The sequence below is a fragment of the Lathamus discolor genome, chromosome Z (genome assembly GCF_037157495.1).
Source record: "Lathamus discolor isolate bLatDis1 chromosome Z, bLatDis1.hap1, whole genome shotgun sequence".
NCBI lineage: Eukaryota > Metazoa > Chordata > Aves > Psittaciformes > Psittacidae > Lathamus > Lathamus discolor.
Genome location: NC_088909.1, coordinates 29,596,490 through 29,740,668, shown reverse-complemented (window position 1 = coordinate 29,740,668; position 144,179 = coordinate 29,596,490). Strand labels below are relative to the sequence as shown.

General features: G+C 37.3%; 2 long non-coding RNA genes across 5 annotated transcripts; both read left to right on the top strand.

Moving 5' to 3' along the window:
• Positions 1-51,142: 51,142 nt before the first annotated feature.
• On the top strand, positions 51,143-119,638 carry LOC136005689 (uncharacterized). The gene is made up of 4 exons (XR_010608838.1): positions 51,143-51,496; positions 63,903-64,047; positions 109,737-109,800; positions 119,525-119,638. It is a non-coding gene; the product is annotated as an uncharacterized LOC136005689 (long non-coding RNA).
• A 1,311-nt stretch (positions 119,639-120,949) lies between these two features.
• On the top strand, positions 120,950-139,018 carry LOC136005688 (uncharacterized). 4 transcript variants are annotated; one of them, XR_010608837.1, is made up of 5 exons: positions 120,950-121,104; positions 127,482-127,729; positions 132,221-132,302; positions 136,429-136,589; positions 138,816-139,018. It is a non-coding gene; the product is annotated as an uncharacterized LOC136005688 (long non-coding RNA). The 4 variants fall into 4 exon arrangements; XR_010608835.1 differs by lacking the exons at positions 120,950-121,104; positions 127,482-127,729 and adding exons at positions 127,738-128,518; positions 129,726-129,807; XR_010608836.1 differs by lacking the exon at positions 120,950-121,104 and having other exon boundaries at positions 125,062-127,729.
• The last annotated feature ends 5,161 nt before the right edge of the window (positions 139,019-144,179 follow it).

Here is a 144,179-nt window from a genome sequence, read left to right as displayed (position 1 = left end):
CCATAGGAAGATACTGCATGGGAGAACAGACGTAGTCACCTGGAAAAGAAAAAAGTAAGATGTTTAAGTGTGTGTCCTGTGCTTTTATGGGATACTAAAGCATCTGTCCTATGTTTTTGTCATGCATATCTATATAATGATTTTAATCCTGATAGATTGAAAATGGTTTTGAATATACTATGCCACAGCTGTAAAGTTGTTGGTGTTTCCCTTACAAAGGTAAGTCCTCATATAACCATACCTGATGCCAGAGAATTAAAGACATGCACTGTCATTCCATGGACAAGCTTTTCGATTTAAAATCAAACAAAAAGTCAACAAGGCTTTGCTGTCATATAAAACCTAGACAAGGTCAAGTTTTCAGGATTGCTTCAGGAATGTGTGTAGATGTCACTGTTAAAAGAAAAACATTTGCTATTTCAAACCATGCTGCTTCTCAGTCAGGCCCAGTGAAGAGCAGGTACTCTATCTTTTGGTCCTGTGTTCTGCCTATGTTAGTGTGGTCCAAAGAGATGCTCTCAAATGTTTGGATTTCATTTGCTGTGTGCTTACAATTCAATTTGCTGGATATAAACAGGTTTTATGGTAGTGATATGCATATAAAACCAGGTTCGATACATCTTTGTTTGATGTGTTATCCTAGCTGGATTTCTTTTCAGGCATGTTGAGGCTAGGGATGGTACTGATAGTACTTTATTACCTTTCAATAGTTGTGGCTGCTACAACACTTGCTGGTTTCTGTTCTTTCTTTTTCCTCTTGTGCTCCTGAAGGCAAACCCAGGTCATCTTGCAAACAGCAGAAAAATTCTGACTAATTGATATAAAATGCATTATATTGATGAGTGATACTAATATGTGTCCTTTCACAAATGAAATCTGGTAAAAAATAAGGGGTATGTTCATCTCTCAGAGTTTGTTTATTTCTATATCTGTGTTGTGGTTTAAACAAAGTCAGCCATAAATCATACAGTTGCTCTCTCACTCCCCCCCTTCTTGCCCTTCCCCTACTTCCGGAGGGACGGAGAGGAGAATCGAAAAGCATGCAACTCCCACGGGTTGGGATAAGAACAATTTAGTAACTAAGGTATAACGCAAATCACTACTGCTACCACCAATAATAATAATGATAAGGGAAATAACAAGGGAAGAAAATACAGCACCTCACCACCCGCTGACCGATAACTTGCCCCCCCCACCTCCACCCTACCAAGCACCAACCGATACCTACTCCAACCCTGCAGTTCCCTAGCCCTTCCAGGTAACTCTCTGTTACATCCTGGGCATGACGTGCTGTGGTATGGAATACGTCTTTGGCTAGTGTCGTGGTTTAAACCAATCCACACAGCTTGTTCACTCACTCCCCCCCATTTTCTACCTCTTTCTTTCCTCCCCCCTCTCACCCCACCACCCCCCCCACCCTGCTCCCAGAGGGATGGGGAGGAGAATCGAGAGAATGTTAACTCCCACGGATTGAGATAAGAACAGCCCAGTAACTAGGTATAACACAAACCACTACTGCTACCACCAATAATAATAATGATAAGAGAAAATAACAAGAGAAGAGAATACAATACCACCACCAAACGAGTTCGACCCCTCCCCGAAGAGAGCCCGTGCCCTTCTGAGTAACTCCCAGTTATCTCCCTGGGCATGACGTACTGTGGTATGGAATACCTCTTTGGCTAGCTTGGGTCAGGTGTCCTGTCTCTGCTTCCTCCCGGCCTCCCCTTGTCCCTGGCAGAACATGAGACTCACAAAGTCCTTAGCCAGAAAAAACACTACTTAGCAACAATTAAAAACAATCGGTGTTATCAGCTCTGTTCCCAGGCTGGAAGTCAAAACACAGCGCTGCACCAGCTACTAAGAAGGAGAAAAACGGCTACTGGTGAACCCAGGACAGCTAGTTTGGGTCAGGTGTCCTGTCTCTGCTTCCTCCTGGCTTCTCCTTCTCCCTGGCAGTGCATGAAGCTCAGAAAGTCCTTGGTCAGACTAAAACATTGGTGTTATCAGCTCTGTTCCCAGGCTGAAAGTCAAAACACAGTGCTGCACCGGCTACTAAGACAGAATAAAATGACTGCTACTGCTGAACCCAGGACAAACTGTTTGTTGATCTGTGGATATTTCTATTACCATACTTTTATTGTCTCCCATTTTAGGACTGCAGAGTGACTCTGAGTAATTTTCCTGTTTATTCTATGCAATCTGTCTTTATTTTTAATTGTATTGTTGATGCATCCTTTTCTACAAAGACTTTCAAAATGAGGTAAAGAGCTGAGTTCTATTCTGACCTAGTTCTGGTGATTTGTCTTTGTTTATTTTTGTGTTTTCCTCTTCATTCCCACTTGACTGCACTGAGTTGCCATTAACTTTCCATTCTAAGTGCAAGTGCTGATAAGATTGAGTAAGATTGAGCTACCAATCCAATGATGTGGAAAGCTGAGTTAGATCTTCAGTAACACCCTCAAACATGCACATATGTATGCAGTGAGACACATTTTACTTTGGCTGTAGGCACAAAGCAAGCAAAGCCACAGAGAACTACAATTCTAGCTTTTTCTTTTTTTTTTTTTTCTTTCTTTTTTCTTTCTCTTTTGTTTTATATTTGGGGGGATTTTTCGAGAAAGTCAGGCTTTTACCAGTTTGTGATTACCTACACTGTCCTGCTGAGAATTCATTTCAGTAGAAACAGGCTTTATTTGCATTCATATTGTGTATATAAATATCATTGTATAATTATGATTCCAGGACTTGCAAGTGACACTTGAGACAGGGCAGACACTGCGGGAATATAAGCTGGTCAGAACCTGTCAAAGTATTGCAATCATAGATTCATAGAATCATAGAATAGAATCATCGAATAGTTAGGGTTGGAAAGGACCTCAAGATCATCTATTTCCAGCCCCCCTGCCATGGGCAGGGCCACCTCACACTAAACCATGCTAACCAAAGCCCTGTCCAACCTGGTCTTGAAAACCACCAGGGATGGAGCATTCACAACCTCCCTGGGCAACCTATTGCAGTGCCTCACCACCCTAACAGGAAAGAACTTCTTCCTTATATCCAATCTAAACTTCCCCTCTTTAAGTTTTAACCTGTTACCCTTTGTCCTATCACTACAGTCCCTGATGAAGAGTCCCTCCCCAGCATCCCTATAGCCTCCCTTCAGATACTGGAAGGCTGCTATGAGGTCTCCATGCAGCCTTCTCTTCTCCAGGCTGAACAGCCCCAACTTTCTCAGCCTGTCTTCATACAGGAGGTGCTCCAGTCCCCTGATCATCCTCGTGGCCCTCCTGGGGACTTGTTCCAGCAGTTCCATGTCCTTTTTATGTTGAGGACACCAGAACTGCACACAATACTTCAGGTGAGGTCTCACCAGGGCAGAGTAGAGGGGCAGGATCTCCTCCTTCAACCTGCTGGTCATGCTCATTTTGATGCAGCCCAGGATATGGTTGGCTTTCTGGGCTGCAAGCACACACTGCCAGCTCATGTTCATTTTCTCACTGACCAGCACCCCCAAGTCCTTCTCCTTGGGCTGCTCTGAATCTCTTCTCTGCCCAACCTGTAGCTGTGCCTGGGATTGCTCCAACCCAGGTGTAGGGCCTTGCACTTGGCATGGTTGAACTTCATAAGGCTGGCGTCAGCCCACCACACAAGCATGTCGAGGTCCCTCTGGATGGCATCCCTTCCCTCCAGCATATCAACCAAACCACACAGCTCAGTGTCATCGGCAAACTTGCTGAGGGCACACTCAATCCCACTGTCCATGTCAGTGACAAAGATGTTAAACAAGACCAGTCCCAACACCGATCCCTGAGGGAGACTGCATGTTACTGGTCTTCAGCCGGATATTGAGCCATTGATCACAACTCTTTGTGTGCGGCCATCCAGCCAGTTCTTTATCCACCTAGTGGTGACCTATCAAATTGATGTATCTCCAATATAAAGACAAGGATGTCATGTGGGACAGCATCGAACGCTTTGCACAAGTCCAGGCAGATGACATCAACTGTTCTACCCTTGTCTATCAGTTCTGTAGCCCCATCATAGAAGGCCACCAAATTTGTCAGGCAGGATTTCCCCTTAAAATGGGAATTAACAACTAAGTACTCTTGGTTTTCAAGATGTTAGTTGATGTACTGCACTTCAAAAATGTGTATAACTATAAAAATGCACACTTTCAAAAGAAACAGCAGTTAAAACCCCACGATTTTTAAATGCTTTCCAGTATTTCTAGTATTCACTAAAACAATTTTTTTTCTTTCTTATCAGCCACATTTGAGCTTTTATTTTAATCGAACCTTCCAGCTTTTAGTTCTAGAGTCACAAGAACATGCTGCAATTTTAAACATAAATAAAATCCACAGCACAATGGCTATGAATGTCTTCAGTTTGGTGGAATTTCCTAAATACTCTATAAAGGACTTCTGATATGAAACTGCTATTTCATGTGAATCCACATTCAGACATACAGTGGAATATCGCTCAAACACTGTACGTCATTTTTAATCAGCTTAGACCTTCCTCACAACCCTTATATAATGAAATTGAACATGCATGGAAGGCACCTTGCTTTTCCCTACAGGAACCATAGTTACTGGTCTGCTTCTTGCCGTTTGTTCCCCATTTAACCAGATTACCACATCATTGATGAACATGTACATAAACATACTGTTAATATAACCCTGGAAAAAGTAGCTGGTTCAATATAAAACATTTGTCACAACAGCCCAGATGAGAAGGTCTTCATTAGCCCCATCACATCATAAGAGTTTATGGCTGAAGTTCAGGTCATGATCAGGATTTGAAGTTGGCCAGGTGAGAACCAGTCAAAATAAATTTGGAGAAAATAGCCAGGAAAAATATTTTTTTTTTTTTTATTTATGATGTACAGTGCTTTTGGAGTCTTAATTTCTTTTCTCCTTTGTGTGAAACTTTGTTGTCCATATAACTTAACAAACTGGATCCCAAAGTCAAAACAGCCTATATAAACCCAAAGTCACATTATTTGCTTCAGTAAAGTTATCCCAGATGTAAACCCATGTTGACGAGATCAGAGGTTGGCCAATTAAGCTTAAGCTAGTTCATAAAAATAACTTCCTTCAGTTTTTTACTGATTGACTGAGTGGTTAGTACATTTTTATTGTGTTGGTACCACCTAGTTCCACTTTGCAATGCATTTCTATTCAGAGTGGAAACGGTTAAATAAGAAGAAGCCAGGTTATTACACATTTCAATTCCAGAGTCAAATATAAAAATTTCTATTATAGGGACAATTAATTACGTCTCAAAATGGCAAATGTGCATCCTTGTCAGGTAGAGTGTACTCTGATGGCCTTTCCTCAAACACTGAATGTGGAGATTTGATCTCTTCTAATGGTGCTGAGAAAAGGGTAATTACGCTATGGTCAAAGCTAATTTGCTTTCTGCCAGATGAACTGTTGTATTTTATTGTATGCTGACATTTTAAAGTAATTACGGCACTGTTGACCTTAGACAATTCCAGTTGTATCGCTGTCTACAGCTGCAGTGTTCTACCTTTGGCTGGCAGACAGCGGCTGTAACGAGGTAATGACACGGACAAAGAGCACCATATGGGGCTCCTTTGAGATACACAAAGCCCAGTGAAAGGAAACAAGAAAATTTTAACATCATCATTACAGTCACACATTTTTACAGCCATAAAAGCTCTCCTCCTCCCTTAAGCAAAAATGTCCTAAATAGTTTATTTGCTTATATACTGTATATCCGCATGTTTTCCTTCTGTAAATGGCAATGTGCATTAAGAAGAAAGAGGTCAGGTAGAACTGAATGTGATGGACTGGTCTTCCTCTGACATGAGTTCAAAGGCTAAAGACTATTGATTGAGATAAAAGCCTAGGTTCTTATCTAATGTTAAAGACACTCCTTGTTGTCTGAAAGCTGTGCACATAATTAGGCTGAAAGAAGAGCTCTTCATCCAGAAAATCACTGTAAACTGAGCTTCATTAAACATAGATATTAGTTAATTTAAAGGAAGATGTTATTTTTCATTGATATATTTTGATGGTGTATGTCTGGTTGTCTTTTCTATGTTAAGAAATATAAACATGTGCAGAGTGTTTTCTGGTTAATGTATCCCTGCTAGCACGGAAAAATAGATTACTATTGCTCACAGAGAGTAATGCCTTATTTTCTCAGAAAAAAAAAAAAAAACAAACCAACAAACAGGATATCAAACACGAAATTTTATGGTAGTGAAGAGGTAGAAAACAGAACTTTACTGTTACATTAAACATTTTGCTTTTGTTTTGTAATATGGACAATAGAAATGTTCACTTGTTCAAGGATTTTACCTGTGTCAGGCTCTACAACTTACATGATAAATGTAAAGAGATAGTGGAAAAGATCCTATGATTGTAAATGAGTTAATCTCCATTGGAGTTAGTTTTCCTCAGTGAGGCCTTGTTAGAAACAGTAAAGAAAGGGAGATTACAGTTGGCATGTGTCAGAAAAATTACATCTGAAGAAATGTTAGGCCCAGCATTCAGTGTTGCTCTTGGCTCTGAGCTGATAATATCATTTCTTAGAAATCTTGTTTTCAATTTTGCAGAGCTCATCTGGCTGTGGCTGAATATTAGATAGAGAAAAAAAACATGCACCCTAAAAGCCTGCGTTTTTGAGAATGCCATCTCTTTAAGAGAGGTTCTGAAATTGCAGTGGTGTTTTAAAAGTTAAATTGTTATCCAATATAGAATGCGATATTCTGAGGATCTGGCTACTTGCTGGAAAGTTAGCTTTTTGGCCCAGCATTTAGACGCAAGACCAGTAATGTTTCTAATGATAGCCCAGACTTATGTTTCAGTTCTGGACTCTGGTTATATTTGGGCAGAGGTAGGATGATATTACTCTGAAAGCTATCTGATGATATTACCCTGTTTTCCTCCTTTAATAGAAGACACTATGGTGAATAAAAGAGGGGCCATCACTCTGCGTGTAAAGACCTGCATTATCAACTACCGAGAAAAACTCCATCTCTATGTCTGAAAGACAAAGTGACAGAGGGCATAAACCTTGCCAGCTGCTTTATGGCAATGCTTCCTACAGTGATATTTCGCAAAAGGGCATGAAGGGAAAGCAAAAAAGTTAAATAGCGAATATAACCTGAAATAAAGAAAAAAAAAAAGTCTATCAGTTGCATTGTAGCATAATACCATAAAGTTCTAAGAATGAGATAGAGAGGGGCAATATATTTTAATAGAAGACAAACACTTGTACTCACACATTGCCCAGGTGATGCGAAGAGAAATAAGTCATGTTCTAACTATTCATATTCACACAGCTGGCCTGGAACTAGAGATTCAAGGGTGTGCAATGGCAGTCAGAATACAGAGCAAAAGCAAAGCATGTGGCAGGTCTTCTTCTATATAATCTTGGAGTAAAGTGCTTATTCTTAGGCACCTACACATTAAGACCAGTGACAAACACTACCTTTAAAAAAAAAAAAAAAAAAGACAAAAAACAATGCATAAGTATAAACTTACAGATATTTTCCCAAGGAATGAAGTTAGATAGCATCAGGGGAAGTGTGTTGCCTATATGCTCTTTTCAAATCTGTCTGTAATCTGCCCTGTGGCTGTTACAAAACTGACGGAATTTGAAGCTAAAACTTCTCTGTTTTAAGCTGAGGTTAGATGCTGCAACTGGTTTTTTATCCCAAATTGTGTGCTTGCGCTACATCCTGTACTTGTGTTTGCTCTGTATGCTGCAACAACTAAAGCTCAAATTGGGACCCATTTGAGCTACATGCACAGGTAGCAGCTTTAGTAGGTTGAGCCAGAACAGGTTTATCTTCCTAGACAAGCTAAGCTTGTCTCAGCTGGAAATTGTTCTTTACATGTTTGATAGTTTATCTGTAAAGAATTACAAATTGCACCCTGTTATTTTATGCAGATTCCATATGTGACATGAATGGATTTATATTTATGCAGCTTTATCGGAAAATGGCTTGGAATAGGATATGAGTCCTTTGTTATCTTTTAAATTAAAGATAGGAATACATTTTTCTGAATTATTGGCCCAGTTTTATTTTGTAGGTTAACAGTTGTTGATGCCACCTAAATTCGCTCATGTCTTGACTCAGGACAAGATCTCCTATTGGTCTTTGTGGAGCCACAGTTTTACCCTCCAAATTGGCTTCTATTTGATATGAATTCTTATAAAAGCTAATAGAGAAGAGTGTTACATTTCCCAGTGGAAAATTAGATTTACTGAATAGGTAACCTACAACAAGAGAGAAAATTTAAAAAGCATAATTGAAAGATAGTGACAAATACCTTAGAAAAGAAAACAAGATCTTGAAATGGGAAACTGACAACTGGTGCGAAATCAAGACGAGAGAAAAGTGAATTCTGAGAAATTCATAGACCAGGGGCATTGTACATGAAAAAGTACTCATTAAAAATATTAGAGAAGATAAGGCAGTAAAAAGGAAAAAAAAAACTCAAAAGGAAAGAAGAAAGCGGGTAATATGGAGATTTCAGGCTAAAATAGAGTAGATCTGTTACTATAATATGGGCACACATTGTTTCATTGAGAATTTCACATTTGGAGATATTGTTTGTCTCCAAATCCCAGAAAAAAAGAACCTCCCTGAGCTGTTTGCATAGGAAATTACTGGAATCAATTCATAAGACATTTAGAACTTTTTCTGTAAATTCCTAGAGGTTATATTCTTTTAGAACCTGGTTTGAAATGAGCTAGTTTTCTGTGAAAAGCTATTCAGTGCTATAAAAGACAGTAACTCTAATCAAGTATATAGATTCATTAACGGCCATACTAGATCTATGTCAAACATGTGACCCTCCAATCTGTGTGCAGTTAGCTGAGGCAGTACTATCTCCTTATTACTATCTTGAATTTATTGTCCATGAAATAGGCTGTTGCCTGCTTTTCTATCAAAACAAATATGAAGACTAATCTGGCACATAAAAATGTAAGTTAGAATATTGATTTCTACTAGGTGATCGACTTATCAGAGATACAGTAGTCTTTAGAAACTGTAGACTTTTTCCATAAAATAATAACACATTTTTATGAATTTGCTACTTAGGGTGAGTTTTCATTAATTTTATGCAAAAAAAAAAAAAAAAAAATCATCTTATGGCTCCCTTATGTAAAACATAATTTGTGTTTAGAAGTTTTAAAATGAGTCAAACTATTGGTGATATGAATTGTGCACAACTGATGAAAGGCACGAAATGTATGTTCATGAATTATTATTAATAAAGAACATTTCTAGGAAACTTAGTATCCCAAATTGAGAATTTTCAAGTGGAGACTTTCTGAGATATAATGAAAAAAAATAACTATTGACTGAAAAACACAGTTTCTTTCATTCTGATTTAAACATTCCTTTGCAATATCAACATTGTATCCCTAATTTAATTTATTTGACTTTGAAGTTTCTCTGACTACCTTTTAGTAAGTAGAGTGGTTCTTAACATTCTCTCAAAAGTAATAAAATTTAAACTGCAGTTAGCAGCAATAACACATCCAAAGTGTTTTAAAAAGCGAAGCTTTAATTCATTTCCTAGATTAAAAGTTATTGTAGACTACATGATTATATGAGTCATACCTGCATTTTCTGTTTTGAATCGAACACTGATTCTCCAGAGATGTTAAAATTTCATTGAAGTTGGAAATCAATAATGAGGAAATGACATCTTCACTGGAGAGATAGTTTTCTGAGTTTTTGTGTTCTCTTTAAACTCAATGGTGTTCATATTACTTGTGTAAGTTGGGTTTTGGTGCTTTTGGGTTTTTTTGTTAAGTTGCTACACTTTTCAATAATACAGTTGTATCTTTCTTCTTCCCAGAGTCTGAGCTTCAAAAGGCATTTTTTTCTTCCTGAAATGTAATAGAAACTTGGGTCTACATAGACAAACCTTTAACCTCATTTCTGAATGTTTAAAAAAAAAATAATAAAGTATTTCTTTCTAAAGGCTTGACGTTGATAGCTAAATATTCATTTACTAAGGAGATGTTGGGTTTTAGACTCTTTGGGACAAGTCCCATCTTGTTTCTTCTATGTCAATAGTAAAATAATCTTTAGCAGGTCTGGATCAGTCCTTGGCCTGTGACTGTTCAGGCTCGAGGTGACCAGCATATCCCTTCCTCACCTTTGAAGGATACCAAAGGTTTTCAAGAAGTGGTACTTCTTTCATACTCATTTGTTGCAAAACCTTGTTTATTGGAGGCCATTATGACCCTGTTGTTCTCTGCAGTGACCACAAAGTCAGAGAGGTAGAAACTTATTCCACTTTCACAGTTCTGCTGCAGTGTAAAAAAATTTCTCTTAAATGCACAATTTCACTAGTAATGAAAAAGCCTGGAACTATCAATAACTGCTTACTTATAATGTTAGAAAATATTCTGCTCCACAGGCTTCACTACATCCTAATTTGGAATTTATGGAGTATTTCTGTAGAGCCCCAGCTCATCTATAATTTCCATTCATTTTGATTGACCTAATTAATGAATTGTTGTCTATCCATAATTCGAAATAGCCAAGCTTGAGCTGCAAAGTTCAAATGGTATCTGCATTTAGCAGTTTCATAGGTGTTCATGGACTTTCTGTGACCTATAACCCCATTTGGCACAAGTTGTTCTATTTATTTTAGTATAAGCTTATTACATTTATCTCATCAAAGCAAAGCACAAGATCACTTCAGAGTCACTTATAACTGAGTTCACAGCAGTTCGGGAGCCCAGGGGCATGCGTCTTTAGATGTTAAGGCAGACAAAAGATATGGTTTTTTTTCATCTTTATTCTGTTACTGTGTTAAATACAGTTCTTCTGTTTTAGTCTGTTAAAATAAAACTTTCTTTTAGGCTATGGCCAGGAAAGTTTGCTAGTCTGTCTTTTAGAGACTCTACTGCAAGGTACTGGACCCATTTATCATGAAAATAGGGCATTAAAGGCACTGTGCTTTTAAAAGATGTTCTCCAGAGGTGCGTTAATCCATGGCTGAACTAGTCATACACTGTTTCCGAGTGAGATCATTCACTTAGCACTGTGCTACCTTCCCAGGTCCATACATGAGTGCAAACTGATGACAGTGCATCCATAATCTCTTCCTACAAATCCCTCAGATTTTTTTACATAGGAAAAATTATGAATCATGAGTATGTTTAGAAAACTGTGTATTTTGTGTGTGTTCTAAAGGTTTAGTATTTCTGGACTAGCTGTAGAGGAGTCAGCAGTGTTAGGAACTGGTATTTCATTTTGCTATCTCTGAGCATGGTAGAGTTGTTCTTCAGAATGATGTAACACTTTTACAAAGGGTATCACGCCTGCTGTGAGAAACTGAGGTCTATTTTTGTTTGGAAAGGGAAAAGAGAGAGGTCAATAACAGAGGAGGATGAAACCTCAGGCAAATGGCAAGTGTTAATGTTTTGCAGAGAAGGGTGGGAAGTGAACAAACATTGCCTATGTAGAACAGCAATTCTGGGTGATTAGTTTACAGGAAAAATTAAATGAGTCAAACTTAAGCCTGTGTACACCTGAACTATTTTTTTTACAAGTTCTGTAGTTTTCCCGTTAATGTTTATAATTTTTATCTTATGTGTTTTCACAGTACATGATAAATTTTGAATGGCATTGGAGCATTGATGAAAGTGATCAGTAAGGTTTTCTGCCCTTTGTTGTATTTTGGGAGAGTGACATTTTGTTTCCTGTAATACAGGATGAAAACTGAGACTAAGTATTCCAGTTCTGCTGCCTAACACTTTCAGGTGGAAGACAGGAATTCTAATCTGATAACAGTGTGCATCTCAGCCTGGTACAAAAGTCTGTTTATGCAGGTTACGAATGGTTTAAGAAACCTCTGAACTGTTAGGTACCATCTGAATTAATGAGGCCATACAGGTCTAAGGTCCCTAAAAAGACCCATCTAGATCAGAATCTATTAATCCTGCAGTGGGCTGCATGTTGCTGTAAGACTGACAACATATGTAAGATCTGCCTAAGCATAATTTCATAAAGACCATTATCTATGGTCCTGGGTTCAGCAGTAGCAGTCATTTTTTCTCCATCTTAGTAGCTGGTGCAATGCTGTTTTTTTGACTTTCTGCCTGGGAACAGCGCTGCTAACACTGATGTTTTTAGTTACTGGTCAAATGTTTAGTCTGATCAAGGACTTTCTGAGTCCCATGCTCTGCCAGGGAGGAGGGGAAGCCGGGAGGAAGCAGAGACAGGACACCTGACCCAAACTAGCCAAAGAGGTGTTCCGTACCACAGTACGTCATGCCCAGGATGTAAACTAGGAGTTACCCAGAAGGGCTAGTTCACTGCTCAGTTGGGCTGGGTATCGACGGGTGGTATTGTATTCTCTTCCCTTGTTATTTCTCTTATCATTATTATTATTGGTGGTAGCAGTAGTGGTTTTGTGTTATACCTTAGTTACTGGACTGTTCTTATCTCAACCCATGGGAGTTACACTCTTTTGATTCTCCTCCACATCCCTTCGGGAGCAGGGTGGGAGGAAGGGGGGGAGTCAGCAAGCGGGCTGCGTGGGTCTGAGTTACTCACTGCACTTAAACCATGACATCTATATACTTTAATTAGTGATAATCACCCATAACTTGATTGTAGTGAAAATTTCTCTGAAACCATTAACCCACATTTGCTGAGAAGTAACTTTGTAGAGAAAAAAATGTCAATGATATGATTTATCATGAGAAATGTGTTCAAAAGAATTCAACACACTATGTAGAGTCAAGTGAAATAGAGATCCCATCAAATATTTCGATTACTGACAAAATTTATATTTCTATATTCAGTAAGTATTTCCAGCATCCGATGAAGTCATTATTTTTTCACTTTTGTGAATAAAATTACCTGTAAAAATCAAATAGTGACTGAAAGACATTGTAATTGTCATATAGATATGCCTCAAACCAGAGCTGCAGTTTTGAGCCTTGTTTAGCATGAAAGAACTCAGAAATAATCTGGTCCAAGTTTTATAGTTGTTGTCTCTCTAATCAGCTAATATAAAACCTGTGATCCAACTACTAATAAAGATTTATTTATTTTTCTTTAATATAAACATTGAATGCTAAGCCCAGCGGAGCACTGAAGGCAAAGGAGTTTGTAAGATATTCATGTAGAAAAGATTAAAAACAAGCGTAAGGAATCATTTTGGCTTGTTAAATATCTCATGTCTTATAACTCTACAGAAATAATTCCATAGAAGAAATTGATCACTTGGTAAATGCCATCTGAATGGCTTGTCACCTGTTTAGATAGTGTTATTGGTATGTAAAAAAACTATGTTCCACATGAACAAGGGACATTAATATATGAACAGACCTTTTTGAGTTTCATTTTGTGCTTTCAAATCCCAATGAACAATCAGCTGAACATCAGAAAACCTGCTAGGTATCTAGCCTTTTATTTCCTACCCTTCAATATTAAGTGGTCAAAATAGGAGGTTATTTTAGAGCGATTATGGTGACCATAATGAGGCCTGACACTTGTGACACTTCAGCTGTGCAACCACCAGCAGCTCCATCCCAACAAAGGAGCTTCAAGCACCACACATTGTAGTGGAAGGGAGAGTTGTGAGTTTGCAGCTTTGCACAGCAGGTATGGCAGCACATTTTTGCACCCCTAAATACACATGCTCATCCACTCTGACAGGTTAGACAATGGCACAAAAACCCATCGCCGGTGCTAAAACAAAGACTTCATCTCAGAGAGACAAAGCTACATGCTGAATGTGCTGTTGATAGTAAATTTTCCAAATGTAATAAAATGTATATTTTATTAATGAAAAACATATTGAGGCAGGGATGACAAATGTGTCTGCCTTTTTTTTTTTTACATGTTATTAATATGTATTCTCTTTCTTTTTAATATTTACCTTCATATCATCTTACAAATGATTGTGTTAATTGGTTGTATGTTGTGTATGCTTCACACAACAAATGCAAGGAAGCTCGGGGACCACACTTAGAGAGATTAAAAATCCATCAAGAGTGAAATATGATTTTACAGTCTCTAGCATATAAATACCTTTTTTTTTTTCTTTAACACTTATCTAGACAGAAACATAAGTGTATGGACTAGAGTCTTTAAAGTCATCGCTGCCTTGGTATTTGGAAAATTTATTTTTAAAGGAGGAAAAAATAGAAAACCTAATTTTCTATTCAACTTAACAGCAACAGAGCATTAAAAAGTGAAGCTTGAGATGTGCATATTTACCATGAGGGAATGAACTGGGCATTAATGGGCTCTGGAGGCTTATTTGAAGACAGCTGCACTTACCATGAATCAGGAAAGGGAAATAGCAGCTCTGGTGCGCTGTAGGTCAGTCACAAATGTCAACTTCAGAGAGTTATAAATCTCCAGCAGTACTTCAGCAGCCGACTCTCACAGCACCCACCCTTCTAGCATTTTCCTATAATTTAAAGATTATGTAAGGTGTATAGTGAGAATGTTTGATGAAAATATTAATTTAGAGATAAATCCTGTAAACGCTCTAAAGCAGCAGCTTCTGCTGAGCAGGATCATCTTCTGGTACACTTCAAATAGGAATTGCTGCTTGTTTTGTCAACAGTAGGAGGTCATGGATGACTGCCAAGTAAAACAAGGCCTTTTTCAATAAAATGGTTTCAGTTCTAAGTAGTCACAGAATATCTTCCTATACCATTTTATTACTGATATTTAAAGTTTGATATATTGTTTTATACTGACAATTCCTTGAGACAGAAATCTTAATTATGACATGAGCTGGAGCAAAAAGCAGTTAATCACAGTTAACTCCTTCTGGCATGTTCAAAAACGTATTTTGTTGCAGAATGTTCTGAATGTTTTAAAGGCATTATCCAGGCTCACAGATTTCATACCCCACTGTGAGGCTGCTGGATTTCAAAATCCAATATTTATATGTTGAAACTTAAAGCTTTTAAGAAAAATGGCAAAACTTCTTAGCAAATTAACATTTTAATTACTGTGAAAGAGAAAGCGGGTTGTATTGTTTTAACTTCATCAGTATGAGCTATTGGAACAGCTTTAGCTTTTGATAATACAACCTTGTGGATATGTATGCAGATTATTTGGTTTTTGCTCTCTTTATAGGAAGACTTCTTGTAAAATATCAGGACAGTGAAGAAAGATGAAGGTGGAAGTTCCAGTTTTTTTGCAAGATAAAGTGGAATCAAGGATAAGTGACGTTTGCCTGTGATAACATGAGTTCAGCTCATAGAACTTCTAGTTCTGTGTTCTAGGTTAAATGGCAATGTAAGGATAGTTCCCTTTCCCTCCTGGAATCAGTACTAACTTACTGCATTTTTCATTAATTTCAGAAAGAATGTTACTGCAATAAGAGCCAATGTACGTGACATACATATGAACTTATGTGCATTTCCTTAACCTGCAGGATGACTACTGGGTTCCTTCTTATAAGCCATGTTTGATATATGCTTTTTCTCTAAGTCCATACATAATACGAAGAGACCATTGTACTTCAAAATCATACCTTCTGCTGAAATACTGGTCCAAAACTGAGCTATTGTGAGTTATCACATGGCTCACTAGAAATCTCAGATGGCCTAGTAGACTGACTAGAAACCTCATAGGCCTAGTATGTCCTTTTGACTTCCAGAGGATGTGAATTATGCCATAGCATCTTTGCAATTACTGCACTTTCCCCATAAGCAATTTTTAATGTGTTAGTTATCATCCCACAAACCCTTGTCAGGGGCTTCTTTTTTCTACCCAGTTATCCTTCCTCTCTCTCTTCGCCATGCTAGAAATTGCTCAGGTGTCATAAGCACGTTCAGTTTTGCTGTCTCAAAGATGAAGAAAAAATATCTTTTCTGTGTGCTTGAGGTGGCAAGGAATTTTCAATGATACTGCCAAACAAATTCATGCAGGGCACCTGTTTAAAGTAACATACAAAAATCAGACCTTCTTAGAAATATGCAGTTTTGCAATTGCTTGAAACACTCCAACTATAATTCTTTTTATATGCATGAGTAATATAATTGATAGTGTCCTCTACCTTATTCATGCAAGCCTTCACACTTTTACAACAGGATAAATGAGGACTAGTTAGTGATGGGAGCTTCTGTCAACACAGCACCTTGATTCATACTGAGGGAATATTCCTTCATCTAATAAAAGAACAAAACTGTAGTCATTTGGAAGAAAACAAACAAAGAAACAAACAAACAAAGGATATGTAATTTTATAAGTTAAAATTTCACCATAAGTTTGCTGGGCAGGTGAATTACAGTTGCATAAACCACCTTAGTTTTGATATTTCCTAACTTCTCCATGCATGACTTTGCAATCAGAGTATTTTAGATGGGTCTTCCTTTATTAATTTCTTTGAGCTTTTAAAAAAGGAAACTGAAACCCTAGAAATTCTGTCTATGCTTGTTTTTTTCACGTCTTTATATTTCAGCAATGGGAAAAGAAGTTTTAAAACTCAGAGGCCCATACCTTTTGCTGACAGAATAATAGATGGCAACAGTACATGATTACTAATATGATTACATAAACAGTTTGGGGACAGATACAATGCTGTCTACCTTTTCACTTCCAAGTTATCCCATCTCTTTTTTATCCCTTGTTTTCATTCTAGTCTCCACTTTTCCACCTTTATAGCATTCTCTTTGCCTTCAGCTCTCCATCTAAGTCCCTCCATTAGGTCTCACTCTAATCCCAAACCATTTTCTTACTGAGCTTCTATTCCCTCTCATATGATGTTACACCAATCCTCCTCCATCAAACGCAACCTGTTGTCCCCTCCAGTCTCTCCTCCTTCTGTTCATGTTTATTCACCTGAATGTGTTTTAACCTGCTATTGGCCACTCACCCATCCCACCTCTCCCACCCCTTCTCTCTCCAGACCTCAGCATTTTCTTGTCTCCCATCAGCTGGTCTTCAGTCCCACTGGCTCACAGGTCCTACCTCATGCTCCAAGGCATCAGTGGTTCTCAGGAAAAATATTGCCAGACAACATTAACTGTACAAAAAGTACATATGTTCCCCAACCTCATGGTTGGCTAGCTCTTTATATGAAAATATTCTAAGGCAAAGAATGCACCTGAAAGATTTCAGCCAAAATGGTTAAAATTTAGTAAAAATTAAGTGATTCAATTATAGTAAAACTGTTGATGATGTCATGTCATTTTAATCATAACTGGTATATTGGGCCAAATCTGATAGACTGAAGAATGCAGTATGTTGTGTTTGTATTTAAGAATACATAAGGTAAGGAAAGATAAGGTACAGATGCAAAAGCATTAAAAAGGTAGCTATATACAAATAATACCTTTAGTTCATTTCTATTATAAAATGTTTGCAGCTGTATAATCTCAACAGTTGTTGACTCTACAAAGAGTAAGAATAATAATTATAAAACACAATATCACAAGCAACCTAGATATGTCAGAAAGTTTTACTTAAACAAGTGTTTTGAGATAGAGAATTAAATCTTACAACTTTGCAGTTTAAGTAGCAGTGCACGGTGTTTCAAAAAGCAAAATTAGGTTTTCCAATGCACCCACAGCAGTGAAGAGGGTTATGGGTTGAGTGTCTCAAAGTTCAGGTTTTACATTCACTGGAGAAAGAACTTCTAGATACTTAAAAGTTTATGCAGTAAAAAAAATCAGGATTATTTGTAATTTTTTATGTTTTAAAATAATCAAAATATCCAACATAAAAAGCTTTGAAATAAAACTAGGCTAGGTAGTTAGGCTAGGTTTGTCTGAACGTAAAGCACAAAGAATTTCTAGGCCAGGCTTAGTCTTCCGTATCCCTGACAAAGGACCAGGAGATGGGCTAAGCATCAAAAGAAGTTGAGGTTATCAGGCCTTTCAGTCTTCCAGAGGCCCACCTGGGCAGTTTACTGCCTACTCTGCAGATGCACAGGAGGGTGTTCAAATGTTGCTAAGGAGCTGACAGAAAACCATGTGTGAGTCTGACAGCACATCCTGACTGCAGAGGACTGCCTGTTTCGGGATGTGGGTGCAGACAGACACAATTAGGTGGAGATAGGGGAGGCTTTACAAATGCATTCAAACTTATGTTCTGCTCTGAAACACTTCATCTTTGATGAATTGCCATTTCTGTGATGAAACCTTTCACTATCAGAAAAGTCCAGACCAGCTGAGGCTGTAGAAGCTCTTTCCATGCTGGAACTACTGATGTGCAGCTCTGCCATGTGGGGAGATGTGCCAGTAGATCCTAACAGTGCCAGATCCACCAGCTTGATTTGTCTTTACCAGCTCCTACGGGGCAATGCTTTCATCTTCATATTGTTATTCTGTGATTATCCGTAGTGAATATGCTATAGTTAGGGTAATTCTAGTGCAGCAGTGTAGCTGCACAAATGAAGCTGTTGTTGGAGCATTCCCAGAGCACCAGAGACGCTGGTTGCCTGTCCTCATCTGTCTTTTATTTATACCACAGAAATGGCACTTTCTCTCTAAATCATGTATCTGATCATTGTGGTGGGGCATCTTGGTGATGCCTATGCTCATTTTATAAGCGCTTAGTGGATCCCAGTCTTGTAAAAAATGTTCAACGCAAAGTATTATCAGTCTTAAAAGTAACAATAGTAAATATTGTGTGCTGGATGTTTGCATTAGATCTTATAGCTTTCAAGTGAAGACACTAAAAGTTTCCTCAGCAAAATAAAATCAAAGTAGCTTAGCAATTACATAGCTACATTAGAAAGAAAAAATAGCAAATATTGTGAGAGTCCAGAGTACAGCAAGGGCATTATTGGTGCTCTCTGTAATTGCCATTACTCTTCAAAAGTAATGGACTGGAAATTGCAATGAAGGCAGCTGGTTCTCTATCAGGCGGCAAAGAAAGCAAAGACCCTGGGGAAAAGTTTAGACCCACTGACCAGATTTTTCAAAGAGAAAACAGAATGGCTCAATAGGATAGGGACTATATCAATGTTTTAATACTAATTTTTAATTATTTTTATACCATCCAAATATTGTTGCTGCCCATGAATTATATAATAGATCTAGAGTTCATCAACATGCATGTAAGCTAAATACACAATATCTTTTAGACAGTTTTATCTGACCAGGTCAGTATTTTAATGAGTGAATTGGAACCTCAAACACTTCTGTATTTCATAATTAATTCCTGAAGATGAAGATGATAATGAAACTTTGTTGTTTCTGATAACAAAGTATAATAGGCATAAAAAGTTGGGCTCCTATTACCTGGAAAACTAGCATAGCCCTCTATATGCAAAAAAGTCAGAACTCTTGTATCTGAAGTGCTAAGTAATACCTAACAACACTAACAGTCTACTTTTAATTTCATATCACAATGAACCTTGAGATATATGCATAAACATATATGTTTATGTAACTGTTTAGCATATTTTTTATCATTCTGGTTGAATAGTTCTCAAACAGCACCAAGTGCAAACAGAGGTCCTCTCCTCTCACCTGTGTGAAAATTAGCTAAGTGCTTAAATGTTTTTTACAGATTTTTTTTTTAGGCTTAGGGATATCTGAAGAATACTGGCTAAACAACTGTCTAGGTATGATATGTTTTCCATGGTGGTATGGCACTTCAGTAGCATCATAGAATGGTTAGGGTTGGAAAGGACCTCAAGATCATCTAGTTCCAACCCCCCTGCCAAGGACAGGGACACCTCTCACTAAACCATCCAACACAAGGCTTCATCCAACCTGGCCTTGAACACTGCCAGGGATGGAGCACTCACAACCTCCCTGGGCAACCGATTCCAGTGTCTCACCACCCTAACAGGAAAGAATTTCCTCCTTATATCCAAAGGTACTCCTCCTTATATCCAGTACTTATATCCAATACTTGAAAGCCTGATTTGTCATTTCAATTTTCTGTTAGTTTGTTAAAACGGTTGTCTTAAGATATTGCTTTAGGGAAGCACAAATACACTACTCTGTATAGAAGCCTTTATTTTTATTTTTTTTTTTCATCTTAATCCTGGTATAGCTTTACTATTGAAAAACTTTACTTTTGAAAAAAAAAAAAAAAGCTTTCAAGTTTTATTTTTCTTTTCTGTCCTTTTCATTCAGGCACTTGGAGAGGGAGGGGAAAATACACTCTTTCCAGTGAGAACTTCCCGTATTTTAGTAATTTAAGGTCTGGGTGTCACATGCATCCTCAGCTGGACACCACACCTCCAGTGGTGTCTTCTCAGAAAAGGTATGCACTTCCATAGCAATTCTGTTTCCATACCTTCCTTGTATCAGTTGCTACTAACATCTCCGCAAGTTGCATTCTTAGTTCCATACATCTGAGATGCACAGATGTAGTACTTCAGCTACTTTCTTTCTGCCTATACTGAAAACATAAAGGGATCTGAATTTAACACGGAAGTGATCTCAAAAAGCTTTTACAGTCTTAGTTCATCCTGGTCTTTGACAAACAAAAGACATCCTCAACAGATCACATCAGTGAAACATTCAAATGGTAGTTCTAAATATAGATCTGTATCATAGATGCAAGATCATACTCTTGTGATGGGACCTGGATATTTTATCTACCAAGGGAGTTGTGAGGAATCATGTTTATTACACAGTTCTGTGGCACACTGAAGTAACCTCTATTTTGTGGGTTACCATTAGGTGTCCAGCCGGTGTGGATGTCTGCTGTGTTATGCTTTTCACTCCACCCTTATTGCACCAGTAATCTGCTTTAGACAAGTGCTTTTGTCAGTAGGACTAGCTATGTTTGCCACTAGGATTAGGTCTTTTCCAGACCTACTGCCTCTGTAGATTCCTCCATAACACCAAGTTACTCCATCCAAACTAGCCCTGGAGCCAAAACACCTTTAGCTGCTAGAGGCCTCGGCCAGGTAACTACCATCCAGACTGTTCCCCAGAAGATCTGAATTATATATGCCATCTTACCGTGAACAGTGCAGGAAGACGTCACAGCCCAAACTTCACAGCAAGAATGCTGATAAAACACAACCAACTACACTTCAGGCAGGGCAGTTGTGAAGTCAATGCACCTGGCCACATTCTTATGAATTACCTGCATCAGAGCCCACCATTGTAAGAATAACCTTTTTGTCATTATAGAGAGGTGGAATCAGTTTACAGAAATATAATAACCGGTATCAGGCTCATTTTAAATACAAAAGTAAAGATTGCTTCTGGAAAAAAACTGCAGTTATTGCTGATAATTTAAAAAATAAATATAAAACTATTTTTTTATATGCATGTAGAAAATTGTTTTGTATATTACTTCGATAATAACATGAAATAACTGGCAACTAACATCTAATCTGATGTGTCTCTACTATTTTCAGTCATTTTGTGAAATGACTGGTCTCACAATCTGACTAGAGCATAAATTTAGATCTCTGTGATACATAGCTTTTCCCTATGTTCACTACCTTTTTTTTTTTTTTGTTTAATACAAAAATGATAGGGTATTAGTTCTTTATATATCAGGATAACTATACTATTTTGAAGCATATGTTGACATAAGTTATTCGTAGCTGTCGTGTCTACACTATTTTCTGTAAATATATCATCATCATTGCTGGGAGAAGGTGAAAAAAAGTCCTTTCATTTCTTTATACAGAGATAAGATTAAGAAGAGGGAATCCGTGAAGTTCCTCCGGGGTTTTATCGTTAAGTGTGAACAATGCTGGCATCTCTCGGTAAGCCATAAGTCTAAGTACGGATACTGTAAATTCCATTAAATATCTCTTTCTAGTGATAGCAAAATATTATCCAGTCATGTCAGCTATTACTTGAAACCACTGGAATAATGTGGTAGCCATATTCTCTGCATTATTTTCAGGATTTTTGTGCTACAAAATTTCAGGGTTTTAAATAATGTTCATTGATCATTATCCAAGATTTTGTCTCTTGGAGTGAACTGCCCAAAACGGTCCATTACAAAGTTATTTAAAAGGTTGTTGTTGTTATGCCCTTTTTTTTTTTTTTCTGGCAAAATTGTTGGTTAAACACCACTTCATTTAGAATATGGATTATTTAACTTCTCTTTCTAAGAGAAATCAGGATGTCCATAGCTTAAGCATTCAAGTTTGTGTCACCCTGACTTCTTTCCAGCTCTGTCAATGGTGTGGGAAAAACAGTCACAGTATCAAGGCTTTGAGGAGAAGTTTGAACTTTGTCTGCCACTTACATTTAGATGGTATTTATAAAAGCACATCTTTGATGTTCCCTGTTTGGCATAACTTGTAATTTGCCAACTTCACCATAACGAGAAGATAAATTCTTTCTGGAAAATGCTTTGCAGAAGTAACACTTTATCAAAGCACCTCTCTGCTGGCAGAGAGGCTTCTGAGACAGACAGACTATGGCTAGAGCACCAAAGCTTTTAGGAGAAGCCCCTAGGACAAATGAAATCAAATGGGTAGCACAGGAAAACTAGAGCATGCTTTCTGGCCTCAGTGCCCTCCTGCAGCAGAATCTGACTCACAAATCTGAAAAATAAGGCTGTTCTCTTCCACCTGGGAAAAGCCCAAGGCAATAGCTGTGACATTCATTCCTACCTTTGGTTGTGTTGAATTCTCTTTGAGGAAAAGGACTCCAGTAGGTGCAGGAAGGGCTAACCTGCTCTTATAAATCTGATTAAAGAGCTTCAAACCCACATGGAAATTTTTTTTGTATCTGTGACCTCTACATAACATGCGAAGTGAGCCTTTTATTGCTATTATTTGTAGACAAGGTCCTAGGCACAAGATTGCGTTGATGGTTTTGGTAGATTAGAAAAAAACGTATGAGGGAAGAGGCCATGAGAGCTTCAAATCATGAGATTTGCTTTGCAAACAGCAAACTACAAAGATTATTTGTAATAAAGCACACAGTAGTGTTTCCAAAGTTAAAATCAGACTGTTATTCATATATCCAAGTGGATTTCAGTGACTGCTCGAGTAGAAGTTCTCTAACTTGTTTAGGGAGAATGTAATTTCATAAATGTTTGCTTATTAGTATTTTATATTATTCATTTATTTTGACAAACAGGGAGGTATTTAAAATCATGGTTGTTACTGTCAGTAGTTTTGTTTGATAGAGGATTTTGAATGAGCATGATGTCATAATATATTTTTGCAGTTTGAACAGGGATACATAACTCATGATTAATTCTGTAATCAGAATAGTTGGAGGGCTATTGCTCACACAGAAAGCAATTTCAGTTTCATCTTTTCCTCCGTCACTTGCATACTTTTAAACTTGTATGTTCAATAGTCAGTATAGATGTCTTTTAAGCAATACACAGAAAACAAAATGTAAAATATTGTGTACTCTGTAATATGTTCATGACAAAATAATTTAGAACAGCCCAGAAAACACAGATTCATAAAGAAGGAATTTCTAAAGATGATCAATGACCCACATTTTTCAGTGTCTTCAAAGTATTCTAATTCAAGGTAGTCAACTGGAGGTGCTTTACAGAGTGCTGAAGTTTTTTGAGGCCCTAACTTCAGAGAGGATCAAGCCTCTTGGATATGCCTTTCAGAGGACACAGAAAATGGAGATACCAAAATCCATATTTTTATATTTTTTGAACAATAGAGGAGAGGAACTCTAAGGCTATATGAATGAACTACTTAGAAGATCAAAGAAATGCTTTGTACAGACACACTGAAATTGTTAGAAGGGGTGTTTGTATTAAGCTAGATATGATGTGCTCTTGGCCATGGAAAAAGACTACAGGACCTAGTAGCATAATGAGGCTGATATCAGCTCTAGTGTGGGCAGAGAAGATACTTACTGTCTGACTGTTTGTCATCTGTCTGTGTTTGCCCTGACTAGAGCCTGGATATACTCTTCCCGGTGTAGTTTCATGACTTTTCATGCTCGATAAATTAGGTCAAATAAGAGACATATGTACTTCTGGGGTGGCAAAATTACTAGGGTTTTTCATCTGTGCAGTACAGCTTTATGTTTCTCCCTAAGCATATGATAAGCTTTGTAATGAATTTAAGAATAACGTTAATGTTTGAAGTCTTTCCACCCCAGAATTACCCAGCATGATAATTTCTTTACAGCCAAGAATAAGCATAGACAGGTATTTTTCTGACTTATGAGTTCAATTTAAAAAAATTCAGTTCATCAAAATCAAACCTCTGAGGAATAATGGGGAGGAGAAAGGAAGAATACAGCACACTGAATATGAAAGATTTCTCAGCCTCCTAGCACACTTTATAATCAGAACCAGGACTCTTGACTGGTGGAGACTCTATTCACTTGGCAATATGGGAGACAAGCTTGATACTTGTACCTGAGAGGTTCAAAGTGGGGCTAGATCTTAGTCCCATCAGCTGGAGCCATTCCATTTTGCAGAAATAAGTAATTATGGAATTAATAGTGATTAAGAAATTATTAAAAATTAATGATTAATAAAATAATATTGTTGTCTTGTGCTTGTGCTTATGTCAAGTCTTCTCAGTGCCACAAAACAAGTAATTGTTTCATTGATGGAGTAGAGCACTGGCAAGTGAGAACTTGCAGTAAGAGAACAAAACCTGTATCTTCTGCTCCCTAAAGGAATGCCTGAGCTCATTGAACTGTCTGCTATCCTGTTCTCAGTTCCTTTTTCTCCTCCCTTTCTTCCTTTTTGTTTTTTCTGGGAGAAAGGAACAAGAAAACTTTGCAAGGCCTGCCTTTTATGCTGATGTGGAATGAAAATTTAAAGAAAAGTTCATAGACCTGTGTCAGATATAATTTACTGTCTCATCTACATTTTCAAAGTTAGATAAGAATACCCTAGAGATATTTCACATGTAGGTTACTTTATTTACAGTGAGCAATTCCATATATCTTTGTAGGTAACAGTTTAGTAGGTATTAGCTAAGTTGTATGTTCCTGAATTTCCTTTCATGTAAATCAGTGTGGCAGAAAATTAAGGTGACTGGGGCTTTATGGAGACGAAGATCATGTCTGGTATTTTTCTAAAGGAAACAAATTAACAGCATATCCAATTTAAACAAAGCCTTTAATCTGAAAATGCAGAAAGAGTGATTTTCACACTTGCTTAAACTCTTGCCTGAATTTTAACTTTTTAAAAGTATGTGAAAATGTACAGAGGTTTTAGATACCTAATCATGGAGGTCCTTCTAGCCCAAGATTCTTTTTTTTTTTTCATGTGTTTACCAGAAACTTTGCAATACTATCGATTTTTGAGATACTTTTTGCTTATTCAATCAATATTCTAGATGAAAAAAAAAGAGAGGAATTTTACAGTGAAGCTTCAACAGGTGTTTGTTTCAAACTATCCATATGTGCTGCTTTACCCTTTTAACATTTTAATGCATAGGGTATTGATGTTACAAATATAATATGTCCATAATTCAATTGTTTCATGCAAAAGAAACAAGCATTGAGTTTCTGATGTCTTTAAGCTAAAAACCCAGAAGCAATACAACAGGATGAGTTGGTGAATGCAAGAAAGAAAGAATTAAAAAGAATTAAATTTTTTAAACTGTGCATACTAGCTAGCCCTGAAGAAACTCCAGAGGTCTGTCTAAATCTAACTGACACCAGTGTGTTTAACAGCTAGACTAACTTTGTGACTTTGAAAAATGTTTCTTCACATTGCTTTTATATGACACCACTTATGCTGTGCACTGGAGGTGACCGTGAAACATGTTTTGTTGGTTAAAAATATTGCATTAAATGGTTGTCTTCCATACAATTTTCAAATAGGAATCAATCAAGGCTTGTGTGGTGATGTGCAAATTTTCACTCAATTTGAACTGATTTGGCTCTTCAGAAGGTTAAGGTAGTTTAATGGTTGAAAGCACATTGCTGTGCAGCAAGCTGCAAAAGTCAAAGGGTTAGAGGATTAGGATTTCATTTCCTTTTAGCCATTGCCATGTCTGTTTTCTGTCCAAACTACTTCTTGTTCCCATTTAACCCATGCTTTTAAAGACAAAAGGGGTTGAGAACTTGTGGGCCTCAGGCTTCATTTTAACAAGCCGTCTCTAGCACTTTGGTGCGTAATTTGTCATAAATGTCATAGGTCAGGGAATGTTAGAAACCTACAGCTAGCAGATGGTCATTATGACAGCAGTTAGGTTTCAGAAGCAAAAGATGCTTTGTGATATTTACTCCAGTGTGTGAATATTACACCTCTGTAGAATGTTTTCAAGTTCACTTTTAAAATGAACTCATCCTTTTTATCACTCACTTCTTAACTAGAGCTCACAAAAGCCTCTGAGCCAAATCCTCTTCCCACTGCTCACTAGGTTCAGTGGGGTTCCTTCCAGCAGTAAAACACCCCTGTAGAACAGTCCATTTCATTTACAAAGACTAGTAATAGTCTCGAATTACTAGCTATGGACAAAGTTTTCAGTGTCCAGTTAAATTAGGAAGAATTTCTTTTTCATCCTCATGCTGCTTTTCTGTTCTGTTATTCTTTTCAAATGATACTGGTAATGGATGTTTCAGATAATCACAAAATGGGCATTTCCTGGCAAGACAGTATTTCCAGTTGAATAGAAGCACAAAATCTCTACTTTTTTGTTTCACATGATGCCACCAGACCTAATAACCTTACACAGGATACAGGCTCCTTTATGGCGGCCAATACACAATATTTTAGGTTTTAAAGAGGAGGAGAATCTGTTAGGAGCAATCTCAGCCCACATAAGCCGGCAACACAAAATTGCAGGGAAAAAAAAAATAAAGATTAGATTAAATTTTATATGCACAGTTCACTACACTTAGATCTGCATGGGAATTGTTTTGCAGAAAAAGAAAGAGCTGTCTGTTCCTTCAAGAACAGAGTAGTTGGCTGATCTTTCATAAGCCTTATGACAAATATTGATCTTGAAGAGAGGGTAAGGTGGTCTTTTTTTACAAATCAGTCCTATGAAAGCATTTTGTTCATGAGGGCTGTAGATATAGATTAGTACAGGAGTATAGATGTAAACTTGTGTGTGACAAGCTGACAGGCAGGCAAATGGGTTTAATATTGCTCATAAGTGAAGGAGGTGGGTGAGCAAAAGGTAAAAGACAAGCCTCTTGTTCCAAGATAACTAGTTAAGTCAAAAAAACTCTGCTATATTTAGTAGGAAGAAGCTACCATCTGCAGATATGCTTGAAGCATCATTCAATGGATAATCATTCAAAGTGAGAAAATTAATTTTCTTGGTAGTCACCGAAAATGTTTTACTATATCTCATCCAAGCTGGCTAGTCAAACTTTGCAAAGGTCACTAACAGACATGTTTTACACATGTGAGGAAACGACTACAGCAGCAGTTGCTGGGATTTGAAGATACAGCCTGGTTTCCAGGGAAATAAGGTTGTGTCGTCCATCTGCTTGCGTGTTAGCTCCCCGTTAGTAATTATTGAACCGTTGGTCAGTTTCAACAGGTTACAGAGAAATTTCACACATTCACAAAGTTTAAAAAATAACTCAGTTCCTGCAGGTTTCCTGAAAACTAGCAACTGGATACAGAAGACAGACCCAGTTTATACCTATAGTACAAGATTATCAGTTAGAAGTGCTATTGGACAGTGGCTGCCCTGTTAATACCTAAATTCAGTACTCTTATTGCAGGAAACCCACTGTGATGTTCTTGCTGCCAAGCTGATAAGTAGGTGAGAATTAGCTCCTGAAGTCATCATATCACTACAGGAATAGAAGGGGAGGCACAGGCAATTATTGTGGTGTAAGAACTTATCAAACTTCTTAAGAAATCAAGCTCAGTTAGCACCACTGCTAATAGGGTAATCTGTCTTCTTTTTACACAGGTAAGAGTTTTGGAATAACTTTGTGCAATGTAAAAGGCTTCTTCTTCCTCTGAGCTCAGAACATCACATCCTCAAATGCATGTTCTTTATGTGTGGTTCAAGCTTGTCCATTGTGATGAGGGTTTTCTCATCTAGTTTGTGAGGGGTGGAACCTGTGATTCTTGGTACCCTCGATGCTTCCAAACTCTGTACAGACTTTGTATATAGTGCTACCAGCTACCAGCTCGTGAACTTTGCAGTTAGTTCTATCTTCTTGTTTCACCTTTCAAAATGAAAAGTCAAATATGTAGGGTACTCATACTACCTGACAGTCATGAGAGACTTGTGAGGCCATCATTTCTCCAGGGCCACCATAAATGAAACATGAAATTTTTAATTCTCAAAGGCTCCAGATTAGAGAGACACAAACCTGAAGGATATTACCTTTCACAGCCTGAATTCTATTTTATGCTCTTGTAAGGTAGTAGCCTCCAGAGTGCTAATGACCCCAATAGCTGTCTCTGAGTGAGTGGACTACAATTTGCATCAGTCATAATGACAGATTTGATCAGCAATTAACTTTAGTTAAACAGTTTATTTTTAAAGCCTGCCCCAATGATTGATAAGTATAGTATCCAGCTCCCTTTCAAATAGTTTAGCTGTTGTTGGTCTCTGGATTTTGCAGGTCCTGGTAGTAACTGGAAAGAAACTTTGGCAGGTGAGAAAAAGACATCACAGGTGGTACAAACCTTCGTGTGGAGGGTAATTATTTTACTGTTGTTTGAGGAAATATAGGCATTCATACAGTAGAGGATAAGAAACAGCTCAAACATCTTATATAATATACTATGCCTTTGTAGAGGGACCATTATCAACACGGTTTCTAATTTCAGGCATAGCAGAGGCTATCACCTTCACACTAAATCTGTCTTGTCTATAGTTTTACATAACTTCTAGAAGGACATCCAGATTGGCATAACATGAGTAGGCTTAACGAAACAATGTTTGGTTTTCTTTTGTGTTACCCTTCCTTTTAGAATTGACTTTATATTAATTTCCAAAAGATAACTAATAAAATCACACACGTGCTTTTGCACAAATGTGTAGTATAGGTCTTGTCAATGTCTCGTAACTGGTAACTATGTATGTAATACCTTCTTGTGGTATGCAGCAAATCCACTTCTCTGTATGCTCCACACTGAGTGATTTTGCTTGCAACTACAGATCTGTGTTCTAATCTCACAGGATAGTTACCATGACTTTTCTTGAAGTGTAGCTACTGTATGGAGAAGAGAGAAGGGATTTATTGACTTATTCAAATCCTAGTGAAGCCACTTGGGGTCTTTCTGTTTCCTATGAGAAGTATCGGACAAGATCCTCAAAAAAGGTGCAAACAAAACAGAAGAACCTTAAAAAATATGCAGACAAAAAGAAATGTCCAAAAGTGAAGCCTTTCATAAATTGAAAACTTCCTTGCATCCTTTTAACCAATCTCCTATTTTCTTAAGGACTGGTTTTGAGCTATGAGATTTACCCCAGGTTTATGAAGGCATTATGGTAAAAAAGAACATGTGTTAACAAAAATTACTATTAGTGCCCTCACCACAGCAGTGAGAAAGCCAGGAAACAAAACTATACCTTAGTACCTTAACAAATAGAAAAGCATTATGACAGGGGAGCTAGAGTTGGTAAACAGTTTTAAAATATAAAGTGAGGTTTTTCCAGGAGACTTTTCAGAGTGTGCTTTGCTTTACCTGTCATACTGTAAGTTTTCATTGGCTTAATTATATTGGTATACACGCAATAGCGTAAAATATAAAGAAATTTAATAAAAATTCACGTGGCAGCTTAAGGTTTTGCAATCAAGGTGACTATAGGTATGCACTGTATTGAAATCTGTGCGTAGGTCCTGTAGGTATATAGATTTGATAAAAAATTATGTAATGAAGGTTATTCCTGATATTATTTCCAAGCTTGATTTAGTATCATGTAGTGATAGGATGGTTAGATGCTATGCACCAGGTTCAGTTGCACTTTTTTGCACTAACTGCTTCACACATAGCCAGGCATTTAGTTAGCAGTAACTATGTGCACTCCAAGTCTCACTTTTCTTGTTTGTGTTTTCCCTGTTTCTGTTCTGCACACATCAGGTGACACCAAATTCATGATTAAAACCAATTTTGTGGGAAACCCAAATGAAAAACGGAAAGATTTCTAACCATCCAAGTAGAAACTGTCATTCTAAATCACTACTGGATTGTAAATACTACAAATAACTGCTGTACAGCCATTTTTCCTCAGTAATTTCTGGGTGGCAGAGCATCCACAGAACAGCTTCAGAAGTGTTCTGCAGCCTAACAAGCAATTAGTACAGTCAAAAAAAAAAAAAAAAAAGAATTAAAAGTAAAAAAAAAAAAAAAAAAAACCAAGGGGTGGGGGGAGACTAAAATGGAGAAAAGAAAAAACTAGGCCTTGACAGTGGAGGTGGCCACTAATTATTAAAATGGAGTCATAAATAGCTATAAATATTTAAGCTTTATAGTTCGATTTGTTTGTGGAGGTAGCTATTAGCCTGCTTGTGAGATGGTAAATTCCTCCCTAGTACAATGCAGCACAACAGGCAGCTCCAGTGTGCGCCGAGACAAAGAGCCCCAGGCAGCCCCACCCTCGCCCATTCTGCTCTCCGACAACACCCCTTGTTCACAAAGCCCCTTTCAATTATAGTCTTTGTTGCTAATGTTTACTTTTTTCATTCAAATCTCTCCTTCCTTTAGTCTCCGTCTTCCAGGCTACCAGCTCGCTGGAGCCAGCACAGGGAGGCAGAGAAAGAGAAAATGAAATCCAGCACATGCCTAACGTAGTATAAGACGCGCCAAAAAAACCCACCGTAAAACCGTCCCGGCCCCAGTCCTTCAAGGAGTGGGTGCAAAGAAATCCGAATAGTATTTTTTCTTTCTTTTGCAGCTCTTGTAATTTTCCTTTTCTTATTAACCACAACTGCCTCTCATCTCTCATTGAGGGCGCGGGCTGGATGTGTGGATGCTCGATGACAAGGGAGCCGCTTTAATTTGTTCAGTGAATATCTTTCTACTTGCACTTCTCTTTTTTTCCCAGATAGTGAAAAGGTTATTTATTGAGGAATGACACTCTTCCTTCCATCTTAGGCAAAGATGCCACGAATAAGAATTCATTGTGTGATACTGCCCAGACCTTTCCCTTGGTGTTTTCTGCTTTTCTTGCCCTTGCAATTTAATTTTTTTTTTTTTTCCCTAGCTTGTGCAGATTTTTGCTCCTACGTGTAGACAGTTTTGTTGTTTGGGGTTTTTCTTTTTGTTGTTTTAATAAAGCAGTTATTTGCTTTAATTTCTGAAGTACATTACAAAGTGCATTTTGGAATATATGATGAAATGTGGCAATCCTGCCTATACATGGCAAAACGTAACAAAAGGATAATGCTCCGAAACATTTTCACATAACGATGTTAAAGTACAGGTTTTCAACTCTGTAAGGCAGAATCCAAACAAAACAAAAAACAGCAGTTAAAATTGTGGGGTTTTTTTCTCCGTATAATTGCATCAGATTAGTTAAGACCAAAATATGACTATTTTGATCAGAAGGTGGCAGTTGTCACTCCAGCATCTGTAACCTGTGTTTCCGGAAACAGATGCTTTCCTGTGCTCTCTCTACTCCACCAGTAGATACATGTCATGATGCATGTCAATAAATTTGACACTATAGACTGATTTCTACAATGTCCCAAGAGCATGCATGCATGTGCACATGTTTGTGTGTATATATATAACATATATATATATACATATAAAAGTGTATTCATCACTAGAGAATAATTTCCTACATTATCCTCAAATTCCAGTTCACAAGTGTTAGCATGTAAATACTAACCTTTAATTGAGAAATATTTGTCCTTCTGTTACCTGTAAAGTTTCTGCTTTTGTTTTAAGTGGGAAAATAAACTTTAGATGAAAATGTCCAGATTTCAAAGGTATCTTCTCCAGACAAGGCACAGCAGTTGAACAGCTTTACAGTTTAGTAAAATCCAAATTCATGCTCTGAAGATGTCATATTTTTTGAGAAGCTTTGTCTGCTCAATACAATGTAAATCAGTGATGAGGACATTCTATTTTTTTTCCAAAGTAATGAAATTAAAAGGGTCATTATGTTGACTTGTATATATCCAGCATATATTTACATTTCCAATAGGCTTTAATATAATCTTATGACCCCAGACAACGTTTAGCTAAGATATCAGTATTTTTCCTAGCCATTTTTACAGCAGTAATGAAAACAGATGTACTCTTTCTTTTCTTCTGCCTTGAAATTTATGTCACCTGCTATTAACAAAAAATAATCATCATCTGGGTCAGTCACGCACCCTCGTAAGCCCGTGTGCTCTCAGTGAGGAACATCTGTATTCAAGCTCTTTTGGGTCTTAAAAGCAGCCGTAAATCCGTTTCTCAATAAATGAGAAAGGTCTCTCAGATGACTTAATTTGCTGTGGGAAGCCAAGCTCCCCTTAGACTCCTGGTTCCTCAGTCTGTGACCTGCAGCACTGTCCATCTGCTGGAAGCCATGTTTGATTTCCGGGCTTCGGAGGTGGCTCTTGGCAGCAAAATGGTGTCATAGGAGGGTGTGAAGGAATTTCTCTCTCTCTGTCATCATTAAGGGGGTTACCCCCATGGCAGTGGGAATGAGAAGTGTGATTTAATGTCCTCCAGAGAGTGTCAGCAGGGAAAATCAGAATAAAAGTCTTAAAAAGGCTGAGAGCTGCACAAGCACTTCCCCAGTGGGGCTTTGTGGTCCATGTGGGGAATGGGGATGTCCCTCAGGAATTCAGCACAGGCCCAGCTGAAAAGGAAGGGATTAAGGCCCTTTAGAGAGGGGAAATGTAACAAAAGGAGCACTTTTATGATGTAGCAGTATAAAATAAGGGGCTGTATAGTGTGGCTGAGAAGCCTGAGTTGTAGGCCCTGCTCCCCACAGGCTAGCCGCTTGTGCTAAGCCCTGTGCCTCCACTGAGATAAGAGCACAGCTTTCGTTTAGGGGCAAATAATAGATTATTGGTGTGTTTCTACATCTTTTTTTATCCTTTTTTTTTTTTTTTTTTTTTTTACACACCTACTGAAAAGTAGCCTGTAGGGAGATTATACTCTAGTGAAAGTTGCTGCTAATTAAAACAAGTAATTAGTGTTCCTCCAGGCTTTGCGGTTTCACTCACTTTTACCCGCTAGAAAACATTAGTTTAAAAGCAATCCAATTTCTAGCAATAACAGACTGTATAAAAGTCATTTAACAAGTATGTAAGTGTAAGGTTACAGTTCAAGCTTTGATTTATCTCTTCTGGGCTATTTAGAGAGCAAAGCTGGAAGGGGGAGAGGGCAGTTAAATGTTTTTTTTCTTCAGGCTTTGTTTTGCTGGTTTCTTTTGAGAAGTCATCTCACTGCATTTGCAAGGAGAAGGCACAACTTCAGAGGACAGCTTTCCAAGCCACATAAAAAGCAGAACTGGCTTTAATGCAGTTTTCCTAGAGAATCTTCACCTAGCATTTTGTAAACAGAGCATTTGTAAACAGATCATTTCACTAAGTTTTAACCACGCCTGGTTCTCCCAGAATGAGGACTTTTTATCGACTCTGGCTCTCCCTGAATGAACAGGAGTTTAAGGTATTGTTGCCTCCTGTTGGTACAGACAAAGTGATTATACATGTACGCTGTTGTTCTGCAACTTAAACTTAAGGAGATTAGTATAAAGGTTCAAACACAATGATGTATCGCTTGACAAAAAACATACTGAATCATCACTCCTATCTTTGGTAGGTTTCCAGTGTTCCTGTCATTCCACAATTCCCAGCTGCTGAACATGTGGATCATAATATGTGATGCTGACATGTCTTGTAATATACTTCCTGTCGTGGTTTAAGCCCAGTCAGCAACTCAGCCACTTAGCCTGCTCGCTCCCCGTCCCCCCGCGCCCCTTTACTCCCCCAGCTCCCAGAGGGACAGGGAGGAGAATCGAAAGAGTATAACTCCCACAGGTTGAGATAAGAACAGCCCAGTAACTAAGGTATGACACAAACCACTACTGCTACCACCAATAATAACAATGATAAGGGAAATAACAAGGGAAGAGAATACAACCGCTCAACACCCGCCGACCGATACCCAGCCTGGCCGAGCAGTGAAATACCCCTGCCGGGTAACTGGCCTCAGTTTACATCCTGGGCATGACGTGCTGTAGTATGGAATATTTCTTTAGCTAGTTTGGGTCAGGCATCCTGTCTCTGCTTCCTCCTGGCTTCCCCTCCTCCCTGACAGAGCATGAGACTCAGAAAGTCCTTGGTCAGATTAAAACATTACTTTACATAACATTATTACTTAACATAACATTAGCAGCAACTAAAAACTTCGGAGTTACCAGTGCTGTTCCCAGAGTGAAAGTGAAAAGCACAGCAGTGCAGCAGCTACTAAGAAGGAGAAAAAATGACTGCTACTGCTGAACCAGGACACTTCCTCATAAGATATTTTGGTTTAATACAGACACCCATGGAGGTTCCTTATTTTTGTGCAATTGGTTGCATACATAGATAAGGCATAAACTGCAAATCAAGTACAACAGGAGTATATGCAGGTGATTTCACCCTATAAAAAGAAAGCACCGTTTTCTAACATTTAACCGGTGGACATGGATTTTGTTTTCAGTTCACCTTATCTGTTATTTCTATTGATAAATGAACCAGAAAAAGGAAAATATGATTTTTGATAAGCTAGAAAAACATTTTACACTGATAAAGAGAATCAGATTGCATAGTAGTCACACTGAAATGGCTGTAATTCAACACTAAAGTGTCATTTTAAATGGTATTTTTTTCCAATCATGTACCAACAGACAGGTCTGTACAGCTGAACTGCTTTTTTTGTAATGTTAATTTTAAATACACAAAACGTGCTCATTTTGATAACAAACAGAAAAGGTGGAAATATCCATCAGTTTCCTTTTTTCCCTTCTGCTAAAAGTTTAATTATTCAGTCTGACAAGGAGTATCCATCAAGGTCTGTTTATGTAGATCCTGATAAAATACTTCATCATATTGAATAATAACAAATATAAAGAGCTTGGATCGTGCTGAATGCTAGGATTTTCTTTTACACTATAAGCATCTTAGTACTTTTTTTTTCATAATCTGATGATTTCATCTGATGTCTTCTTCTGTAAGTATAGACAGTGAACAAGAACAGTTTATTTTAAATTTGTTATATTCATAAGGATAGGAACAAATCCGCATTCCTGACAAGAAAATTAATAACTATTGAACTCCTCTCTCTTCCACAGGATTTCTTTTAGAAAATTATTTTTTGCATACCTTTTAGTAGTTTTAGGGATTTATGTACAGACTGAGTATCTCTTTCTCGATGTCCTTTTTGGGCTACACTCAAATAACTTTATGCACAGTAAAAACTCCTTTTAAAAACATGTTTATCAGTATCAGTGATATTTATTTCTTATTACATTTAAGATGTGTGTCCACGTGTTTATATATGTCTATGTGTATATATTTCCCTTTCAATCACAGAATTTGTATTATTATTGGTGCCAGCCTGCATGGAGTACAGCAATAGCAGAACAGAAGGACCATGGGGCACCAGAGGGCAAAATCTGTGTGGACATAATGAACACCTTAAGATTAGCACAAAGCAATACAAGGCAGTTATACAGCTCTAATTTTATGAGATAAGTCATATTTGCAGAAAGCTTCCATTACATTACAAAAGGCAATCTTCAGAAGTAATTTAGGAATGGCAAGTGTATGAATGTTGGGTCCAAGAAAAGGAGAACAATTTTCTCATGCAATCCAGCTTTTATGCCCAGATGTCTTCTGTAAATGATTTTAGTGATCCTTTGACTCTAATTTAAACATAAATTGATGTTAAGATTCTCCCATATCTTACGTCAATGTTTCTTATACTTTTCTGTTTATTTCAAATTACTGGCTTTTCACCTAGTTGACTGTAGAGTGGACTCCTTATTTATGAATTTTCCTCCTTATGACACTCTCTAATTTTCAATGTATTAACAGTATCAAAATGAAGAATCTCAGCAGCAGAATTTTCAAATCTCATGGTGGAATGACCAAAAAACATTTTGAAGAACATCAACGCAGTAAATTGTCCAAAGAGTTCACAGAAGTCACCTTCTATTAATTAATATGAGACATTAGTTTTCCCAGCATATTTTTAAAGATACATCAAAGCCACCTGCCACCCCCCCACCCCCATTCATCACCCCTATTTAGAAGCCACCAGTGTTATTCTTTTGTAGTATTTTTTTGTGTAATTACCAGTATTGAATAGGACTAGCAATTGTGGCCATCACCGTTTAGTGAGCACTTCAAGAAAACAATATTGACCTGTTGTGATATAGAAGATAATGTGCCTGCTTGTTCCTTACCACATAAACTTTCTGCTCTTTTAGACTACCTAATCTGCAAGTGAGTGAGCATGGTAGGGAGGTTAACTTCACCTCTCAACTACCTTCCAGCATTAGCTGCAGCATCTTATCACTCTTTTAACAAGACTCTGAAAAAGAAAGGAAAGTAATTTACTTACTGCAAGAACTGCCAAGCAAATCTTGCTTTGAAAATGCAGTCATTGTTATTCCATTTTTCTTCTTACTCTCTTAATTCTTAATGCCAAGTTGGATGGGGCTTTGAGGAACCTTGACTAGTGGAAGGTGTCTGTACCTGTTGCAGAGGGATTGGAACTAGGTGATCTTTAAGGTCCTTTCCAGTCCAAATCATTCTATGATTTTGATTCTGTAATGCATTCCTGTGATTCTTCTTACAGGTCCTTTGGCATAGTCTTGAGATGTTACAGAACTAGGCTGCAGTTGGGTCAAGATTTTAACCCTGTTTCATGGAAGACAGGCTGGACACACATATGCAAAATTCTGTATGTGTTTGGGGGACAGTAACACAGATAAATGAGGGCTTACGGGTGATTTCAGCGATAAACTGTAGTAGAAGTTTTAGCTGTTTGGTTTTAAGTTTTTTGAAGTTATATTAGACAAAACATAAGTTTTGCCCATCAACATACAAGTTGATGAAGATAGCTAGTAGATGTAATAGAGTATCAGGAGTTATCATTTTCTTATTTTTCCAGGTTTCTGGTATGTCTCATCAGTTAAGCTGTCTGTCTTCAGTTTTTTTAAGTGGACACAAAGGAGATAGTGTTTACACCAGTGATATTGTATCGTTCTGAAACTGAATAGAAGAAATAATTCAGGAGCTAAGTGTCTTGACAAGATTTTCTACAAAACATTCATATAATGAGGGCCAAATGTCTACATGGATTTTGAACACCTGATTTGTCCCTTGTTAGGCCTGACTGTAAAAGACACTGGTAGTAACAGCTCAATGTTTACAGACACTGTGAACTTTGAAAACCAGGCTCAGAACATTTCAGTTTTGTGACTCAAAGCCAAGATGCTCACTACCAACAACTCCTGAATATATGGACAGAAAATGCATTAGAAAAGCTTGCAAAAACAGTAGCCTTAAAATCTTCATGAGAATTAATCTTAGGACGAGTAAAATCTTGTAGTATGAGTGGGCAGTATGATCACCATTTTCTATATCCGAGGCCTTGGAGGATGTGCCAGAATCTCCTAAACTTTCTGTATGCAGGAAAAGGTTGTCCAGCCTTCAGGATGCCCAGCTTCTTGAGAAAATGTTACAGTGGCTACCATTTGACCAAACTCATGTGTCTTCTAAGCTTCACTTTAAAACACATTATGCGGGATATCCTGTCCCCTATATGGTCTAAGCATTCTGACTGTTGACTAGAGCATTGAGAGGTTAAATCAGATCAAAACACCTCTGCTGTTTCATGCCATTTGCTTGTATTAGTGTGTCTGTTCCGTAAAGTGCAGCCTAGTAATGCTATACCCTCAGAGTTCAGCATCCTGCTGTGACTGAGGCTGATTCAAAGCAGACTGATTCTGGGCTGGTTTTACTAAACTGTCTCTACACATAAGAATCCCAGGTAGCTTGTTCTTACTTTATAAGACAGGGTGCTAAATCATTTTAAACTCTAAATCCAGTGCATCATCTCAGTTTTTAGAGCAATCCAACCCAACCTTGTAACTGTTAAAATGCTGTTGTGACAATATTCCTAGTCACAAGAATAAAATGGGTTATGTGTAAATTTTTGAGGAGGTAATTTTTTAAAATACAAGATTAGCTGTCAAAATAAAAATCAAAAAAATCTCAGTTTATTTCAGTGTAGTATCTTCAAATGTTAAAATTATCTACTGTGTAAAGCCACCCAACATGCTCTGTTACTTGGAATGGAAATGATCAAAAATCTTGAAATATGAAGAATACATAGGAAGATAACTGTCAACAGACACTGTTTCCCTGTCTTTCTGCCCTGTGCAATATTTTTGGCACGAATGGCAGATTCAGTGTCCTCCTTGATAAGATGATAAGTATTTTGGTGATAAGGGGTAAAGTATTTTGAGAGCCATTATAAAACATCATTACTTTTGAGGCATCATTAGAATGTCTTCAGTTTGTCTCACACTGCATGAAACCAAGTCAGTATATATTTTGGTGGTATTTGAATATTCTAACAGTTTTGAGAGATAAATTAATGAAAAACATGCACAGACTTAGGTAAACATCACTGTTGCCTTTCTTGTATTCGCTACTTGGCATTCTTAAAAAAAGAACACATGCTTTTTAGGATTTTTATTATAGTCTTTAAGATTTGCCATATTGATCTTTGGCTATGGGCACATGGCTTCCCTTATTTCATAAATACAGCTGAATGAGAGGGGTTGAATAATACTACTACTTCTTGGGAAACTGAACAGTTCTGAAAACCTCAGGATGTTTAAAAGCATAATGAGAATTACATTCTTTTGTTGGTAACTTCATTACCATGAAGCTTGAAGAATATGGGGCACTCTGGACAAGCTTAAAAAATTTGTGCACTTTAATCACTCCCATATAATAGGGCATAAAATTTAGATCCACTGTAGTCAATATTTCTAGATTTTTATTTTTTTTCCCTCAAATTTTTGCAAATACAACTGTATCTAATTCCAGGAAAAAGACATTGTACTCACACTATTATGTCTGCAACTGTCTACAAGTCCTGTACTTGGCACATGAGAATGATTGAGCAAATGTTGCAAGAGCTTCTTTGTATTGTCCAAACTCCAGATGGCCTGTTCTCAGCAAATATAATATGGAGAAGCACTTAGCGTGCCTTAGCTTTCCCCTAATAAAGTCTGTCCAACATCAGAAAAAGCATCACATCAACTTAATGATACTTTTGCTCTCACCCATAATGAATTGTGTTGGGCATTTGTCAGGTTCCCCTGAGAATCAGAAGCTGTAAGATTTAAGTTCAAAAAGAATCCATTTCAATGATATAAAACATTACTTTTGGATTCATTCAGTCTATTAAGTAAAAACATTTAAATTTAATGCTAAAACACGGGTATGTTATTTAGTCAGCTCAAAGTCACGACTCTATTAGTGGATGTTCCATAATCAACATGAAATAATGGTTATCAGTGCATTTTTTGAAATACCTGGTAAAGTTACTATCATCTTGCAGAGAAGATTTAAGCACTGAATGAATGTAGAGGATGCACTTCTGCTTTCAACTCAGAAATGGATCATCTTAAGAAAAGTTAAAGCCCATCCAAATAAATGATGTAAGAAAACTTTCACTTCTGCTGCCTGTACTACTGAACAGGTCTCAGTGGCTGTCAATCTAGCACTTTTAACAGATGCTAAATATGCTTTCTACATTTTAAAAAAAATGCAGGAAAAAACCTCGGAGACAATTTCTTTAGTATGTGGTAGCTGAAAACATCTGCTTTAAACTCAGCATCCGTATTTTTCTCAGCCTTATCTATTTATTCTGTAAAAGGACAGGTAACTGATAGTTCAAAACAAAGATAAAAGGTCCACTAAGCAATCCATATCCATTCATGGAACAAAACGATTTCTCAAAATTTTCTCCAAATTACAGTATATTCTAGTTAGGAATATCTGCATTGGGGCATTTTGCCGTTTAGCATTCTTGGAGTCATTCTTTGTGCATGTGGGAACATAACTGGGGCTAATTTCAGAGATGGAGAGGTTTTCAAGTAGTTTTTACCTGATATTCCTTTCACAAGAAGAAAAGCGCATAAGGAGTTATACAGAAGTGCTAAATCTTACGCTTTCTTTGCCAGCTGAATTCTCTAACTTGAAAATAATAGGACTTAACTGTATATATAGCACTAAAAATAATGCTAAATCATTTAGTTTTGGAAAACCGAAAAATTTAGCCCTTCTTAATGAACAGTCAGAGCAGAGCCCAAAATAACTCTGTTGGAAAGAGAGGTTATATTCTTTTCATATCATTCCCTTCAATTCACCACACAAAACCAAAGGAAGAGGGCCAGAAGGGGTTTTAACACCCCATTTCTTCATCATCGTCTTCCTCTTGGTGTCAGACACCTTTGCAAGGCAGAAAAAGCTATTTTTCCTTTCAATGGTGCAAAAAGAGAAGGCAGTTACTTCAAAACTGTCCCTCTACCATACTCGTTGGAGGTATAGCCTGAATCTGACAGCAAATGACTGGAGTCTGGGGAATTCTCTAGATAACTGTAGTATGATTGTAAGGTATAAAAGACGTAATAGTTCCATGTACAGTTTAATTTTTTTCAGCTGGCACTATGTATTTCCAGGTAGAGGATGTGGGTCTTTTAAGAGCAAGCTTCATACCAGAATTCATATAATAGAGGAGGGACAGTTTATAGAAGTTAGTAACATAAACATCTGTGTGTTTGTCCTGTAAAGTGTTTGGCAAACTGTGTTAAATGGAAGATAAATATGTTGTTAAAGAAATCCAACTGGGTGCTTTGTGATTCTTTAGTACTTGACAGGCAATGTCAGGCAAGAGAAACTGATTGATTGATCCACACTAGGAGTTTTGATTGATTCTCTAAAGAATCATGTATATAAGATCCACCAGAAAAAAAAAAAAGAAAAGAAAGAAAAGAAAGAAAAGAAAAGAAAGAAAAGAAAAGAAAAGAAAAGAAAAGAAAAGAAAAGAAAAGAAAAGAAAAGAAAAGAAAAGAAAAGAAAAGAAAAGAAAAGAAAAGAAAAGAAAAGAAAAGAAAAGAAAAGAAAAGAAAAGAAAAGAAAAGAAAAAAAAGAAAAGAAAAGAAAGAAAAGAAAAGAAAAGAAAAGAAAAGAAAAGAAAAGAAAAGAAAAGAAAAGAAAAGAAAAGAAAAGAAAAGAAAAGAAAAGAAAAAAAAAAAAAAGAAAAGAAAAGAAAAGAAAGCAAATTTCCAGAGAAAGTACTGTTAAGATTATATCATTGTTTGCAGCTGAGAATGTTTGTGTTAATGAAAGTTGGATGGCTATGGTGTTTATGTGTATCAGCTTTATCAGCGTTTACTTGGTAACAAAATTAAAGAGGAAGAAAAATGTAAGACAATTATTGTTGCTCATTATATCTAAGGATGAAAACAAACACCCTGAAGAAGCACTTAGTAACTGTGTAAGAGGGGTCATGTGTATACATACATGCCCTACCAAAAAGATCTGTCCACCAGTTTGCTTAATAGGCAATGCTACTTTAAGTCCTCTGCATTATCCTAGATTCCAGCTTTCTTTCTATGACCTCTCATGGCAGCAGTTCAGTACAATGTTTGACTAACAGGAGGGATGCTGAAGAGCAGAATAAAAAGTTACCACTCCACAGGCTAAGTCTCAATTATGGAATGAATTCGTACAAGAAATAAGAAAGGGCACAAAACTGACTGCAGAGTCAGACTTGAAAGTTTCTCTCCAGAAAGAATTCCTTCCCATACACATGTAATAAACTCACACACGCATAAACTGTCTCACCAAATTAAACAAACAGCTTATCAGCAAATCAAATATTTTCCCTTGCAATCTCCAAGGAAAGAAATAAAGAAATTAAGCAATTGCTTTTGTTATGAGTCTTAAATTTAAAGAAATGTAGAAGACGGATATATAATAATGAAGCTATATCCTAAAATATATTTTAAATAGGTAGGAAGAGAGTTCAAACAACATCAGCATTCTGTCCCATCACTGTCATAAACAAGCCAGAAATAGTTTTGATTTAATTGAAGTTACAATAAGATGTTTTATTCCTGAGTTTACAATGATATAATGCTGTTATATAAGCTACACTTGAGAAATCAATGAAGAAGGAAATATTTTTTGGGTACCAAATGAATTTGTATATAAACTTCAGATATAGCAGATATAACGTCCCGATAGTCCTATAAGAGTTACTGGCAGATATCTATATCATACAATCACTCCGGGTATTAAGGGAAAAAAGACTTTAAAAGAATTTACACTTATTCAAATATTTAGCATTTGCAAGACAGGAGTGTTGTCCTATCACGTATTGTCTCTTTGGGTAATGATTTGACTTGTGAAGTTCAAGGTTTTTCCAAGTTGTTATCTATGCCATCAACATTTTTATGTTTGAAAGTTGCAGAAGCAACATAGAAAACTGAGTACTAATTCCTGTTCAGTGTCTGTATTGCTTCAAATAATGATCAAATATCTTCTGCAGGAGATGAGATGATACCTTGCAAACACAGTAAAATGCTAAGTGAAGAACTGTTCTTCTAATCTCATGCAGGATTTATAATTGTAGCCTTATTGTTACCTTTAGTGTTGGGGTTTTTGTAAATTCAGAAGTACATTAAATCACCAGTTTAAATATGTTTAGGATGTAATTTTCTGTAAGTGGTTGATTTATAAATCATTATACACATTTTTATGAAGAACTCCTTATCAGTTCTATTGGTACCTCCTTTATTTTTTAACTCTAAGCATTTTGATTGTCTAGGAGAATGATAGAGATAATTCTTTTTTCCTTCTATATTTTTAACCTTTATCTCATTCACTTTATGCGTCTACACTACCAGGCAATACCATTTTTTAATATCTATTTTGAAATACGTGCCATCTTTCGGTCTTAGATGTCTGAAACAATCATTGTATCTCTTTATTTTGACTTTTACAGTTGAAAGAACCAGAATTCAGGAGCAAAATACTTCAGTAAAATCCTGTGTCCCCTGCTCTATGTGGATTTCTCCATATGGAAAAGTTTGTGTGGGGGATAACATAGCTGTGTCTGTATTTCCTCTCTGCCTACTTGTTAGTGAAAGGCTTCCCCGCACCCTTCTCCTTTTCACACAGCAAATGATTTCTTTCCGAAGGAACCATTTAGAAACCGAATAAGATTCTGAGTTGCAATTTGAGCTCTATTTATTTCCTGCCTTGAGTTGGGTTTGTCATTTGGCTTGTCTCCTTGCTTTGTGAATTAGGCCTGTCCTACCGCAACATGGCTGATCATCTGCTGCATTGTGGAGCACCAGAAAACTTGACACCAGGCAATCTTCTCCTCAGCCTCAACAGCATATTATTTATTCTCCAGGACTTTCACTGGAGGACAGCAGGACAGGATGGGTACTGCTGTTGTAATGATGAGTAATAGAAGTGCATGTTATTTAGATACTTGCTTGTGCATACAGTGTGTCTACACAGAAGGAAGACATCACTCTTTGCTTTATGGTGATATAACGTCCTCATTAGTAACTGCTCATTATATTTCAGTTCACTGTCTAACAGTGCCCTGTACCCAGAATAAATGTTATTAAAGATGATGACTCATATTTTCATATTTAGCTGTCTCTTTCTTCCAAAATAATTAATCCATGCCCTACCTTTGCACTTATACTCCTTATTTCTATAGTACTTTAGAAATTGCACTTTTATAAAGAGATTGCACTAAGCTGAATTTCAACATTTATGTCCACTTCAGCTAGAAATTCCCCAGCACAGATATAATCCACGTGTACTTACAAGTCACTGCTGTAACAAGTCTAAATATGTTCTGATTACAGAGCTCTGCTGCAGCACTAGCAGAATAAACAACTTTCAGAAGCTTGCAAAATTCCCAAGAGTATTTTCTAAAACACTTCTTCATTTTAAATACTAGGTATTTGCTAATGTATATACCTTGCAGAAGCATGTGGAAAGCAGAATTATCCATTACAGTAGGAAGTTAAAATTTTCAATGTGACTTGGAATGCAAAATCAAGATATTGAAATTGTTCATTAAAGAATATAGTGAAGAAAAGTAATACTAAATCCATTAAAGAGTCAGATTTTAACCAGGTATGTTTTCCATTTTTACTTCAACTTTCAAGTTTTGCAATATTTAACATTAAAACAAATAAAGAAGGAAAATCATGTTGAAAAGGCAAAAGTAAAATAGGCCATGTAGAAGTTATAAGCAGGCTATGATTTCTTTTTTTCTTTTGAAGCAACACTTTTGCACAATTAATATAGTTTTCCACAGCATTTCTATTGCAAGAGAAGCATTAGAACAGTAGGAATTGCTCCACCAGAATTTTGCTAGGAGATCATCTGATATATGTTTTTATGTCTAAAACAAAACCAGTAATTTTTACTAACATTTTCTGTTTTAATTTTTGTGAGTTTAAACAGTGGCTACTGTATAAAGTATTGTTTAAATGAATCACAGGTAGATACCAGTTAAGAAAAATTATATGGATTTATAGACAAGAAAAGATTTTCTGATGCAAATCAGCATCTGTTCTTTGAATTTGTAATGCTATTGTATGAAGGGGGGATGTTTATGTTTGGGATTCGAGGGGGGGATTTTTATGTTTGGGATTTGCAGGGGAGACTTAAAGGGGAGATCTCCCTTTGTATTCATCAGTTTAACTGAAACATCATGCATTTAAAAATAAAACCAGCTCAGATTTGCAGATGACGTGAGGATGTACCCTCATCTGAAGTGCCAGGGTTTATTTTTTCTGTGTTTCCATAGCACAATAAATTCTGGGTTGTGTTTAGCTGTGGGTCCAAGGCTGTATTTCACAAAGGGACTGAACCTTTAACCTTCCAGGCTTCTAGATTTTGATTGTTACAACCAACTGACTTTCATTTAGATTTTATTTCATTAAAATAAATCCAAATCATCAATAAGCATGAATATATGTGAATATACTGCCCCTCAAGCAATAAAGGATGTCTTTTGCAGCTCACTAGCAAGACTTAGCAAGGAAAGAGATACGTGAGAAACCGCTATCCCAATTTGATTAGTAGTCAGCACTTAAATGTAGAATTCTTGTGCCTTGGCTTCAGTTATTAATTTACCTATGTACAAATTGATGCTTTCCCAGGGATAATGTTATACTATTGTTTGCCTTCTAAACACTGTTTCATATACTCTGCATGCCATTAGATAATTTTTGAAAGATCAAGCATTGTTTTGCAATAATTTCAAGTTAGAATCTTTATCGTTGTTTTCTGTTTGTTCTTACAAAGCTAGCTGGTCAAAGCTAAATAAAAACATATTTAAAGAGTTCTAGTTACCTTTTAATCTTGTTACCACTGCCATTAAACTCTTAAGCTATAAATTAGTAGAAACTGTCTCTGAGAAGTTATAAGGTGTTATGTCTCTTCCCTTCTTCTTGGAGGAATAATGTGATGAGCAGCGAACACTAGAGGGGGAGCTTAACCGTTCAGGAGACTTAAATCTCCAGACCCTCTGGGAGAGGATCAGAGTGATACGATTGCTGCTGACTTAAACAAGCAAAGTTAAGGCATGGACAGCCTTAGTTCAGAAGTCAAGAGGTCAAGAATAGTAGAGAGCCAATTTATTGTCATTTTCCAAAAAGGCAGCAAGTCATAAGTGCAATTGAGAAGTTTAGGTCTCTGCTCCTACCAGGATGTGGTATATTTTAAAAACCTCTCTAGCAGGAGTTTAACATGAAGAGCAGGATGACAGAGAGTTTTATTTTTTTATTTATTTTTCCCAAGGACTGTCTGTCATTTAAATGTCTGAGGAATGATGGAATGAATTATCATAAAATTTTGACAAATTTGATGGCTCAACCAAAGGGGGAAAACAGACATTCCACTTATTGGGTTCTAATAAGACGTGACATTAGAAATGAGTTTACATGGCAGTTAGACCTTTGCTTTTCTTTTTTTGGTTTGTTTTTTGCGTTTTTGTGGTGGGTTTTTTTTTTTTTCTCTCTTTGACTCAGAAACATTTGTGTTTGGAGAGCAGTTATTTATAGCTGATGTTTGTCTGAGAATGGAAAGCACACCCCTTTCCATCCTCTGCTTCCTTTTTTAATGATTTTGTGCCTGTTTCACATATTCTACTTTCATATACCCTTAATTTTGAGCCTTGTTAGCTTTTATCGGATATCTGAACATCCTTTACTGCAATAATGAAGTATGAATTTACTATGTTTTTTTACTAACTTTCCTATAATGTCATCACAAAGAAGGCTTTTCATTTTAAAAGGTTTCAGGTTTTTACTTCTATTTGTTGAAATGAAAACTTTTCAGTAATTCTTTTTCTGTTTCTATTATATCTCTTTTCTAAAGGAACTTATTAAAAGTCCAAACTGTCCAGATTCTGCTTACACAAACTCACAAGTATTTTGGTGCCTGCCTTTAATTTGGGCAATGTATCATTTGTTTACTTGTTACGAAGTAGCCTAGAAAACTGGCCAGGTGAGTTTAGCTTTTTTATTACATTTTCTTTTTTTCCCTTTTAAGTCCATATACCACTGAGTACATGCAAAAATAGTAGCACAGGTGCCCACAGGAAATTTCTGAGTGCAAACCATCCAAGAAAGACTCCAAAATTGCTGTTATCAGGATGTGGAGCTGTACATCCAAGCGTCCAGTATGTATTTAAAAACAAAAATAAATAACATTTCTGCCAGGTCCCGAGACGATGATGAAAGGTGGATGTGAGTATGGCAGCTGCTTGGCCAGGGGGTTCCTGGTCCACAACCTGAGCCAACTTGGCCAAGTTACTGTTTCTGGCACCATCCCTAGGCCAGTGAATCTAGCTGTTGCCCTAACAGGAATATGTTCAAGCCAGAGATATGAAGCCAAAATATAGCTGAATTAAGAAAAACAAAAAAACCAAACCCATAATGATAAATTATGTTTTGCTCTTTTTCCAGATTTTTCATTACTCTGTGTGGGATGCTAATTTTATCTGAAGTGGCTAAAGAAAGTGATGCTCCTGCTATAGCTGCAAGGTACCAGATTAGCAGAAATTAGGTAAGTGTATGTTAGGATCTAGTTAACTGACACAGGTGATTGTATTTTTCAAGAGCCTTTGCAAATGATTTTCTCTCTTTTTTTTTTTTTTTTCTCTTCATAAGAGGTAGATATTTTTATTATTTAAAGTTTTGCCACTGAAGGGTTTTCCTCACAGTAACTCTACTCATAGCTTTCTTTGGGCTGCAGATATATAGAAAATATTGCTATGCTGCTATATTTAAATAAATGCATTTCAATTATAAACTTGCTTATTTATGACACATTATTATATCATATGCCATATGGGTCTTTACGTACATGATGAAAACTTGTAACCATTGCCTTAATTTAAATATATTAATACTAATCTCTATTGTTTTATTACACTCAGAATCATTATAATACATTGTAAAAATGTGAAAGGTCTGAAACATCATTCTTGAGTGTAAATGCAAACAAAAAAGTCATGAAAATGGAAAGACAGACATTCAGTTACACATTATTCTAAAATTTTCTGTCTTGAACTTTCATAAGCCTTTTTCTGAACAGGATGTTCAGAGAGAAATAATGCCACTAGTTTAATTTGATCTTGTCATATTTTTGCATCTAAGTTGGATGTCTCACTTTGATTTACACATGTTCTTTGATGAAGAGTTTTGGAGATGCTAAGATATTATGTGTTGCATTATTACAGGCAGGCATTACTGCAGTATCACTGAGTCTCAGTAATTTGCTTCATTTTAGAAAATAAGTGATTGGATTCAAAAAGAAGCAGGTCCTCTTATTAAGCACCTCACGGACCAGCCAGCTTTTAAGGGCACATTTTCTTCTGTTTTGTTACTGTATCCCCACTGATTTTCAATAAAGCTTCACTGCTGAAATTAATAGGGAATTTGACCCTGTATTTTCACACGCACTAATTTCTCTGTAGACAAGACCTTTTTATTACTCTCATATCCTTTATTATCTCAGCCAGACATGTATTGCATCTCTGTGGCGCTTGAGGTAAGACCATATATAGCAGTAAATACACTTTAGAAAGAGGGAGAAGACAAATAAGAGGTTAGTAACTGTGGAATAAGAGCTTTTTTTTTAAATCAATACCCATCAGTGCTTCACCAGATTTCACCTTTTCTTCTCTCTGATCTCTTATTTTCACCTTACTAATTTATGTAACTCAAGTAACCAGCTACAATCTTTTCAAAGGTGCAGGGCCAGACTGAATTCCTTCCAACCAGTTGCTCATGCTGACAATGCTTGTCAACTGATTTTTTTTTTTTTAATGAAACATAAGTCTAACTTTTAAGCAAATAATATGTGAGTACAGTAAGTGCAACCGATGTTAAAAAAATTACATGAAAGTAGGTAAGTCAGTATATCACATTACAAACATTTTATAAAGGCACAAGATGCTGGATTTTATAAATGGCCATTTATATTTATGGAAGCTCTGGGTGAACTCAGGCTCTAACAAGAACACTTTTTGGATGAGATCTGGCTAGCGAAGTAATAAAAACTGGAATTTCACCAGGAAATCAGGCAAGCTCTAAGGTAATTTAGAAAAGAAGGAGTGGGGAGATTATTATTTTGAAAGGAAAAGAAAACATGAAACAAGTATCAGATATCAAACAAAAAGGACATCATAATTCTTTTTTTTCTTGTTTAGCATAATGCTGAGTAACTGATACATGATCTGATATTTTCTGAAAAGCTTCTATTTCAGAATGGCTTTATGTTGCTAGTGAGCAACACTGTCTTCTGCGTTCTACAGTAAAACTGTCCCTAAGGCAGAGCTATGCTTTTGCCTATGCTCAGCATTGCTTGTTCCTGACATGAGAAGGTAAATCCAGTAGGAACGTTGGTGCAGTTGATGTTTCTTGAAGCAAACGGTAGTGGGTTGCTTTCCATAAGGATGTGGCTAACAAAGGAGATCTCTTTAAGAAGGAACAAATGTAAATGGGCTGATTCCAGTGTTTGACACATACATATAAAAAGGAAAAAAAAAAAAAAGGAAAAGTCTTCCTTTATTGCAGGAGGTAAGGTATGAACATAGAGCACAATGGAAGGCTAATGCTTCCTTTATTGCAGGAGGTAAGGTATGAACATAGAGCACAATAGAAGTCTCATGAAGAAGCACAGTCCTGATCTCACTGTTTGCAGACTTGCTGTTGGAAAGCAGCTCTGTCCTCCAGCTGGAACTCCTTTAGCTTAGGCAGCGTCCTCAGATATGAGGACTGTCATATATAAACCCAGTATAGACCTACCCAGGCTGCCACTGGATGGTTGAATTGCTTTTTTTTTTTTTTTTTTTTTTTTTAAAGAAATTTGCACATTTCAGCTGGAGTTTGCTACTCCACTGAACACTCTGCAAACGAGTTAAAATGGGACTGCCATATCTGTCATAGTTCAGCTTGATGTAGACACTAAATTATAGTCTGGGCAACAGCATTTTCCTTCTTCAGTGTTGTGGTCCATGAGATAGCAAATATTAAAGGATGCTGTTCTTCAGAGTGAGCTGTGAAGTGCGAAGGAAAAAAACCGCAAGGTGTTTCTAGGCATAATGTAATTAGAGGGAGGGTTAGTTGTCTTCCAGTGATAAACACTGTAATTGAAATAAGGGATATTATCTAGAGAGAAAGAATTAAGCCAGAAGATGTGAAAGAACTCATTGTCTATTAATACCCACAGAATGATTCATAACGGGTAGCTGCTTTCAGCTCTGAGTAAGTGATTAGCAGTTAGATCTACTTGGTAAAAGTTTTTTGTGGTGGCATGCTAAAAGTAACAGAAAAATCTTGCTGGGTATGAAAACAAATAGTGATACTAAAAGCCTAGCATCTGATATCAAAATCAGTACTAACAGGTACAGCCTTTGCAAATTCTGTTGGAGAAATGGAAATCTACTGTTTTGCACTTCTAAATCTGTCAATCTGAAGCCATTCACTAGTTTATTTCAGGCTCTTCAGCCATTTTATAGTTAAGTACATTTCCCATGGTAAGCTTGATTTATAATTATACATTTCTAAATTGCCTCACACAGAAGCTTACATGATACATCTATACCAAAAATTGTGGTTTGAGAGGAAATCTGGAGTAAACCAGAGAAGTCATTCTAAATTTAGGGCAACTTGAACACTTTCTTTATATTTTTCATTTTCTCTTGTTATTTAGTTGCTTGGCTACGAAATCCACGCTTGTTCTGTTGTTCTTGCGAAGAGATTTTTGGTACATTTTCGTGGGAGGTGAATGTGTTAAAGGGTATCCAGAGACAAAATGGAAGTGCAGTAGCTTGTGATGTCCAGTCCTGTGATGCTGTTCAGAGGGGGAAGGAGCACAGCTTTGTTTGCTGTAAGGGCACAGACTAACACAGTGTGGGAAACAGCACATGGAGGTGATGCAACCGATGCAGATTAAGAAATAAAGAGGGAGATATAGAAAACAAATACAGTAACCCAGGGTTGACAGGGAAGCAAGCTGAGAAAGAGCCACTGTGTTAAACCCTCAGTGTTTCAAATGCCTTTCAGTGTTAATATAACCTTGTCATTTTATTTTTCTTCTATTCCTCAGTGGCCTGCTATCCCATGTAAAAATTCCTTCTTTTCCTTTCCAAAATCTCTACTTATACAGACATTCACACATAGTAAAATGTTAGTGATTGTAAACCACATGCATTGACACAGCAATTCCTAGGTGGTAAAACAAATATTTTTAGTTAAAACTACAGAGTGAAATTTACTTTTGCAGAATGCAGTTACCTTGATTAGATTTAGGTAGGATACCTAATACTTGCTGTCGTCATGTCCTTAGCAACTCCAGGCACTGGATTGGATTTGTCTCTTAGCCAAGAGAAGGGAAGTAAACAGGAGCTGCAGAGAAGCAAAACCTTATGAAATGCAGAACATGATTTTGTTTCCATTATCAGTTTAGAGATGCTAACAATAGATTGTACACACTTCCTCCCTTACCTCTAAAGTAACTCTGTCAAAACAAATTGTTTTTAGTGTAAAACCCAAATTGATGAACCTGGTTTCTTATTTCATGAGTGAGAGGCTGGCACAGGAAAACCAGAAAAAGACCCAGGACTCATTGGTAGAATAGGTGGTTTATAATGTGTTAAATGTGTTTATTTGCACTTCCAAAGTTCAGATTTCCTCATACATTTTCATACTGATAGAGATAAAATGCGAAAGTCTTAAATCCCTCTATGCCATGCTGAGTTGCTAAGGGCTGTTGAGTTTTTGTTATTTCTCCTCTCGAGTTAGCTCTGATTATGCCTGCTGAGTGAAAAATTTGTATTTGCCGACAGAAATAGGAACCATACCACGTGCACTTGCACTCAGCAAATGCTCCAATACATCACAAAGATTTGCTCAACCCACCTTCAGAGGCCAAATCGAGCGTGTTATTTTCTGTTTAGATCTGATCCTGAAGACTATCAGTCAGGAGTGTTTCTCAATCTCTGATTTAAAAAAGGCCTACAAAGCTGCAAGTGTTCATGCACAGTCTCATTAGAGGACTGGATGGAGTGACCCTGGTCTTCTAGCACAAAGCTGTGAGTGAACTTCAAATATGAGAATGCATCAATCAAATCCAAGTAAGGCTTTTATGTCATTTTTTCTACTTTGACTTTAAAGTCCTAAAGGAATGCCCTTCCCACTGTACAGCCAAGGATCATTCAACAGCAGCAAACAAACCAATAAAAAAGCCTCTCAGAAGGATTTTACTCCCCTCACAAAGGGGAATGCAAGATATTTTACTAATATGTTTTCTAACAAAATAGTAAATATACTTGGCTCATTTCATAGCTCTGTCTGAATGATTTTTGCCAGTCTGGAGGGCTCAGAAATATGTGCAAAAAATGGAAAGTTTATTATAAAAATGATGAAAAGGGAGGGTTTGTGCTTTTTACTTTAAACCAGCATTGATGCAGCTTTTTGCACTCTTTTGATTTTTTAACCTAATTATTGAAGGAAGGTTCAAGGAAGATAGACAAAAATATATTTGAGAACAGTGCCATATTTGGTCCAGATACTTGGTGCTATAGCACAGTGTCGTATGTAATTATTTTCTGTGTAAATAATGATGACATTTTAGTGACTATTCCTAAAAGAAAGAATTAAATTAAAAAGATATTACACTTCATCATCCAAAATTCTTTTTCTAAAACTGTGATGATGAAGTAAACTGTGATCATAAACGAGGGGAAGTTTTGATTCAAACAAAACCAAGGATCCAAAAATAAATCCAGTCCAGGGATGACTCTCCATATAAATTTCCTACAAATAAAATGAGCTAGAGGAGTTTGAAAAAAACAGAAGTTAGATAGATGAAACAAGCATAAAAGTGCCAAGTGACCAAAACTTTGGAAGTCTGACAAACATATTGAAAAAGCGGTTTGTACTCGGCAGGGTTTAGCTGAGGCTAGAAGGACCTAATATTTTGTGTTTGTCTACAAGATATCCTTTTGTTTCTGTTCCATGGGGCTTTTTTTCCCTAAACTTCATAGATTATGAAGCAGCCATGACTTAAACACCACACCATGTCATCTATATTTACAAACACACAAGTTTTTTTCAGTTTTTAATATGTGGCAATATTTCCATCATTATATTAAAAACTTGGGGTTTTGCAGGCCTTCAGATGTTCAGAAGAATTATGCAGATTTTATAAATGAGTACTAGAGCACTTATGCCACATGATGGTGCCCCATCTGTGTTTCTCCCTGTAGTGTTTTACTGGGCATCTGTGTAAACTGCTACTTTTTTGTTTGTTTGTTAACTAGCTCATTGCATAAAAATCATCACGCATTACCTGTTATAATTTTAATGTTTCAGAATATACAATCCTTTTTTTTTCAAAGAGAGATTATATTGAGTCCTCAGTTTGCTTTCACTCTTACAGTTTCTGAAACCAGATGTCAAGCTACTTCTCTTTTCAGTCACTTCAAATCCAACAAATTGAACAAATTAAACTTTTGCTCCTGACTCCTGAATACCACATATTTCTTTACTTTTCTGACACTGTGTTGGTTTTAACCTTTGCATTAACTCACATACATCTCCAGTTTACTGTATTATTAGATATACATTTATGAATTTATAAATTAATAGGTATGTACTTACATTTTTTTAAAATCTACCTGCTAAATCAGCTAGGTTTTCTCTTGATTGTATGTTTGCTCTATTCAGTTACTTGATTCACTTTTTTTAATGAGACTCTGAATACCTTTTTGTGAGATTTGGGGTTTTTTGCTCCCTGTTGCTCCAGGAAACAAACGTAACAAACTTTGTTATGCTTAGTTGCAGTGTCTTAGAACCTACTCTAAAATCTTTATATGTTTTTCCTGTTGAGAAATAATTAGGCATAGTTTTTCCTCAATGTTACAATTTTTAATTTCAATTTCTAGCAAAATCAAGTTTTTTGATTGATTATTTGTAGATCTAGCTGGAGATTTTCATTACCCTAAAATACAGTTTACTAAACCTGATGATTCAGTGCCTGGACCCAGTAGCCGTGGGCCCATAGGGACTGTAAGAAAAGACTGGAAAAATTCAGAAATCTGAGAAGGTTGCTGTAGTTTAGAAATGGCTGCATGCATTTTTGTGTGTTAACTTGATGTATATCCAGTACAAAATTAATTTTTAATCTTAATCTGATCCACAATTTATGTTTTCCAACATTCATTGATTTTCTCTTTTCCAAGAGAGTTGTAGAGGCAATTTGGTATTTTGTCTGTTTTCCTTTTTCTTTTTCATGTGGAGATACACAGATTTTGAAGTACTTACTGTGGAGCAAGTGGGCATTCAATATATCAACAACAATAGAGTGTGTATGGCTGTGATCTTTGATTTCATTAGCAAAAGTTAAAAATACAGGTATATGTTTTGCCATCAAGGGACAGACTTTTCTACACAGAAACTTGCTTGGTTGCTGTCTGAAAAGTGTTACAAAAATTATTTTGTACAGTGTTCATTGGGTGGTAAATAAGCAAATTGTGATTTATGAAAAAGAGAATACTAAACTATGTCAGGTTTAAAGTCTAGGACACGTCCGTATAACACAATCACTGTTGTGTCGCAGCATTGTACTGTAAACACAACTGAGGGTGATCACTTCAAATGCTTAACACTCCCCTACCTTCTCTGTTATGAAGTGATCTGTGCAAAGTTCTGTGCAAAGTTCTGTGCAAAGTTCAAGCTGCTACAAAACTAACAATGACAAACTTGCAGTGAGCAAGTGCCAACTATGCTTGTGAAATTCCTGTTAAAAATGTGTTTTCTGGTGTTCTCAGATGTGTGGGCAAGTTTAGATAAGGTTTTGCCTATGTAGAGTCAAGTGAGACTAACCAGCAGTACAGTATTATGACAATATTGCAACAAGTAGACAATCTAAAAAGATATGCCTGCAACAAACACGGAAAATGTTATCCTAACCTTTCTTTTTCTCAAAAAAAAAAAAAGTCAGCTTCCAACAAGTAATTGTCTATATCTTTCTAACCATACCTGAAAATAGCACATTTTTATGGGTTTATCAATTTTCTTTCTCACAGAAACACTCAGAAATATTTGCCAATAAAGAGATACTTATCTCACTTGCCTTTTCTTCCTTTCTTCTTTCCCACCTCATCCCATGTTCCTACAGGACATGTTACTGCTTCTAGTACAGATATTCAGTTATCATCTGATACTGACAGTGCCAGATGTTTGATGTTATCTTAGTTTGTCCAACTTTGGATTTGGTTTTATTTTAATAAGGAAATACTATGCTGCTTCTCATTGTTTGGTTTTCGAAAGGAAATTGATCGTGCTTGAGCAGACTCAGCCAAGAAACAGAAGAGTCATATAATTTTGTTTCAACAGACTTCATTTGAACTAGTAAGTCCAGCAGCTATTGATCATGATATCCTCTATTACTTCTGCTGTTAGTCTTTACCTTTTTTATGTTTTAGGTTACATATGCTTTCTTTCATTTTAACCATCTCTCAGATGTGTGTTCAGCACTGGGTGTCTCTGACTATGATGTCTTCCTTTCAACAGCTATTTTATGACTTTTGTTCCCTACTGTTTCTTCTACAGATTTCATTAATTTAGTTAAATTTGGCTGGACTCACAAGTTTCAAGATTAACTTTTCATAATTTCTCTACCAGTCTTTTCCTCAAATACTACTCTCATGCTGAGATGCCCATACATGAGATAGGAATTCCCAAATCATTCTCCTTAGCAATGGTCATATCATTCATCTGATTTGCTGTTTCACAGATTTTTCTAAATCTTTCTAGAAACCAGAACATAATTCACTCTAACATCTGTCAAGTGAATAATCAGATCAGACTCGATCCAGATGTTAGCCAGAATACTGTCAATAGCTTCTTCACAGAAAAATTATGGTTAAGAAAGACTGAGAATAATTAGAATAATTTTCCTTGGAAATTATATGTTGATGCTGGAATATAAGCATAGTTCTGTTTATTAAAAAAAAAAAGAAGTTACTACAGCCATGTTTATATCTGAGAAGGGAATGAAACATTTCAGAAACAAAGGGGCTGTTTTTATGGCAATAGCATCTAAGTGCCCTGAGAGTTGCTGATTCCTCAGTCATAATCAATGTATCCAAAGTTGGAACATATGCTCCAGACAATCTTCTTAATTTCCTGAGCAGTTCAAACAAATCTAGAAAAAAGAGTTTGAGAGGAGAATGAACAGTTAATTAAAACAGACATGGCAACAATCAGCAGAGAAAAACAGCCCTGAGGTAGGTGTTATTAGAAGAGCCTGAAAATGTCTGATTAAAAAAAAAAAAAAAAAAAAGATTTACAGGCTGTAGGTTGTTCTGTACTCTACCACTACTTTTACATAAAAAATGCAAGATTTCTGCCCATTGTATGCTAAGCCATTTCCTATAACTTTCCTGTTTCATATTTGATGTTGAAAGGCAATAATTCCTTTTGCTACAAGTATATATTTTAAGCTAGACTAGGATAGCTTGTGTGGGATTTGTCTTACATAACTTGAACTGTCTACAGCTAAAGACAGCTGTGTCCAGGTTTCATTTTGCAGCAGTGGAGAGAACTAGAGCAAATAGGTACTTTTAGGGGGTAATGCAGCAAATGTATTTTAATATACTCTGGGATGAAGTCAGTTGTGCCACAGAAATTTTCTTCAGAGATTATAAATACGCAAGTCTGCTGCAGAAATATCTACTGGGAGGTGAATCCCACCTCTCATGCTTAGCTCAAAGTAAGATGTGGACATAGAATAATCTCTTCCAAGAGCTGGGTTTTCTGCTTTTGGAGAGGAAATGTTGTATCTGATTCTTCTTATTTCAAAAAGAAAAATAACCTCCTGAAGCATATCATGGAATCCAACTTGTCCCATGTGTGTCAGGTCATCTTTTTAGATTGTCCTTGTCATTGTCCACCTCCTTTTAGGTATCTCTTACCCACCAGCTGAGAACAGCCCTGGAATCCACATGAAACCAGATGAACCACATGTATTTATATGTTGTTCTGAGATGAGGTGGAATTGCGTTTAAATGATTTCTTTAAATGGGTCATAACAAATGACATCTCCATATTGTGATGATCAAAGCAGGTCATCGTGGGCGGTGGGGGACCATTTGAGGCCATATTAGAGCTATTGAGAAAATTGCTCTTTATCTCTACTCAACCTAGGATGCAAAGTTACCTGTAACATTGGAACTTCTGAAGTATTTTTTTTATTCTCATAATAAAAGCCACAGATTATGACAAATCTCGTGTTGCCCTTCAGAGATACATCATCTAGTACTTGAGGCCAAGAAATTAGTACTTTCCATAATAGGTAAGGGAAATTGAATAATTGATCTGTGGTTTATGGGGGTTCTTTCTCTAAGAAGGAAAACCATGAAAGTCTCAGTCAAGTGGGTTAACATGATTTATTTTTTTTAGCACACAATTATCACAAGTTCATTTAACATAAATTCTACACTCGAATATTTATTTTGCCCTATTTTTTGTTGTTGTTTCTTCTTAGCATAGCCACATGACCATGTTTTTGTGAATACTTTATACTAATATTTTCTGCCTGGAAATGTGTTTAATATTGTGGCTAGTGTGATTTTTAACTAAGAATATTCTATTATACGTTTTTTTTCTGAAGACAGTGAAGCAAATAAGTGCTTGTCTTCCAATAAATGGCATAAATTGGGCTATTTCAATGGAATTTCACATGATGACAAGTCACTAATTTTTTTCATATTTTGCCATCACATGGAATCTTTGCATCTGAATTGTTTATGCTCAAATAATTTAAAAAGCTATATCAATTTGCAGATATCTTCCTTGCTAGCCACAAAAATACCCATTTTTTGTGTGGCATTTTCTAATACATGTATGATGTTATGATGCATGCTTTTTAACACAGTATTAAGTTAATAATACTTAAGAAGAAGAAGAATCCACTTCATGTGTATCCTGTAGGAATCAGAGAAAGCAGGTTTGTCCAGTAAAAAAACAATGGACACTTCTATATTTCAAAGTGAGTAGTCCTACAACCTTCATGAAATACAGTCCTAAAGTGCTACAACCTATATAAGACTGATGAAAAACTGGTGCAATTTCTATATATAAAAGAAATTCAATTTTAGGATTACAAGATATAAAATAGAAATTATAAAATTTCATACAAGAAATCCTGATGATAGTGTGGGATAGTTTTAAGCATAGGATGATTAAATCGAGTAATGACCAGTGTAGGTATAACACTCAAACTCTGAGGATGTCTTGGTGTGAATCTGGGGTCACAAGGCCAAGTGGTTCTTCAGACGCGCATGAAAACACTTGATATCCCCAGTCAACCTTGCTGTAAAGGGATTTCTTAAGCTTGAGGATGGACAAATCAGAAGCAGCTGAACTTGATGCTAAGCACATCTCAATTCCTTTGCATATAGTGTTAGGGAAAGGTATCAGTATACCTTCCCCACACCCATCCTGTTATGTCAAAGAGATCTGGGGAAGCACAGATAGGAGGAAGAGGCCTGCATAGAAAACACAAGAAGAATAATTTTAAAAAATTACATGAAGCACAACATCAGAACTTCTGCTTTCTTCATACTTCTATATCATGGAAATAACTAATTCAAAACAAATCAGTGCTCTGAATACACCTGGGAAAAAATTGCTATTATTACCCTTTACTGAGTCTGACCAAACATTCACCTAGCCAGCACTCTTTTTTCTGTAAAAGCAGGTGCAAATGTTTGCAGAAATATATATGAATGTACACAGAAAGCAGACGAATGCATAGTAATCATCTAACAGACCTTAGCCTGAACTTGCAACCCTTATTCATGTGCATAAAGTCCCCTTGAAATCAGGGGATTAGTGTCCTGACAGTATTGTTCTATTCCACTTTTTAACAGAAATATCATCATGAGCTTTCGAAATGGATATTGATCCTCTAAACTCTCTTATGAAAAGGCCCAGTAGAGTTTCCTAAGAGAAGCAAGGGTTTACAGAGCAGTCAGGGTATAATTTCAGCTAAACCTGGAATGTGCAACTGTCTCTATAATTTGTTTCATAATTGCTGCATAATGCACATAACCTCCCATTGACTCCCCCTGTATGTTTAAAAGTATTCAAGTATGGTTTTAGTATAGAAGATTTAAGTATGGTTTCAACTTTGTTCCTGAAATACTCTTCTCTGGAAAAATGCTCCTAATAAAAATACAGTTTTTGTTATTTTCATGAATCCGTCAGAGTTGCAACATTTTGTGATGAGCTATATAATGTCTCCCTTCGACTACAGTTTTTAGAAAATTTTATTCTTTGTGCCATATTTTAAATAAAAATTTAAAAAACCACCAACTAACCAAAACAGGAAGCAAACAAACAAAAAACCAAACCAAATCAAAACCCCAGTCACTTATGTATCAGAGAAAAATGTTAGGTAAAAATTATATTACCATATTCTCTTTTCAATGCTGATCAAATACACTTTCCACCATTCTCATGGAAAACTTGGGATGCTTAGATATCATAAAATGATTGTGACATTCACTGGCATAAGAAAATGGTAAGGATTCCAAAATGTTCATGGTGTTTAGAGGTAGTCATGAACCATGGATTTGCATGCATCAGACTGCATCAAGTAGCTAAGCCAGTATTCTACACATACCTAATCTCTGAGTACATAAAGTGCTGCATGTAATATTACTGAAACAACAATCTAGCTTTTAAAAAAACGCTTTTGGATACTATTTAGTTAGAAAAAGAATCAATATTCCTTCAGCACTCACAACCCACTCAATAGCTTAACTGATATGTTGTTCAGGAAAGGTTAAAAAGAGAGAGAGAAAGAAAGAAAGAGTGAAGGCACAGAAAGAAGCAGGAAAGGAAGGGAAAAAAAATCGTGCCACCAAGCTACAAGCTGCATAGGGAAATTAATATTCAAAAGGTTAAGGTGTCTGTGAAATGTATGTAATGAGTAACGCTCATAGTTTGTTACTATAGGTTCATTGCCTCTAATGTTGAGGACGGCACATGGATAATTTACGATTCCCATTGTCCCCTCTGCAGGGATTAATTCTGAATTATTTATATACCTATATGCGCACAGAACTGAAACATTTTAGTTAAAGTCAGCCACTCACTCATAGTCTTGAAATTATGCAGCCCTTGTTGCTAAAAATGATGTTAGCCTCTTGTGATTTAAGTCATAACATTTTATTTTCAGTCCCACTGAGAGAGAAAGCATACAGGAGGAAAAAAAAAATATTTTCCTGAAGAAATCTCTGAATGCATTTTTTAAAGATTTAAATAGATAATGGTAATTTGTTGAGTTAAATTATTGTTGTAGCACGCATGTAAATAAACCTTTATTTTATTCATGATTAGAGATAATTTTCCTATTGCTCTGTGAGATTATGTTTTTAAGATGGTTATCCTTAAATACAAAAGCTTTGTATTTCAGTAAAGGAAATTCCATCTACTTATTAATTAATCAAAGAATGGAATTTCATTTTGGGAAATTGGTCTCAATTGTTAAGAATTCCCACTGAATCACTGCCTTTGGTACAAATAAAAGCTTCACTCCTGTTTCCATTTGAACTCCAGTGGTTCCTTGCTCTTCTAAACGGCTCTTTTAGATACATCAAAATTCTTTAATCATGCAAAAAATGCAGACATTAAACACTTTTTAATAAAATATTAGATTAGGGAGTGTCTTGAGCTCTACACTGATGTTAGTGTTTGATAAAGATCTAACCCAGTCAGCATGAGCAGGTCATAGGCATTTTGTCTAAGCTAGATATCAATTTAGCATGCTACATCTGGTTTAAACCATTTTTACTTCATCTGCAGGAGCAGCATCTTTTTCCTTGATTTGTACTTCAAACGCATTTCAATATGACATAGTTGCGGTGCAAAGTTTCAAGTTTATTGATATACAGATGTCACATGCAAAGGGCAATTAATAAAAAGGGTGAGAGAAAAGAAACCGTTGCTTGAGCAGCCCCAAGCCTTTAGGGTTTCAGATGAACTGGCTGTCTCTGCCTTCAGGAATTGTACCCATAATGATGACTGTTCATTGCAAGCAGACAGCATAGTCTGTGAGCAGAGTATTTAATACCGGCTGGATAAAGATGTAAAAGTATCTGACACGGGAAAGAAAAAAAAAAAAAACATATAAAAGATCAATCCTTCTTTTTCCCCCTTCTGTACAATTCAACAATTGCTAATGAATTAGGAGGAGGAGCATATTGATGTACTGCTTGACTGTAACACAAAGAAGTGTAGTTAGTAAAAAGCTGCAGTGGGTAATGAACAGTATTTTAACTCGGCAGTTTAACCTCCGTGTCTGTCAGCAATGACCTTTTACCAACCCCAATGAGAGCCTGATTTCTCACTTTTGCTACTCACTGCTGGATGAGTGAATGTAGAATTTGACAGTGAGAGGTTTTACATGAAAGGGGAAGGCACTTAAAAAGCATGTTTTGTGATGATAGGCTACATTTATTCACTGTTCATTACGCTGGGTGCAACGACAGCGTTGGTGGATTGATTGGGTGTGAGCAGCTTGTCTTCTGGGGCAGGGAGGAGGCGTTATTGACCTGCATGGGAGCCGAGTTGGCCTCCAGATGACCCCCCTTTCACCTGGAATTGACCTTGAAAACAACCTAGGGTTCACCCCTCTTTGAATAAATAGAAAAGTGTCTTAGCAGCATGTGGATTATTAGAATTGACATATTGCACATTTCTCCTTTTTCAACTTTTATAGAGGTGCGGGTGTATGTGGTGGAGGGAGAGTGTTGCCTTTTAAATTTCCAGATCCAGCAGCTGCACAGCTTGATATTTGTACAGATTTATGGCAGGAGGCACCTAGACTTTCTCCTGCTTGATGCTAAATTTTACCATTCATCATTATTGATTAGAGTCTACACTCTATGACGGAGACCAAACCTTACTATGACAATTGCTATTTCAGTTGTTATGGACCATAATGGGCCGTAGGGATGATTTAAAAGAGCACAATAGCTATCTGTAATTACACATGAATAATCCATGAATTCTCTAGCACAGTGCTTATAATCAGACCCTAACAGCCAAGGCCAGACATTTGTACTTGTTTCCTCTTCAACAACTAGACCAGAAGTCACCTCTGTGTGTAAGCTCAGCCACAACAGGCCAGAAGATATTGTCTCCTTCTGTGTCCAATCTTGACTTTTCTTCCTGTGTTTAAAATAAATAAAGTAGAGGGTAGTGGAGTATTGCACCACCGCCGAAGGTGCAACCCCCTAATGAACTTCACTTGGCATGGAGAGCTGCCTGGAGCTGCCTTCTCAGAAGCTGTTTCCTTCAGTTTTGTTTTGTTTCATCAGACACGGTTATATTTCAGAGTTTCTAAACCCTGATGATAGCTTGCTTCTATGACAACCCTTTTTTGTGCAGAAAGACAAATACGAGAAACAGCTACAGCAGCTAGTTTAAAAGTCTGTGCTTAATTTTCTGTCAGCTTATTCTACATTGAAGATTTTCTGAATTGTTGCCCAACTTTAACTGCCTTAGTTTTGAAATATTAAGAGCATTGATCCCACAAGTGTCTTTATGTGGGTTATATGCAACTCTTTCAGAGAGCTGCATTGGTGATAATAGCTTCAATTGGTGGCATCGTAAAAATGGCATCACATAAGAAATAAAGTTAGGTGGACTAAATTTATCTAAAACAAGGCTTCTTCACTCAGAGATGCGTCATTCTGAGCTAATTAGACAAAATCCAGGTGGCTAACATTCTGCAACATCTACACAGTAACCATTTTCTGCTAAGCTTATAACCTTCTTCCTCTGACTGTCCTAGACTTCCACGTTGGTCCTAGTTAAGGAAAGCATATTATCTGTGCTGGTCAAGGCACCTCATGTTTTGGTTTTTTTTTTATTTTCAGCAATACGTATCTGGGTGCCCATCCTGTTTTGGGCTCTGCAAACAATATTTCCTTTCTAATGCAGGGCTGCAGAGGGATTTTCATTCTTTGGAAGCCATTGTTTTTTTCCCTCCAAGTTCTAAAGCTGGAGCATAGTTTGATCATGCTGTTAAATGGGCCTTGTTGCAAAATTAAAATGTAATGTATCCTAAAAAAATAAAGCCAGCTATTGCCAAATGAAATAAGAGCCTATACAATTTTATTCTGAGTCATGCAAATGATGTTTTTCAAATATTATTTCCCCCTAACTGCTGACATTTATCTGTACATCAAGCAAACACAAAGCAGGGATGTGTTTTCTTTAACAGCTGAGTCTGTACAGAACACACACACACAAAAAGTGACTTATAATTGGTATGACAATAGAAACCCATGTAGTAGCACAGTCAGCTTCCATCTCATCTTTGTTCCTACGTCTCTATAAAGGATACGGCAGTTTTGCCCAGAGGAAGAAATAAAAGGGAATCCTCGTTAAAAGGTACATTAACGAAAAACAGAATAGCTTTACTGGGGACATGTGCAGAAAGGGATGTTTGAGTAGCAAATGATAATTTACTTTTGAGGTATATTAAAAAGGTTTAATCTTACTGATCATGAGTTAAATTGGATGTTTTAATCAGTTAGTGAGTGCCAAAAAATAATTATGCTGGAGTGCTTAGTCTGCAGAATGTGTACACAAAGCATATAAATCCTTTCCTTCCCCAGGGATTTCTCAGAATAACACACAACTAAAAGACAAAAGCGATATCAAACTCATATAAATTAACATTGCAAATGATCTGAAAAGTACACTAAATAATATGATTCTATCACTCTAAATATGCTGTTCAGGGGAGAGTGTCCAACACAAATACTTTCATTAATCTCTTATATTCTCACTAAACTTCTTCAGAAAACTTTTCTGCCATTTGCTTTCTGCAGTTCAATTGAAGGTCATCCTATGCATAGCAAAAGTGGGATGATATCTATGTACAGAAATCTGTCATCTTTTCTGAAATAAATGTTCAAAACTGAATTAATGTCACCTATTTCTTCCTCTTAGGAAGAAAAGTATTTGTCAGTATTTATGATCCAAAACAATGCACCCTAATGTATCTTTTTATTCAGTTTTGTAGCTTTGCATAGAAGCATGTAAAGATTTCATTTACAAGGGATCTTTTTTCAATTTAGTATAGTAGATAGCTACAGTGTACGTGTGCATGCATGTGTGTGTTCATAATTACCGTAGATTGGATGCAAATTTAAATGAGATGGCAGCCTTGTAGGTGAAATGATCTTTAATCTTTGAAGCTTTTGCAAAATAATTTTGATGCTAAATTATTTGTATAGTCCTTTTACTTAGAAAACATAAGAACATGCCCATCACATACTATATTTCCATGAAGGGGATTGTTTTGGAAGCACTCAAGATATTTGTGAAATATGAAAAATACTTTTATGAGCCAAGGTTTTATTTTTTTCAATTTCTCAAGTTCTTATTTTCACACTTTCAGGTTTGTTTTTTTTTAAAAAAAGAAACTAGTTGATTTTTTTTTTTTATAATAAGGAAATCTCACTGGATAATCCCTCCAACTGGGACTAACGGGACAATTTGAAGATTTTAAAATTAGCCCATGCAGTTTCACTCCCTCCATACCCAAAACTGAAGAGGGACACTGATCGAAAATAGCAGTGGCTGTTATGCTGAAATGGTGAGTTTGTCACTGTAACATAATCTTCCTCCCCTTCTAGTACAGCTGGGTTTGTCATAAGGGTTTTGTTTACTATAAAAGGCCATACATATAGAATCAGTTTCCACTAGACCCATTTGTTCCTTAGGAGCTGACTCTACAGAAGGCAATAGAGTTATTTAGGATTGCAAAGTCAATCAGATCATACTTCCTTTATTTTGTTTTAATTTACATGCCTCACTATACACGCGTAAGTATCCTACATGCCTTGAATGAATGGCTTAGCAACAGCCTTTTGCAAGACAGGTGCCTAAGGCCCTAAGTACCTAAAAAGTTGAACATACCAGCATACCAGCATACAAGGACATTGTCCTTGTATTAAATTGATGCCAGCTCACAGGAGACCATTCTCACCTTTTTTATTTCAGGTGTAAAATTATTCCAAAATAACATTTGAAATTTGGATTACTGTTTTCTCCTGATGTTTTATACGCAACTGTAAACTATCTAACTGCCTCCCACGTTTGGACCGCTTTCTACTGTGTGCAGCAAAATTAAAAAAAAAAACAACTGATACAAAAACCTGTGCTTTAAGTCTCATCCAGAGATCACTTTAAAGTTTCAAATGCCAAATAAAAACTGTCTTGTTGTACTGAAATATTAAAATGCGTGACTTTGTATGCCACACTTACTGAAATGTCTGCGTATAATTAGGTGAGTTAGAGGCACAATATTAGTCATAAATATGAATGTTCAGATTTTGTTGCTTAAAGTAACAATTTAATTGATAAAAATCTGCTCATGAAAAATTTTTCATAAGCTCAGTAATTACAACAAAAAAGCATCACAGGAAGCACCTTAATTAACCATTTGAGAAGAACATGCTGGTGTGGATTTGCCACTAGTTTTGCTAGTAGGATTCTACAGATAATTTAACTAGTGGTAAGATTCTATGGATAATTCAAGTAGTCAGAGTCTTGGAAAACTCTGTTTCTTTGAAGTTTCAGATTCTAGAATGATCTGATGAGGAAGCTATTATGTTTTATGCAAAACAAATATCTTGTAATCTGTCACAAAAATTGTTCAATATTGTCTCTAATGTTTGGTAAACCATAAAAATTAGAAGATTGATTTAGGCTGGCTGTGTATAAGCCCCCAGTTTTTATCTGAGATTATCCATTGTTTCTTCAGGGCAGTCATTTTTTTTTTCTTTTCTGTCATTCTTAATTTCCCTAAGGATAAAGCAGGAAAGAAACCCCTAAACTTTTAAAATACGCTTCTGAAAAAAAAAATAATTATTATTTAGTTTTTGATTATTGTTAATTGCTACACTATTGCTAACTGTAAGCTTAGCTTTCCTCTACAAAAGCTCATCCACTCTGCAATATTTAAAGTTTGGGTTTTTTTTAATGACAGTTTTTATTTCTTATATTTTGAGTTGTAGTTTTGTGAACTGAAATTTCTTTGCTCATATATTTGGAGTCCAGGAAAATGGTCAAGAGACAAGAATTCCTGTCAAAAAAAAAAAAAAAAAAGGTAGAAAAGGTATTTAAAATCAATAGACAATTGAAAAAGAGAGAAATTCACCAAAAAAAAAAAAAAGTTTCAAGGCATAATGAAAAAAAAAATGAAACCTTTAATTTTGTCTCTGTCCCAACTTTCCAATTTGCATATAATCTTAAATTATCTTTGCCTCTCAAACGATGTTCTTTGCTGTATGGCATTAAAGATACAGATTTCTCTTATGGTATCCTACAGGGGAGGAGAAAACTGGGAGAAGAGAGTAAAGTCTTGAGAATGTAAAATAAAAATCAGAAAAACCGAAAGCATAGAGCTGTTGTCTTGGGAAATGCTGTGAGACAGACGAAAAAAGCTAATAGACAGAAAAAAAAAAAATGGAAGAGAACTGGAGAATGGAAAGTTTTAGAGGTGAGCTAGTGGAGCAGGAGAAATTAAAGACAATTAGGCAGATGTGCAGAAATACAGGATTATTTGAAATTAACTTGAGCAAAATAAGAAAGAACTGAAAACCAATAAAATAAAAGTTAAAGAGTTTCTAAATAATATTTTATTCTTTTTTAATATTTGCTTGAAAATAGGAAGGGATTCCAAATACAGAATTCTTGCTTGAGCTACAGCTTGACAGAGGGAAAATAATAATATCTGTCTCCATATCCATGTCTGGCTGCAAGTTCTTAAAGACAGTTGTAGTCTAATTATGCTGGAGGAAGGAATAATACTTTTCCCAATTTGGCGCACGACTGTTTACTTCTGAACTGAGCTGCAAGGGGTTTTGTGACAAATCCAACTTTAAGAAGCAAATGACCAATTTGTAAGACCTTGAAGTGAGAATACTCACTTGGAGATGGCTGCGTGGAGACCTCATAGCAACCTTCCAGTATCTGAAGAAGACCTACAGGGATGCTGGGGAGGGACTCTTCACTAGGGATTGTAGTGGTATGACAAGGGGTAATGGGTTCAAACTTAAACAGGGGAAGTTTAGATTAGATATAAGGAAGAAATTCTTTACTGTAAGGGTGGTGAGGCATTGGAATGGGTTGCCCAAGGAAGCTGTAAATGCTCCATCCCTGGAGGTGCTCAAAGCCACTTTGGACAGAGCCTTGGGTGTCATGGTTTAGTGTGAGGTGTCCCTGCCCATACTCGGGGGGGGTGGAGCTAGATGACATTAAGATCCTTTCCAACCCTAACTATTCTATGATTCTATGATTCTTAAGTTCAACATTCGCAGTGCAGTTACGCAAAGATATTGAAAACAAACAGGGTTGTTCATCTCGTAGATGTACATGTGAGAGAATGAGGAAGAGGCAATTATAGTATATAAACATTCACACCATTCTTTATACAGCTAAGCTTCAAAAAACATATTTTAATAAAAACAAAATTATTCAGTCTCTTAGATGTTGCCAGTCACACATCCCATGTCAATTACTTGCACCCAAAGCAATATCTTGTTTCCAAGGGCACAGAATTGTCTTTGTTCTTTGCTGGGAATTTCTGCATTGGAGGGATTTCTGGTAGAAGGTATGAGTTTCTATTTTATTAAGATGTGGAGGTTTGCAGTCATGGTGAGCATGATTTCAGCAGGGAAAGGAAACTCTTGATATTCCAGATCATGCTGAAAAAAAGTCAATTTACTTACTAGTGTTTTTCTGACAATTTTGTTGTTATCGAAGGTGGTTTTGTTGGAATAAAAGCTCTCTTTTCTTGTGCTGGATCTCATCCTCCTCTTCTTGACACAGTAGTGGCATCACAAGCCCGAGTGCTTGAGATTGGTTTGTTGCTGTGGAAATAGGTGCGATCACAAATAAAAGTTGTTGACCTCACTGCAAAATGAGATAGGACAGGTTAATGGAAGGACAGGTTAATGGAACTGTGTAAGTTGTTATGTAGTCATATATAATGTAATGTGCCTGTGTGGTATGAGTAATTACACATATTGTACTGAGCATTAAGGTATTAGAAGTGCAGAAGAATATTGTCAAAGATTTCCTGTGATGTGATTGTCTTCAGGAGAAACCCTGACATCAAAAGCACAAAATCCTTGTTTCAACAGTTTTTTTCAATGTTTTTCTTACAACAGGTAGTAAAAAAAAAACAAAAACTAGTCTTGTCTCCAGTATCATAACTATTCTATTTATGTGAAGAAATAATACAGACTCACCTGGTATTAACTGCTGCATGTAACTGAGCACATGCGTCTGCATACATTAAATATTTTACTTTTTTTCTACCATTTTTTAAAGTCTCCTTTCGTCCTACAGCTTGTAAAGACAAATTGAACTGTACTTGGTTTTCAAACTTTTCTCATTATCAGAGTTCTGGTTTTCCTTTAATTTTGGCATCCATAACATATCTTGTGTCCAGTGTATATTTTATGAATTTCTCTCAGCTTTGAATGTAACCAAGGAGCACATAACCTGTTTCCATCATGGCTCCCAGGTGAAATTAGGAGTTCTTCTTCTATGTTTTGACTTTGGCCTCACCAAAGTCCAATTCATGTGAAAAAACTGAGCATTTTCAACAGCCATGTGTGATCCTCACCACTGGCTTCTAACACCATGCATAGTTTTTTATACCTTTATAAAACCTTTAAATGGATACTCCATTAAAGTAAGACTCCATGCAGAGAGTTGTTCTTATGACACACAGTGATGACATGAGCTATTAAGCATGTGGTCTGCAAGAGCCTGTACCTTTTGAACTTTTGTAGTAAATAATTTTATTTCTGCATGTAATGGGTTGTAATGAGAACTAGGAACGCGAATATAGAGATCTTCAGGAGGAGGCAGGTGTCAAGTAAAATGATACATAACCTTTTAGTTAATGGCAGATAGAAATGGACTTTCTGTGCATGACATTTTGAGTGCTCATGACTTTTAGCAGTTCAGATGTACAAGTGGTATACTCTTCAAAATCCATTTCCCACCCTGTTTTCTTTGGTCTTCCTAGTATTTATGCGGTTCCTGATTTTGGCTTACCCCCAGGAAAAATCAATTCAACATGCCATGAATAGTTTTTGGTGGTAATTTAAGTTATCACTGAATTTCAAACCACAGTCTTTGTTTTTTAGGAGATAAGTAAGCATGGATAGTAGGCCTGGGCAAGAGGTGAAAGATTTTGGTGCAAAATATGAGTTCCTTCAGAATGTCACATCTGAGAGGCTGTAAATTCAGCTGCCTCAAAGATAATGGTGAAACATCCTCTCAAAGTACAGCAGGGTTGATGATCTTTACTTGTAGGTCAGCAAGGTAAGATCATCAACTGCTGACTCTTCGTCAAGTGGTAGGGGGTCAAAAGCCAGCAGCAGCTGACAGCTGGCACTGCAGAGTATTTCTTTCATCTTCTTTCCTGAACAAGAAGGAAGCATGCCAGATAGATTAGAATTGGCAAGGTAATTAACTTTGCAAAATTGCAATTTTTAAGGTATGACCTATGGGATTTTCAAAGCGACTTTGAAATGAAGCGATATTTACCTCTTTCTTGCATCATAATTTACAGATGTGTACAGTATAGTACAGACAGTATAAAATAAGACTTTTATTAAAAAAAACATTTTTGCCCATCTAGTGCTGTGAAGAAAACAAGAGCAAAATATGTATCTGTGAGGTTTGCTCTGGAAGTAATGGTAATCTGGATAATGCTGTTACATCATCTAATGGCAGAAAGGTAAAAGGATGAGTTATGGAGTGTGTTGTTTGTAAATTAAGTAACTTGTAGATTTTGTTTGTAAATTAAGTAACTTGTAAATTAAGTTACCATATTGCAATGACAGTTTCTGGCTTTATTAATGCTTTGGTTTTGACCACAAGCCTTATCTCCTTATTGATTAAGTCTCTGGCATAGCTAGGAAAAGAAGTCCGTTTCTGAGAGTATTTCTGTGAAAAATCGTGTTTTCCCAGTTTTCAATGAGGAAGAATTAGAAAGAACAGAAAATAAACAACCTCCCTGAAGGGCCCCCTTCTAAAGCCTGAGCTCACTTATAAACTGTTGACAGTTCCCTATACAAAGCCATTACAAATACCAGATTTCTGAAGTGCTGGGAAACTGCAAGATTAGGTGTTATGCCTAAGGAAATCCACATAAGCAAAACAAAGTAATCCCTCCAGGGTTTTTTAAAGTAATAAATATATATTTTTTTAGCTGGTCTTTATCACCATGCAGAAAATATATAATTTTTCCAGTTGATTTCTTCCTTTCCAGTAATTCTTTGTTTGACAGCTTTTAAGTGATGATGTCAATGCTGCTGTAGAAATAACAGGCATTGATCTGAATTATACTGGACAGTGGGTTTATGTTTCGGGAAAGATTACTCAAGATTTAAATTTGTATTTTAGAAGAATCTGATGGATATTTTGTGCTGTTTTACATGTAATCACTATACATAATATGGAACCGAGAATAAAAATGGAATTTTAGCAGTGCTCGCAATTGGCGATAGATGATAGTGATAGATGCTATCTGGATTTCTAAGAGTGATATCAAAACAGTTTTAAGTAAATCTTCTATGTTGCTTCTGGAGTATACTAGACAAATGTTAGCAACCCATGGCATACCCTAAAAGGGCAGTTTCATTCAGATGGTTAATACAGTTGGATTTACTTTTTCTTTCTGTTACCTCCTCAGATGTGTTATCTTAAATATTCTTACTAACACTTCGGCCACAGCCCTCACTGCATCCTTTATTTTTGATAAAGGCAAAAGTGTATGCTCTTTGCCAAAGATAAGACACCAGGTGTTTCAATAACTGTTAACAGACACTGAAGTAGTAGCTTAAGGAGTAAATATTAACTCCCCATTGAAAATGTGCCTCTTAAAGGTGGAATCCTCTAACAAAATTGTGGCGAATTAATGCAATGCAGATTCTTAATGGAGAATATCAATGACATGTAACAACTTCTTAGGCAACCACATGTGGTCACCTGAGATAGGAAAAGACTGTGATGAACTTTGGAAGCACTGCCTTCTAGCTGCAAAAGGTGGTGCAGAGCGCAGGCAGAAAGTAAGCACAGTTTAATGCAAGCACAGAGTTAAACACTATTCCAAAGCAATTCCAGAAAATAAAGCTACCACTCTTCAGTTCCTCTGTATAATGGCAAGAAGCTTTTGTGTATGCACAATCAAGGGAAGGTTGCGGAATAAACAACAAAGCTCTGCTAGATTTTGCTCACTGCTGAATTCAAAATCAATGTTGTAATTCAAAAAAAAAAAAGAAAAAAAAAACAAAAAAAACCAAGTCAAGTATAACTAGAAGCATGTCAAATATGCAGTAAATTGAGAAGTATTTCAGTCTCTTTACATTAATATCTCATGTGTTGCATTGTGTTACTGTACAGAACCAGGAAAATATAGTAAAATAGTTCGGGCAGCAATCTCTCTTCATTAACCAACACCATTAATCACTGAAGGCTTCATCACAGCTCTGATCTGTGAAACCATTTTTCAGAGGTGCAGAGGTGCTGCAGCAAAGCTAAAGTTCCAGGCAGCACTGACTCCTGCAAGGAGACAACCCTGTGGAGATCAGCCATCCCTCCCTGGCCTTGTTCGACTTGTGAAAGATTTGTGAAGGGCACATCAACCCTCAGTGCAGGTTATGAGTTTCCCTTGCATAGATCTACAGGTAGATGGAGGGCTAGGGTTGGAAACAGGATGTATCCTCTCTTTCCTTCCACTGAGTCATTCTCCATACGGGAGGGTTTTAGTTTTTCTGCAGAGTAGTTGGCCTGTTTTAGCGCCTTTCCCAGCAGCTCTCACTCTGGTTTTGAGTGATTTTGGTGGTTTGTTGGGTTTGGGGGAGTTTTTTGTGGGTTTTTTGGTTGGGGTTTTTTTTGTTGTTTTGTGTTTTTTTTTTTTTTGTCTGTGGTGGTGTTGTTTTGGTTTTGGGGTTGTTTTTTTTAATTCCCTCACAAACAGTGGTATTTCAGCCTTGCTGGTATGGCTGAGCATACTAACTTTAAAATAGGTCTCAGGATGTGCTTCCAACACCTTCTGAACATACAGCTGTCCTTGTTTTGAAACATTTTCTTCAACCTGAGTAAATTTCTAATTCCACCCATATTGTGCTTCTACCTGCTCATCAGGGTTGGACGGGAGAAAGCAACCTTTCTGTCCTGCCATAATGCATTTCCCATCTCTGTTTAAGAGCTGTCATCATCTTAATGAAACCATTACTGCTGGAGTTAAGCAAACTAGTTTTTACTGCAATCTTGTTTTTATGTTTTACCCACAAGCAATTGGCTGCAACATCTTTCTGTATTCAATTGTAGTGAAACAGTCATGCCTCTGCTTTATTTTCTTGAGTAACAATGCTTTCATTGTTCGGTGTGGTCCTCTTTGACACAGAGTACTCTGAGCCATTGATCATATAAAAAAAAAAAAAAATCCCATTGCTTTGAATTTTATTTTACATTGGATTAGAAATTCCATGTCTTTGCAAGGATAATTTTTACAGGGTTGCTATGTTCTGCTAAAGAGTTTCCAGTTCATACTTGTGTTGCGCTGCAGGGGTCAAAACTTGCAGCACGACCACTGTTTCAAAATCATATTTGCAATATGTCTCTTTACATAAAGCATTGGAAGGATATTTTTGGCTCTTCATTTTGAATGATTTGATAGCGAGGTGTCTTTCCCAAATGTGACACTTTTGCACAGAAGCACATCCCCCACAACTGTTAAACTACCAAAACAGGCCAATAATGGAGAACTCAAAACTATGACTTTTCTCTTTGCCTCTGGCTAGCCCTCAAGTATGATACTTTTGAATACTTGTTCTGCATCTTTACAAGTTTTTTATATCAGTTTCCAAATTTGTCAGAGAGATGGAAAAAAATTCAGTAACATGTGCACTTATGCTCTGTATCGTGATCCACATTATTTTCTACTGTGGTAAATGTGACTTAAGTATCTTAACTACCATCTTTCAGCATATGGCTTATATTAAAATGGTGTTTCTATTATCTTAATACCCATGTTTGGTTTTTAATGGTTGCCGTAGACACGTATTTCTACGAATGTTTTCTAAAGTTCTGTATTCAGCAATGAAAGCATTTTAAATTATTTACTTCAGATACACCAAGAAAAGCTTTCATGCTGAAATATACACATATTTTCAAACCCAGTCTTATTTATTTCACCACATGAAGAACTCTAAATAAATGCAAACTGCTTGTTCTATCCCAACTAATAAATAATTCCTGCAGGAGGATAAGGAACATCCAAAGAGGCATACAAGGTGTGGAGGAAAATCTGTGGAAGTAAAAGAAAATTCTTTTCAGGTGCTTTGATTTAAACTTTGTTTTAGCTATGGTCAATATAAATTCCTCCTGAATAATCTGATAGTCTTTCATAATTAGCATGTCAAACATTACTGACTCTTCACATTAATAGAATTAGCTACAACTCCAGATTATGTTGACACAATACTTTTTTAAATGAAGATTTTTATAAAAAAAGATTCTCAAAGAGATACTTTCTTAGGCTCCATCTTTTGGCATAGTTTTCAAATTGAGTGTTGTCGTGGTTTAAGCCCAGCCTGTCACTCAGAAACCATGCAGCTCTTCGCTCACTCCCCCCCTTCCTACCCCCGTTCACAGAGGGATGGAGAGGAGAATGGAAAGAATATAACTGCAATGGGTTGAGATAAAAACAGTCCAGTAAGGAAAATAACAAGGGAAGAGAATACAACTGCTCACCACCCACTGACTGATACCCAGTAGTGATCTCACCCTTCCAGGTAACTGCCCCCAGTTTACATAATGAGCATGACATGCTGTGCTATGGAATACCTCTTTGGTTATTAGTTTGGGTCAGGTGTCCTGTCTCTGCTTCCTCCCGACTTCACCTCCTCCCTGGCAGAGCATGAGACTGAGAAAGTCCTTGGTCAGTAAATATTATTTAGCAACCAGTAAAAACATCAGTGTTATCAGTGCTGTTCCCAGAGTGAAAGTGAAAAGCACAGCAGTGCACCAACTACTAAGAAGGAGAAAAAATGACTGATAGTGCTGAACCCAGGACAAGTGTGTATGGGGAGAAGGTTTCAGAGTGAGTCATTACTCTGAAACAAACTGGATAAGTATCCTGTACTAAACCTATAGAAAATTCATCTTTTGAGGCAGTCTGATGCTATTTCAGTTTTGAGCATAATTGCTTGATCCTCTTTGTTGTTTTAGTATGTCATACACCTCTTTTCTCCACTGAGATTACTGTCAACATAAAAGAATTCAGGTGGTCCTTTTCATTTATTTCTGCAAAATTTCCAGCAGATTCATTCTCAATGTTGGGTACTATGTCTTTCATAAACTGTTTGCCATAAGACAGGGTTTCCCTCATTTTCCTGCAGGTACTAAGTGAATAAAAACACATGACTGGAATTAGGTCTGTCTCAGTGATTTTAGAACTCACTGCTCTTGATCCTCATGAGAGACTGGTTCACAGGACTTTTTTTTCTTTCCTTTTTTTATCTTACAGTTTGCCCTTCTTATAAACTTTCAGTCTGCTTTAAATTCATTCAAAAAACTCTGGATTAAGTATAATGTTGTTGTAAAATTTGATTTAGGATTAAAGCTGTTTCTTTTGTTTTTGTTTTCTGTTTCTTTGAATTCCCTGTTTGATTCTATTGTATAGATAAGTGGTTTCTTTTTTAAATGTTTTGCTATTTATTTAGTGAAAGCTCTCCTAGTCAGAAAGCAAATTAAAAAGGAAATATTGCAGACAGAAGAAAAGTAAAGTGAAAAGAAGTATGAAAGACGAACACTTAAAAAAAAGAAATTTGTACTGAAGTGATTCCAGCTCTCCCTATTTTGTTCAGACAATTTTCCCTGTTACAAGAGGTGTTTAGCCCCCTACTCAGTATTCAGTTCTTAATCTTGTCATCTTCACAACAGCTTGCAGAAATTAACTGCCTAAAATATGAAATTAAAAGTTGTAAGCCAACCCTCTACCCACTCAAGGCACTGTCTGACAACAAATCAAAAAAACGGTAATGAACTTGGCAGCATTCTTCCATCGTTCAAGTGCCAAAAAGAGGGTACTACAAAACCATTTTTAATTTTATTTGTAATTAATTACTGCTGGTTTTGGGGTTTTTTTAAGAATTAACATAATGATATGCTCCCCTCCTTGTTCCCACATGTTTGCTAAAATCCTGAAAAAACCCTTTAGTAAGTAATACACACACTTTCCGTTCAACTGATGCTCCTTCAGGGCTTTGCAGCACAGGCTTCCTACCAAAGTCATGGTCTTACAGTTATTCCAAGCCTGTAAATAAGAGGGTTTGGCTAAAAGCTGTCATTAGACCTCATTCTGCAGGGATAAACATTTAACAGAAGTGTAAGCTTCCTCTGTATTAAAGAGAAACTAGACAACAGAAATAAATGACAAAAAGTACATGTATGAGAGAAGAAGCAGAGTTAAGGAGAGGGATAAAGCTCGCTGAAGTCACTGAAGGTCCTGGGTTACTTCTTGATCAGCCACTGCAGAGAAAACTCAGCTTGTGCTCCAAAACTGTGTTTGCTGACATTTTCTAAAGACAGATCATAATTATCTCCCTTGTTCTTTGTATGTGATCCCATTTTCACATTTTTCTGCACTTGAAGGTATTTCAAGTCCATGTTGCCATGATGCCCATTTTTGAAAATGTGGCACATTTATAGAAGAAATAGGAACTGCCATCTAGAGTTCAGACCAGACACTGTTCCTTCCCAAGAATATCTTAACACTTCTCCAACCACCACATGCCTTTCTGCACCATTGCCACTAGCTATGTTGATAGACAATGTAGCTCCTACTTGAAGAGGAAGTGCAGCCTATTTTAGTTAGCCATCCACAGCTTTATCTGGGCTTTATGGCTTCTATAAAGTAAATTCTGAGCCAATCCTGCAAGGAATGCATCAGGGTATTAGTGTGCATGTATTCCCTTTCTAACTAGACAGATTCAGCCTTCTCTAGGTGTGGACCCAGTTTGGAGCACTGGGCTATCTTGCAGACTCATTTTGCTGGACAAGACCAGCTTTGCAAGAAGGTTCCCATTCAGAGGTTCCAAAATGTGCTTACCATTTCTCAGGTAAACCCATGCAGAATCTGTTGCATTTTAAGTATCAAAAATAAGGTAGAAAAAGTTTTTGAAAATAAAAAATAGTTCTTACTGTAACTCTGGTTTGTATTCTTGAAAGAATAGTGAACAGACCAGGGCAAATCTTTGGTACCACCTGCTCCAGCCAACTCCACAGACTGTTCTGTCCCATTCTGCAGTTGCTTGTTGTCCTTTTCAACAGAGAACAATATAACAGGTGACTAAACTCTGAAGAGCTCTGAAGTTATGAAATATTGTGGTTATCCCTCGCTCTGTCTTCTTTTTAATCTGGTTTTTTTTTTTTTCCTCAGGGTTTATTTTCCCCCAGAACTCTTTCAACAAATTTATTATCCAGACTTCTTTGAAGAGATTTTTCTCGCAAAAAAAAAAAAAAAACAACTTTCTGTTTCAGAGATTCTTTAAGAAAAGCCCCAACACTATATTAACAGATACAGCCATTGTGCAATTTTTGTAGAGATGTGTTTTCTTTAATCAGTTATTTTACATTCATCGGAAATAAAAAATCTGTTTACTACGCTGGGCGAATTAAGCTCCAAAGAGATTGTTTTAGTTCTCTTTGTTTATGATGATTTGTTAGCTCTTGACTGCTGAAATAATTTTGTTGTTTACATTAATCTATGGTGGCAGTATTAACTTCACATCATACATAAATATAATTATTGATCATTACCAGCTGTAATTCAGTGTTAGAATTACAGATTTACATAATTGTGCTATTAAGTGTAAACTTGAACTTCATATCTGGGGTCACAAATAACTGGAGGCAGTAGAAACAGAAAATTCTGATTATATGTCATTCATATTTTAATATATGCTGTTGCAATTTTGATCAGTGTTAATGTAAATATTTTTATGTACTATGCAGCAGTGAGATGCTAATGGCTAGAAATTACAGCAATATTGATCTAGCTAATAAAATAGAATGCATTAGTAAGAGAGGATATTTATTAACCGCTCCAAAAATTACTATACATCATCTGCCCAAGGAAAATTTCCTCCATCAAAGTCTGAGATGGAATTCTTGCTGAAAATGGTGTAAAGCTCCTCTCATGTGAAAATCAAACATAGTCACAGGCTGTCTTGTTTGTGCTGCCTGCAGCTTTTCCATTGATAAAGCTTCACAAAGGGGAGCAAGCTGTATAAAGAAACTCTCTTTTGTAATATGTTCGCTTCTCGTCATGTAGCCTGCACATAAAAAGATACTCCAGAAAGAATATTCAGTACAGTGGGCTTTCTCCAAACCTCTTCTACAGGCATGAGGTGGATGCACATATATATCTGCACAGACCTGTGCCTTACTAACCGCCTCAAGCAAATCCTGTGAACTCCGTTTTGCTCTTGGGCACAATGCAGTGAGTGGTCTTGCAGGATGCAGGGCTGCACCAGCTCTTCCTCTGGATGTGTCAGATACATGGTGCTATAAAACCACACATCAAAATCAGCCAGAATGCTACATTGCTCTAGCAGAGGTCTCTGATCAAGGAGAAAAGATGGCATAAAATAAGGGTTTGTGTATGATTTGAGCAGGTTATCCAAACTCAAGGACCTTCACCACTTCCCAGAATTTATCCTATGTGAACCAAGCCACATGCAAGAAATCCAGTATTCCAAGAAGCTGGAACAAGCTCTGGTCTTCCACAGGGAGTGTTTAACTCATCATCATTTGGTGCTTTTATGCTAAATAGAATATAAACAGAAACTATGCTGAAGTGAACAGTCCTTGCTGGCAAAGGAGATGGAAACCTATCCATTGAAATTAACATGTTCTTCCAATCTGGTAGAGAGGCAAATCTGTGGTCAAACAAGCAGTTTTTCATCCAAAATGCATCATTAATATACAATATAAAAAAAGGGAGACCACTCAGAGGAACTAATGCACTAAACACTGACAACTTCACTGGAAAGGAGAATATGTTAAAATGTTGAACCAGTCCTCCCTCAAAACTGCATATATTGCTTTATTTAAAATATGTAAATAAAATGCTATGAACTGTAATAGCTTATCAGTTTTTCTCCATAGCTATCTGTTTTAACCCATCTATTCATTAGTTTGTATTTATCCTGGCCAGTGTATCAAGAGGAAGAGTGCTTTAGATATGACAGCATTAAAAAACTCAGGCCCTTTATTATTTGCTTGTTTGAGCTGAGTAGTATCACCAGGATATGTCTGAGTTTAGAAAACAGCTTTGAGGTAGAACTGTGACAAAAACTTGAGTTTGATTTTGAAAGAGGAAGATGATATTTATGTGTTAAGTCCTCACCATTATAGGCCTGCAGGAAAAAAACACCACAGTTTTAATAATCTGATACATGAGTCCTGCTACTGTTAGGAATTAACACTGTTTGATACCAAAAGTTTCCTGCAAGTTTTGAGTGTATGAATGCGTAACTAATTTAAGCATCAACGTGAGTATGAAATAGTTTCCTTATTAGATTTTAAAGTATCTTATGACTTTTCAGACAAAGGTCTCAGGTAACAATTATTTGGCCAGTAAACCCTTCTCTCCTTCATTCAATAGAAGAATCAGGAGTCCTGTGTGTATCTTGTTTTCTGATCCTCAAGAAAACATGAAGACTATTACATTTTCTGTCCTGTGTTTGTATGTAATATCAATAATAACTTGTTCAAGCCTTTAATTACTCTGAATCTTCTTGAGGCATAATAGAAACCACCTCGTGCAATTTTCCATGTTCTGAGATAATTTTTCTGAAAGCATACTCTAGCTGCAAAAAAGCACTTTCAGAACACCAAGAGAAGCCGAAAAGTTATGTTCACCTGATATTATCATTCTTCTATTAATTTTTTGAGCTTAGGGGCAGATAAGAATGTGAAATATAATTTAGAAATCTATTATTTCTACATAAAATTTCTTCTTGTGTTATATCAAGCAATACAGAAACAAGTTGTGAATACCCACAGTAGTTCTCAACAGCCACCTAATTGTCTTGGCATCTGAAAAATACAATTATAAGGAGAACTGAGACAGTACAAGCACTGCAAAACCTGTCTATCCCCTGGTGAAAGCTGGTTTTTGAAAATGTACGGTAAAGATAATTTCAGAATCAAATTCAGTGGTGAAAAGTGTCAGGAAAAGTGAAAGAGTGGCAATCCAAAGCACCTGAAATAGATGTAAGGTGATTATTTCAACTGAAATACTATCATTTGTAGTGGAATATCAATGAATGTTAAAAGATTTATACAAAGAGTCATATTGGAAGATGGAGTGGGAAGATACAATCCTCAGACACTGAGTTGTATCGTTCTTCAGTAGAGGTTTTAGACTGTGTATATAATTAAGGAATGAGTGTATATGTATTTCCAAAGTTGTTTTAGAATTTATTCATGCTTTTAGATAAAATACCATTTTGAAAGATCTGACACTGTGAGGAAAATTGAAAGCACATCTGCTCACCTTATTTGTCCCTCTATAGAATATTACTTTACAAAATCTGTCTACTCTGGCACCAAGAAGTCAAACTTAATTAGTTTTCTGGAAAACGTATTTTTATAGAATATTTTGCAGCAGAACGAAGATATGCCTGGCTAGAAATACAGCATTTTACTACAGCAGTTTCATCATCCTAGCTAAGGTAATTTCTGTATAGTACTGGGTTGGGCGTTTATTCATCTAGAAGCTAGTCAAAAACTGTGAAGAAAACATTTCAAACAATCTTGCAAAAAGTGATGCTCCACAACACACAGTCAAGACTCTGATCACTATCCTAACAGGAGTAGCTCCATGTGTCATTGCAAAGTTCAGTACACCCCCATGTGAACACAACATCTTAATTTATGTTTTTGGAAAGAAGAGCAGTCACGAAATAATTTACCATCAAGGAACATGAAAAATGAGTAGCCCATTCTAAGTGATAGGACTGATATTTATATGACCTATTTACTGATCACAAATATGGACAACTGGTAAAAGAAAAGCTGGAGATTTAGAATCCTGTACCCTCAATTGAGTATCCCTTTCTTGACAGAATCTATGACTTATGCAAAGTCACATGGAATTGAAACTTCATATAAAAGTATAAATATTTTTAGGGGAGTCAGTGATAACTGAACAAGATTGATGTTTTCTCTTTATATGCTATGAAATATATATAAATTCATGACTATATAGTTAATGTTTTATATACATGTATATATGCATTTAACTAATATTGTCTTCAAAAGATCATTTAATAAAATCTGATTTAAAACGATGACTTCACTAGCCAGTTAAATATTATACATGGAGCATAATTTGCACATAAGTCAGTATCGAGTGTAAAATTTATTAAATAATGTGCTGCATGGTGTAGCTTTTCTTCTATTTGTGCAATTTAGCCTGTAGCTTTCATTCTGATTGCAATATCTGGGCTTCCTAGTACAAAAAGTTTATCCTTCATCAATTTCCTGTTTACAGTCTTGTATACTTAAAGAATAATAATTACTTTTATTTTATTGAACATGTAACCCTGGAGAAAATATAAAAGAAATGCTGTATATAAACTATTCTTTCATGTAGCAGTTTTTTCAAGGTATTTCCACCCAAATCATGCTTGATGCATTTTTCCCTTCTTCATGGGTTCACCGTGAACTCGTTCATATGTCATGCATCTGTCTACAGTTACATCCTATGACGTATATACTCTTGATACCACAAATGACCCAAAGCTCCAGCCACCATCTCATTCCTGCTCTGTTGCTCACTCACAGAACCCAACAATGCTGCATCCTCTGCACTACGTTTGCTTCCTATATACCCACATTTTTTGCTTCATGGAAAAAAATTCTTTTGGTTGTCCCTTGTCAATCTATTTTGAGAAAAAAATATTTTAAGATTAACATGAAAGTAATATCCAAATGAGAACTTGCCAAAGATATAAATGCCACCGAAGGAATAACAGTTCAACGTTAAATATGAAATCAGATCTGTGACAGCTTTTTCTGCTCTGAAAAAAGGAGAGGAAAAAAAAAAAACCAACAAAACCAAACCAAAAAACAAAAACTGAACCCAAAATCAATTTTACTAAAACTTATCTGCAATGTCCTTTTTTCCATTTAGATTAAGAGGCTTCTTGTGTTTGTCTCATACCAAGATGTCTCAGAGACTGGAAGCAGTTCAGATATATTCCTTTCACAAACAGCAATATGCTTCCAAAGCACTAACTTCAGCTGTGACTTTTCTACAGAAAGACAGCCTCTGGAGCTCTATTACCATATATTGATGGTTTCCACCTGGCACCTGTTGATTAATGGTCTAATCTAAGCAATGTAATAATTAAAAAAAAATGGCAAATACATTGTCTACTCTTCCAAAATAATAATTTGTAGAAGAAGCTAAATATTTTTCATATTTTTTACAACACAAAATCTGAATATTGATGTTTGGCATTTTCCTGTTACATGAAGATATAAGCTTCACTTAATTTCCTTTTTCCCCCTCTGGTTTTGTTTGCTTGTCAGACTTTGTATAGTCCATCTTGCAAACTTAAAAAAAGAAAAGGCGTGAACACATTTGTTCTTGACATTAATTCTAATGTTAAGTAATTTTGCACAGCTGTTCACACTTTATAAAAAAAAAAAAAAAAAAAAAAAGGTTTTTCTTCTGATAGGAACAATGCATTTTAAGCCTAATGCATTTTGCTGGAGATTTAGATGTGTGTATCCGTGCTCGGAAGATTTAAAGACGTGAAATTCAACACAATAGCTCAAAGTGAAAGGTGAAAGGTCACACAAAGCTTAAACTATAGAAAAACAGAATTAAACTTTACAAATAGACTTCTAGAAATTAGCTGCATAGAAACTAGTATTAAAACAATAAAAAATAGTTTATATGGAAATATATTTATACAGTGCAGATTCTCAGTAAAGGAATTCATTAAAGCATGACTAATTTCTTCATATGGATTAGTCCTGTAACACTGCATCCAACAGCATATTTACCCTCACAATCTCATGATGCTAGAGCAGAGGAACCCTGTTTGTTATAAATTCCCAATTTTTTTTGTTTTTTCTGTAAAACATATAAATCCACTAAATGTGATTGAAATACTTTTAGACTTTAATATTTTAGACTTAGGTAGTTAAGGGTTTTTTTAAATACAAAACAGTAAATTGAAAAAAAAAATGTTTTGCTAAAGCAAAATAGTCCAATGGATAGAAGTGAAATTTTGCAGTATAGAAGACTTTCTTTTTTGCTTTTTCATTTTTCATTAGATTATTCTTCTGCTTTTGATTCATTAACACCACCTGATAGCAGGAATACTGTGACAATTCATAGGCTAATGTTTGAAAAAGTCCTTTTTTTCTTAAAATGAATAGTATCTGTAAATTAAAAAAAAAAAAAGTTTAGTTTTCTGCTTTTGGCAGCCATCCCAACATCAACAAGTTAGCGTGGATCACACTGTGGCTATATCATGAGGATATAGAAATTTTTTGATATAAAATATATACAAAAATGCAGCCTGCAGAAATGCACTTTATGTGCAGCTATGACTGCTTTTAACCATAGACCACAGAAAAATTAATGCCAAGCACAGCAATGAGTCTTGCACAAGAATCTGACTGAAGTAATTTTACCAGCTACTGTGGCTTAAGAAACATGAAAATTAAGTGAACTGCAATCAAACTGTAGGCATACCTGGCTGATAATAAAAAAGTACAGAAAATGTTAAGCTGTATTGCATTGGAGACAACATCAGAGTTTTCTTGCAAAACAGCAGTGCTCTGAACTGTCAGACTTCAGCAGACAACACAGCATATAATTTGGAGCTTACACAATTAAAACCACATTGCTTTTGTTTTCCACAGTCTCTTTTGTTTTCTCCTCATTAGTTTTGCTTCCATTTTCAATCTGATGGAAATGGCTTTAATCACAAGCGGCTAGATCCTCAACTGTACCATATTTGTGCTTAGCACAGCTGAAGATAATGATTTTGGAAAAGTGGCTTTAATTTATTTCAGCTCCCCGCAACCCCACCCGGAGTGAGTTCAGGGTGTGAGCAGTTAACATCAGGGGTCTGGGTCTACAGACTAGGCACTAATCTGAGTCCTGTGCCCTTGACATGCCCCTGTGGAAGGATGCTCCGGGGAACGGTCATATGTTGTGGTATGACCCAGCACCATCTGAAGGAATATCTGAACCCAACTGTCTGGAATGGATTTGGGTGGATATTCAACCAGGAATCACTCATGAGCTTTTTACATGCTTGTGGGGCTTTTGGCTGGCCTTTTGGCCATCCCTTGTATGTTTTTGTGAGCCAAACTGCTTTTGTCAGTGAGAAAAAACAAGTTTCCAGCTAGAAAAAATCATGGAGACACAGACAAGCAATTTGCATAGAATGTCATTGAGCATAACTGTGTTATGTACAGTATTATGTTTTTAAAATACTAACTACTGCACCAAAGCAACCCATCTGCGTGTTCAGAAGCAAGCTCCTTGACAATATAGTTATTTTAAAAAGTAAAATCAAAGATCAGATTTTCTCCAAAGCAGATTTTCTCCACAATTAATTTATTTATTTTAATAATACTGTTAAGGTTAAAGGGAAGATAGATTGAAATTCGAAATTTTGGTGGTTTTTTTGGTCTTTGCTTTTTTATACGCAAAAGAAACAATGATCGGTCTGAAAGAGAGAAGGAAAAAGTACACCGGTGTCCTCTTTCCAGAACAGAGGGATCAATGCCCCACAAGTGGTTTTGTGGAATATTTTTGACCATGTTTTTGGTATAGCTCCAAGGCTGTTTATTCCCTTAGAATCTATGAAAATGTGTAATGCATAGGAAAGCACGCACCCAAATACTCCATTTGGGATGCCTTTCAACCTCTGCTTGCCCTTTGAATAGAGGAATGACCAGGCATTCATGAGAGGTTCCAGCATTGTCCTTTGTCAGGCATCACAGCTGGTGTCCCATCTCTCCCCATCATCAAAGACCAACTTCTTACACCTCAAGGACTTCCACACTTCCTTCTCCTGCTTAATCCCTTCCTCTCCTATCACATTCCACATGTGTCTTTTGCATGTCCTCCCTCTCTATCAGGAAAATGCAAACAGAATTTACCTGTCACATATTTTTAGTTTCAGCGTTTCTTGGATCAGTTTTCCCAAGGCCAGGAGTAAGATTTAAGGGATGACATTTATGAAAACACTTGAGATTCTGGCTTTGGGCCTCTCCCTGGGTCATTTTTCATAACTATATATGATTGTTTTAAGCCAGGACAGTGAAAAGAAGTTTCATGAAAATAAAAATAGTTGGATATAAAAATGTAGTGAGAGTAGAGAAACAAAAAGAAAATAGCAAGATGGAGGAACTGTATAATAAATCATTATAGCAAAAAAAAAGGAAAAATATCACTGTTCAGAATAGATATTTTTTCTTCCTTTCTCTGCAAAACACTTCTGCAGGTTTTCCAGATTCTACACCCCTTTTTGGAGTAATAGCTGCTGACTCCTTCTTAAATCTGTTTTTAAAGCAATGACCAATTCAGCCAGTTCCAAATAGATGCAAAATAACTTGCAAGACCTAAAACCAGTTGGACTAGTATTTCTGCAGTCGCTGAAAACAGGCTTTCCAAAACAAAATACTGTGTACATTTAAGGGAAAGAAGAGTGCAGGAAGAAAGAATTTTCTATATGGTAGATAGCCCCTATGTTGCATAAAGATGAGAGGATCTGGCTTGCTCCCATAACTGCACCCATCCCTGTAATTTTTAATTCTCTCGGAGTCCTGTCCAACACCTGGTATCTTTTCATCCACTTCAAAGTTCTTTGTTGCAACATCTCTGTCTGTAGGCCCCTTGAGGATACAAGTTGCAACTATACCCTGTGAAGACAGCCACACAATAACACTCCACAGGATGAGCAATAAACTGGAAAGGAATGACATCTGAATTGTTTCATTAGAGCCCAGTGAATGAAAATATACTTAAGTTGTTGTTCAGTTTCCAGTTCACCAATGGGCTAGTCTGCTGCTCTTGGAATTAACCACTAGTCAGCATTAAGCAAGCAACACAAAACCAAAGAGATGGAATACATAGGAGGCGTAAATATTGCAAATATTTTAAGTCCATTGCAAGATGTAAACTTGCAGTGAACTGGGGTATCTACTGCCCATACTGTCTCAATATGCATTTTAGATAACTTACCCAGTATAACTTTTCTATCTTTTCCTTCTGGTTTAACTTTAAATAATACAGTGCAATAGTTAATTTCCAGTTAGCTAGTTAACTGAATATCTGAACCTTTGAATAATTTCTTCTGATCGATTAAGGAGCTTGTGCTTGGAAGATTGCAGAATAAACTGACATCCAGCAAGTCCAACAAAAATTTTTATGAGTACTTCATACCCTTAACAGTTCATCTCCACAAGGAGAGCCTTATTTTTGGTATGAATTGATTTTATGAAGCAGCTTAAGCTCTCTAACAAGAACATAAACTAAACCCTTCAAGAGCAAATTTTGCATCAAAATAAGAGTCTCAACATGCGTTTATATCATTATAACTGCATCTGTTTAAATTCCTAAGTGGGTTTTCCTGTGCAGACAAGACTTTTGTACAAAAATTAGAATTTAAAACTTCCGTCTTACCTCAAAAAATACAGCTTTTTCTTTAAGATTTGTCTTGCTTCTCAAAGACATTGTAATTAGGCAAGTTATTCTTCCGGGTCTTCTGTCTTATGTAGACCTTCAGGGTTATTAGTACAACATGTCTTGACTGCCCAGCCCTTTAGTGAATTGAGTAATACAGTGAAGCAGCCAGCATTAAAGACTTTCAGTGATTTTCCAAAAGCAGAGGACCTAAAACTAAAAGCGAATGAAGAAAACAGTCAGCAAAGTGCCTACCTTAAGGTCATCATTGGTCTTAGAGTGAAAGAGCAAAGCAGAAAACAGACTTGACATGGTGGCTGCAAAACAGCCTTTGCGGTGTAAAATTACTAACCACAAAGCTACATCTGGCCAGGTTCTTTCCATGTGATATCTGGGCCTAAAATGAGGATCACTTTCTAGGATGGGTGCAAAATCTCTTAAATGGTATATGTAGAGTCTTAGTGATGCAAATATGTTCCATATGTGTTCAAGTGTCTTCTTTGGGAATCATTCACACCATCATTCACAATGCCATCGACTCCAGAATTGGCTGTTCACATTCGTCATGTAAATTGAGATGTGGTTCTAAATGGGGATGAATGGGACCTTCCCATAGCCAGTAAATATCATCCCATCTCGAGATTCTTTTTTGCATTAATGGAAAATACACAAATTTCTATTCTTATGTGGGAGCACTTCACTTTTCACCAGATGGCACTATATAGTACATCCTACTGTGCTTTGCACTTTGCTTAAAATACCCTTTTGCCAACTTGACTTGGAAAACATGTTAAGTGTGACACAGAAAATCTTTGGATGATCTGCAAAAACAGGAAACATTCTGACCGTGCTGAGGAAGAATAGCACGAGGTTCCCATCTCACCAGAGGCAGGAAATTCCAATCCACAAGAAGTATTTATTCTCCCACAAAAATATACTTTATGATTTTTTAGTGTTCTGACTTTTTACAGAAGCTCTTGCTGTTGGCTAGAGTTGGACATAAGTAGGCAACAATCACTTCACAAATTCCCCACATGCTTTCTTGAAAAAAGTTTACTCTTTTAGCCTTCTAAGGAGGTACTGCCACTTAACAACCAGCCATGGGTATTAGAGACTACAATTCTGGAGACTAGCAAACATCTACCTGGAAGAAAATTGCAGCTTGCCAAAGTTTTTTTCCCAGGTAGTGTCAAGATTTTGGTTTGTGCTGTAGTTGAGCTCCTGATCTGGCACACCAATATTTGAATAGTCAGTGGAAAACCTTCCCAACATGTACGCAGTTACTCAGAATAGCAGCTGTGTAATAAAGGAGGTTAATTCCAGTAAGGGGACTTTGGATGCTACTCAGTGTGGGGAACTTGGCACAAGTAGAAAAGCTCTAATTTATTCAAACACTCTCTGGGGCCATGTAGCAGCCTCCAATCTGAAGAGAGCGATGCCAGGAGAGAAACAATACTTCTGAGTCACACCCTGCTTTCTGCTTGATTGTGCTTCTAGAAGGTGAATGGATGACTTGGAGGTCCCCAGGTGTTTTTCAAGTCACCACAGCAAGCTTTGCCCTTTGTAGCTAAATCTAGACGATGTGAATCTAGATATGAAGAGACTAAACCTTAGTAATGGGTTTGGGAGTGTGGAGTTTTGGTTTGTTTTTTTTTTTTTTTTTTTTATGGTTCAGAGGGAACTGGAATGATAGAAAGTGTTCAGAATAAGTAAAAGATTGTCAAAACAGGTTTTGTTTAACTTTCATCTGCTAAATAACACCAATTTTATCTCTATTTGTTGTTCTCTCTTCATTTCCCCCTCACTCTTTTACTATTAAGAAACTGGTGTTAATAAAACACATTTGTCACAGTTTTTGCCATTTCCTAAGTCCCTAGACCTCTTGGCTGGATAGTTGCAAACAGATTTGAAAAGAAAAGTAATAGCACCATAATTTTGCCAGAAGTTATAGCTCCTATCATGACTCTGAACCTGTGAAATTTTTGAAAGGGAAAGAATGTGTGCTGGCAATAGTACTTAGTCTGTGTTTCAAGAGCACAGTTGAAATCAGCCCCCCATGGGCTGCAGGCAGAGATCACAAAAAGTATGGTCTCCGTCAGCAAAACACTGCATTCCCTCCTGTCCCCTCCTCCCTATCTGAACATACAGAAGTGGATTTCAAAATTAGATTCCGCATGAGAAACTTCCAGAGCTCTCATCTAATCTGCAGGCTGGTACACTTCACAACAGCTTAGGGTCTGGCCTCTAGTTTTGTGCAGCCTTTTATTTTTTTTTCAGAGTGACTTCTGTCTTCATGAAAGTATGAAAAAATATATATACTTATGCATTTTACATATATATATGTATATATATATATACACACAGCATATCTATTTATAATGAATCCTTCTCCCTCTTTATATCCACAGTACTCACAATTGTGCACCAGAGCAGGTGTTGCAGTATTATTTTGATAGTAAATGTAGCACATACAAATGTCATTATTCCGTTCAGTATTTCTGGAGGAACAGGATGCACATTTCCCAGGGAAAAGCAAAAAGTGCTGGATGAACATGGAAAAACTTTCAGCTGTTCTCCAGTAACTGAGATTTCATTTCTCAAAAAGTAAATCTCAAGTGACAGGGAGCTAGCAGTAACCTTTGTTATTCTGTATATGAAAGACTTCAGTTTGCCATGATTTTTGTTTTATTCCTTATATTGGAAAAAAGCAAGGGGGACTCATTCTGCTCCTGTCATGAGAGAGATTAGTAGGTGCAGATTCACCCTCCCAGCACCAGGATGCCTGGGGCTAGCCAAGGCTCTTGAGAGCCAAGTTTCTCCAGCTCGGATAACAAATCATAATCCGTGCAATTTTCCCAGCATTTGACCAGGAAGAGACTTACAGAAACAGGGAGCATTCCTACCCCAGACTACGCAAAAAGATGCCCAAATACTCACTGATGTAACCTGGGGTGAAGTCATCAGCATATCTAAAACATGGAGTTTAAGCCCGTTTTTATCAACCCAATCTGACCACAAAGAAATGAGATAATATTTGTGCAGCTCTATGGTCAGTAAACCAGAATGATATAGAATAAGGCTCATGAATGCTGTAGAGAAGGTAATTCATCGGTAATCTGCTTTCTTTTAGCCCAGTTCTATGTTGTTGAAGTGTCATTCTCTGAAGTTGTACTACTGTTACAGGTAATTTAAACAAAAAAAGAGACTGTTCTTCAAAGGCATTGTCATTATACTGCAAATGACACGTACTTTTACACTGCGAGCATAGCCTGTCAGTGCTCTGCGCACTATGACATTTAGAAATAAGTGCCTTCTCTTAGATTCCTATCCCCATGCAAGCCAGTATTACCAATTTTATATGACTGGGACAGATCTATGTGTGATTAAACATCTGCTTCTATAAACACAGTGAAAATAAATTTAATGTGGCACAAAGGGGTGTCTGCAAAATATGTTGGGTGTATACATTGGGAATGTTTGTGACCTACTTACATATGTACCTGCTTGATATTGCAATTGCACCAGTTTCCCCTTTATATAATACAGTGACTGAGCACAATTTTAAGGCACATCTTTATACCCATATTTGAAAACATAATATAAAATACGAGTGTGTGAGCTCCATATTAAAATGCACATTCACAAGCATTAAAATAAATGAAACAGTGCTCACAAAATACTGATTTATTTTAATCATTAGTTGTTAAAATTCCCTTCCTCTTTCTCATGATCCTCTGTTCATTTATAAGTAATATACTTAATTTAAAGAAACCAGATCTTTACTTGTTGACCAATATAATTTGATTCTTCTTGATCCTGTAATCTTTTATTTATTTTTTTTTTTCAAATCACTTTTTGCATATTTTCTAAGAGTAACTTTACATTTTAACTAGACTTGGGTTTAATCCTCAGGAAGACTCCATGTGGTGTATGCTACCAAGCTGTGCTCTATTGAATTTCTGTGAGCATGGCAACTTCCATAGAGAGATTTATCTGACAGCCCTGCAAAAATATGCTGAGCTCTTGTTGACTGGACTTTTTTCAAATAGCCATAGGGATGTTCTCTTCTGTTTTTAGAGCAGCTACAGTTAATCGCAGGATAAGAAATTAAATTAGTTTCATATTAGATAAGCCATGCATAGACAAATAAGACAAGTTTTATTAAATGTTACAAAACAGCTGATAAAAAGCTAACGATATAACAATTTTTTATGCCACTGAAGCAACTACAGAAATGTTTCATTTCATTTTTAGTAACTATTTGATAGGACTACGTCACCTGTAGAACCCGTAGGGAGATGATACCCACCTGCTAGTCTGTAATGCAGGGCCAGCCTGTGGCAATATTGCATGTAATTGGGAGATTTTATTCTAGTGTTCTGGATTTTAATGATGGACCTCCCTGTAGAAAACAGATTTGCACTGTTCCTTAACCCTTCAAGCACACACTTCACAGACTGATTAACATGGTGCAGGTCATCTCACAGCTAAGACCTTAGATGTGCAGGTGGCAAGGAGTAATCCAGCAACTCCCTGGAGCACTCACAGGGTGAAATAAATTAATTTTCAGTAGGCTTCCAAATTGTGTTTTTGATCACGGCAATTGATTTTTAATCAAGGCAAGCAGGAAATATATTTGGTTGTTTAATTTAATTCTCCACATTACTGGACAAACAGGAAGCCAAAGGTTACTGAGAGCAAGTGTGTACTACACCCACAACAAGGTAAATTCACCCACACAGGAACAGTATTACTGCAGTTATACTTCTAGTCTTACCTCAAGCTAGTCTGCCAATTTGAGAATCTCTAGATTATGCTGCAGACACTTCTAACTGCAGTGTGGACATGTCCCTAGAGCTACAGTGTATTAATGTGCCTCTCTGCACAGCAATGGACTTCACAGTCTCTCTCGGAGTCATTTAGGCTATAACTTGAGGTTATTTATTCAGATTAGTTACCAATGACCTTAATTTAACCCTTATTTTAAATATATTTACCCGTAAGCATCATCAATTTGAATAACTGATAATTCCAAAGTAACTGTAAAAAGAAAACATGCAGAAAATCTCTGAAGGTCTTTCACTATCACTCTCTATTGCATCAAAGAAAAAAACCCATGCAAATAAGGACCAAGATTGGTCTGCCACAAGGAAAAGCAAGCAATAAAGAAAAATGGCTTGTTTCCTTTTCCATGTGTAACTTACCTAACATTGTTTTGCTTCATGACTTTATTTCTACAGACACAGGTACTTTTACTGAAGGATTATAAATGAACCATGGGTATAAAGCACTAGCTTTCTGTATTTAAATCACTTACCAGCCAACAATGGTAAAGAATTAAATTTTCTATTTTAAACATCTGTGTGCCCAAGCTTTATGGCTATAAGGAGACTCTCCCAAACCCAAATAGAAAGTAAAGAAAAGAAATTACCTTTGCTATAAACAGTTATGTAGAGAGAACCTGAATTCCCTCCCATGAATAGACTGCTAACTCTGAAACTTAATGATGAATATTTAAATGTCAAGATTAACAATTTTAGCTGAAATATTCAGCTATGTTCTTCTTCACTGATGCTGAATTTAATAGGAGGTGAAAATTTAATTAGTGCCTGCTGTAGCTATATCAGTTGATGAAAGTGATTATATGGTTTGTTTACTTATGACAAGAGGGAACTGGCATTGGTGACCGAGGAGGTCCCATCTACTTCTATGTTCTTTAATATCAACAAATGTGTATGTTTATATCATGACTCTAATGTATTGAGACATCAGTAATAGGATGGTGTTTCTAACATACATATGATGTATGCAAGACATGAGAGAAGGTGGTTGTTGACAAAGTGAGAAAATAATGTCCCCAAATGTTATGTTTGTTCTACCTACTCCTTTGCAGCCACTGAAAGATGATAGTGTAGCTCTATGCTGGGGCTGAAGACATCAGTCATCTCAGTTTTAAATCCCAAACTCTCTCACCTCTTTTTAGTTAGCAGAAGTCTCAACTTTCTCCCACTCTGCTATGACATTTCTGAATCTTCACCCCTAGCAACTCCTATTTTGTAGACTCACAAGTCTCAGTTGCATAATTCTTTCACTCATTGTCACTTTTCTGTTAATGAAAATCTTAGAAAGCTTAATTCATTTGAATTTGCTACAGAATTTAGAGCTAGTGTGACTCAGAAAGCTGTGGGCATTGCTGCACTTTTTTAATCCTACATACAGTGAAGTACACGGTGTTTTGGTTTCAAGAAAACAGTCCAATATTAACTCCTGTATGGTTTAATTTCATGTTATAACACTCACTGTCAAGACACAGAAAATCCCTAGCCTGTCATCACCTTGCTCGGTTTGTATCCACATACCAGGAATTCTGAAATGGTGGTCAACATGCAACTAGTGAGATGCCAGCCATTTGAAAGCACAAGATGGCCTGGCAGGAGATATTTCTGTCAGTGCTGATGCATTGGTGGTTGTTGGCAGTAGAAATATCTGGCAGGAAAAAAAAGTAAAAAAAAGAATGTCTCTCATTTACTCTTTGTTTCCAGTATATTACAAGATAGAAGAAGGAACCTGCTGAAGCACTGGTAGAAGAACAATCCTTAGTGTGATTCTCAGTGGCATGGTTTGCAGCATATGGATTTGATTAGTTCTGTTCACACCATTCCTTGGAGTTCAAGGGTTATCCATGGATGAGGCTGGCCAATGCTAGCAAAGCAAAGTCAGACTAAAGGATGACTTTTTTCTGAAGCCAGAAGACAATATTACATATTTTTTAAGATGTTATATTATTAGACACTTTTAGAAATGCAGCTGCCTTCATTAACATAACTATGGCACTGGTATACCTGGAAGTTCTAAAGAAATCTGAAGTATGATAATAAAAATAACATAATTTAGTAAATGTAAGTGTATATATACATGCATACATATATATATACCCTTACAACCTCCTTTCCTTACAACCTCTCTTTTACAGTTTTTAAATTTCCTCCTTCCCCTTCTCCCTCTCCTCCCCCATTTTACTTTTGGCATGTTTTTATATCAAGAATATTTAAATAATTCAAGGGGAAAAAAGCTCTACATGTCTTAATGAAATTAGCTTTGTTGAATTCAATACTAAAAAAAATCACCACCAACTGGGATGACATCAGTCCTAGGGAATTTGAACAGAAATATTTCAATGAAAACCATGACTAAAAAGATGTCTGTTCTTAGCAATTCCCATCTCCCCCCCTTTAAGATTCAATCATTCAAAATAAATTTTGCATTTTTTTCATGTGTATTTCAGTGCCTCCCATAGACAGAAATAAGTAATGAGTGAAACCACCATCTGATGAATATTGTTCATAGATTACCACAAGCAACCGACGATATTTGTACATACAGACTCTTTCATTTCAGAGCATGGTCTGTATGATAAAAAGAATCTGTGTATTTAATACTCAGATTCAGAGATGGTAAAGACCAACATTAAAAGACTGTTGAAAGTTCACCGATTTCAAATAACTTGCCCTGTATCAGAGCAGAAGTCACATGGCTTCTGCACCAAATTGCCATGTTATCACTGCTTTCTTCATTTGGAGGCACTGCAATTAATACATCTATGAGAATCTATTTTCCCTCAAGTAATTTGACTACCTTTATCCACAACCCAACAGGTAAGGTATGACACCCTTGTGGCCTTTAAAGCTTGACCAGGCTAAATTTGTTTCAGCTTTCAGGGAAGAAGTTTTTGCTGTGAACGGGTGGTTACTGAATTGGAAACCGACTCATTTTCAACAAGGTTGTTTAACAAAATCCCACAGCTTTGGTTGCTAATCTGGTTGCAGAGCCATCTCAAGGGATGAGGATGATTGGTCATGCAGTCATATTGAGTTCAGGAGGAAGCCAGATGGGAAGGTCAGTCTTCAGGTTTATGGGTGGGAGAGGGTGGAGAAAAAGAGGATCAAGGCCTATAGGGTTTAGAGTGTATCTTTGCACAACCTTCAATAAACCTTCCTTTAAAAAGGCAAAGGAGGAGAATCCCTAATGCTGGGAAGCAGAGGACAACCCAAGAGCAATGGATGCTCTCCTTTTGAAGCTACTGACAGAAATGTCTTTTGCGCTATAGCCCTTGGAGTAGGGATTGTCTTTAGATCAGAGTTTGTGGTTGTCATGTGAAAAGTGTTTGCCCCTGACCCTCGTTCAGCAGAGGCTGAGCAAGTTTGGAGTCAGATCTACATGGATGAATAGTCTGGGCACAGCACAGAAACAACATAGAAATGAGATGGGAAAATGATGTCAAACTAGGTTGTCCTCTACTGTTCCTTAAGCTTGGATTTAGTGTCCTTATTTGTTCTCCTGGGAGAGAGTAAAGATATCATTTTCATAATTAGAAAGTTAATATTTGACAAGATATAGCTGGTACCTGGATTCTGCATGCTTTCCCCTGTACTTAGCATGCTATTTGCTGCCAGAAGCATAAAAAGATCAAGTAAAATTGAGTAATTCACATATAAGATTGCTAATGGCATGTGCTTTTTTCTGGAAAAATGCACATGATAATTATGAGATTGATTTGATCCTCTAGACAGAGCACCAGTTTCTCTGAGTCCTGCTAGGAAGCACAAGAAAAATCCAAGTCCATTGTTCTTTGTGGCAGACACTGAAGATGAGAATTTCAATTTTTATCCATTCAGAATTTTTTAATTGGTTAATCTAAAATTTTGCATTCAGTAAGAGATATCCTTCAGGCTGGTGCTGTATTTCAGAATTTAAATGGTTTGGCTATTGCAAGAACACAATTAGAAAATGTATATGGATTTGATCATGTCATATCAAAAAATGTTCATGGCCCTTTGCGTGAAAGGTGACTTGAAATTTGGCAGGTGTCAGAGTGTGCATTTAGGAATGCTCATGAAAATTTGCTCAAATTAAGTCAGCATTAAAACTGTATTAAAAAAAATCAAAAACATAAAAGTTGATTGTGATATAACTTCAGTATAGATCTAGAAATTTGGCAGGTAAATTCTTTGAATATTTTATTTTGAATGCTCTCTTACAAGCAGATATTTTATCTTGATAAGAATGTACATCCAGCAACTCTATGAAGAATCTACAGTCACCTGAAATGATAGAGGATACTATATTTTTGTATGGCCCACATAATCCATATATGTGTATAATTTTAGTGCATATTATAAAAATACATTCATTAATATTTGGGATTTACTCAGAAGCTACTCTGAGAAATGCTTCAGAGGCCATTAACTAGTTTATAACTTTATAATCAGCACAAGCTTTCTATCCCTTGTAATAACGATGGACTCAGGCAAATAGTGGAATGAGAAAAATAAATACTGAGTAGTTACCCACCCACTGAACACTGTCATTTTATGAACTCAGGGAAGCAAAAGGTTTGGGGAAGATAAAACCGTTGAACTTGACAGATCTAGAGCTGCCTTTAAGAAGTGTCTGAAAAGTGCCTTGTCACAAAAAAAAAAATGTTGCTTGTGCATACAGAGAAGAGTTCATTTACTAGGTGATTCCTCATGAAGAGAGCTCAGGATGCCATACAGAGACTCTTCTGCCCCTCTAAGCTGCCTAAGGCTTTCTGGGCTCCGCAAGCACCCTCACAAGGATGTGCCTAGTCTAGAGGAGAAGAGAGGTTGAAAGAATGAGGAGAGTGTAAAAACACATGAGCACTGTCTCAGGAAAATAGTGGGTGGACAGGAAGAAAGAAGTGACTCAGTCAGTTGTCCACAGCTGAAGACATTCTAAAAACAAGTCTGCCTATCTTTCCACCCAGAAACGAGAGGATGGATGTAACTATTAGTCTACTTCTTTCCACCAAAAAAACACACAGACCATACCTTCAGCAGGTTTGCTGATGACACCAAGGTGTGCGTGAGGTCAACATGCTGGAGGTATTCAGAGGGAATCCCAAGCACAAACACAGGCTGGGGGGACTGGATTGGGAGCAGCCCTGAGGAGAAGGACTTGAGGTGTTGGCTAACAAGAAGCTCCCAGTGACCTTGCTTCAGTGTGTGCTTGAGAACCCCACCATGTGCTGGGCTACATCCCCAGAGCTTGAGCAGGTTGAGGGAGGGGATTTTCATCACTGGCACAGGTTGCCAAGAGAAGCTGTGGATGCCCCATCCCTGGCAGTGTTCAAGGCCAGGTTGGATGGGGTTTGGGGCAACCTGGTCTAGTGTAAGGTGTCCCTGCCTGTGACAGGGGGTTGGAAGTGGAAGATCTTTAAGGCCTCTTCCATCTCAAACCAGGCTGAGATTCTATACAGTAAAGAAGCAAAAAAAAAAAAAAAAAAAAAAAAAAAAACCCAAAAGAAAATAATAAAGATAGACATGGGGGAAGAAGTTCAGATAGGCATGACAACTACATTGGTCTGCTAGGAAGAGATGTCCCTGAGAGGAAAGGTTCACAGGGCAGCCTATCCCAGACTCTGATCCTCACCTGAAGAAACCCTCATCAAGCAGAAAGCAGAGGGCTTTTGCACATATCGGATCAAAGGCTGAGAAACCACAGGAGGGGTCAGATGTGGAGGTAACACTGTGATTGAATCTATCATCACATTGTCACAAACAAGGTTGCCCGAGCAATATATATTCCAGCATTTACTAAATTGTGAATGTTTGACTTTGCAAGCTTAGCATTCTTTCACTTTTTTTAATGTCATTTTAGTTTCTTTGGCAAGATGCTGAATAGATGTGTGTGTATTTGTAGATAGGATGCAGTTTTAAAAGATACAGTTTCCATGGAGTGTGTAAATAAATCCTATTTTCAGAACTGTATAAACCAAAAGGCTTTCCCATTGATTTCCTTGACAAATGAGCTAGTGGTTTTTACTGAGGCTTGGGGTTTTAATGTGTTTGTTAGAACTGCACAAAGTAGTACTTTAAGAAACACCCACAGTTTTTTCATTCTTAAACAATTATATGCCCACAGAATTACTCTTTGAATACTTCAGAAATGTACGTAAATTACTCTAAACTCATATAGTTTCTCCATGTGCAAATGACGTCTGAGAACGTTAAAGTTTGCACAAATCCTTTTTAAGTTATTGTTATATTCCTGTCCAATTGTTCCAGCTCTATATTGTAAAAGGGAAAATAATTTGCAAATGTGGAGAAACGGAAAAATATTTAGTTTTATTCCTATTCTCTTATGATTTAAAAAGGGAGACCTGTGTTACTTAAATTAAGCATACAAAATCTCTGACAGGATAAACATATTTAAATGAAGCAATATCCCACAGGAGCTAAATTTCATGGGGGATCTGCTAGACCCTGCTGAACAGGGTTGAGGTGTAAGTAGAATTGGAGATATCTGATGGGTCAAGAAGCTCCAAACGTCCAATTCTTCTCATTGATATTTATTAGGGTATTTGGTCTCCAGACGCCCACTGTTAATTCAAATGCATGGGATCTTGTTTCAGCATAGAGGCCTTTATTTCTAGTGGTGAAGTCATCATACGAAATCCGTGACAACACACAGGCAAGGCAGATTTTTGTCCATTTCTTCTTTTTGAAAGCAGAAGTTACTTGGAAATCATGAATATGTTTGGCACAACTAGAAGTTGCACAACTTTCATAAGTTTCTTCTTGACTTTAGTCATTATCTAAACTGCATTTCTACCTACTGTATATATAAAACAATAATTATCCCGTATTGCTGAGGCTTGTTTTCTGTAGTCTGATTTTCTTCATGCAGAACATGTGAGAATTAATCCCTCAGCCAGTCAAATTGCGTGTCTGACTCCACGTCTGGTCCAAAGAAGAAAGCCACCTGTGCCAGGATAGGAATACAACAGTGAGACGGTGAAAGGATGGTCTCAAGTGGTGTGAGAATCAGGCCCTGTCCGAAAGGAAGACCTAATCCAATGCACTAGGTTGGATAACTGCTATGAATGTAGGTTATACCAGCATGAGAGCAGAGCAGAGATGGTACAAAAGGAGCACAGTTTAAAAAGGGCAGGGAGGACAGTGTAGGAGGGCAAAATCCTTGCACTGGCCCTACTCTTGGAACTATCAACCTAAAAATAGATATCTAGGTACTCTGGGGCTGGTCCAAGCACTTGGCTGCGACATAGTTAAAAAAAATTCCTCAGTCTGTGAAACTGTTATCAGAACAAAAATGACTTTTCAGTGGCTTAAGGAAAGATAATTTTTCAGTTGGAAAATAGACGATGTGCATGAAATAACTTTTTTTTGTAACATGCATTCTAACTTCTTGGCCAAAAATAAATAAAAATTAAACATGAAGATGAAAATAAAATATTTTAAGCAACATAACTTCACTAAGACTTAGTTGTCTTTGAAAAATTATCCTACAGGTAAACATAAAAACTCTTTACCAGAAATCATTCCTCACCAAGTTAATTCTCTTTTAAGAATACCTAATTAGCAATAATTGCTAAAACATTAATTTTCTTAGAAAGTACATTAGCTATTTCTTATATCTGGCACAACTGCTTTGGAAGGGATTGTCATGTCTATACCAGCTCTAGATGTGAGAAGGTGTGTGTGTGCATAGGCATCTAGGTGTGCATCTGCACAAGATGCCCTAGCACCAGAGAATAAGGCCAAATGCTTCAGCTGACATTGGTGCATATATTCTTTTGTTGTGTTACATTTATAGATTACAGCATGCATTTATTTCAAAGCATAATATGTTGATTCAGGCTCTGTGTGCAGAGAAGCTTTTTATAAGTCATTGGGATTGTGAAAATGCTGCCTTTTTCTCATGCCTCATAGCAGTATATCTTGCATATCATTCAGTTCTGGGAATCTACATTTTGATCTGTCTGAGGATACCAGTAATAATATACTTTGGATATAGTTCTCAAGATTACATGAGTATCACTATCCATTTTGTCACCTGTCACATCTAAAGATCCACAATACCATAGTAAAATATGTTACCAGCCTGGATTGATGTACTTTGTTTAAGCCTGTTGACATACAATACTTTCTTCTAGCTACTGCTGAATGCGTTAGCTATTTATAGGCACTGAAATTCACCATGAATCTGTGTTTAAGGCAAACTGTGCAGAAAGAAAAAGAATGTATGATTGTTTTATGGTTTATGTAAATAGATAATGTGATGCCAATGTGAGGTGTACATTCAAGGGAAAAATGAAAATTCAGATCAACTTTATAGCACTCCTGTCTGCTCCACTACAATTTTTAACCCCCTGCCAGCCACTTTGTCTGCTCTGAAAAGCCTTTGAATCTTTTAAAACAGTGTAGGGATTACCATGTTGTCTACACAACAGAGGTGAAATGGAATCTTTTGCTGTTGTAAGTATAACCCTAAAAATCAATATGAAATATGTCCCCATTTTTAACTGATATTCAGAAGGCAGAGTGGACAATAGCAGTTTTAATAAAGATGAACTGAACTAGTAATTATTTAGCCACTGGCGGATAATACACAAAACTAAATCTTACTGTCAGTCATAGTCATAACTAGTAACATTTAAGTGCCAGACTTATGAGATGCAGTGATCCATCTCCATTACACGTCAGATGCTTTACTTAAGGTGGGTTAAAGGGGATCCCAATTTTTATGCCAGGTGAACTTGCCTTCTCTGAACCTTATGCACAGCAGTTCTTGCTCTTTGTGTACACCTTTCTAGTACCACTTTTCTATTCCCGTACAATCATAGGATTTTGGGTCAAGCTTTAAATAGGCTATAGCTGTAGTGTTTAAAATACTTGAGTAATACCTTTTATATTTGTACATAACTGACTGATACTAATTAAAATTGTTTCAAGACATCACCACTGAACAACTCTTTGCTGTTAGGCAGTTTGAGAGACAAACAGCCTATCTGAATTTTGTGGACAGTAAGGAGATTCAGCCTCAGGAAGGAGGTACTTCATACCTACTAGCTCTTCAAACCACAGTATTTAAATCCCAGCACCTTCCTACTACTAAATTAGCACACAGTCTAAATGCCAGAATTAGCCATATTAAGGTAATATCAAAATCAGTATAGTGAAAGAATTGTAAATTCATATTTTGCAAAGTAGGTGAAGTTATAACTATCCCCATGAAAGATGGTGAAAATATCTACAACTTTTTATTCCTCTGCACAAAGTCCCTAAATTCACTAATGACATTATACATTTCCTGTTTGCATTTAAAAAATATATTGACTTTTTGACCAAAAACATAAAATAGAAGCGGGATTATGGATTTTAGTAATTCTCACTGCTCAAACAACTCAGGTTAGGAATTCATGAGACTTCTAAGTTCCCTCAAATAGGCTTTGCCAGCACATGTATGGGAAAGATTCATATATCTTCAAGTGGTGCAGAAAATGGTGTCAGGGACTCGTATATATTTTTCCAGTGTTTTTTTTTTTAACTCAACACAGAATATATGTCCCAACATGGTGCAAAAATGTTTAATTACTACTGCCCTCTACAATAGAATGAAAAAAGTGAAACATTTTAAATGAAAATGCCAAGTAACAAGTGGCATATTTCAACAGTAAGCAGTAAGTTAATGAGATATATGAAGTACTGAAGAATGAGGACATCTGCGCAAACTTCTAAAATATAACCCATTTTGTTATTTATATGTACAATGTATAAACACAATTCTAAATTAAAGACCTGAAAGAGCTGAGAGATGAGATGAGCACTACATATTTTCTTGCATCTTTTTGTAGGCCAGTTAGTAAGTTTTTACTACATAATGTTTTTCTAAGCAAATATTCATTGAGCTTGTGAAAGTATTAGAGCTAATCACTGCAGTTTTCCTTTAACATGGCATTTTTACATGACACCCACTTCAAGGATTGCAATTTTGTTTTGACACACACAATAATATTTAACTGCTGGATGGAATGAGATTGTCACCTCAAATGCTTCATCAAGAACATATACCAGAAATTCTAATATTTTCCTATCCATTATGGACAAGCCCAAGAAGAAGTTTGAAGTCTTGTCACTGATGGTGGTGAAGAATTTAATAAAGGTTTATTAAAACGTGCAGCTTTAGCCAGAAAAATATTTGAAGAGCTGATGTGTAAGCAGCCTCACCTCACGATCTATCCTGAATATATCTTTATTCACAGATATATACAAGCCTTTTAAGTTACAAACACTTACACAGTTACTCAAGTGAAAAAAAATAACACTTATACAGGGGACTGGGAATCAGTTCTCACAGCCCTAATTCCTCTGTAGCTTCTGTTTTCTGCGGCAAAGTCTGACATCTGTGTTGAATAAAAGTGCTGGTAGATGTTTCTTTCCCTTATACTTACTTACACCATTGCTTCCAAATAGAGAGGGAAGGAAGGAGGAAGGGAAGGTTTTACTGCACTCAGCCAGTATTTGCACCCTCCTTGTTGAAACTCCAAGGTGAGGACACCTTCTGTAATGTTGGCCTAGGTATGGTAGAGTCTTCCTTTACAGGAAACACATACATAGATGGCCATGGCGGACTAGCCAAAAAGTGTAAGAAAAACCCTACCATATATTTTTCACTCTCTACAGTATTGTCCCTTCCTGTGACTATCAAAATCTGAATCCTACTATAGCCCAGGTCTGAATATTCATCCCTCATGGAGCAACTTAAGTACAAATATCTGTTCAATGGTGCCTTTCACCTTTTGCTTTCAGCCTCTTCTGTCTCTGACCAAGAGTGTAGAGGTCAATTACTGACATCAGGAAGAACTGGGTATACAACAGAATAATTAATTTCTAGCTTTAATGCCCTGCAGTATCAGGTTTTCAAGATAGACTTGGTAAGGTTCATGGTGTGAAACCAATACAAAAGCAGATATTTGGGAAACAAAAAAAAAAAAAAAAAAAACAACCAAAAAACCACCAACAAACAGACCAAAAAGAAAAGAAAATTCTACTGCCTTTTACCTCAATGCGTAGATCTGTATCTATCTAAAGCTCAATAGTTGTAGGACAGGATGTTCCCTATTATCCAAAAATGATGTAAAGTTCTTTTGAAGAAATGTTTTTGTTGGCTCTTTTATACTGTTGCTGTCTCCCTTCTGACATGTCTCTGTAGCTTGTGTGAGTTAGTTTGTGAACTAATTTAAACCAAGAAAAACAAATGTATTTTAAAAAATTGTCCCACACTGACAAGCAGACTGATCATTTTGCATTCTAGCTTTTCTGAGGGGAGATAAAATTGCTATATAACATTTTAGAATAAAAAAAGAAATATTCAGCATTAAATATTCAGCATTAAAGTTCCTCGAATTTAAAAATAAATCTACAGCCTTTCTTCTAAAAATGCTGCTGTCAAGTTCTGCTGATTTTCATTCAGGAAACACACTATGTAAGAGTAGTGTATTTATCAAGCTAAAGGAGAAAATGCTTTGAAAAATTAGTGACCTCTACTATAGCCTAGAAGAGCTTTTTAATTGAGCGAGTGTGTCAGGGAATGACTCCCATTCGTAGATGGTCCCACATTTTTCCATTTTGAGGAACCATGGTGCTGACATCTGTCAGTGGCATCCTTAAGAAGTTTGACTTCAGAGACATAGTGTTATTATAACACGCTCTCAGGGACTTTCTCCTTGTGACCAGTGAGGCTGTAAAATATGTAAGATTAGCTGCATACAAATCTTACAAGGTAAAGTCATAATACCAAAGTCTTAATACTAGACAAAGGATGATCAGTTGATATTCCATCATGGAAACACAATTGGGAAGGGGTTTTTTGCTTTCTCTTGTTAGATCTTGAACTGTTTCTCATGCTGAAGTCTTCCCTTAATTTTAATTAGTCCATTCCTGGCAATATTAGCATGGTAAAGAGCAAATTATGGGAACAAAGGGTTTCACATATGATAATGAACACTGTCTAGGTGTCTGAGGGGGGAGCTGGATGATTAAAGCCTGATTCACTGTTGTGTCTTCTCAGAGCAGGTCAGCATGGACCACAAGGTGCTTGCCTTACTTTACAAGGCCTACTCTTCAGGATGCAATGATCATGATGCGTTGGTATGCAGTGAGGACGTGACCAGGATCAAATCTCAGTGAGCCACACACAGCATGAAAACACAACAGTCTTCATGTCTTCACAATATTTTTATTTAATGGCTTTGGGGCGTTAGTTTTTCTCAGTACTCATCTTCAATGAGTTCAGAGAGTAAATATAGTAGTACTCATAAAGTGGGATACACTTTTTATTCATATTTTAGTCTTATACTTTAGTTTTGTGTCCCCAGAATAAGAATAACACGGAGTTATTGGAGCAAGCCCAGTGGAGGTCATGAGGGGCTTGAGCACCTCCAGTATAAAGACAGGCTGAGAAAATTGGGACTGTTCAGCCTGGAGTAGAGAAGTTACTTGGGGATCTCAGAGCAGCCTTCCAGTATCTGAAGGGGGCCTACAAAGATGCTGGAGAGGGGCCCTTCATCAGAGACTGCAGTGGTAGTACAAGGAGTAATGGGTTTAAACTTAAATGGGGAAGTTCAGGTTAGGTATAAGGATGAAGTTCTTTACTGTGAATAATAGTAACAAAGTGAGACATATTTTTTTCTGGAGATATTAGTGCTAAATGTCTTAGTCCTACAGCTGGATAAGTTGAAGTTTGTTCCATCAGCAACTGGTCAACAACCGTCGACCACTGTTTGATCTTGGCAGTTTTCAAAATGCCCTAAACAGCCTTCTAATTTCTTTGGCTTTGAGTGCTAAGCATTCCTGATTTCAGTTCCAACATCTGATCTGGGAGCTGTCATATCTCAGCACCTGAGGAGATCTAACATCACATCCTAAATCTTCTCCTCGCTAGCAAGAAGAAATTATGATGGTTACAGCTGATTGTGGCATCTGATATTAACAACTCTCTGGAAAGGAGGAGGACTATAAATCATTTTGAAAAGGAACAAAATTGGCTAGTTTTTTTCACACAGAAATAATGAAACCCCTGTATTTTTGAATCAAAGAAGTTGGTAACATCACAGTTATTAAAACCATGATGAGTGTCGTGGTTTAAACCAATCCACACAGCTTGTTCACTCACTCCCCCCCTTTTCTCCCTCTTTCTTTCCTCTGACACCCTCCCCGCCCCCCCCCCCCCCCCCCGCCCCTCCCACTCCTGGAGGGATGGGGAGGAGAATAGAGAGAATGTGATAAGACATCACGGGTTGTGATAAGAGCAGCCCAGTAACTAAGGTATAACACAAATCACTGTTGCTATCACCAATGATAATAATGATAAGAGAAAATAACAAGAGAAGAGAATACGATACCACCCCTGAACGAGTTCAACCCCCCCCTTCTTCCCACCCCCCCCACCCCCCCACCCCCCCCCCCCAAAGAGAGCCTGTACCCTTCCGGGTAACTCCCATTTACCTCCCTGGGCATGACGTGCTGTGGTATGGAATACCTCTTTGGCTAGCTTGGGTCAGGTGTCCTGTCTCTGCTTCCTCCCAGCCTCCCGTTGTCCCTGGCAGAGCATGAGACTCACAAAGTCCTGAGCCAGAATAAACATTACTTAGCAACCACTAAAAACAATCGGTGTTATCAGCTCTGTTCCCAGGCTGGAAGTCAAAACACAGCGCTGCACCAGCTACTAAGAAGAAGAAAAACGGCTACTGGTGAACCCAGGACAACGAGCTACATTTCGTCCATTTCTTCAACAGTTATGAGACCAGCTAAAGGACATTTCACCTCAAGAACAGTGGTCATAATTGCATGCAAGTCAGTAGCAATGAAAAGTCAGTAAATAATGTGTGCTCAGTTGCTTACAAAAAATTAGTCCATTGCTTCATGTCCTTGTTAATAAAATAATTACTAACTGACAATAATTGCAGAGATTTTAATTGAATGAGTGTAATTTAAATGTGCGGAGATAGAACCATTAGTAGTGACTTTTCAGCGCAATACATAGAAAGAAAGGGGCAATCTGGTCTGGAGATATTTAGGCCGTATTTTGTGGGAAATGCTGAACTTAGCTGGGAGTGCTGAAGAGTAACACATATGTCTTTGAAGGGACTGCTATCACCCAGCTGCAACTTTCTACATGTGAGGCAGCAAATCTGAGCTGATTACTCAGCTTTCTCCGGCAATTAATGAGGAGAGTGAGGTACTCTTACAAAAATATTCACTCCCATGGAAATCCTGAGTTTAAAACAGTTACTTAGGATGAACCCCCTGAATGTGCTGATGCTGGGTGGCCATTGACTCTAGTAAGAAAAAAGACAAGTGCAAATGACAGAAATGCATTTTCTTGGCTAACATTTCAAAGCCATTTCCTTTCTCCTAGCCCTTCAGGAGCATCATGTACTATGTCCATGCATGCTCAAAACATTCATTGACTGAGTTGAGCTCACACATTGCTGCATGCCTGCTTGTGCAGAAAAATAAAAAGACCCGAATGTGCTCTTTAACAAACATATGCATAACTTTTCATTGTTATGAAGATTACTTTGAAAGTCTTGTGCAGGAAAGCCCTCCTCATCACCAGCTACAGTGAATTTTTCACGTTTGCTGCAGCCTGAAAAGGCCTGGTTTGGCCGTGGAAGATGAAATGAGACCAGAAGTGAGATACGTGTTTGGTTTTCCTGGGTAAGATATGGAGGCAAGAATGTAATTTTCAGAGAAATCCTATTTACTTTTCTCTTGAGCAAATGACATGATTAAATATTTATCTTCATAATTGTAGTCAGATGTTGGATATAGAAAGAGGTACACATAAAAAGGTGATTTGGTAAGCCTGCCTCAAAAAATGCTGATGCTGTGGATTTAAGCAATAAATGCATTAAAGCCTCTGCAGATCCTACAACGTATTCAGTGCATGAAGTTACTCAGCAAATTTATTTGATGAGTTAAGTGAGAGTATACCTTCTAATTTGTTTTCATCCTTGATTATCCATTTATTCTTTTGATTCATAGAGGGTAATTTCATACCGTTGATTCCCTCTTGACCTTGAGCTTGTAACTGTATCCTGAGATCTGGCTTGTGGCCCAGGAATATGTAGAAAATTGTTTATATTAGCAGCAAGCTGCCTTGAGCTGCAGTGCTTTGATTTAATGTTATAACTGTACTAAAAGTAGCATAGCTTTCCCATGTACTCTCTATTCTGCTCAAATCCCTTGTCATTATAACAGATGTTTGGATTATTGTTCTGTAAACTATGTCAGAATTTCAATCTCTAGTATCTGTTTATTATTCTCCAAGGGTGATATTACAAATGTTCTCATGCACAGTTAATACTTATAATACAGCCTGTCTTTTTCCCATAAAAGCTCTAAGCAGAAAGTTTTTCTTAATCAAAGTAAATATGACTAATTTTAGAAGCAAAAATTTTTGTTTCAAGTGTGCTTCAAGAAAGTGTTTGCAACTGGAAGTGATAGCTGCCACTCCTTATCATGGCACGTACCAAAGGAATGGGCGATATTATTTGAGCTATGTATTATAATAAGATAATAAGAAAAAAAATAATTAAAAGTTTTAGGTACTTATATAAACAATTAAAATTGAAATAGTCATTTAATTATTTTGTCCTGAAGCCATAATAGCCCTTCTGTACTTTTACATTAATAATCTAATTGCACACTAAGTTATGAAAGGCATGTTTGCTGGAAGGACACATTTAACCTTGCCACTGTAGACTGTGAAATAATAATACTATAAGCTGATTATTAGAATGAGAGAGCAGAAGAGAGTGAGATTTCTGTACAGATTTTAAAGATTTAGAGGGAAGCAGCTACTCCTCTTCTAAGGAAGATGAACTTTTGTACAAATCCTCATTAGCTCCAAAAATAATACCTATTATTGTGGAAAAAGTGGTTTTGATAATGTTTTCAAAGCCTGAAATATTACTTTCCATCTGCATTTTGAATACTTAGGGTAGATCTCTCATAGCCTGGAATGTGATTCCTGAGGTGGCTTGATCCAGTCTGAGGTTGCCTCATAAAAAATTCCATCATGCTTTCTGTTCTCTTTCTATTAACACACACACATATACACAGAACTTTCTTACACACACGTTACACCAACATACACATTTATGATTTTGCAAACAGAATAATCAGTATAAGAAAGACAACTATGCATTTTCTGTGTTTGTTAAGAGTGCAGTTTACTTTCTGCATTTCTACTTCTGTAAAATAATGCTAAAGACCTCGAGTAACTCTGCATTCATACAGATAGGGGTTCTCTATCAAAATAATTTATTCCACCTTGCACGCTTTCTTTTCCTTTCTTTTTTTCTTTTTTAGTTTTTTAATATTCAGCCTATCATTGGGCTGTGTTGTCATTGTTTATTATGGGCTACTTTTCTAAGGGCAGTATGCATCTGTGGATACTGATTTTTTCTGAAAATACTATAGGGATCACTTTTCTAAGGATGAAAACTGCCTCAGACCTAAATGACAGCCTTCATATCTTATAAGAAAAAAACAGACATGCAGATTTTAGAGTGCTGAGGCAATTATCAACAACATTGACCACACAGGAAAAAAAAAAAAAATGTTCTGGGGCTGCTCTTTATTACTTTTGCCTAAAAAAGGGAATTTAGCTACAATCTACTTCAAATATTTTACTGGAATCCCTACACGTATTATGTTTGCATTTGGGATGGAAAAAACAAGGTCAGCTTCGGAAATGATTAATGCTTTTTTGCTGAAAGCTGTACTGACTGTCCTTGAGTTTAATCAAAACTATTTGTTTTTAGTCAGCTTTGCTGTTGTCTCTTTTACTCTTGTCCACTGATAGCTTGACATTAATGACATCATAAATCATGTGAAGTGGCGGCTAGGGTTTGGTAGCATTTCAAGTGTTTGTTGAGATGTCCTGGGTTATATGAGGATCTGGTGTGAGGAGGGATATCAGGCTGGTCTAAAGCTTCAGCCTGCTGCATTGCTCTGCTGTTAAAAGCAGGCAATATGTGTATTAAAATCTTGGGCTTTTAGCAAAGGGCAACTTATATATTCTTTCTTAAATGCAGAGCTGGCAGAAAATTGTGATTGTTTCAGATGCTTTCCCACATCATGCTAGGGAGGTAAAAACCTTGTGAAATAGATGCGTATATTACATATCACCTATGTTTGAAAATTCCTTACTCATTCCTTTTATGGGAAGGCATGGGTGTAAGCTGAGGCTTGGAGGATCTTCCCATCTCTACCTGATAGTAAGGCGTAAGCCCAATTTGCACAAACCTGCTGCTTTGTGTTTTGGTGTTTTGTTATGGGTTTGCTGTTTGTTTGTTTTCTTTAAAAGGTGAAACATAAAGCACTTTGAAAATGTTTTCTTTGAAAAATGTTTAGCTGTTATCAGTTATGTGTTTCAGAAAGACTTCACTGGGTCATTGTACATTTTATAGCTTGTTGTCTGAGTGGACATAGTCTCTAGAACATGTTTTCCATTATCTTTGTACTGTACTGCGAGAAGAATGGAGAGCTCGTCCTTTGAATGTTATATTTATTCAGCTGGATTCTCTTACATTACAACATGTAATTTGCAGACTGTTATAGAGATCATTTGTTCCGTTATCATCCCTAACCTTCACAAAGTTTATTTATCTCAAAAATTTCATTCTTTGTGCAAAGGGGCCTCCAAAGTGTTGAAGGTTGTCTTTTGTTCAGTGACTTAGATGAATGGATGCTTGGAAATGACACCTAGTATGTGCCACAGGCAGGAGAGAAGCTATGATGTACAGCATATCTTGTGCATTTCAAATTACTGATTCATTGTTATTTAATAAATCTGTTAAAAGAATGTTTACAGGTCCCACTAACTTAAACATAAGCTTAAGGTTAAGCCACTTCAGCTGCTTTGTTTAAAGCTGCCTGGGTGAACAGCAAGTGGTAGTGGTAATGTAGCTCAGGAAACAGCACAAAGTTTCTGATGTCCACATGCATGAAAAGATGGATACCTGTTCTCCTTCTCTTGTTAAGAAATGTTAAGAAAAAATCAAACTGAAGAAAATGTACATCACATGTAATTCTAGAGAAAGCAGTCACTGTGTCTGCATCACTGAACATGTGACTTTCTCCGTGACCGTCACTGAAACGTTGATGAGACTTCTCACTCACTATTTTTAAGTGACCAGGACATGGGAAAAAGGCTCACATTTCATTATCTGCCTTATCTAAACCAGTGTGGGAAGTCACCTGGAAGTCTCAGCCCAGCAAATATCTTCCCATCACCCACCAGTGTTCCTCTCTGTTACACGGATTTTGCCAGGAGCTGGGCAAGGGAAATTAAGCACTTCTGACTCTGCGCCATTATGAGCTGCACTGCAGATCCTATATGTACAGTGAATGATGGTAATTACAGTGAGGGTCTAGGGTATTATTTATTTCTCACTAGCAGACAGCACCTGACAGTCTTTGTATATCAAGTTGTTATTAAAATCCTATGTCTGGATGTTAAGCTGACTTATTTTATAACTAATCTTCTTTTACAACTAATCATGAACTATGTATAAAGTTTGATAAGTAAATTCATCTAATTTGACAGTAGAGATGTTAAAATGAAATAATTTATGTCATAAAATAAACCATAGTAACTTATTTTTGTGACTGCCAAATACAGTTTCATTACTACATTGGTGTAAACATCTTTTGAGTAATTTCAATCTTGTATTAAGTATGGATTTACATGATAACACATCATTTTATTACTCATAGAATGCATTTTCTGAGGATTTTGCATATAAATCTCTAATGAATTATCATGCCACATTGAGGATAGGGACATATAGAAATTTTTACTGATGACTCCCATCCAGGGAGCATGTCACCCACCCTTTTGCTCTGTGCTTTGATGCTGAAAATAGGTAGAGCTCAAGCTGAGCTTGAAGAGAGATCTGCTCCAGTTTCCTTCCCTGAACCATGCTTATTTTCCAGTTTTTGTTTTGGGAAAACTTTGATTTCCTGAAGTCATCTTCAGGAAATCATCTTGTACCTTCTATGTCAACTTCCTGTCTCAACATGAAGTCATCTTCCTGCTGAGACAGGACAACTCGTGATGTGAGCAGAATTTCATGAACAGGAAAAACACATTGTTGTCATTTGCTTTTGGGGTTGGATATCTAGTTGCATAAACACAAAGCTAGACAGAAAATGTGGAGGGAGGTCCACATTGAGAAATAGGCTACCCAGAGATAATTATGCAAAACTGGGTGCTCAAATTTCAACATAACAGCAATCAAAGTTCTCCAGAATGTTTCTGCATATTTGGGCACTTGCAGAAACCACTGTGGAAAGAAGAAAGCTTTGAGTTGGCATCTTTCTCCTTTGGGTGTCTTCTGGTCTTTCTTAATGAAAAACGCTTGCACATGACATAGCAGTACCTTTTCTTTTTCCCTTCTACATCTTGTTATCAAACAATCAAAAAGAAATCCCACTCTGCATACAGAAAATCCTTCCTTACAGACTATGGATTTCAATGAGAACACGAGCCTAAGACCAGCCTGCAGGTCAGGTCCAAGTAGTGCTAGCTGCTCTTTGAATCTGTTTATAATATTATTGCTATGTCTGTAATTATTTTTTTTTTACCATTTATCCTTTTCTAACTTCCCACCACTGCCCTTTGCACATCAGGTTCAGTGGAAAGAAACTGGAAACCCACACAAGCTGTAAAAGGAGGCCAAAATCACCAAAGTGGGTAAGCAGCAATTTGCTTAGGGTGTTCAGCATGTGTGCAACATTCAGCTAAGCTCCTCATGACTTGTTTTCTTTTTATTGCTGAAACTGTTTAGGCATACTGTTTTTAACTGAGAGTATGTTAGGTTGGAAAAAGTACAACGTCTCCTTAACCAAGCAGTAAGAAGTAGCAACATGATGTTTGTTGCTTTGTTAACACTATTTCAAAAAATACATAAAGAAACTGAAATAAAGACAAGACTTATGAAGTGGCAGATCTCATTTAAAAGTATGTATTTTGAAATATAAATGGCCATCAGAGACCTGTTTAGCACAAGAGCACTGACCAGTATAACAAAATCACAGAAGGTACAAGATGTGTACACTCTACAGTAGCATTTTATTATAAAAGCATGGACCCCTGCTGGTACATGTAATTTAATGTGCAGCACGCCTCTCCTAATTCAATCAGGTCTCTACATCCCTTCTTTTATATTCCAATTGGATTCCATGTGCTAAAGCTATCAAGATTTTCAGGATGAAATGAATGCTTGTATTAATCCAGTCATTTCCATTTAAAACACAGCATCGATTTGATTAATAAGGTTTGATGCTGAATAATTATACAGCAAATATGTAGGATATAGAAAAACCACAGATGTGACCACCAGCAAAAGCCTTGTGGGAGAAGAGGGTCAAAGGGAAGCAATGGCCATGACTGAGGTGATGAATTCTTGGCTTTCCTCTTATGCAATTAACAAGCAATGCTTCTATTAATTTGCCACCCCCAGAGTCTTCACTGGTCAGATGTGTCAGGGTCAAGGGGCAGAGGGGCAGAGCAGGGGTCAGCATCACAGCAACCCTGAAAAGAAATGGGAAAATGAAAGAAATCCAAATTAAATGGTAGAGCATACTTTTAGCAGTGTAGCAGGGGGAGGTATCTCTTTAATGTCAAGACTCCTGTTTTAGAATTATAAAAATGTTCTCTGCACATTTAATTCAAAGTAATCAATCTGAGGTGCAGTGCTTGAGCATCCAATAAGAGAAAATCAATGTGGTCTACAGGAGAAGACAAACAAAGCCAGCTTTTACTAAAGGGATTATAGGTTAACATTTATTCAGTGTATTGTAATCTGATGTCAAGTGATATAAAATCAAGCCAACAATCCATTACCACCAGTTATAGGCTAGGTGCTGATCTCATGCAAATTGACTTTTCATAGAACTTATTAAATCATTTCTCTGCTCCAGCTATGGAACATTTTTATACAGCTGCTGAACTTCAATAAATTCTATTTCATACTTGTACTGAGGAATACCAAAAAGACAAATATTTGTCATTTCAAACCACAGTTTAAATTTTTCCATGGTTTCCTTGTGCTTCTCATCATTAATTAATCAAATGGAATGTAGCTTGTCTTAGGTTAGTAACAGACAAAAAAACCCTCATTAATTTGAGAAATGAAATAAAGTAACAGTTCTCCTACTCTTCAGTTTGGTCCTGCCTACCTCCCACGAGTGTTATCAATTTTTAAGTATTAAGTTTAATAAATTGACAAAAAAATAGCAGTTTTAAAAAGATGCCTGTGCTGTTTAAAGATAATCACAGTAGTTTGTAATAAAATGCTTTGCAGGGAAGAAGGATTCCATGCAAATGTCAACTCTCAAAAGAAATCTTTGACAATGAAAGGTCCAATCCTGTTCCCAAACAAAATCAATTTGAATTTGCCACTGATGTTGGTCAGGGTGAAACAGGGCTCTTATGTCTGCCTATAATAAGCCACACTAAAAGGAGCGAAGCCTTTTAAATGATATATTGTAAAAAGGGATTTGTATCCATCACATGCATGTTCTAGGTGTTAATTCATAGAAATACAGGGGGTTGGGGCATGTGGCTCAAAAACTCTATTTGTCTGGTTAGTTGCTGGCTCTAGTAGTATCCACTTATTCATATCAGCTGGAATGAGGACAGGCATAGTTCTCTCTTCAAGTCTCAGAAAAGGACTGTAATCTTCAGGTTAACATAATAGATAATAGCTATGGCAGCTGTCAAAATTAACATTATTTTTGAAACAGTCTGGTTCCTTGTTAAGGCTGGGTCACTTTTATGTGTGTGGGAAAACATTACCACATGTTTGAAAATATTGCTGATATTCTGCAGATTTTATTACGCTGCAGCTCTCTGCTACTTCAAAACATTTCAGAGTTAGACTGAGGTAGGAAGGGAAATTGGACGTGACACTATTTTTATTATAAAAGCTAAGTTTGGTTTTGCCACCCTTGACACAACAAACATTTTAGCCAGGAAAATATCATTTCCCCCCCACACACCCTTTCTTTTTTATGCATAACTTTGTGGTTCTAAAAGGAAATCAAAACCCCGAAGTTCTCAGTGTCACAGTGTCTCTAACATACAAAATTGTGAAGGCAGTGCAAACTTTGATTATTTGGGTAATGAAGAGAGAAAAGCTGTTCTGTGTATTTGTCAAATTGAAGCAGTATCACTCCTTGCTCTGCTCTGCTAATTTTCCAATCAATTTACAAGTCAGTGCACAAGCTCCTGCCTTAGTTTCGTCTCTCTAAAACAGGAAAACTTCCTTTTTTGTTGCAAAAACCTTTCAGCTTTCTGCATGGGCCACCCTAGATGACTACTACAGAGAGAAGCTCCTTCTTAGGGACTTATGCTGAAAGGACGATTAAGCCTCAAAATCCATCTATGTGTTGGGAAGGACAAATTTTCATCTAGAAATTTTTCCAGTCAAGTTTAAGTTAAAATAAGTGGGGAAAGCCCAATAGGATTTCCTCCTAGACTTCTCCTACCAAGGTGGGACAAATTACAACCCTGAGCCCTGTTCCTCGTCCAGTTGTTTAGACCTGGGATGACTTCTCAAGCCACTCTGCTGTTTTCCTCTGTTATCTTCATTTTCCGTAGGCAACACTGCTTTCCCTGCCCCTGGTTGCCCAGCTTGAGAACTTTTTCTGTGGCATTTAAGGTACCAGCACCAAGGGAAAAGTTCCTGCAGAACTGATAATTGACCCCCTTCAACACACATCATTGTGTTGTCAACAGCTTTACCATGGAAGCTGCACAGAACTTCAAAGGCTGGCAATTAGCATTTAAAAATAAAGCATCAGAGTAATGTAGATAGTTTCTATCCTTCACACCCACCAATGAATCAAGGTTCTTCCGCTTTTTCCCTTTCTGAACAGAGACTCAGGACACAGGAGGTACAAAGTACAGGAAAAAAGTATGAAAACATAAAGGTGGTCAGACACAAGAGACTGATACTAGGGTAAAAGACCATTCAGCTAGAAAGTACTGTGTTTTCAGTTTCTGAATGCCTTATGCTAGGCTTTAAAGAAAAAAGAGGAAACGGTTTGGCTTGAAGAGGAAGGATAACATAGACCTTATAGCCATGAAAGGCATCCTGCTTTTGCATTTTTGAGCTGAGGGCCACAAAGTTCCACAGTTGGAATCTGTATAACTCTAGTTGACTGTGGGGTTTAGATGATACAACCAGTTAAAGGTGATTGAATATCAAGGGCTGAGCGGTGCTTATTATGCCTGCTGTTGTGAGACTTCAATTAATTATTGCAACAGAATGAAACAACACAGCAGCTGCGCAGGACATGGTTGCAGTATTGATCTGGCTTCCCAAAAGTCTTCTCTTAGGATGCAGAGTGCAGTCAAACATGCACGAGCATCATTCAGTTTCCCTGATCCTGTCATGTGCTCCCTGTGCCTCAAACTAAAGCAGCCTCAAGATACAGAAAAATGCCTCTTTAGTTGAAGACAGACAAGGGTCTAAGCCTGACTCGAGGGGGTTATGCAGATGTAGTGACCTTTCTTCCAGAGACCAGATTTTACACTCAAATTGCCATTAAAGCTTTGTGTTCCCTTGAGGCCCATAGTCAACTTTTGCGTGTTTTCTCCATTAGGGTTAAAAGTCAGTGTGGCACCATGCCCACAGTGCATACTAACGGACTGGAGCATAAATAAATGGCAGGCTGACCCTCCATCTGAGGGAAATTGTATCTTTTTTATATATATTTTTGTAATACAGGCTATTTACTATGGTGATAAATGCAATATCTAACTGGGCTACTGGGAGATGCCTTGCTGCAAACAGCAAATATACAGGAAATGTTGCACTTTTCTCACTCTTTAAAGTAACTATAAAATTCAGTGCTAATAAAAGCAGCCTCTACCTGCACCCAATGCCAGCAAATGCACTTTTGAAGTGCTGAACTGAAAATGAAGTGTGTTACCTCCGTTTAAGGTAAGCTAAACAGAACACTTCTGTGAACAACTTGCACTTTCAGCTGGATGCCAGCCAGCTAACTTTGTTCAGGACACACAGCATCTCTGCAGTCTTTCTATGTGAACTACTGAAGGCCCTGAGCCAGAATAAGGGCTTTTGTCCTTTCACATATATTACAGAGGGGTCTGTAGACAATGGAGTTGAAATTCTACTCCTGTTAAAGGTTAGTAGGATTTATGCATTTCAATGCAAAAATTATTTCATCCAGGATTTTTTCCATTATGGACCTTCTAGTCATTCTGCCCTGGCTCTTCTAGGCACTGTGGGCACACAAGCTTGCAAACACAAATTCCAAATTTCACCTCTTAGAGCAACCTGCCAACAGTGAGTGTAGAAAATATGATGCCTTTGGGGAGAGCAGGCATTGGCAAAATTCTCATCCCCTTGCAAAACAGGGCCAGAGTCATCTTCCTTTGCTCCCAAATGGCTCTCATGCATTGCTCAGATCTGGTACAGCAAAAAAAAACTCTGTACAACAGGCACATGTGAGAGCTCTGTCTTGCTGTATGGGGTGTGTCTAAAAGGGACAGACAATCTAGTCTATTTCAGCATGAGCATCTGAGTAAAGAAAGGAAAAGCTGTATCCTTTGGGGATTAAACTTGAACATTAGGTTCCTATATGTAAAACTACATTCCTACAGCTACAAGTGGTAATGACCATACATTTTTTTAAAAAATGATTTAAAGAAAACATAAAAATTTTCTCTAACTTAGGAAGAACATATTAATAATTGAGAAGGTCTAATGACATATCAGGCAAAAGCTGTATCCCTGCAGTTCAGTGGGGATTTCTGAAAACTCATAAGACGAGACACATTTCTTTGGATAATAAAAAATAATAGAACAGAGGGTTTGGATAGAACATTTAATCTAGATGTTGACAGAAATCAGATGACATTACCTGTAAGTTAAACATGTTTATAAACTACTCAGAAATTACTTCCTAGTGCTAAAAAAAATTTCTATATAGGCAGTATAGGAAATTGGAAGTACAACTGCCAGCAGCAGGTAATTCACAGTGGTTTATCCTTAAAAAATAATACTATTTGTAAAGGAAAGAAACAACTTTCAGTTCATTAGAGGAATCTTTTCTCTCCACTGCCCCCAATTTATCACTTCTTTCCTCAGTTTTGTAGAGTTTCAGAAGACAATTCCAAGTTATTAAGGCATCTGTTTCAACATTAAATGCAATAAATATATAGAGACCCATCCTAGCTCAACAGCAATCTGTAGCTTGTGTAGCAAGTCTTTCATATGATTACTGAACACCACATTAAACATGAGCTTTAAAAGAAAAAGGAAAATAGCTGCTTTAAATGCCACCATGGCTGCTGGTTAACTGAATTAGGTGGGCAAGGACTTCAACGGGAAGCTTTACCTGTGAGGGAAATATCCTGTATGTACTCACAGCTGGAAGCTGAGTTAATTAAAGTATGAGTTATATCTACTCTAACCCCCTCATAAGCCTGTATTACAAGCTGCTATTTGATATAAGGCTCCTTGATCTTGTCTCAAAGCTAAAAGAATCTCCATTTTAATATTTTGTACAACACTTGAAATGTTCGGGTCTCAAGGAAGGTGCTTAGTTAAAAAAAATAAAATAAAATCAGTATGTCAGACACATGCTTTTTTTTTCTGCATTTCAAACAACAACAACAATAAAAACAAAAAAACATGGGCCAGTGCAGAAAACAAATAGTAGAATTTCAGTCATATTTAAACAACACAATTCCAGGATTAGACAAGACTGAAAAGACAGCAGCTCTCTCAGAAACGACAAAAACATAGTCCATAAATAATTTCATTGTATGTGTGTTGGATGCATTGGGCCTCCTTTATAATGAAGTACAAATGCATTTCAGATGCAAGTTACCAGCTTTTGTTAGCTTGGTCATCCTCTTTGCTCAAGAGGATTTTTACCCTGCAGACTACCTCCTTCACCAGGCAAAAGCTAATACAATATTTTGCAAGCTGTTGAGAAAAATTAACTTTTTCTGCATGTGTCACCATATTTGCAATCCTACTCTGAATAGATGAAGTGACAGCTTCTAAAAAAACAGCTTCAGATCAGCCAGAGCAGGAGAAGTGATTCCCCTAGATGTACATGTGTAAGGATCTTTCACCATTTCCCTGCTGACCCTTAAATTTGCTGTCTCCAGGTCCTGCGAGAAGCTGCTTTTGTCATTCCAGAAGGTTTTTCCTCCCTTTTTCTATATCATATATCCCAGTGATAACTTTCTCCAGTTGTTCTTCAAGCCATTGTCATGACATTTCAGTTCAACTTAATTTACTTATCACAAAAGAATCTCAGTGGGATTTTCTGGAAAGTAAAAACTACTAATAATAGTTTTCCTGTCATATTAAAAAGTCAGTAGGCTATGACTCACGTGTAATGTAAAACTTTATGCTGGCTTTCATGTGTCCACCTGTTTGTTTCAGAAGCTCAAGGTCTTCAGCTATACTAGTGGGTTTTAAAAAAAAAGAAGATTGACTTAGTTCACACAAAAACCTCCCAACTTAAAAAAAAAAGGAAGATTTTTATTACCATTTATCTGCCTGAAGAGAAATCCTAGAATAAGGTGCACAGAGTTTTCTTTAGAAAAAAAAACCCACATATGTATTCAACAGCCCAGTGTGGCTTTGAAAAATTATCTGTTAACTATAATAGATCTATTCTGGCCTATTAGATGGGTGGTGAAGGTATTTATTTGATCATTCTTTTACAATGCATTGCATTTGTCAGGCCAAGCAGCTTTGAAGGGTTTCATTCTGGTGTATTAGACTAACACAGACTGGCATGAACCAAGGTCTTTCTAGATGCAGGAAGCCATCCACATATCAGTAGCCATTCCCTGTGACTTGATGTGAACTGTTGGGTAATTAGCCAAATTTGACAGTGTATCTAGTAGTTCCAGCAAAGGCCGGAATTTTACTGAAATTTCGTGACCAAACAGAGGACCGTATCAGGCAGACTGGTAGAAGATAATGATACATTGTCCTCACCATCTTTCTGGAGGCAAAGGCATGTAGTCCTCTAATTCCCAGTGTATACTGGTAAAAAGAATAATGCCCCTGCTCCCTCTGCCATCAGCACAATGCGGCAGATGCCACCTCAAAAATGTTTCAGCAACAGCATCTACCTGATTAGACAGTCTATGACAAACACAGGTGGTGCTCCCAGCTCACTTCTTCCTGCTCAGCACCACTCGAGCAGGATTTCATGCGATCCTGTGGGTTCCTGTGGGGGCCTTGTAATTCACCGAGTAAAAAATGGAATTGTAACATGAGAATAAAATCATCTAGAAATTATGGAAATGCACATTTTATTTTAATTAATAAGATTAAGTACTTCACAGTTTCTCATCCTGAATGGTAAAACCCATCATGTATATTTCTTTTTAGTTTCCTATTGATCTACTATAAGATAATGAATATTGTTATATCCCTATAAAATGCTACATTAAAAATTACTACAAAGGTGTCCCACTGATCTCGGAACACTTAATACCCAACAATTTTAAAAACCTAATGAGAGTACCAAAGAGGTATGAATCTTAGCAGACCAGAATGGTCACTATGTTCTGATCCATAGGAGGATGGTATTTTTTTGCTTATTATATTATAAAGGATACAAAATCTTCCTTCCTTATCTTGTTGAAAAGATCCTTATCACGTGTAACATAAAAACAGCCAGCCTCATTTTAATGCATTAATACTGTAAGATAAACACAAGTCACTGTGTGCCAGGCCTCTAGAGTGGATCATTACAGCTCCATTAAAAGCTTGTGAGGACAAGGGGCTTATGTGTTGCAGAAGTACTAGTCCACCAGAAATGCGCCAATATAACCTATATAGGTAGCATCAAAGAAAATAAAAAGATGAAAAAGAGAGTTCTGCACGCTTTTTAACTTTTTAACCGCAACAGATATCTAGAGATGAAGAGGCCAAGCAACACTTCATAGTCGTATTATAATTAAGCAGTCATATGTGCCTCTGTAGATGAAACAACCTTGAACCTACCTGAGGAGGGCTCAGAAAATAGCATTGCCATTGCTTGTACCTGGAGCACATTATGTCTGCTCCTGCCGTGTGGCTTTTTAGGACTAGAGAGTTGATTCTGGCAACCTTAAATCCATAAGAAATACTAGTTTTATTATACCTTTTACAAACATTAGACTTAGCTATCAGAGCTTTGAAAGCTTATTTATAACAGCCCCACCTACAGCCACTAACCCTCATTCCTTTCCTAGGACATAATTAAACTTCTCCAGATCCCCATTAACCTGTTCCTTTGATCTCCACAGTGATGATATGCAAAGCCATCCTATAAGGACTCATCTCTTGCTATTGGTTGGGATTTTTGATAACCGTATGCAGAGTTCTGAGGAAGCAAAATCTATTGAAGATTTTCTCAAGCTATGGACAAATCCAGCTCAAAAGACCAATTTAAAAATACCCACGTATTGAGTGAAGTGTCTTCATTAGGGTCTAAGGCCTGAAAGAAAATACCAGTCCAGGGAAATGCTGAAGGTCTGTGACTGACCTTTCTTTGGTTTTAATCATTGAAACTCCCAACAGCTTAATAAGTTGAAGGTGCTAGATCACAGTCTAACTTAATAAGGCCCCACAGCAGAGCCTTGGCCACCTTTGATTGCTCCCATAAGTCTTAGCACATCTGGTACACTGTCCTTGAGTGAGAAATGTTTTCCATAACTTTCCTCATGTTCACTACCCTGCATATAAATTGTTTTTATTAAACCAAGAATGATACAGCACTCCGTATTTCTGTGAGCTTTTGCAGTTTTCAACCATCATTCTACTGAGAGAGATGATTGTTTTCTCCAAACTAGAATTAAACACGGTTTATCACAAGCATCTCCGTAGCTTTTTTCCCTCCATTACCACTTGTTTTACTGAAAATCACATGGGTCAACCTAACCTTCAGCTGTGACACAAGATTAAAGAACTAGAGATTGCAACAAGTCAGGTAGGAATCATCTGCAATCTGCTGCATTTGCTCTTTTTCAAGAGCAAAAAGGGCAGAAAGGCAAACACAGATTTAGCCAGGAAGCTTACTTTTAAGAAAAAAAAAAAAAAAGAGGTAAAACTTAACTGGGAAGTTGTTTATTTTTTGTGTGCATAGTTTAGCTATAATGTAAATTAATATGTCTTGTGAACTTATGTAAACGAAGTGTGGCAAAAATGAGAAAAATGTCATTTTATGATGACTACTGCATACGAGCATTTGGCTGTACTATACACACATGTATATGCACATATATAAACACACACATATAGGAGAATAATGATGCTCACAAAGAATCAGGAACTGCTTTAAATAAATCTATTGCTCCTGCCAGATCTAATTTTACACAACCTTTCAATCTTATGCTTGTCTATTTGTTTTTTTTCTGTTTTATTCAGATCATTTCCTGTTCACAACAGCTGAATACCTGGGCAACTTCAGTCAGTGCTGAAGAAAATACTTTGAGTGGTGTTGGTGATCTGTTTTGTCTCCCATCCTTCTTCTGGAAATAAGTGTGCAAAGTATCTTTTTCTTTTCACAAGGTTTCAGTTGCTGGTGTTTTTTAATACACAATGCAATACTTATCTTGGGAAATCAAGATGATAAGATGCATCTTGCCCAGGAAGCTGAGGCTGGTGACATTTGCAAAGGTCCTTGGACTCATTTGGTAGGATTTAGTTTCACAGTTTTGTAACAATCTTTGAGAAAATCTTATTTTGCACACAGGGAAATTTTAACAGACCTGGGGATTTCATGCACATAAGACAAAAGAATACTTATTTGAAGGGATAACAAATTAGTAAAGGCACATTGCTAATCATTTATCTTTCTGATTTATGCAATACTATGTCTGGAAACTGGGTTGCTAAAGTTAAGGAAATGTGCAGTTCTAACTAGGGAATTGTAAGCAATGCGATGTTATTTTAGATAAAAGAACACTCTGAATTCAGGTTCTATGTGGAGTTTATAGTGCTTTCTGTAAGGCACTACTGATTAAACAATGATGTTAAGTCTTTCCTTACAATTTTCAATTATTTCAGAAAAAAATAATTATATATATCATAAAGTAATGCGTTCACACACACCTGATCTAAAAATAGTGAAAGACATAGTTCAGGGGATCTGGTTCAGGGGATCTACTTTATTTGTAACTGGTTTTAATTATGTTGTTGCCCAAGTCCATAAGTGGCTTTTTAAGACAATCTCTTCCTGCAAATTGTTTGATGAGACAAAGAGAACCCACTTTTTAATAAATTTTGCCACATGCCTTCAACACCCTAAACTGTTACTCATTAAATATGTGTTCATGTAAGAAGCCACATCTTTCTAAAAGAGGACTTCTCAGCCACTGTCAACATCCTCATAGGATGAAGATGCTGATGTAATAATGACCATACCAGGTCTGATCAATGGTTGTTGCCCATTTAGTAGTGGCTAATTGGGATGCCCAGCTGAGAGGAAGAATATACACCAGTGTATGCATTAGTTCCCCTAGTACGCTCTCAGCCTTCATTTACTTTCAACTCCAAGATTTCCTGAGCTGGAGGGGATTTTTATGCAAACGCTATGTAAATTCTACATAATCCTCAACAGATTCCTCCTCTATGAAATTGCTAAGTATCACGTGAGCCCACCTAAAGTTATAGCTTCACCAAGCAAGTTCTCTGGAAAGAAAAGGTCTTTTTCCAGCCATAGCTTCTTTTGTTTGCTCTGACTTTTCTTCTTTGGTGCCTAAATTTCCATGTTAGAAAAGATAGTGAATAGTCAGTCTGTATTTCACCCTCCCCATGCCACTCACGCCATGGAGAACTCTGCCACATCTCTCCATCCACGTCCTTTCTTTTCCAGACTTCTTAGTTATACTTTATACAGAAGTTTTTCTAAACTATTGACCATCCATTTGACCCTTACAAGCACTTTTCACAACTCCACTACAGTTTTGGAGAGAAAGACACCAGAACTGCAAACTTTTCAAGATGTAAGTAAGAACAATGATAGCATCTGGGGGTTTTCTCCTTTTCCTATCATGTGCTTTGCTTCTCTGATTGCCACTAAGCTCTAAGCTCACATATTCATGGAAATATTTCGGTAGTATATCCCAAAGATAGTGCTTATCTATGATGGTGATGTTGAGGAAGGAGTCCATCAGGACATAAAATTGTGACATTTCTTTCTATGTGCATCACTTTAAAATTTTTTTGCATTCGGTTTCATATATTATTTCATTGCTCAGTCACATGATCTTACAAAAGTCTTCAGTAGTCCTTCAGTCAACTATCGTCCTTACTTTACTGTGTAATATAAAATCATGATGTTTCCACATGCTCAGCATTTCCCATGTGTAATAGTAATCACACATTGCATATATATCTGCATCATCATAGAAACACAAAAATACTCAGGTTAGGAGGAGCTTTAGCAAGTCATCTGTTCCATCCTACAGCTCAAAATAGGGCCAACAATGAGCTTAGACTAGGCCTCTAAGGGCTTTCCTCAGTCAGGTCGTGAAAACCTCTGATGCTGGAGGTTCCACAGTACCTTTGGGAAACCAAGCCCTGCATTCAAATGTTAGCTATACCTGTAGTGGAAATCTTTTAGTTATACACAGTGTCAATTCTCTGTTTCAATTTATGACCATTGTCCCTCATTCTCCCACTATGCATCGCAGAAAGAAGACTGACTTCATCTTCTTGGTAGCCACATAGTTTCACCAACCTCTACTTACTTGAATCAAACTTCTTTCCGTTCTGACAGAACTTTGACTTTCTGTCCCTTTTCAAAGTCCTCCAATATCCATTACTGTTCAAAGACAGTACAGTTTCCCCACGGTGTACCAGCTCTCTCAGCACCTTGAACGTACACCATCTGGTCCCACAGACCTGTGTAGGCTGAGGTTCTCAAGAGGTGCTTGACTTGGGGATCTAAGCATTTTTGCTAATGCCTTCTCCTCATATCTGGAACCCTGTTCTCTAGGCACGTATGCTTAGGATGTAAAAATCAAGACAAAGAAGACACTGAGTACCTCAACCTTATCCGTGTCAACTGTCACTAAATGACTTTGCCTGGATTTCCTGCTAATGTATCCATAGAGGCTTTTCTTCTTCCCCTTGACATCCCTCGTTAGCTTCAAGTCTAGTTAAGGACTGGTTTTCTCCTGCTTCCATCTCCTGTATATGTCCTCTTTGGATTACAGCTCAGCCGTGAGTTGCCTGTTTAGTAAAGCCAATCTCTTGATCAGTCTACTAATTTTCCAGAGAATTGGGTTGAACCATTTTTCTGTTTGGAAGAGGTTGACCTGCCATGCCTTCTCATCTGCTCTACCTTTCACAGTTGCCTGTCATAAGACCCTACCCACCAATTCCTGTGCAAGCTGAAGCCTGCTGAGGTCTATACTCTCCATTACTCTTCCCCAAATTTAAACAACCTTGTGTATTAAACTGTGACATTGCATCTCACTGACTCTAACTGCAGAATCTTCCAGCCTAGCAGTAAACCCTTCTCTCTTTTCTGTTCCTTTTACACGAGATCTTGTGAAGCACTTTAATGACCCCTTTTACACAGACCATCTGCAGTGCGTCAACCAAGAGAATTCTTCAAATACTGCCTTGGGTCCATCTAGCTCATCTGCATGGCAGAATAAGGCCAAAGCAAGAGGAATACTCTCACATCGGAACTTTTCTCTACTTAGAAAAGGTTTTTGATCCCAATTCCAGTTTGCTATTAACTTAAATATCACCTAGCTGAAGTGGTTAACTGGACAGCCTAGGGTCAACCAGCTCTACTCCATAATCATTTTCAAGGGGGAAACTCTTTCTCTCACTGAGCATTGCAATCTTGTATTTTTCTAACCCACTGCATTTAGGAGTAAGGATAACAGGCAGTTTTCATCAGACTCTGGGAAAGGTTTCCACTAGTTTCAAGGTTTCAGAGATGTTTTTGCTGGGCCCAGGCACCAGACAATTACAGGTACACTCTGCTTTGGCTGAGACAGCAGCTCTTGCAAGGAAGAAAAAAAAATCACTGTCTTTTGTGTTACTGGACATTATGCCGCACTATATAAACCTTGTGTGAGAGCTTTTTCTCACCAGTTCAGTATCACTAAATATATCAGTGTTATGATTTTTCAATGCAGATTTTATATTTCCCTATCCTATTAGAAATTAGCAAGGTGAAAACCCAATGAACACAATTTCTGACTATTTTATAATCATTACCTTATAGACCAATTGTTCTTATACTTGTTTAACTGATTTCTTTCTGTTTTTTTTATTGCCACCTGTCACCTTCAGAAAATTCACAGCTCCCCCAGACTGAAGCTTCTGAATTTTGTAGTAAAGATAAGTGCTTTTAAAATAAATGAATGAATAAATGAATAGGATAGGATAGGACAGGACAGGACAGGACAGGACAGGACAGGACAGGACAGGACAGGATAGGATAGGATAGGATAGGATAGGATAGGATAGGATAGGATAGGATAGGATAGAATGCTTCAGTGTCAGTTTATCTAAGTATTTCCTGAGTTTCCTAGGAGTAAAGCCTATGTAACTGAGCAACAGACTTTAAAGAGATATATGCGGTGTAATCAAGCAGTGGACTAGGACTGGCTCCCAGCCACATGCTTTGCCTCATGTTCGTTGGACAGTCATTTAGTTTCTTTGGTCCAGTTTATCCCAGTCCGGGATAGAACAGAAGCACCTAATTAAGATTGTAATTGCTTTAGGTTCTCTTGTTTGTCAGTGGAGATAGAGGGACCTCTGTGAGGCAACTCATATTTAAAATATAAGTTAATTTTCCCTTTGATGTGACTGTTTTTCTCCAATGACTAGCTGGGAAGATGAGGACAACTGCAACTACAATTAAGTGCCTCTGTTACATACCTAAAATTAACTAAGGTAAATCTGGATTTCTGTGCCTTAATTTCCTTTTGTAAAACAAATTTAAATTGTACTTCTCCTTCTGTGTGTGTATGTAGCACCAAGTACCACTATGATACAAATTTTAGTGATCATGGTAATGTCAATTCCTATCAACAGCAGATTCATCTCACATAAAATTGTCTTCTTCAAAAAAGCTGAGACACTAAGATCTGAAAAAGCTTTAATGGCATTTTTTTAAATGTGTTGTTGATTGTGCCTCGTCAGGAAGAAAATCTGTCCAAGGATTTGAGGAAAGCTCCCATTGCAAAACCCCTTAGAAATACCAAAAAATCTGTGACTGGCAACTGAAGAACCCTGAAGATTATGTTTTAACGTAATCTGACCTACTCCAGCGTCTTCCATTGCAATACCCACCACAACCACAAAACCCTCCCACTAATGAAACATTTTTTTCCCAGTTGTAAGGCTCCTGCTATTGTTCAGTGCCAACAGCCTTGGCAACAACAGCACTGCTCCTGACACCACAGCCTGCTACTAACATGTACCACCTACACTTTGCTGGACCCTGTTACAATGGTGTCCTTACCAGGACGTTTATAATAGCATGAAAATATGAGCTCATAAGAGCAAGAGAGGGTTAAAGGTAATTCCTGCTACACGCTGCACTGCTTAGTTCAAGAAAACTCTCTTCTCTCCTTTTGCTCTCTATCAGGAGCTGCACTATAATAATTTTTTTTTAAAGTTAGGGGAGTTGGGTTGGAAGATCTCCCTGTGCAGCTGCAGATATGAGACATGTTTTAGCAGCTGAAGTACAAAGGAGGGGAAAAAGCTGTTTAAAAAATATCACTTGGCTTCCTGCTATATGAGAACTTTCCTCCTTTTGTTGGAGGGTTCAAGGATCTCTTCCTTTTGTTCTTTTGGGTTTAATAAAACCTTTTGTACACCTTCTACTCCCTCTCCACCGGATGGTATACATGGCTGCTGTTTGAGGTCAGCTGTGAGAGATGTAACGTCCCAGTACAGTGCAGCAGCCTTAATCCTCGTGTTAGAGTTAAGGCACTCGGAAGGCTGGAGACATTATTGTTTTCCTGACAGTCTCACATCAGCCAACAGTTGTTCTGGTCATCTAGTGTGAGTCCACCTATCAAAGGCATTACAGGAATGCTCTATACATGCTTCCTGAGCAGAAACAGTTCTTCTTGTGTAAGAGAAGGGAGACATTGATAGCCAGGGAGCTCCTGGTAGGCAGGGGAAGATCCACCAAGGCCCAGGATGGATACCTGGTCTCCCAGACAGATTAAGACTCTGGGGTCCAGGGAGCTTCTGCAGGCAGCAGTACGTGGGGTACTGCTAGGCAGGACTGTTGCTGTGCAGCGCCCTGAGACACCTGAAGGGTACAAGAAAGGATATTGCAGCACTGAAGTAGCAGATTTGTGTTTGTTTTTTTTTTTCCCCAAAAGGGAAATAACTTTATCCTTGAACACATCTATTGACATCTGGGCACAGCTCTCCTGTTTCCATTTTTTAACTGATAAATGGGAAAGGAGGTGATTTACTTTCAATTTTAGCAGCCATTTACGAATCTGCTTTTCCCTCTTTTGATTAAGAACCAGATTAGGGAACAAAAATGCCCGTCTTCCTTTCAGCTTGTTATTGGTTCTTGGGACCAGGAACACAACAATGTCTCAGCTTGGACTCAGGATGGCCAACCTCTCGAGGCACACACTTCCAGCAGCTTCTAGGAAGGGACTACATGATGGATGGCTACACAGAGCAGCTTCCTCTCAAGCCTCTCTCTTACTAAGAATGACAGAGTCAAGCTATGCAATCATTTTAGTCTGATGAGAACTAAAAACAGATGCATGAGTCAGATGCATAATAGTGACAACAAAGTCTGAGTACCCTGGGAATGTGTGATGAAAAGTGGAAAATCAATATATTCCACACCCATCCCATTATACAAGTGAAAATCATAGATTGGGCTGTTCTGTAGATGTAGCGAGGATTTACCATTCTGGATCTTATCTGAGGGAATTAGCTGGGCAGATCCTTGTGGTGGAAGTGTTTGTGTTCTTTCTTTCAGCCACAGGTAAAGAGTAGGATTTAGAGAAGGGAAATTTAATCTCCCACAACTCAACATTGTCACTGAAAGACAAAGAAATAGTTGTGTTTTTTATGGGAGGCATTGGGTTTTGGTAACTTTGTGGTCTAAATCTTGAACTGAAGTAATGAAATTGTTTTGGGGTACTAGAGAGAGTGGGGGGAAGAAAAGCAGTTTCCTGTCTTACGTCTGACGGGGAAGAGGAAGATAGAGCTTTCTTTTTTTTGTTGTTGACCTTCCATAGATCATAGAATCACAGAATCAGCTAGGTTGGAAAAGACCTTTAAGATCATTGAGTCTAACTATTACCCAAGCACTGCCAAGGCCACCACTAAACCATGTCACTAAGGGCCTCATCTACATGGTTTGTGAACACTTCCAGGGACAGTGACTCCACCACTGCCCTGGGCAGCCTGTTGCAATGCCTGACTGCCCTTTCAGGGAAGAAATTATTCCTAATAGCCTGTCTAAATCTCCCCTGGTGCAGCTTGACTTGTTACCTGGGAGAAGAGACAAGCCACGTCCTGGCTTCATCCTCCTTTCAGGCAGTTGTAGAGAGAGCGAAGGTCTCCCTTGAGCCTTCTACAGACTAAACCCCCAGTTTCCTCAGCCGTTCCCCATCACACTTGTACTCCAAGCCCTTCACCAGTTCCGTTGCCTTTCTCTGGACCTGCTCCAGCACCTCAGTATCTGTCTTGTGATGAAGAGCCCAGAACTGAACACAGGATTTGACGTGCAGCCCAGTACAGGTGAATGACCAATGCCCTGGTCCTGCTGGCCCCATCAGTGCTTATACAAGCCAGGATGCTGTTGATGCTCTTGGCTGCCTGGGCACAAGCTGCTCATGTTCGGCTTCATCAGTCAGCAGCCCCAGGTCTTTTTCCATGAGCAGCTTTCCAGCCACTCTCCCCCAGGCCTAGAGCACGGCAGTGGGTTGTTGTGGCCCAAGTGCAAGACCCAGCGCTGAGCCTTATTGAACCTCATCTCATTGGCCACAGCACATAGATCCAGCCTGCCCAGATCCCTCTGCAGAACCTTCTAATTCTTCAGCAGATCAACACTCCCACCCAACTTGGTGTCATCTGCAGATTTACTGAAGGTGAACTTAACCCTGTTGTCCAGACCATCAATGAAGACACCAAACTGGCCCTAATACTAAGTGCTAGGGACACCACTAGTGACAGGTCACCAATCAGATGTGACACTATTTACTGCCACTCTTTGGGCTCTGCCATCTAACCGTTTTCCAACCCATGCATAATGTTTGGCTTGGTAGACATTATCACTCTTAGAAAGAGCTTCCCCCTTTCAGAAAGCATTGCCATGTTTCCTATGAGCTCTAACATCTTTGGAGTATTTGTGCACATTTCACAGTTTTTCAAGACAAGGTTTAAAAACAAACTTAGAAGAGAGATGGAATTGGTCCAGCTCCAGCCTAGAGGCACCTTCTAAGAACCTTCTACATCCACATCACAGCTTACCAGCTGGCTTACCACCAGAAGACCACCAGAAACACCAGGCAGTGCCTACCCCAGCTAACTATGGGATGCAGGAGAGCAAGACTGCAGTCACAAAGTCTTCCGTCTGACTGGTGAATTGTTCTTTTTCTTAGCTACTTGTTGGTAAGTTTCTCTTTAACACATATTTTCCATATGCAGCAGCTGCTTCCTTGTGCCCCTATGAATATATGAACATGAATTTCCTGCTGCTGAAAAGCACCTTCCAGTTTACTTGAGACTCCTACCTAGGACTCAATATTCCTCATGGTTAAGACAGAAAAGTTGTGAAATGCTTTCCAACTTAGAGTCACAGATTCAAATGTTTTTTAAAGCCAGTAATTTAACTGGAATCTTAGCCTCAGGGCTGGACTAGTTGGCTCCTTGGCTTCAGTGTGCAAGGAAATCTAGTACACCATAAATATACATAGTTCTGAGGTCATTGTTGCTTAGATTTTGATGTGTCTGCTGTTCAGCTCTTGACTCCAGATACATCAAATCCTGATATTTAATAAACACTGCTGCTGATTTAACTTGGGGATATTTAATATACTTTGGGGGATTGTGAGTCCTACATTATTTAAGCAGTTAAACAACACAGCTACTTGGATCAGTAGTAAATGCTGTATATTTTTGGCAGGGATGTGAAGGGTCCAGATTTGCACTGTATTCTTGGAGTGCAATATCTAGGAGCTTTGCAAAGGTGATGCAACATCTATGGGTGCTGGGCTGTGAGAAGAAGAAGGGTAGGGCTATAGGGAGAAGGTTTATGATGAGAAGTCTCCTCAAGAGTCCTTATTTCTTAATTACTGCTCTGTACTGTTCCTGTCCTGATACTTTCACAGCTGACTCAGCAAGCTCATTGACATGCTTGTGGCAAGTGTGCAGCGAAAATTAAATCTGACCTGCTCTCAGGTGAGACAAGACCCAGCACTGCAGTTATTAAAACAGTGGACATTTGCTATTTAGTATGAATCTTTCCTTTGGCAGGGAAGCTGGGTGAAATGAGGTCCTCAGTGACCAGCATTTCCAGAGCTATAGTCCCAGATCTGAAAACTACCTTGCCTGCAGCTTTTAGACAAATTACTTCTCATCTCCACCTTGGTTTCAGTGGTTTTTCAGAAGTACTAGTAAAACCTACTTGACATGAATACCAGTTTGGAAACTGGGAAGTACTTTTCACACAGCATTTTTATTTTTGCCTTTCTCCAGTGATCTGCTTCTCTAAATAATTTCCCTAAGTAATTAATTCTATGCAATGTTACTGAAAATCTTAAAGAAGAGGAAGATCAATACAAGAGTGAATCTCTACACCATCTGTACACAAGGATATTTGGGGTGGAGATTAGCATAGTGAAAGGATGTCACTGAGTTGTGTTATTTGCTATTGATGTATTGGTAGCACCTAAAAGCCTCAGACAAATGTGAAGTCAACATTCAACTCGACACTATATATAACTAAAAAACCCCAACAAACAAACAAAAACCAACCAACTCAACAACATAGCTCCAAAGATCTTTCAGCTTAAGTACACTTTGGAAAGCACTGCAATATAAACATTTTCTAGAAAACTGTATTTCCTAGGCTTATGCCTATTTTCAGATAAAGGAGCATCAGGGAGTTTAGCCTGTGAATCTGCATTAATGTTTGGTCTGTCCCGAGTGTTTACTAATCATAAAAAGAGATACCTTCTGTGCAGATTCTAGCAGTGGGGTGCAGCCAAGTTCTTGTCAGGACTGTGCAGAAGAGCTTGACCCACATGTGTCACAGTAAGAGGAATGTTAGAAGACAATTTGAATACTGAATTTGTTCTTGAGTAAGGACAAATCAAGACCACTGCTGTGTTTTCAAAGGAGTTCCTTGAATCCCCGCTTTTAATCTTGTGGCATTCTGAGTGAAAACGTGGCATATTTATACTTTCCCATTCAGTTAAGTGTTTTCTAAGATAGATTTTCCTGGACTTTTCTACTGTTGGCATTGGATTTTGCTGCAGAGAGCCCAGTAATGCTTAAATAATTTTGCAGTAGTTTTCATAACAAATATTAATTAGCTACATAATAGTAAATAAGTAATTAAACAGACAATGATATTTGGAGCCATTCAACAATTCATTTTGAGCAGGCTTCCTGAGAGATCCTGCTTCAGATGAAGGAACAGGCAATGGCAATGGTCATCTGCAGAGACATCTGCAAAGCCCAGATAGGTACATTTTTTTTTAAGGTATTAATTAACATAATCTTTTATAACTACTCTAGGAGAATATTTCCTTTCTTCACTCTCCAACATTGTCTTGCTCATTTCCTATTTAAAATTGCCCTATAAGGTTTGGGGTTATTTCATTTTAACTTAATAAGATCATTCTAAACATTTTTATGTAGGAAATTTTGGATGAGAAAGATACCAGCCAATAAGCAGAGGAAGAAACAATTGAGAAAATATGAAGATATATACACTCATTCTGTCAGAGAGTTTTAAAAAGTCCATCGTGTCCACCTGGGTGTCTCACATCCTGAAGTTTTCTTTTCTGCTTTTCAGTGGGATTTTTTTTCTCTTTCCCCCCATATTGAAACTGTTCCTATATATTCTTTCTGAGCTTTCCTCTTTAAATAATCTTCTTTTGCTACTGCTAAATATCAAAGATTTAAGTCTTTATCTGCATAGAATCAACTAGGTTGGAAAAGATCTTTAGGATCATCAAATCCAACCATTACCCCAGCACTGCCAAGACCACTACTATGTGCTCCTGCATGAGAGCTTCTGCAGTGTCTAAGAGATGTTCCTGCTCTCAGTTCCCTCCTTTAGCTTATTTTACTGGAACTAGCTTTTTTCCAATAAGAGAATACTTTGGAAATAATTGGTGTAAAATGTTTAATTTTGTAGAATTCTGTTGGCAAATATGTGCCACAGTTAAATAAAACAAAGATCAAGTAAATTTGGCCAGCTAAATGTGTGATAGATCTGTGTTAACAGTATAATTCACATGCTACTGTCCTTGTTCTTCTGAGTAGATGAACAACAGAAAAGCAAAGTTTATCTTCTAACAATCTGTACTTTATAGAGGAACCAACACTTAAACTATTTGCAGGAGACCATAGAAGAGTTTGCGTAACTATCACAAGGGAAAATACTTCTCTAATTGTATGTTGGTAGTAAAATTAAACACACAGCTGTCAAGTACAAGCAAATCTTATCACTTCTTTTTGAATTGTCACCTAAATATTTCATTATTTTGATATTCTCAGGAATTTCAAGAGTACTCAGGTCATAAGGCCGGATTCTTCCGGGTTTTTATGCCCTTAAAATCTTAGTTTCTCCCTAATGTGTAGTGGTTTCTGTGGGAGAAAATGCACCTCTTTATATGGAAGCTCTATATGCCTTGTTTAAGTAGGACATTCTGGATCATGATGGCAAAGAAACGTAGAAGCAGGAAATTATGGGAAAAGAGCAAAAAGGCAAAGCAAGCAAGCAAGTTAGAGGGTGGCATAGTAAACTGAAAATGTAATTGCAAAGGAAATGCAAAAATAGCCAACTTTCAAAATTGAGCTCATAATGTTATCTTAGGCTTATGGTAGGATATAAATTAATTCATACCTTCTTGTGATTTATGATGTCACTGTTAAACCCTTAAATAGCATTAAATCCATGCAATTCAAAGTTGCATAGCATTTTTTTCTGTTTACCATATGTAACAACTCCATAGACATTCCTCTACTCAATGCACAGCCACAAATGTGATTTTAAAATAAGCATTGCATCACAGTGGCCACTTACTGAGCAAGTAGGAAGCAAAAATACATGACGTGAATGGAAATCAGGTGAGGATCAAACACCTCTACAGTATTTATAAGTCTTAGCTTTGTCAAGAGCCATTATCGAACAGCAAGGTGCATCTGCAGAAAATACAATGTTCCTAACTACTCTGGCAATTTATTTTTAAGTATTGAAGGGCAAAGTATTTGTAGGGTCAGCCAGAAGTCATCATTGACAGGAAATATGTGAGATCACACAGAGATTAAGGAGGAAATACATTCAATCCATCCAAACATTACAATAATAGGATTAGAAAATAATAGGATTATAAATACTAAACCTTGGAGGATAAATTCTACTGTTGAGAAGATCTGTGACTGGATCTCTTGATTGTCTGCAGATCTCTTCACACAAGTAGAGAAACAGGAGTCATCTGGAGTAGTTCCTGACTTAATTTGGATGAGGTTTCAAAAGTGATTTTTTTTTTTTTAACATAACTGACATGCGTTGTAGCCTCTCCAAAGCCCTTTCCAGCCATATTTTTCTGTAATTCTATAATAGCTTAAGTGTGAATTATTAGTGTAAGGAGCTTTGTTCATCATGCTACACACACAAAGAGGAGTGGCATAAAATAAAATCTGCTACTTAAGTTCTATTCATGAACAAAAGCCAGGGTCACAATAAGAAAATAATTGTTTCATGATAGATTATCCCACACAAGGAATGTAACTCTCCACTGTTTTTCACTCTGTGTTGTCTTAGACAAAGCTTTATTTTCTATATGATTCTCTTTTATACTGATTTTGAACAGGTATTTCCACAAGTTTTAATGCCAACTATAGTCAGGCTTTTTTCCTATTTTACAGTGTGAGGGGTCCCAAATTTCCACTCCCATTAGCCTACAAGGCAGACTGCACAAAAGGAACATGCTATGGACCACAACCACAGGTTTGATATTTAAATCATGCTTGGTTTACTCTCCTTTTCAATGCAACACTGGTACAAGTTGCATTCCTTCACCATTTATATCTATTTTGTGATCAATTTTAAAGAGAGCAAAAGTGTATTTTGCAGCAATCCTCTGCTGAATTCGATCTATGTATTCCAATTATGCTGATTTATTCTGAGCTGAAGTCCACACGAAGTTTTAAGAACAAAGATTTAAGAGTTGCTTCAGGACACTAGATTAGTTTATGAAGTTGGTCACTTCTTTAGACACACACAGCTTGAGTTTTTGCTGTGCATCAGCTATTCTTCTAAAATAATGAGAAGGTAAGCTATATATGTATATCAGAGGGGAATAACCAAAACCTGAAGTTAACTAACATGGAGCAGTAAGGAAGTGTCCAGGAGACAGTGTGATGTTGGAAGCTACCACGCTTCACTTAGGAAACCAGCAAGACTTGGAGATGGATCCTGCATATATATGTGAGTGCATTCACCATAGGGTAAAAGGGAGGTGTTAGAAGTCCATGCAAAACAGCAGAGTTATTTTATTATTATTACAGTGACATGGTGGGATAGCTCACAGATAGAGACCAAGAAAGTGAAGGCAGTGCCTTCTTTATGCAGTTGCAGGAAACAATAGAAAGGTATGGAAGTCAGAGGGGATTTATGACCTTGATATTTTCTGGAAGGGCAATATATCACAGTATGAGCAATCCAAGAGATTTCTGGAGCGTGATGGTGACAACTACCTGACACAAGAGATCAATGAGCCAATTTAGGCAGATGCATTGCTGGACCCATAACACACAAACAAGGAAGAATCGATGGATAATGTGAAGGGCAGCCTTGGCCATAACAAAAATGTGATTATAATGTTTAATGTCCTAAAAGATATTAGTAAAATAAAGAAGAAAATTATAACCTGGACTTCAAGAGGGCAGATCCATTGGCTTACTGAGGAATCTACCTGAAGCATCCAGAAGCTCCTAGGAGGCCTGGATTATTTTCAGAGATAAAGCACAAGTATGGTCTGTTCAAGCATGCAGAAAGTTGAACAAACATGGCAGAGGGCCAGTACAGATGATCAGATAGATCCTGAGTGAAACTGAATGCTAGGGAAGGTCGAAGAGCACCTGGGTGACCCACATGTACAGAACAATTGCCTAAGCACAGAGGGATGGAGAAAGAACATTGGAAATAATTCAGCTGGAGATTAAGCTAATGAGTAATGCAGCAGGAAACAAGAAGGACTTCCAGCTGTCAGCGGTAGCAAAAAGAAGGACAATGAAGCAAGAGACCTAGTGACAAAATGCTTGGAAAAAGCCAAGGTGCTCACTTTTTTCCCTCCATTTCTTCTGATAATGGCTGCTTCATCTTCTACCTAAACAGCTGTACCTCAGCAGCTTGTGTCCAGTGGCTTCTGAAAGCAGTATTTTAACCCTCAGCATCGTAACTGGGGCTCTCTCTAAGCTGAAATGGTTTTAATTGTTTGAGCTCATAAAAGAAGAAACACATATATTAAAAACTACCAAACTGGGGAGTTATCCACTCCAGTAATAGCTATGCTCTGGGATCTTGTATCCACAGGAAAATATGCAGCAGTTTGTATGTGGGATGCCTTTGTTTCTAACTGCAATGATACCAATGCTGATGTATGGGAGGCAGAAAAGATCATTCTGAGAGGTGTGAGTGATTAATAACGACCATGCTGTTCTAGTTTGGGGTTTCTCTCTACAGCTCAGTGAATAAAATATAACATTTATAGTAAGTGCCTTCATATATCTGGTAGAAAGTTGCATTTTTTTTCTAGAAAACACAAGAAAGAGAAGTTAGGGATTTCCTAAACCTGTCAAGAAATGTTCCTACAAGGAAAAAAAAGTGAATTTGTAAAAAAGATGTACATTTCTAGGCAATTTTTCAGAAAGTTGGAAGAAACTAACTTTCAAAACAGGAGGAAGCAAAAGCTTTTATATTTGGCACAAACCATAAGGGAGTAAGAAAGGTATTAGGTATTAGTCAAGCTTGCAGAGGTTTTCTAAAATATCCTCATGCAAGAGCTGTCTTTCAGCAGTTACAGAGAATTTTGGGCCATCTTTTATTCACAATTGAATTTTACTAAAATTTTTAAAATAACTTTTTCGGAGAAAAACAATAATTATATGAAAATAGGAATGTTATTTGTACCGGTATTTCCAAAACTAAAGGTTTCGGGTTGATGTGCTAGATTTGCAAAGAGCCTTACCCACCAAGCGCAAAACTATGTGCTCCCTCACCTCCCCAGTAACTATGGCCATTGTGTAGGAAATCAAAGGTCTCAACCCATATCCATGGGTGTGTAACCTGGCCTAGAATCTGGAAGTTGTCATTACGTTGCACAAAACCCCCTGGGTCTCTGTACAATAGGACAGTCCTGGGTTTATCATTCTCAATTTTTCTTATGGGAAATTTAAGGGTCGTTTACTGTTCCAGCTAATAATTGCTATTATATGCAAATTAGAATAGCTAGATCCCCAGTGTTTGAGGCACTTTCTGAAAGGTGTCTTAGACACAAAAGAAACCCATCTCCGATTTTGACCAGGTAATTGTGTTAACCACTAGGCTATAGACAAACACAAAGCAACACTTGTCACCTCCTTTTCCTCAGTTTTGTAAATCACATCCAAGTTCCATCATTTTAACTTCTTTTTCATTAAAAATACCTGAATTTGTACTGTTATTTTGTCATTTGACTCCAAAGATTGTCGTGTTATTTCAAATTTTTCATTGATTTGTAATTTATTTTTACCTTAGCATACATCTGTTTAATGTGCAATCCAGAGGAAGAACTCACTTTTCTCATTAGTTGTTCAACTCACCAGAGAGAGAAAATACATTAAAAAACAAATGTGCTTTAAAAAGTCAACTCTCACCAAGAAAATATAGATGGCCTAAAAAAATTTTGAATGTTAATTCAACTGCCTTTCCTTATTTTTAATCAGCTATTGGTTCTTGGGCAACAGATACATATATTTTCTCTTACATATATTATCATTTAGCTTGTTTCATTATGATGTTTACATGTTATATATAGTCATTGCAAAGAATGTTGAAAATTGCTGTCCCTTCATGAGAGGAGCAATGCACATCACATCTCTCTCTGCAGATCCCCTTTCTGAAGTCTACCTGCTTCCTAATTCAATATATACAGGGAATACCAGAGCAGTGAACGGCTTGACTTCTGATGATGAGATGCCCACTGCACTTCTCCATCCACCTCGTGACAGAGAGCTGATGCAGCATTAGCTGCAGCTGAAGAGACTTTTTCTTCTCAGCTGCAGTGACAGATGGCAGGAGAGAATATTAGCGACCCATGGGGTGGGTACTGAAGGAGGAGAGGAGGAGCTGGAAAACAGAGGCACACTTCATTTTTAGCTATGGGAAAAACTAGAATAAAAGAATAAAAAAAAAAAAAAAAAGAAAAGGCTTCAGTAAGATCTGCTGCAGTAATATGAGTCTGAAAGAAGAAATACATTGTAGTTATATTTTGTTAGCTGGCTGTGTGGTCACAACTTCACAGCTAAAGCTGTTGACAACAAAGTCAGTATGTTTGCCATGTAAACTCAGAATGTGTCATTTAGCCACTAGTACCTTACACAGATGCAGGGGGGTGGGGGTGGGAATCCTGAATGCAGTTAAAATGAGCTCTTATCTTCCCAGGGCTAGGGGCAAATACAAGAGTAGTTGCTGTGTTATTAGCACTCCTTAGCATGAAGTACTTTTGTGAATGAGAAACCGGCTCCAAAATGTCATAATGGAATTCTACAAATTCAGACAAAACTGGAAAATGGCCTATTACTTGCTTTCTTCACATACCTATGAATATTTGAGGTCAATCTTCTACATATTGACCTACTACTTCTGCATCAGTCATTCCAACTTTTATAATGTGTTACAATAAATTCAATTTTCCTGACAATATGCACCACTCATTCATCTCTGTAGCATTTTTTAAAGTGGGCAATAATGCTGGACTAGACGTAAAATTGGATATATAACAGTTCCTGTACCTCAGTACAACTAAAAATAACTATTGAGCCTGGGAGCTAGAGGAAAGCTTACTAGTAGAGTATGTTTTGTTTTTTTCCAGTACTGAGATATTGGGCATTCATGGTACACAATGCTCCTCTTTCATCCGCCAGCAGAAGCAAGCAGAGTCCAGTGCCTTAATTATTAAAACCTCCAGTTGGTTGTGAGACATGCCAGCACAAAGGATTTAGTCTAAGGAAAGGAAAAGAATTGTGTGAACAGGTAGGGAAAAAATAGTTGCTTTTTTCCCCAACACCTCTAAATATGAAGCATCAGTTTAGAAAAGTTCAAATATGTTTAATTTACATTGCACTTTATTGTTCTTAAATTTTTCGACCTCTGATACTAAGTTATAAGTAAAAAGCAGAGATACAAAGAATCAAAAACTTAGAAAGAATATGATCTTTTGTTACTTCAAGCCTGGTCAGAAAAAAGAAATGTGTGGGTGGAAGGAGGTATGTGAGAAATAAAAAATAATTAAAGAAAAATTATTTTGTTCTACCGGATGCCCAATTACTACTTCTGTATTTCCCCAGCTTTATATACATGAAATGAGGCCCTGGTTTCCAAACAGAGCCTTTACCAACTGCTTACCTTTTTAAATTTGATGCAGGTCTTTGATTCTTTGCATTAGTGCAGGCACTGGTTCTAAACAAGTCCTTCTTACTATTCGTATGCATCATAGCCAAGCATTAGATCTTCCAAAGCACTTTCATCCTTTGAACACTTACTCTGTATTATTGTGTGTGGTCTGGCAGATAATGAGTTATTTAAAGAGAGAACAAAGATAAAGTAAGTGAATCTTTCAAACAAACACATACTTTAGCTTGTACAATATGCACATTTTGGAGAACATCCATTTTTTAATAGCAGAGTTATTGTCTGAAGGTACTGAGAATAATTTCTTCTCATTCACATCCTTTGGAAGAGATGAAAACAAACATTCTTCATATGCTCTTTCCTTGGGAAAGTACTAAGAGTAAGGAAAACTTTGATTCCCTGAGTGGGAGTTTCCAGAAACAGGGGTGTTTTGGAATTTATATGATTCAGACTCCCAATATAAATTAAAGGATTTTTAAATTCAAACAGTCTAGAGAACACTTTGGAAATGGACCATAAGCTCTTCCAGGAAAAAAAATAAAAAATGTCAGCGCTGATTGACAATGAACTATAGAATACTTTGACACGTTCACAGCAAATTGAAGACAGCATTTTAAGGGACAGTGTGTATTCCACTTTAAACAGGGGATAAAATAAATCTGTGAAATGTTTTTGTAATATAGTCTTTGCTAAACATCTGCCTTTTCGAGGCTTTGCTAAAGGGAGCTTGTTTACAAAGTCTGAAGCTGATGAGAAGCAGAAGAAAATTAAGAAATGTTATCTAGGTGAGTCAGTATGAGCAGTCAGCTGGTCTCCCTCAGACATTTACAGAGGGCCCAGATAAAGGGACAGAATGTTTAAAATTGAGCTGAACTTAATGAAAGTGCCTTGTATAAGTATTAAAAACCAAAGACAACACAAAGCTATTCAGATAAGTAGTGAAGTCTGAATAGCAGCTCCACATTGAAAAGCAAGGATTGTAAACCAGCAAGGTATCAGAGTAGCATTTAGCATAACTTACTCAGCAACCCAGCCAGCGCAATTTTTTAGGTATGCGCATTGATGTTAAATTGAAGGGAAAGGGATGTATAGGTAAATATCTATTTAACTTTTCCATTACCATAGTTTTGAATTTAATTTCTATCTTCTACAGTTTATTTTCCACATTTGACCCAGTAAATGTGAATATTTTTCCAGTTGTTCATTTTTTGTATATAAATATATATATATACACAATGACACAAAAGTCAGTGTGCGTGAATGCATGTATGCATGTTTATATGCAATTTTAGAAGGAGGACAAGGTTGAAGTGCCATAATCCATCCAGGACTGATGGCAAAGTAGTATATTGTTATACTGTTATGATGGTTTACACAGAAGCATCGAGTAAGACACATGTATTTTATTTTGTGAGTTCAAAATAGCCTGTCCATCTTTACTTACCTTTGGCACAGAACATAAAATACAGGTTAAAAAAGACCTTTTAAAATTATAAATAGATAATGAAATATTTGACCATTTCCTGAGAAATACTACGTGTTATCTACAGAGAATTCAAGCTATTTGTATCTAATACTGGTGAGGAAAGACAGTACTGGTATATCACTACCATGTTAGACATTTAACAAAAAAAAAAAGTGAGGTTTTCCTCTTGAAAACAAAATGGTTTGGGTTTTATAATGTTCCTTTCTGTAACATGAGGTTTTGCATGTGATACTTTAAACAGTCCAAGCAATCAGTTTATTCCCACCTTCCTTTTACAGATGTCCTTAAAAAAAAGGTTTTTCTGCATGTTCTTCAGTAGAAAAGTCCTTAAAAGTTAATTGTTCCATGTGTTTCTTTTACAGGTTTTTCATTTCAGGAGAGAACACCAGAGGATTTTGTAGTAGATGACAGCCAAGATACATAAACTTCATTGTTGTTATTGCCTATTTGATGAGCTTGTGTCTCTATTGCTGTGTCCTGGCTGCCTACTGGCTATTCAAAATGGAAAACAGAAAACTGGCAAATTATACTAGAATATGAAATAAAATTCCCAAGGGGAAAACTGGCTCTTATTTCCCTTTCTTACCCAAAACATAAACCGCTTGTGAGCTGAACATATCGCAGTGTTCAAATGTTTATCACAGAATCATATCTGACTGTCAACACAGAATCATCATAGAATCACAGAATAGTTTGTGCTGGCAGTGACCTTAAAGCTCACCCAGTTCCAGCCCTGCCATGAGCAGGGACACCTTCCACTAGACCAGGTTGCTCCAAGCCTCATCCAGCCTGGCCTTGAACACTGCCAGGGATGCGGCAGCCACAGCTTCTCTGAGCAACCTGTGCCATGGCCTCACCACCCTCACAGGGAAGAACTTCTGTCTAAGATCTCATCTCAATCTCCCCTCTGTCAGGTTAAAGCCATTCACCCTTGTTCTGTCCCTACAGGGCCTTGTCCAAAGCCCCTCTCCAGGTTTTCTGTAGTCCCTTTAGGCACTGAAAGCTGCTCTAAGGTTTCCTGGATCCTTCTCTTCTCCAGGCTGAACCAGCCCAGTTCTCTCAGACTGTCTCCTTGCAGCAACTCCATGGCCGCCTCTGTACTCACTCCAACAGCTCCACGTCCCTCTTGTGTTGTTGCCCCAGAGCTGAATGCAGTAGTCCCTGTGTGGTCTCCTCTTTGTATTGCCCACTTGTTGCCATATTCATAAGCACACCAGGGAAAAAAGTTTCTTCATATTTTCATATTTGTTTTTATCTTTATTCCTTACTTCATGAACAAAATTGTGATCAAGAAAACGTGGAAAAAGTATTTCTTAAAATAAACCCAATAGGATCTATCATGTAAAGTGTTGGTGACACAAGATGGTACAGGTCATTCACAGCTTGTCCTGGGTTCAGCAGTAGCAGTCATTTTCCTCCTTCTTAGTAGCTAGTGTAGTGCTGTGTTTTGATTTTTTGGCCTGGGAACAGTGCTGATAACGCCGATGTTTTTAGTTGCTGCTCAAATGTTTGGTCTGGCCAAGGACTTTCTCAGCCTCATGCTCTGCCAGGGAGGAGGGAAAGCTGGGAGGAAGCAGAGACAGGACACCTGACCCAAACTAGCCAAAGAGGCGTTCCATACCACAGTACGTCATGCCCAGGATGTAACAAAGAGTTACCCAGAAGGGCTGAAGGACTGCAGGGTTGGACGAGGTATCAGTTGGTGATCGGCTGGGGGGAGTGGGGCAAGTTATTGGTTGGCTGGTGTTGAGGTGTTGTATTCTTTCCTCTTGTTATTTCCTTTATTATTATTAATATTGGTGGTAGCAGCAGTGGTTTGTGTTATACCTTAGTTACTAAACTGTTCTTATCTCAACCCATGGGAGTTGCATTCTTTTCAATTCTCCTCTCTGTCCCTCCGGGAGCAGGGGGAGGGCAAGAAAGGGGGAGAGTGAGTGGACAAGCTGTGTGGATCAGTTTAAACCATGACACAGCTAGCCTGACATTTCTAATCTGAGCTGACATTGTCCATTGCTAACACCTAATAGCTGTTCAGTAACCACAGAAAATGATCCTGCTGGTCTTAACCTGCTCCAATAGATGATATATTGATATGCTGTACTTGCTGAAAATTAAATTTTAAGTCTACTTCAAGGCTGTGGATTCTGTTCACAAATTAATAAAAGAGAACTTGTCTCTCCATAGAAGTTTTCCTAGAGACCTTCACTAACACTACCTTTTTGCCAGAACTGGAAAAACTTTCATCAGTAAATGACAAAACCTTTACTTCTTGTTGACGTTGTTAGCTATCCACATTTTGTGGATTCATTGCCTAAAATTGCTGCCACTATGGTCTTCTCATTTAATTTCATAAACCATTTCCATTATTACTCACGTGAGTACAAACACACCTCCCTGGAAAAGTTTGGGTGGGTATTCCCCATTAGAATTTACCCAAAAAAGAACTATGATGGGCCTTATTTGTCCTTCCAAGGCTTCCTTCTGTATGGAAGAGGAAAAAAGAAAATCTTTCATTTTCTTTCATGTTATTTTTAATTCTACCATTAGGATTTATTTTTATGTATAATCTCCATTTTCCTCTAGGGATACCTGCCTATCTGCTTCCATTTCCTGGACTTCTTTCCCTTGTTGCTGATTCTATTTCAATGTGCATTTCCAGACCAGTACAACTTACTCAGAAGCACCAAAACAGAGACTTTTTATATGCCTTCTTAACAAATATTAATTCATCCGCTCTTACTTAGTGGGCTCCCATTTTAATAGAAAACAGTAGAAAATTTCCTACCTGGTAGAAGACTGCACCTAACAGCTCTGTTGTACAGGTGTCACTGATTGAAAAAAAAGCAAACACAAAGCCCCTTGACACGTTTCTTGTTACGTCTAAGTTACAGAGGTAATTGTGGATCTCAAACTGAAATGTAAGCATAAGACTCCTTCAGTTTAATAGATGACATTAGATGTAGTAAAAGGTAGTCGGCACATGTGTGGGGTTTCTTTGCTGGAAGCAAAGATTGAAAGAAGAATTAGGTGTGGTATTTTTATAGCAAAACCAGCCTTCTCTTTTGATGACGCCTTTAAATGATATTAGTACATCTTTTACAATCAGGAACTAATTTTATGCAAGTGTATTCAAAACCTATGTTTCTCCTTCTCTACTTTATTTCCTTAGACAACTAAAATTGTAATCACTTGCCGCAGTATTTTTATCACTTGCTTATCCTCACTTAGGCCGTTAAAACACAGAAGCTCCCAAAATGTCACTTTCGCATCAACCAGCCAAACTGAAGACATGTAAAGAGCCTTTATTTTTTCAGATGTGTCATATAGTATATTCCCCAATTCCATCTGTCCTTATCTGTGCTGTTTTTTCTATAGCCTGTTCATGAGTTGGTACCTAGAGAATTTACACTTTTGTCAGGGTCACATTCCCATGCTGGGCTGATCCTAAATGGTCTCGAATGTTTTGTGAGATATGTGGACTTTTCTGCTCTAGTAGTGGTCAACAGAATGAGGAATTTTGCACATCTTGGGAGTCCTTGCATTCTCTAGTCATAATCATACCAGTTCTGCATGCAGAAATAGCTTTCTCTCTTTGACATCCAAAGGTCCAAGGGACTTTCATTGCTTTGACTTGGTTTTCCTTTGGTCATTCTACTTAAATACAAGATACCTACCAAATGTGAGGCATTCAAAGAATACCACAACATGTGCCTTAGGAAGTAGGTGATGATATATGATGAATACAGTTATTAATAAGATGTGTTCCAAAAAGGTATCTGAGAGCCTAGGTCCCAGTGATTACCTTTTTGCGTCAGGGCTTCTGTCCCTGTCTCTTAGGAAGCTGCATATTTACAAACAGGAGAGACCAGTCTAGTCTTAGAGATGTAAGACTATGTACAGGAGGTGCCCCATATATCCCAGAAACAGATGTTTCAAAGATTGACTGGGTATTTCTTCCACTGTCCAGAGAACAAGCATAACTTGTAAAATGCTCTGCTCAGCAGAAGTAAAGTTTCTTGCAGCCTGGGAAGCTCTGATCCTGTCCTGAAGGTTTTAGACAGTAAGTCTTGAAGAAAAAGAAGGAACTGGTTTGTCATGGGTGATGAATGTACCTACAGCAATTGGGAAGATCCACCAAAACAGGATGTGCATCTTGATTACCAACCATATTCCCACGGTAAAGGCAAAAGAAAGAAGCCTACTTACATCCAGAGATTTTCTCAGGCTTTCGCCCCAGACAGGATCTCAGGAGATCTATGTGTTTTCTAATTCTTAGAATAATATATTCTCACATTTCTCCTGTACACCTTACATCAACTTGCAGAGCGGCAGGATGCATTCTCATTCCAGTAGTGAAATAGTGAATTCCTGGAGCTGCAGATGCCCTTCCAGTGCACCAGAAAGTACAGACAATGATACAAGGTATAGGCAAGCTGCTGAAGTGTCTCCATTGGCTTTACAGCCTGGGATTTCACTCTCTTGTTTCTCATACATCTCCCACACTTACTTCCGAAAAAAAATAAATAAATAAATAAATAAAAAAGAATGAAAGAAAACACACAACAGAACAAATCCCATAAGTTAAAATACTTCTACAGAAATCTCGTAGGATTGTATGTTTATCACCAGAGTACCCATGCAAAAGGGGTAAAAACTCAAGAACATACAGTATACTCTCGATATCAGGATTAAAATATATGTATAACACCATGATGGGTCTTGATTTGAAAGCAAGCAAAAATAGTTGAAAACTTTCAGCATTTGGCTCCCAAAGAATTCCTTGCAAAAAGAGTAAATAATAATAAATCTACTCCACCATTAAAGTTTATGGTCTTCATATGTCCTTTCTTATGTTTATAGCAAAAGTATGGTAGTTCAGCAAGTTTATCAGGGCTAACTACCTAGGAGTCAAATCTTGCTTCATTCTGGTTTAAAGCCTATAAGACCACGTTTCTTTAGAGATTAGTGGCCATACTTCCAACCTCTTTGAAAGGGCTGGTCCAAGGGCCAGATGTGAAAAATGTGCTCTACACTGCAACTGGGGACAATGGTCCTTCTTGGAGCCTCTGGCAGAAAGGTCCAGGGCAGACTCGAGGTCAACCCCTTGGCTTTTGGAGTCGGGGGGGCGGGGGAGGGGGGCGGAGAAGAGGGGAGTGAGCAAGTGGCTGCGTGGTTCTGAGTTGCCAGCTGGGCTTAAACCATAACAGCAAGCCTGTGTATTGTGTCTCTGCTACCATAGATGTGGAAGTTCTCACAAAAATTAACAAAAACCGTCTATCTCCAAGGGTTTTGGGGAACATTACTTCATCTCTTCAGAAGCTGAAGGAAGTCTCCGCTGTGGAAGAAAGGACTCCGGGCTCTTTGCACTATGCGAAAAACCAGAATCAGCCTCATTCCTGGGTCCCCTTGAGCCCAAAATTTGGGGACAACAGGTAACTTCAAACACCTAAACCAAAATTTACATAATCCCATTTATGATGCATATGACTTCACACAGAACATATGTACCTATTCACCATTGCTGTCTCTCACCTCAAGAAACTTTCTTCATCTCTGGACAGTTTCAAAGAGGTTAGAAATATGACCATCAGTCTCTAAAGCAACATGTTCTTGTAGCCTATGAACCAAACTGAACCCAGTTTTGACTCCTAGGTAATTAGTCCTGATAAACTTTCTGAACCACTGGATGTTTTCTATAAACCCAGAAGACAGGGAGGAAATGCAAT